The 137,896-nt window shown below is 59.3% G+C and overlaps 3 protein-coding genes across 18 annotated transcripts; 1 reads left to right on the plus strand and 2 right to left on the minus strand.

Moving 5' to 3' along the window:
* Positions 1-2,613: 2,613 nt before the first annotated feature.
* Ift27 (intraflagellar transport 27) lies at positions 2,614-35,859 on the minus strand. Of its 14 annotated transcripts, none has more exons than XM_047548486.1 (9): positions 35,413-35,856; positions 33,730-33,819; positions 30,966-31,042; positions 30,606-30,665; positions 29,438-29,497; positions 28,107-28,224; positions 27,219-27,328; positions 14,939-14,994; positions 14,655-14,763 (listed from the first exon to the last, which is right to left on the minus strand). In XM_047548486.1, the coding sequence occupies exons 1-8, from the start codon at positions 35,444-35,446 to the stop codon at positions 14,977-14,979; spliced, it is 567 nt and encodes a 188-aa protein (XP_047404442.1). In that variant the 5' UTR covers positions 35,447-35,856; the 3' UTR covers positions 14,655-14,763; positions 14,939-14,976. The 14 variants fall into 14 exon arrangements, with proteins under 14 accessions (XP_047404438.1, XP_047404430.1, XP_047404431.1 ...); XM_047548485.1 differs by having other exon boundaries at positions 14,706-14,846; XM_047548482.1 differs by lacking the exons at positions 14,655-14,763; positions 14,939-14,994 and adding an exon at positions 2,614-3,016.
* A 19,859-nt stretch (positions 35,860-55,718) lies between these two features.
* Positions 55,719-73,950, minus strand: Pvalb (parvalbumin). 2 transcript variants are annotated; one of them, XM_047547873.1, is made up of 5 exons: positions 73,858-73,950; positions 71,611-71,678; positions 69,712-69,844; positions 68,419-68,528; positions 55,719-55,935 (listed from the first exon to the last, which is right to left on the minus strand). In XM_047547873.1, the coding sequence occupies exons 2-5, from the start codon at positions 71,669-71,671 to the stop codon at positions 55,907-55,909; spliced, it is 333 nt and encodes a 110-aa protein (XP_047403829.1). In that variant the 5' UTR covers positions 71,672-71,678; positions 73,858-73,950; the 3' UTR covers positions 55,719-55,906. The 2 variants fall into 2 exon arrangements, with proteins under 2 accessions (XP_047403829.1, XP_047403830.1); XM_047547874.1 differs by lacking the exon at positions 73,858-73,950 and adding an exon at positions 71,871-71,891.
* A 34,672-nt stretch (positions 73,951-108,622) lies between these two features.
* On the plus strand, positions 108,623-122,986 carry Ncf4 (neutrophil cytosolic factor 4). 2 transcript variants are annotated; one of them, XM_047551410.1, is made up of 10 exons: positions 108,623-108,832; positions 113,929-114,013; positions 114,439-114,592; positions 115,738-115,808; positions 117,561-117,688; positions 118,520-118,577; positions 119,136-119,234; positions 121,061-121,191; positions 121,403-121,468; positions 121,911-122,016. In XM_047551410.1, exons 1-10 carry the CDS (start codon positions 108,801-108,803, stop codon positions 121,945-121,947), a joined length of 861 nt encoding a protein of 286 aa, XP_047407366.1. In that variant the 5' UTR covers positions 108,623-108,800; the 3' UTR covers positions 121,948-122,016. The 2 variants fall into 2 exon arrangements, with proteins under 2 accessions (XP_047407366.1, XP_047407365.1); XM_047551409.1 differs by lacking the exon at positions 121,911-122,016 and adding an exon at positions 122,542-122,986 and having other exon boundaries at positions 108,628-108,832.
* Positions 122,987-137,896: the final 14,910 nt, after the last annotated feature.

Raw genomic sequence — 137,896 nt, forward strand, 5'->3', positions numbered from 1 at the left:
CCAAGGGTAATTCACTTTTCCAATTGATCTATGCTGCTTATAAAATGCGTACTGACTGTCTGGAGAGTGAGTTCTGAGAGGCCGGTGTAGACACAGCCCTGTGCGACGGGGGACCCGCCATGCTGGCGTCTGATGAGGTGCAGGGACTCGTGGTCAAGCAGCCCCAATTCCAGGAGAGCACCCACCAGGCAGATCTCCAGGGCACGGCTGGGGTCACACGGGTGCTGCGGTGCCCAAGGTGCTCCGTGGGTCCTGCTGGTTGTGCTTGTTCTGAGGAAGCCCCCCACAAGGTCAAGTTCAGTGGATCCTGTGGCTAAACACTCCCTGAGCTCGCTCTCTCCTGAGGAAACGGCGGGTTCTGCAGGTGCATTTTTAGGGGAACCTACCTGAACCCCGGGTAGGTGGGTAAGGGGTTAAGTGGAGATGTGGAGACCCAGCCAAGAGACCCTTTGCCATTTTGACTTTGGGGAGTGTGGACTCGGTGGATGAGGGAGGTTTGGGGCGCCCACTCTGACTTGGTCTCCTTTGTGGTACAGTCGCGCGGGTCAGCGGGTGGAGGGAGACGACGAGGCGGGAGGACTCAGTGGGGGAGATTACAGATGCTCCCTAGAGAAGCAGACCAGAGGCAGCAAAGAATTGTTCAGTGGGTGTAAAAGGAGAGGTGGTAACAGAACCGCCCAGCAGCCACCAGGAAGGACACGCCGAGGCTCCTGCTGTCCACTAACGGGATTTGCTGATTCTTGACTAGAGTTTGGGAAGCCAGGGAGGGAGGGGCAGGACAAGAAGGCCTGCGCTTGGCACTGGGGTGTCGAGGAACTCTGGGGCGCTGAGGGAGGCAGAGGGAGCAGGAGGTGAGTTTTACGAGTCACTGCTGCACATCGCGCAGATCCCTGGGGTGTCTGAGGGACCTGGCTAAGCGGCGCAGCTCTTGAGACGGCCGGTGTCTGAACTGGGGCCCTGACTGCACACCTCTTTGGGGCTGGACCACGGAGGTCAGGGCTTCCCAGCAAGGGGGCAAAGGAGCCGACGCCAGGGAAGTGGCCCCAGAGGCTGGGCAGCGGTGTGGCGGAAGGTCGTGCGCGCCAGGTGCTAGAATCCGTCTGTAGGTGTGAGGATCGAGCGAGAGTCAGAAGCAACAGCTGGTTCAAGGTACTTAGCCCCACTTCCCCGGATGATCCCTTTCTTCGTTTGGTGGATGTCAAGCCAGACCGAGGGGCTGGGCACGGAAGGAAGCGCATTCTCCTTCGTGGGCGGCTTTGAGCTGGGCACTGAAGGCTGAGCAGGAGCTTGAGGCAGACAACGGAAGGAAGGGCATTTTGGTGGAGGGGACAGTGCAGTAGACCCCTCTCCATGGGGCCCACGCTCCAAGCGGCCTGGGGTTGTCCCCAGCAGTGACTAGGGCAACCCCTGTGTATCCTGGTCCCTTCCTGTACATACGCACCTACAATAGGCTTCAGCTTATCACCCGGCATAACAGGAGATTGACAGCAATAACAAATTATAAACCAGGCCTTGTAACAGCAGGCTGTGATAAGTGCTATGCGAAGAGGGTCTCTTTCTCCCTCAAAGTCCTTCATTGTGCCGTGCTGGCTCTGCGTGGCCACAGGTGACTGAAACCTCGGCAGTGAAAATCTTGGGTAAGAGGAGGCAATTGTGCGTGTGAGGCTGAAGAGACTCGTCCGAAAGCAGAGCGCTCAGTGGGGTCCGGGCCCGAGCGGCTGGCGGCTCGCGATCCATTCTCGGTTCTCATCAGGATGCTTCCCTTTTTGGTGGAAAGTCTTAGCGTACACGGTGGGTTTTGGGGTCTGCCGAGGGGAGACTCCTGGAAGACAAGGGACAGTGACCCTCAGGCGAAGGCTTGGCCATCTGGCTCTGGCCAGCCGGGCTGTGGCCTGGGTTTCAGTTTCCCTGTCACTCAGGATTTGGGCCCCAAGGACTGGGAGGGCGTTCAGAGGTCGGTCCGGGCCGCTGCTGCTGTCCTCCCACCACGCCTTGCCCGGGGCTCTGGAGATCTGGATTCCCATCCACTCAGGAAACCGCTCGCTCTTATTTTATCTCCATCACTCCCGTCCCTCTTTTGGGCCTTGATGTCTGTTGGCTCAGCAGGGACACCGAGAGGGACGTGGGAGGGCCACAGATGATGTTCGTGAAGTTCTTTCAATAAAAGGATTTAGACTCTCCCTTCCACACGTCCCTTCTGTGTAAACTGCCTCCTTTCCTCGACCCTGGCCCACCGTCTCCTCTCTTCCTCCAGAAGCCAGATAGGGACGCATCTTACCAGCGACATCTTACCAGAGGGTGGTCACTCCCTCTGTGGTGCTCAGCAGTGGCTGTGACCCAGGCCAGCCGATTGTGCTTTGAATGCCTCTCTGTGGAACCCACTCCCAAGAGACTAGCCCGTCTGTGGAAAGAGTCTTTAAAGCGCTAGAAAGGGTGACACCCCTCCATTCACTTCACTTTCACCTTGGGAATTGCTCAACATGCCTACCTCTGTCTGGCATCTGTGTTGGTCAGCTTCGTGTTACTGCAACAAAATACCAGAGAGAATCAACTTGAAGGAGGAAAGGTTTATTTTGGTCCATGGTCACCTGACCGGTTACTTTGGGCCTGTAGCAGCAGAGCATATCACGGCAGGAGCACATGGCTGTCCCCTCCTGGCAGCCAGGAAGCGCAGAGTCCCCCAATTCTCTTGTAGAAATTCCTTCCACCAGGTCTGGCCAGGGGCTGGGAACTGCCCTGCCACATATGGGCCTCTGGAGGGTGTTCGAGGTCCAAACTGCAGCCACTCTGAACACAAACCACACGATTCTCTGCTTCCTCTGGTTTGTCTCACTAGGGGGCATCTGGAGTCTTCTCCAGAGTCCCCGCCCTGCCCCGTGGTCAGGGCTCCAGGCCCTGCTGCCAGGGTTCTGTCACCAGCTGGCTGCGTGCTCGCGTGTGTCTCCAGATGTCCTGTGCCTCCGCCCTCGATCATGTAAGTAGGGAGTCACAGCAGGGGCTGTTGGTCTCCGTATGCCTGCAGAACAAGCCACGCCAGACTCAGTGACTCCAAAGACGAGTGTAGCTTTTCCATTCCTGCCTCCGGGGTGGGACAGGAGGGAGAGGCTGGGCGTGGGGTCCAGGCTGGGCGGCAGGCTGAGGGTTAAGACGGGTCCTCCCCACTGGTCTCTCACCTTCCTCGGAGGGTGGGCAGGGCCTGTTCTCAGGGGGTGGGGGAAGGAGCCCCGACCCGAGCCTGGGCCAGGATTCCAGCTCTGGGACACAGGGCGAGGGACTTCAAGCCCTCACACCTCAGCGTCCCTCTCTGCAGGATGGAATGACCGTACTTCTGTTTTAGAGCTAAATTGAGGCTATGCACGTGCAGGAGATGAAAACATTTTTAAAAATTACAAAGGCTTACATTCGATCAGTCCCAAAGACCAGCACACAACTGACCCGGCTCTCTGAAAGCCAGAGTGAGCAGACACCTGGGAGGACGGGAGAATCTGCTACCTTATTTTATAGTTGAGAAAACTGAGGCTCAGAGAGGGCTGGGCTTCACCCAGGGGCACACAGCAATTAGTGGTAAGAGACTCAGACGAGAGCCCAGGTCATCGCAACTCCCAGCCCCTTTGGCTTCAGGACCTCTGGGGGCGGGGGGTTTGCAGAGCCTGCGGGGATTGTCAAGTCCAGACAGGTGTTAAAAGCACGGGCGGGCGACTCTTTCTGGCAATGCCTCACACAAATAGGCTCCGGCTTTCAAATGGCCAAGTGGTTTTCTAAAAGCACAGGAGTCTTGAGAGCAGGGGTTCTGCTCTGCTTCCAGGGAGCCCGGGCGCCGTGTGAGGGCGCTGGCCCCAGCTGGTGCTGCTGTGCAGGGCGCCCGGCCCGGCGGTGGTGCTGGAGCTGGACAGGGGCCGCTTCCCTCCATCGCAGCCCCCACGGGGGTGACCAGGGCTCCCTCGGGGTCTGGTCCTGGATCACCGCGGCCCAGCAGTGTGACCTTGGGAAAGTCACCTTGCCCCCAGGTCTCAGTGTGACCCTCTGCTGCTCAGAGGGACAGTGCTATCTGGTCAGGTGTCGCAGGGTGGACGGAGCTGGGCTCTCAAGGCGCTCCGTGGGGCCGGAAGCCGCGCCATCGTCACTACCTCACTTAGGAACCGCCCTCCGAGGGTCCCAAGGCACCCAGTGTCCTCGACCAGCAGGAGCAGCGGCGTCACCCTTCCCGCTCGGTGTCCCCTTGGCTTGCGAGCGACACCACGTGCGCCCGCCCCTCCTGGGCCTCTTGCGTCGCAGGGCACACGTCACGAGGCGCCCGCCGTGGCTTATGGTGCCCACCATGGTCCTAGAGAGGAGGACGCGGGTCCAGGTGTCACCTGGGCCCATCCGTGCCGCCGGGTGGCCCGTGGGGAGCAGCGTCACTCTGACCCCGCTCCTGTCCCTGGGCCCACGCCCTCGCTGTCACGGAGCCTTCCTGCGTGAGGCTGGGGACGCTGCTCCGGGTGAGCTCCTGGGGGGGAGGAAAGCCCAGCTCTGGACGGCAGCCTGCGGGGCACCGGCAGGGCAGGGCGAGCCAGCAGAGGCGCTGCCTGCCCGCTGGCCCGGGAGCTGGGGCACTCCTGGCGTGGGCTGCCACCCTGCCAGCCCTCTGGAAGTGGGGAGGCGGGACTTGTTACCTCGGGGGTCCCCGAGCAGAGGAGCTGGTGGGAGCCGGGCACCAAATAGGTGCTCAGCAAACATCAACGGCTCCTCTGTCGGCCAGGGCGGAGGCTGGGCCCTGTCCCTCCAGAAGAGGGGCTCACTCTGGCCGCCCCCCTGGCCCAGCGTGAGTGGGTGGGTCGGCTTCCGCAGCATCAGAGCTGATTCCTGGCCTGGGGACAGTAGCTGGAGACAATTTTCAGAGGTGACAAGTCACAGGTCCGTGGCACGGCCAGTGTGGGGACCTTCCCACACAGTCTCTCACATCTTCATAGATTCCCTGAGCGGGGTGTCAGGATGGCAGGGCAGGCGAGGACCCCGGGTCTGAGAGGGACGGTGACTTGTCCTACGTCACGCAGGGGGTGATGGTGGATCTGGGCCTCCCGTGTGGAGCCCCTGCCCCGGGTGCCCCTCCTGGGATAAGGGAGGAAGCCCAGCAGGACTGTCAGGGGAGAGTGTCCCTGTGCCGACCCAAGCCCCACACAGCCGCCTGCAAAGCCCCGGCAGCGCAGCCAGGGGCTTGTTTACGCTTCAGATTCCCCAGTGGACAGGGGCTCCCTGTCCTGCGAGGGGGTCCGGCAAGCTCCCAGCCCCAAACCCAGAGGTGACAGTGCAGACCGGCCGGCCGGAGGAGCCTGGCAGAGGTGGGCAGAAGGCCGCCCTCCCTTCTCCCTGCCCACGGCTCTCTGAGCCCGGCTGCTGGCCGGGCATTGGCTTCCTGCAGGCCACCCCTGGCCACTCCTGACCTCCCGGGCACCTCCAGTTACTAAAAGAGACAGGTCCACGTTGGTCATTATGGCTCTGTCCTGCTCATTGGGGTCGCCTGCGAGCCGGCACGCTCCTGTCCTCTGGGCGTGTGTGTGTGTGTGTGCGTGTGTGTGTGCATGTGCATGTGTGTGTGCGTGTGTGCGTGTGTGCATGTATGTGTGCATGTGTGTGCATGTGCATGTGTGTGCGTGTGTGTGAGCATGTGTGTGTGCACGCACGTGTGTGCATGTGCATGTGTGTGTGCGTGTGTGCGTGTTCTTGAGAGCTTGAAGACGCAGCTCTGCGCCATCTCCCCCCACAGCTCCCCGATGGTGGAGTCCCCCTCACAGCTTGGGCTCCCAGGGCCCCCGACTTGGGACGTGTGGGCGCTGGGAACCCGCGGTCCTCGCCACACAGGTGTGGGCACCCCTCTGCCTGCACCCCATGTGGCTTGACCCAGCTCCTGGTGCCCTGCGGGTTGGACGCTCGGCTGCTCAGCGACCTGCTCGCGGGCTCCCTGGGGGCGGGAGGCAGGGGAGGAGGGGAGGTTCACCTGGGCTTTGGAAGGCAGCAGGGCACTGACCCATCTCCCCCCAAGTGCTCTGTCGGCTCGGGGTCTCTCGTCTCTGGGGGTCTGGGACCCCAGCCTCCTGCTCCGTGGGGTCCTGCTTGCTGAGCCCCAGCCTCGGGGCACTGAGGGAGGTGTCCACCCAGAGGGTCTCGCGCCTCGCCTCCCTGGACAGGTGAGGAAACCAAGGAGGAGACGGAAAATGGTTTGCTCGGGGTGGCACAGGCTGTGGGCCGCGCTGGGCCGGCCTCCCGTGCCAAGGTCACGGGCTCGGCTGCCTGGGGCCCCCAGAGCAGCCCCTCCCTCTTCTGGCTACAGCCCTGATTTCTTAGAGGGCAATTTCCTGCGTCCCTTGGGTCCCGTCTTGGGGCACTGTCCGTGGAGGTGGCCTGCCCTCCCTGACGCCAGCTCAGCTCGTGGGACCCCCCGTCCAGGACCTCGTGTCTAGAACAGGGAGACACAGGGACCCCCCACCCTCCCAGGCAGGAGAGACCCCGGCTAAGGATAAAGACCGTCACCCGTCAGGGCCTGCGGGGGCGGCCGTCTTTCCTGCTGCCTCAGACCCGGGGCCCTGTCCCGTCGATTCTGCAAACTGGCCCACACGCCCCGTGACACCCCAGCCCCATTTTCTTTGCCTCCGTCGGTCCCAGGGTCCCACTGCTTCCCATCACATGATCCTGCCGGTTCCCGAGGCGCCGTGAGTCGCCACAGGCCAAGGCCCTGGACGCGCTGGCTGGGCAGGTGCCGTCGCCCTCACGGGGACGGTCCCCTGGCCTGTGTCCCTGAGGCCCGGGCTGGTGCCGGGGGCCACGCCGCCCTCCCAGGCCTGGTTGTTGGGATCCCGCGGGGCCTGAGTGGCGGGTCTCGCAGGGTCCGGGCGGACGCTGTGTCACTGTGGACGGGCACCCTGGGCAGCTGGCCCCAGTCGACTACGTCGCGGTGGCCGGCCCCGCGGTGGAAACGGGCCACCGCCACCTGCGCATTGTCCCCGTGGGTAGCCGGGCGGCCTCCTCGACACGCAGTGACCTTGGCCCGGGAGGAGCGCCCCAGCCCTCCGGCCCTGTCCTCCCATCCTCCACGTTGTCACCAGAGCCACAGCGTCGCTGCTTCTAGCACCTGCACGCGCCCACCTTTAATGAGGGTGGGGACCATCGGTGGCCCTTCCCCAGCACCGGGGGGCCCTGGCCCGGTTAGGGGAAGAGGAAGGTGAGGCTGGAGGGCAGGGAGCAGGAGGGTCCAGCTGGGCCTCCCGTTCTCGGGGCTCTGCCGCAAGGAACCCGAGGACGCACCGGCCGTGCGGCGTGGTGAGGCGCGTGCCAGCTGAGTGGGAGGCTGAGACAGGAGGCTCGCTGCAGCCCAGGAGATCAAGGCCAGCCTGGGCAGCAGAGCCACACCCAGTTCCAAAAATAACAACAATAATAAAACCTCTGCCGTCTCCACCTGTGTGACCGCTGTCCTCTCTTGCCCGGACCCTGCGCCATCCTGTCTGGTCTGCCTGCTGTGACCCGGCCTTGCCTCCGTCCCTTCCCAGCACAGTGGCTGGAAGAACCTGAAGGCCTGAGTCAGCCACAGCCGCTTCTGCTGCTCAGGGAAGCGCGCGGGGCTGCAGAGGCCCCAGGCCCCCGGCCCGGCCTCCTGGCCCACGACGGTCCTCTGCCCACTTCCCGCAGGCTCACCTCGCTCCCACCACACCAGGTTCACCATGGCCTCAGGGCCTTTGCTCCGACCGTGCCCCCTTTCCCGGATGTGCACACGGCTTGCTCCGCCCCGAGTCTGCTTCACAGGCTCCCTCTTCTACGACCACGAAGATGGCAGCCCATACCCGAGCTCCTCGGCCCTCACCATGTCCACCTCGTTCCCTTGCAGGGTGGCCCTCTGTGACCCTGTGGGCTTCCCGAAGGGTTTGCTCTGGGAGAGTCGAGGCGGCAGAGATGGACGATTCTGTTAGCCTGTGACTCCTGCTTCCCATGTGGCACAGCTGCCTAACGCCCTGCTTGTGCACAGCGGCGCTGTGTAAGTCCCCAGTGGCTCCCTCTGATCTTGGACGTCTCCCTGACGCTGGGCACAGGAGGGCATCGGTGCCTCCCGCCGTACGAAGTGTTGTTGGCGTCTCCAGGAAACCGAGCGATTCTGTGGGGGCAGAGGCTGCCTGGGCCCCGACCCACCTCTGGGGCCATCTTACTTTATTCTCAGCTTTATGCTCCACCAGTGCCAAAGCTCTCTTAGACCCCTGGTCTGTAGTACCTCAGGGCCTTTGCACATGCCTGGTGGGCTCCTGAGTGCTGGTAGGTGTCATCCCTTCCCGAGACACTCCCACGCCGTCAGTCCTGGGGAACGCTCGACCCCTCCTCCCTTGCCCGAGTGGCTGCCCTGTGGGTCCCTCGGCGTGCGCATCCTACCCTCTCAGGGAGCCTGGTGAGCTCCTTGAGGACAGAGGCTGGGCTCCGCCTGTGTCCCAGGCGGTGTTGTTTGCTGGGGATGACGGAGTACGTCTGACGCAGCCAGAGAACAGAGCCCCTGCCGAAGGCCCTCTCCAGGTCACCGGCTGGCGGGACGGAGCGGCGTCTTGTTGTTTGATCACTTATTCATGCTCTGTTTTCAGATGGGGTCTGAGGCAGCCTGAGATGGAAGCACGACCCGGCAGAATCCCGGAATCCCGATGCCCCCACGCCCAGCTCTGCCCCTCCGGTGAGCATGCGCCTCCCACGGCGCCTGTGCCCCACGGCTGCTGCCTTCCAGCCGCCGTCTGCGCGCCCGTTGGCAGCTCGGGCGGGGTCGTCTGGTTCTGCCTGACCCTCGACCCTCGGCTGAGCAGCTCTGAGCGGGGCCACCAGCCGCTTCTGTGACACCAGGTGCAACGGGCTGGCTGAGCCCTGTCCCTCGCGCTCCGGGTCGGCCAGGCCCAGGCTAGCGGCTCCGCGCCCCCCACTCGGGGCCCACCCGGCCTTGGAGCCTCCTTTTCTGCGTCGTCTGTCCCCGGGGACCTGCCCCCGCCCGCGTCGGGCGTTGGAGAGCAGTGCGGTGGCAGTGCGTCTGTGACAAGGACCCGCCCTGGCAGCACAGCCCCCCGTCCCTCGGGCCCCGGGAACTCGGCCCCTTGGCGGAGGCCGGGGCGGGGATGCGGTCGCGGGCAGCGGAGTCGGGCCTCGTCACTGGTCACGTCTCGGGTGGCCTTGCGGCTGGGGACTGGGCAGGGGCAGCTGGGGGGACGGAGCCTCTGCGACAGACGCGTGGGCAGAGCGTGGAAGGCACAGGGAGCCCACGCTCCTGCCCCGACTGCCCGCCTGAGAGGGGCTGGGAGCCCTCCTGGGCCAGAGGACGGACCGGGGGCCTGGTGGGGGCGGACAGGTGACTCTCCAGGACGCGGCTCTCCCGGGGGCTGCCCGGGGCCCTGCACACCGTAAGGCCCCGCCACTTGGTCTGGCGCAGCCGCTGCAGCCCTGCCCAGCTGCTCCTCGGGGTCTCCTGTTTGCTCCGGCTCCTCGGCCGCCTCTTCCCGGCATAGCAGGCAGGGGCTGTTAGCTTTCTGCCCCGGGGGGCTCGCTACCCTCCTGGCCCCTCTGGCTCCCCTGCAGATCTGCCTCCGTCCCGGCCACCGTTCCATTCCTCCATCTCTGTGCTCTCGGCTGCTCCAGGGCCTTTGCACGTGCTCTTCCCCTGGCCGCACCTGCTCCTCCGCAGACCGCCGCGGCCTTCACGTCCTGGGAGACGCACCTTCCTGCCTCCTCTGTGGAAGTTATGTTCCCGGGCGAGTCCCTCTGGCAGCTCCGTCTCCCGCACTCTGCGCCATCTGCTTTGAATTTGTATGGCCTCTCTGGGATCCTTTTGTGTCACCCTCTCAGAATGTGAGCCCCACAAGGGCTGGCACCGTGTCTGCCTTCGTGCCCTCCCAGCACGGTGCCCGGGCACAGAGGGCACTCATTGCTCCTGGTGGCACGAGGAGGTGCCTGCCGCGGCCATCCCTGCCCACCGCCGCCAGGACTTCTGCACGCCCTGTGGCGGCTCACCAGGACTGTGGAGCCATGTTCAGGTCGGGGTCAGGTGACCCTGGGGACATGGGGGTGGCGTCTGGAGCTGGAAGGCGAGCCCTGGGGCACCGTCCCTCCTGCTGTGTGATGGTCCGGGGCCCCTTCCCGGGAGCGGTCCTCCTGTCTTTCAGACGAGGATGCTGAGGCCCAGAGAAATCAGACAGGGCGCCCAGAGGGCGGCGGCAGAACCCGGCAAGGGCAGAGGGTCGCGCGTTGTGTGTGACCGTGGCCCGTCCCCCTGCCTCAGGGGACGGCCGGGACCCTGAAGACGGGGTGCAGCAGGAGGGAGGGCCTCGCCCATGGCCACGCCACCCCTGGTGCCTCTGAGCAGCTTCCCTGAGCGGCTGGTGGCCACCTCTGCAGGAACGGCCCAGATGACAGGCTCTCCTCGCCCGGGGACCATCGGGGACGCAGCGCAGCCACTGACCTATATTAATGGCGAGTGCCATTCGTCGTCCTGGTCCCCTCCCACGAGCACGTGACCCCACCCGCGCACACCTCGTCTGCCCAAGGACGGTGTAAAAATAAAGCCGTCCCGTCCCCGTCCCTGTCCCTGTCCCCGTCCCCGTCCCCGTCCTCGGGCGCCTCGCCTCCAGCTGCCCGGCTCCAAGGCCACGGCGCTCACCCGGTTTGCGGGAGGGAAGCGGCAGGACAGGCGAGGCCCAGAGGGAGTGGGGGGACGGGGCTCCTGCCCAGACCTGCAGGGAGAAGAGGAGAGGCAGACGGACAGGGGGCCAGCCAGCCTGCCCCCAGGGAGGACCAGGACAGGAGAGGCACTGGAGAAGGAAGGGACGGAGAGGAGCGGGCAGCTGGGGGAACCGGCCGGGAGGGGCAGGCAGGGAGGCGAGGAGAGCACGCCCGGTCCCCCAAACGGGACGAGGAACAGAGTGCGACGGAGGAGACCTGCCAGACCCAGAGGCCAGGGCTGGGGTGGGCCTGGTCGGCAGGACAGGAAGCGGTCCAGGCAGGCGCGGCGCGGCCGGGGCCACAGCTTCCTCTGCAGCTGGCCGTGGTGTGGCCCCGGCCCACCGAGGCTGGTTCCCAGCGTCTGTCCCTCAGAAGCCCAGCCAGGCCCCGTCTCCAAACAAAGATACGAGAAGGGCTGCGGATGCGGCTCAGTGGTCAAGCCGCCGGGGTCAACCTGGGGGCTGAGCAGAAAGACGTGGCCACCGCCGCTCGTGGTGGGGTGTCGCTGGGCCCAGCCTTGTCCCTCTCGGGGGGTCTCTCCTTTGGTCACTGTTGGATGGACTGGGAGTGCGGTACTTGGCCTCTTGCCTTCCAGGTCTGTCTGGACCTCGCCTGGAGCCGCCGGCTGCCCTACACAGGGCCTCCCCGCGTGGCCCAGGCTCCCCTGCAGCATGGTGGCTGGGCTCTGAGAGGCCAAGTCGCCTTCCATGACCAGCGCCACAGGTCCATGCAGGGCCAAGGGGAGGGGACACAGACCCCACTTCTTTCGTTTTTGGTGGGAGGACTGGGGGTTGAACCAGGGGCACTGACCACCCAGCCACATCGCCAGCACGTTTGCATTTTACTTAGAGACAGAGTCTCACGGAGGCGCTTGGGGCCCCGCCATTGCTGAGACTGGCTTTGAACCTGTGGCCCCCCTGCGTCAGCCTCCTGAGCCGCTGGGATTACGGGCGAGCGCCACTGCGCCCGGCCTCGACCCCCTTTCTTGGAGGAGTGGCAAGGTCACTTGCAGATGTGGGGGGGGATGGGGAGTCTGTGGAACACTCACCATCACAGGTGGTCCTCAAAGTCACCCTGTCACGGGCTGAACTGCCTCCTCCAAAGCCACGTGGGACGCCCCACGCCTCGGAATGTGACTGTTTTTGGAGACAGGTCTTTAAAGAGGTGCTTAATGGTCTTCAGGGGTGGCCCTGATGCAATGACCGGTGTCCCCGCAAGAAGGGGCTGGGACGCTGACACACTCGGGGGACAGCATGTGACGCTGGAAAGAAGACGGCCCTCCCTGAGTCCAGAAGAGAGGCTCAGAGGAAGCCACCCCGCCACACTCCAGCCTCTGAGGGAAAAACTCCTGTTGTCTGCGGGACGTCATCGCAGCCGCTCTGGCAGACCGAGGCCGGTCCCCACGGGCAAATGCCCTCTCCCGAGGCCTCTTCCTGTCAACAGCTCCACATCCTGGACGCGGGAATCTAAAGGGGAGCAGGTGTGGGTGGGGCTCCCTGAGGACCACTCATTCTGTAGGAAGACCAGCGATCGAGGAGCTGAATCATCTGCCTGCTCCCCACGCCCAGCCACACGGGGGCAGGTGTAGGGCAACCTCCACAGACACCCCCAAACTAAAAGGGGGGAAGCCGGGGTCCAGAGCAGTCACAGAATCCGCCTGGCACATGTTGCCAGCCCTGGATTGGTGCTCCCTTCAAGTGCTGGCACGGGTTCTTCGCGGCTCTGACTGAGCTCTGGACGCTCAGTTCCTTCCACTGCATCACCCTGGGGCTCCTTCAAGGAGCGAAGGGTGTTTGTGTCTGAGTAGTTTTTCTCAGTTTCCTTCCCACAGGGTGCGCGAGCCCAGAGGCTTCCTTTTCACCTGGCGCTTTCTCCCTCTCTCTCCTTCACTACCGTTCCTTTAAAAGTCGTGTGGGCTTCTTAAGAATCAGGGTAAGTGTATTAATCCCTCCGGTCAGACAAAGGCACATTCCCAAACTCTCCTTCCCTTGGACTCTGGGCAAGCCGTCCTCAAGAGTCGCAGATGCCCTCTTGTCCAGTAGAACAGGGTTTCCTGGTCTGAGGGTCCAGGAGGCGCTACCTTAAACCTCTCTGAGGTCTCACCAAAGGCTTTGTGGTTGTGCGCTTGGGTCTCACTATTTTTCTGCTTGTGACCCTGGCTTTGATCATTGCCTGGAGATCATTTCTTATTTTGAGAATTGCCACGTGGAGAGACTAGGAATGAAAAGTTTTCAAATTCAGCAAATTTGGGCTCTTCTGTAGGCAAAGTTTGTTCTTTAGCTTCTCTTATTGACTGAGCTGGGATCTGAACCCAGTTCTGTCTGGCCTCAAAGCCTGTATTCGTGCTGAGAGGCCTGGTGGCCTCTCCACACACAGAAGGCAGGGATTTCATTATGTCCTGAAAGAAGGGTGGGATTTTAGCAGGTGGCAGAATGAAGGGCACACAGGCAGGGGTGCCCAGGGAGAAATGGGGGAAATGCAGGATGTGCCCGGAACAGCAGGGCGCAGGTGAGCACACTCCACCCTCCCCGCCTCGTTACTCGAGCATTCGAGTCCTAGTTTCTTCCCTGGTGACCACTTTTTATGTCCTCTCACAGCACAAATGCTCTGCTGCACTCTTATCAGTCGGCTCACGTGGGTTCTGTCTTTCCTAAGAACGCCCCTCTTCCTCTTGCCTCCCCGAGCAGTGACTTCACCTGTCAACACAAGATGAACGTCACCACCTCTGTGAAGTCTTACTTATTAGTTTGGATAAACTACCTGTTATTAAAAAAAAATAATCCCACCAGGTAGGGTGGTGCACACCTGTAATCCCAGCGACTTGGAGGCTGAGGCAGGAGGATTGCAAGTTCAAAGTCAGCCTCGGTAACTTAGCGAGGCCCTGAGAAACTTAGAAAGACCCTGTCTCTAATTAAAAATAAAAATAAAAAGGGCTGGAGATGTGGTTCAACGATTAATCGCCTGGGGTTCAATATACTACTAGTACAATTACTAATGATGACGATGATGATAACCCCCAAACCTCAGCATCTCAACAAGTTTCTTTTTCATTCGGAGTAAAAGTTGGCTAGCGTGAGGCCCACGGGCTTCGCTCCATGAAATGACACAGAGCCTCAGGTCCCTTCCACCCAACGCCTCTACCATCCTCTGGGATGCAGGTTGGCAACCTACAGCCTGTTTTCCTTGTAAATAAAGTTTTATTGAGACACAGCCATGCCCATCCACTGACATTTTGTCAATAGCTGCTTTAGCACACGATGACAAAGTAGATTTACTGTGACAGACTGTACGATCCAGAAAACTTAAAATATTTGCCTTCTGGCCTTTACAGAAAGTTTGCTGACCCTGGCTCTGGTCTCCTTGGGCCTGTGGACAGTGTGCAGGATCAGGGGGAGGATTCTATGGCTCGGACCAGAAGAGCAGCACGTCACTTCCTCCCATAGCCCATTGGTCACAGTTGGTCCTATGACTGCAGCAAACTGCAAGGAGGCTGGGAAATGTAGTCCTGGTGCTCAGGAGGAAGGTGAAGCCGGCAGCGCCGCAGGCCTGCAGCTGCTCCTGGACTTCCTGTCTCTGCTCCCGGGTCCTCCTCTCCGCCAAGCTCCCTGCAGCAATGCCCTCAGGGGACAGAAAGTTCTGTGAGGGCAGAGACTGCGTGTGCTCGGCTCAGGACGGGCATTTCAACACTGCCGCAGAAGAAAGGCAGCCCCGCGGCACGTCCTGAAGTCACTGCCGCCTGGAGTTCGCGGGGCACGTTCCGTCCCTTGTGCCCGTGGCCACTGACCTTCAGGTTCCTTGCTCCTGTGCCACCGGCTTCTTTCCAGAGGCTTCATACTGACGTTGGGCTCCACCCTGAGCAACAGACCCCGCCAGTGCCCGCATGGAGCTGGAGGCCCAGTGGGACAGAAGCAAGAGAGGCTTCCCAAAGAACTATGCAAATAAATACGAGGTGGCATCAGTGACCAGACGCTCCGCTCGAGAGGGGCAGAGTAGCATGTCCGAGGGGAAAGCCCTGCTGGAATCCAGGGTTGGGGGCGGGGCCTTCCTGAGGAGGCGCTGCGGAACCATGAACAGAAGGAAAAGCAGACAATAACCAGGTGGAGGGAGGTTGGGCAGCGGGAACAGCTTATGCAAAGGTCCTGAGGTAGGAGGGAGCATAAAGACATGGTTATCATTAACAAAATGACAGCGTTATCACTGACGATACAGCTCAGACCCATCCAGTACTTACCAAGTCCAGCCACCGGCAAGCCCTCTGCACATGTGACGTCAGTCAGCTTGCACGCCCTGTGAGAGAGGCCCACAGTGGCGCAGCGGCTAACTGCCCACCCCAGAGGCCGCTGAGGCTGCTTCTCATTCTTGCTGGCAGCCCCGCCCGTCGCCGTCCTCCACCCCAGGAGTTCTGGATGCCCAGTGCCCTCCTGCCCCTGAGCACTGGCAGGCTCTGTCACCGGAGGAACCCAGAGTAAAGCATGGTCAGTGTCCCACTAACACCGTGGGCAACGGGAGGGGACGGGGGCTGAAGAGTCTCTGAACGGAGTGTGAAAGTGCACGTGGGGGGCCCGGGGGGCTCAGGGTCCTCCCACCCCAGCCTCCACTGTCCTCTGGGAGGGCTCCAGTCCCGGGGGCCTTGGAGGGCTGCAAGCAGACAGGCCAACCTCTTCTGAGGACACGGGGACGGTGCCGGTGCCTGAGCTGTGCATGGGGCTGGCCAGGGTCATTCTCTGGGGATCCTTCTGGGGACCAACACTGACCACAGCCTGGGCGCCGCCCAGGGCAGGGGTACCTGGGCTCCGTGCCCCACACCCGCCTGCAGCGCTGTCTCCCGCCCTCTCGGCCACAGACTCTGGGCCTCTGGGGAGGGAGGGGCTGCACCAAGGAGCCCGGCCGGCAGCTGCAGCGGGTAGGCCAGCTGGGCCTCCCGAGCGCGCAGGCCCTGGGGCGGCACGTGGCTGCCCGGGTGCTGCTTCTGCCCCAGCGCCTGCGCCCGCCCCGCCGAGCAGATGGCCTCGTGAGTGAGCGCCAGCGGAACGGCCGGCCGCCAGCCCCTCTGCTCCTCGGCTCCCGGCCCCGCCTGCTGTCCTGAGCTCAGCTGGCCTGGCCACCGTGCAGCATGGCCTGGCAGGGCCTCTGCCACCCCGCCTGGCGCCCAGCAGTGCAGGGTGCGGAGATTGCGCCCTGGGGCTCCGCAGGGCCTGACCGCAGTGAGCCCCTCGCTGGGCGGCTTGTGTGGTGGCAGGACCTTCCCTGGGTCCCCGGAGAAAGGAAAGGGCGGCGTGTCTGCGAGGGCCTCCTGAGCGCCTGGCCTCGGCCTCCCCGGGGGCCACGCCCCTCCTGAGCGCATCCTCCGGGACAGCTGCTCCCCTGGGCCGGCCTCGCGGCTGGCGTCCTTCCCGGGTGCCCGCCCGTCTGCCTGGGCACGCGCTGCCTCCTGAGTGACCCTGACCTCACCTCCCTGGGCCTCAGTGTCCTGTCCCTCAAACGGGCAGAGTCCGTGGCCTGGGTGGTGTTGGGCGGGTGCGATGGAGCCGGGTCGCCGCCTGTCCTCTACCAGCAGCTCAGAGCTGCTCGCTGAGCCGGAAGTGGAGGTCCCTGCCCGTGTACAGAGGGCGGCCGGAGGCGGCCTGGGCGTGGGCGCTGGGTGGGCGTCCCCGGCCGTGAGGACAGAAGCCGCCCACCAGCCCCGGCGCTCCTAGGCAGCTCCTGCCGTCCTGGCCAGGAGGGAGGACGGTCCCTGCGGTGTGTGGCCGCTTCCCCCGCCCAGGGCTGCCACGGCCACAGCTGCACGTTCCCCTCCAACCTTCCACTCTCCAGAGGCAGTGGACGCGCGGCGGGTCCTACAGACGGGACAGCGGACCGAGGACCAGGGTGTTCCCTCCGCTCCCTCCTCCCGGGACCCCAGGCTTCCTCTTTGCGCAGGGGCTGCTCTGGCCCCGACCTGCAGACCAGCTCTGTCCCTCAGGCCACCTGGGCTCCGGAGCGAGAGAGCAGGGGCCATGCCGGAACCCCACCTACCGCCAGCCAGGAGGCCCCAGAGAGGCCGCTGTGGCGCTGGAGAGTGGTCTGAGCCGAGGCCAGTCCTGCACCCGTCTCACCTTGTGCTCCATGACTGTCGGGTGAGCAAATGAATGAAGGAAGCAACTGGAGGGTATGGGCACCCGGGTCCTGAAATCGCCCACTCCCTTCCCACCACAGCCCTCCTGCAGCTCCCGCTACACTCCAGGGACCACGCCAGGTCAGGGTGTCAAAGCCGAACACACCTCTTCTGCCCTGTGATGCCCTCGCCCAGTGCCCAGGAATGTCCACCTTTCATCACCCACACTCTCTGCCCCAGGACCTTTGCACGTGAGTTCCCTCTAGCAGGTACAGTTTCCCAACTTCACTGCTGGTTCCTGTCCTGCCTGACCATGCAGAGAGGCCCTTAACGGACAGCTTCCTCCCGGTAGCCTGCTCTGTAGCCTTGCTCTGAGGGCTTTGGTCTTTTCTTCCTGGGTTTTCTACAACTTGATATACGTATTTGTGAACCTCCTTGCTGTCCACCCCCAGTAGAATGTGCCCCGTGAGACATGAGGGGGTCTCGCCTGCCCTGTCAGCTGCAGACCCCGCTCCTGGAATGGCCCTGGCGCTCAGTGGTGCTCAGAGCCAGCGGGCCAGACCCGTGGGCTCTGCCTGGCTGGCCGTCAGGCCCTGCTCGCCTGCCCAGGGCTGCCGGGGACGGTCTGGCTGAGGCCTCCCAGCCCCAACTGGGCTCCCTCTAGACCCTTCTGGGGTCCCAGGGAGGGGGCCACTCATGCCTGGGGTCACGCGCAGGGTGGCCAGGTCTCCCGCCCTCAGGGGCCCTTTGGGTGGACAGTGGGGACAGCAGGCTGGCTCCGTGGGGTCGTCCAGGAGGTGACAGTGATGATACCTGGCCCTTGTTTGCTCTGGCCTGGGCTCAGCGCTCTGAGAAGACCCGCCGGTCACTCCTGCGCCTCGCGGGAGGAGGAGGTACGGGGCCTGGGGTGAGGCGACTCGCCCAGGTCACCCGCGAGGAGGTGGCGCAGCGGAGGCTGGCACCGAGGCGGCGGGACTCCAGAGCCTGGCACGATGGCGCCAGGCCTCGCGCTGTTTGTGGGCGGCGTCCCCGAACCCGCGTGCACAACAGGGACAGAGGTGAGACCCCTTCCCGGGCGCTGTCCTGAGACTCCCACGGCCGACGGCTGGGAACAGTGGCCGCAGGCCCGTGGCCTCCTCGGCCAGGACACAGAAGGTCAAGCGAGAGAGGCGCTGGCGAGCCTCGGGTGTGGCGGCAGGGCTCAGGGCCCGCCCGGCGCCCTCAGCTCCCCAGCCGGCAGCCCCGGGAGGCGGCCGAGCCGAGGGGCAGAGGGGCTCTCGGGGCCACGCCTGGGGCACCCGTCCGTGAGCCTGGGCGCCAAGCTCGCGCCTTGCCCTGGAAAGCGCGGTCTGGACGCGACGTGTGGACGGCACAGGGATCCTGGCTCCTCCAGAGAGGGTGCCGGGTGGAGCTGGGGCCTCGCGCATGCGGCAAGCGCCACCCCACGGAGCTCCCTCTAGCCCCGCTCCTGGCTGGACAGCAGGCCACAGCGCCCCGGGCATCCCTGGCCAGTGTGGCCCTGGTGGGGACAGTCGATGCTCGCTGTGGGCATGGCTTGGGCAATCGGAGGGCAGGTCACTTAGGACCCCACCAGCTCTGCCCCGGTATGTGGGCAGACAGGTAAAGGGCCGGGCGGCCTGGAGGGGTGTCCTGGCCACCCGCTGGGCGGCCTGACCGGCCGAGGCCGCTTTCCTGCGTACACGGCGTCTCTCACTCGCTCTTCTCATGTTTGGGATCCACTTTGGTTTTTAAGCTTCAGCAAACGAGAAAGAGGAGGTGGCGGAGGGACCGGCTGGAGCCAGGTCACCTCCAGGTGGTGGCAGCTCTGCCCGCCTCCCGGGCCCCAGCCAGGCCCAAGCCCAGACGGTCTTGCCAGAGCGCTGCCCACCCAGTGGGCCTCTGCGCCCTCAGGACACCGGCCTCCCGCCTGGGATCCGAGGGCAGCGCCACCCCCGACCCAGGGCTGCCGCAGCCGGCGTCCCCTCCCAGCCTGGCGGGCAGCCTGCTCCCAGGTCGCTGGACAGCAGCTCTAATTAGAAGGATCGAAGAGTCGTTGCCTCGCTCTGTTCTCAGCCTCGGTTCAATAGCTGCCTCGGAACTTCATCTGCCACCGTCACCGGCGGGCTGTGCCCAGGGCCCTCCGCACACCCATGGCCGGGGCTGCCGCGTCGGGGCCCCGGGGCTCCGTGGCCGCCCTGCCCCATGGCCGGGCCTCCCGTCCTCCTCTCCTTTCCGCGCGGTCCCTTTAGTTCCCTCTGGTTAGCACCCCAGCTGTGCAGGGCGCCCTCCCTGCTGGAGGGAGCGTGGCGCGTCCCGGTCTCTGCAGGGCCATTTGTCACGTGCTGTTAAAAGCCCTTTAAAAGTGCGCAGGCTTGGACCCGGAAGGTCCCCTCCCAGGAACCTGCCCTGCAGGGACACCGGGCGGGGCTCCGCGACGGCGCGCCCGCGCCTCCCGAGTGACAGCCGGCCACCTGCGCGGCCAGAGGGCCACCAGGGAGTCGTGGCATGAACCAGCCCGAGGAGGAGCCGGGAGGTGATGGGAGGCTGCGTGAGGACCAGACCTGAGACGCCCCCGGACGATGACCGTCCACCCATCAGCGGTGACGGTGGCCACAGGACAGCGCTGGCCTTGGCTTCAAACTGCCAACAGGGACAGTGACGGGTGCAATGGGAGGGTGGGCGTGGCGGACCTGGTGCCTCGGCTAACCGTCGGGGAAGCAGGTGCTGTCTGTCTGTCTGTCTCTGAATTCGTTTTCATGATTTAAAACAGAAATAAAATGACAAGTGAGACTTCATGTGTTTGTCTGGAAGTCGGGTCCACAGGGTGGTCAGGTGGGCAGGGAGGGCCAGCGCAGACGGGCACTTGCTCGTGGTTTCCGGTTCGAGCACGTATAGACCTTCACGTGCCGAGGCGGGAGACGGCGTCCACCGCCCGGATGAGAGCCTGGGGGCTCTGAGGAGGCTGGCCTCACTCTGTGGGCCTCCCTGCAGTTTCTTCCTCTTCCTTCTCCTTGTTTTGCAGTTAAACATTTATCACTTTCATGTTCATAAGAAAACAATAGCTATTTTCCAGATAAAATAGATATTTCCTTAGAAAATCTGGAAATCACCTATTGTGCATATAACGTTTCCTACATATCATGCCTTGAAAAAAGAGGCTTTTACGTTTCTTAATCCACACACAAAAATTGGCGAAGTTGGTGATATTCTCATTTGATCAAATGGGAAGCTGAGGAACAGAGGGGGTAAGTGCCTTGCCTAAGAACACACAGCAGTAATTCTATTTTGGGTGCTCTTTCCACTAACCCCCAGCTGCTTCTAAGGATCCACAAGGAAGAGCAGATACCGTCCTTCCTCCAGAAACCCACTCTGTGCTCTCCTGGTCTCTAGCCCCCCATGCCGCCCTGGTCTCTCCCTTCTGCCCCACAGCCGGTTGCACGATGGCCTCGGTGACTGCGCACTCTCCTCACGTCTCAGTGGCTCGTGAGCGGCCTGCTCAGTATCCCCCGACGAGTCTTCCCCGAGTCTTCGGGGTGGACAGAGCTCTCTGCCCCGCCTCCTGTTTATCCGCTCTGCTTCCCAGTTGGGCAGAAGCGGGGCGGCATGGGCATGGCGTCCCTGAGCGTCGTGGTGCCCGGGGCCAGCGCTGGGCTCCTCACCCGACGTCTCTGAAGTCAGTAAAGGAGGGCGTTGAAGACGCAGCACATTCCGCAGCCTGAGGACCCTCGACCGTGCTCCCCAACTCCAGCTCAGGCTGTCGGCCCAGCTCGCCCCACCGCCCGCCTGCAGGCCCCTCCGGCCGCCGTCCCCCAGCCTTCCCGGCCGGTCATTCGGGAGCAGAGGTCGAGCTGAGTCACCAAAGCCTTCGGCGGCTCCCCACTTCTCTCTGAAAAGCCTCCCATTCCTCTGCTCTGAGCAAAACCCCTTCAAACTCGCTCACCCTGCGTGCGGCTGCCCTCTGACCCTCGCCTCCCAAGGTCAGGGCGGTTCTCTTGCCCGAACGCACATTGCACCTCCCTCGAGAGGGTCCAGCTTGGTGCCTCAGGGCCTTGGCAGCCCCTTGTCTGGAATGCGTCCCAGCAGCAGGGACTCCCGCCCCCGCCCCCGCCTGCCAGACATGGCGCTGTCCCTGGGCCCAGGCTCTTCCCGCGACTGCACAGAGGTGGCCGGGACAGGAAGGCCGACCCGGGAGGCTCCCCTGGCTCCGGGTGGGCTTGGCACGGTCTTCAGTCCTGACTGGGATCAGCTGATCTGTTCTTCCCGCCCCCCCAGCGGGGCCAGGAAAGTCTTAGTCCCCAACGTCCAGCTGTGTGCTGGCTGGGCTCCGCGGGGCGCTCGCCGGGCCTGTGTGCGGCCCTGGGTTCGCGTCTCAGCACCACAGACACAAGTGAATAAAATAAAGGCCCATCAACAACTAAAACCACCAGAAAACCAGAAAAACCCACACCCTCGACGCCTCAGCACCGAGGCCCAAGGCCTTCCCACAGCCCCTGCTGCCCGCCGCCCCTGGCCCTGAGCCTCCCTGGGCCCCGCGGTGCACCGTCCCAGCCACAGGAACGGCTCCAGGCGGCCGGGGACCAGGGCTGCCTCCCACACAGCCTCCCTGGAAGCACGGCCTCCCCAGGCCCTCGGCCCGCCACCCTCCCACGCACCCTCCCGCTGGGGAACCAGGTGAGGCCAAGGGCGGCCAAGGGGCCAGCACACGCCCAGGCCTCGCACAGCAGGACGGATGCCGTGGAGGCTGAGGACCTTCCTCTCTGCCCCTCAGCCTCCGGGAGGCCCTGCTGGCCACTCCAGGGAGGGACGGGGCGACCCGCCCGTGCCCTCCTGCTCATCTTGCAGTCCCGAGCTGGCCGCTGGGGACCGAGTGGCCACGTTCCTCCTGAGGGGTGCCTCAGGGTGCCAGTCGGTCTGGCCTCTCTCCAGTCCTGCTCAACGTCACCTCGAGGACACTGCAGCTGCCCCTGGCCCGCACACCCTCCCCTAACCCCTGACCACCACAACCTGTGGTCAGACAGCTGTCCTCCCAGAGGACACCAGCCCGAGGGCACGAGCCTCGCCGGGAGGCAAGTCCTGCACCTGGAAGAGGGCCTGGCACGAGACGTGTGCGCCTGGTCACCGTCGGCTCACTGGGCCCAGGACGGTACTAGTGGCCGCTCCCCAGGCTCCCAGCATAATGCTGGGCACGAGGAGGACGGGGAGGTGGGGGCGGCTCCTGGCGGCCAAGGAATGTGACCTTGAGGCTGCGACTCCTCGGCACCAACTGTCCAGTCCCAGGCCCTGGGTGCAGCTTGGGGTGACGGGAAACACTGCCCGCCACGTCCCCTTGGTCCAGCATTCAGGCTCCCACGTGGGACACAGGCCAGCACCTTGGGGTCACCAGGGCCTAGGACGATGCCCGGGGCGGCCTCTGCCCTGGGTAGTGACTTGGTGGTGGCCTGGGCAGAGCCTGGGTGACTGCAGGCTGGAGCCACCTGTTACCCGTCCTGCGACCCCAGGCAGCCTGACCCCACCCACGCGGGGAGGGGAGGGGACGGGGAGCGAGAACAGGCCGTGGCGCCCCTGCTGCTCCCGAGCGGTGGGCTGTCCAGAGCGGGGGACGGCGAGGTCAGCTAGAATGCCCGGGCAGTCGGGCAGGTCCTACCCGGGAGGCAGATTCAGTCCATGGCTGCCATGACCCCGGGACACACCCAGGTCTGCCCACCCAGCCCGGGGCAGAGGCCGGGGACTGACGGGAGGGATGGGGCTGGGAAGGGCGAAGCCACAGGACCACAGCGGGCAGCAAGGCGGCCAGGGGCCTCTGTGGGTCTCAGCGGGGCATCTGGAGGGACGGAGCTGGAGCAGAGGCAGGATGGAGAGGCGGAGCGCGGCGCAGGGGGACGGCTGCCCGGCTCACTGAGAAGTGGCCCTGAGGGAAGAGGCTGGGCGGGGGCTCCTGGGTGTGCAGGGCTGCCCTTCACAGGACGAGGCTCCGGGAGGGCACTGCCCGGCCAGGGACAGCGGTCCCCTCCAGGGAGCTGGGACAGGCCCGGCCTCACTTCGGCCATGGAGTCCAGGCTGTGCCCAAACCGCGGTGGCCTGCTGGCCCGGTGCAAGGCCCTCCGCACCCAGCCATGCGGTGGACGGGACCCCCACTCCAACAGTGGTGACCCCCAGAGGGGCAGGGCTCCCGGGGGTGCTGCGCAGGACCGGCAGGGCCAGGGCTGCCGGCCAAGGACGGACACAGCGCTCCTGGGTCTCCTCCTGATTTTATTCGCGGATGCAGAGGCCGTCCAGCTCCGCTCGCCTTCCCGGGAGACGCCGCCGCCGCGCCTCACACCAGGGTGTGGAACGTCTCCACCCTCTCCTGGTACAGCTGGTGGAACTGCTTGGCCAGGAAGTGGAAAGGGGCTTCGTAGTTCTCCAGCTCCTTCTGCGGGGACGGGAGAGGCCGTGAGCCCAGCACGGGCCGCGCCACCCAGCCCGACTGAGCCTCCCACCGAGCCGGCTCTGTGAGGAGGACCCGAGGCCCAGGAAGGGATCCGTGGCAGGGCAGCGTCTGGACCTGGGCCCGTTTCCAGAGCCTGTCCTTTGGGCCACTCTGGCTCTAGGTGACAGGATGTGAAAATGAGACCCCCGCTGGTTTAGTTTGACAGACGCCCCAAAGGCCAGAGAAAGACAGCAGATGGAGCCCAGGCTGCAGAGGAGAGCCTGGCGGGCCGGCCGGGAGGCCCCGAGGGGCGTTTCCCCGGGGAGGCCCCGCTCTCCTGCACCCCCGTCGAGGGTTTCAAGAGAGCCCGAGGCCGCAGGCCGGGTGAGGTGGCCGGCTGCTCTGGCGGCCCAGGCAGGACAGGCTGCCAGGGGGACAGCTGGCTCTGCCTCCTGCCAGGTGACAGGCCTGCGTGTGGCAGAGCTCCCCCCTGGAGGGTGGGGCCGGCGGGTCCACACGGGAGCCAATGGAGCACCTTAACGGACCCTGCTGGGACTGCCAGGAGGCAGGCAGGGCGTCTCTGAAGCCCCCGCAGCATCAGCCTGACACCCCAAGGCCCAGGGTGGGTCGTGGTGGACCCCGCAGCACGCCGCCCGCTGGCTCTGCCTCTGCCCTCCCCACGGCCTGCCAGGGAGAGACCTCCAGACAAGTCCAGAGCGCCCACCCTGGCCCAGGACTGGGCCCGGAGCAGCTGACATCAGGAGTATTTTCATGACTCCAGGGTCCAGAGGACGTTTTCGTCGTCTGCGGGAACAGGAAGGTTAAGGACGCGCCCCACGCTGTATCCAAGGGGATCAACCGGCTCGCCAGGGTGAGCCAGCCGCAGCCCGAGCTCCTCGGCCACCGCACTCCTGACGTGTGGCCTGTGCGTTTTTGATTTTTTAAGAAGCAAGTTGCAGAAGGAAGAACCCACTATACCCTGGACAGCAGCTGAAGCGCAGAACCTATTTCGAGGACGTCCTCGTGGCGGGCAGGGGCGCAGCCTTGCCAGGGACGGTGAAGTATCCCCAACGCAAGGACGCGGGAATCAGGGAGGGCGCAGGGGCTGGGAAGGGGCGGCCCAGCAGTCTGGCCCTCAGCCACCTCCGCCCAGGTCCCCAGGTGAGGCGGGGGCTTTCCCAGAACCAGTCAGGAGGCGAGAAACCAGCAAAGGGACCCAGGTCTGTGGCACGTCCCCTGGGCTTTCCATCCAGGGACAGCCCGAGGGAGAAGGCGGGCAGCTGAAGCCCCTTTCTAAGCTCGCAGCGCTGAGGGCCTCACGCCTGGTGCCCACCCCCCAGCAGACAGAAGAGCACAGCTCCCCGACCCGGCCGGCTGCGCAGCCACCAAGTCAGCCAGTCACACGTCTGTTCACAGCACAGCTCGGCACTGAGTGGAGCGGAAAGAGACGGGGCCACGCGGCTGGGCTCCAGGTTTCTAAGTGAGTTCAAAAGCTCTCCAATGCACCATCTCGGGAGAACCCGGCATAAAAAGAAAGGAATTCAAGTCCGCGAGCCCCAACGGCACCATGGAGAGCTCCCGGGATGGACGTCCATCAAGCCACTTTCCAAGGGCACGAAGTGGCTGCCAGACAGGGATCCTTTCCTCAAGCGGCTGATGGCGACCTCAATGCGGAGTTTGGACCCTGGCAGGTCTGTCAGAGGAGGACCCTTAGCCTGGACCCAGACTGACCCTCAACCCTGCCTAGAGCTCTCCCCGAGGCAGTTATGCCCGGTTCTGCGGGAGGTCAGTGAGCGCCCCTCTAGAAGGCCCAGCTTTCCCTGGACGGCCCTGGTCCTGGTCCTACTGTCAGCTGTGCAACCGGAGACAGCTACACAACCTTTCGGTTTGTCAGTGGCACAAGAGGGACGGGAGCAGCTGCCTGTGCGCTGCTATGAAGCCCAGGCGGAGCGTGCGGAGCGTGTGGATCGCGCGCACACGGCAGGCCCTCAGCAGACCTGGTGCCCTCCTCCCGCTACCTGGGAGCCGCTACCTGGGAGCGCAGTAGTCCGTGGGTCCTTCTGGCTCACCTGTAATGTCTCACAGTGACCAACACTGTTCTTTCTGTCGTTGTTTTAACATTTTAATTTTTGTTTAAAAAAATACTTTTGAAGCTGGGCACAGTGGTGCACACTGGCAATCCCAGCGGCTCAGGAGGCCGAGGCAGGAGGATGGCGAGTTCCAGCGAGGCGCTAAGCAACTCAGTGAGACCCTGTCTCTAAATAAAACTAGGCTGGGGACGTGGCTCAGGGGTCGAGTGCCCCTGGGTTCAATCCCCAGTACCGAAAAAAATTAAAAAAATAAAAAATAAATAAATAAATGAATATTTTTTGATTTTTTTTTGGTTCCCAAATTTCAAACCTTGAGGGGTGCTGGGCAGCCAAAGGCAGGCTCTCCTGGGTCAGCAGGCGGCGCCTAGGAAGGAGAGCAGCGCCTTGGTGCCAGGACCGGCTGCATCCCGGAGGGCGCGCGGTTGTGTCCCTTTGTAATTACGGCCTTCTTCACGGACGGCCAGGGTGGCGCATGCAAATCAGCTCGGGAACTAGTTCCCTCGCACAGGACGCCAGGGGCCTCCTGCGGCTCCTCAAGCGTGACCCATCCCCCGCGCCCCACCGCCTCAACACCCAGCGTGGCCCCTAGCGACTCTTGTGTTAGGGGGACTTTAATTTTTGAATTCTGGGAAATACAGGATATTGGGTGAGGGACAATTTCAGAATGTGCATGGGGGGAGGTTCAGGGAGACCGTGTGCTCTGGGGGTCCCACTCACCACTTCCTTCACGCAGAGGTGTCTGCACAGACCAGGGACCCCACCCGGCCCACGGGCTCTAATGTGAACTCCATTAATTTGACATTTGTGATAACTGACCAGAGGCAGGGGTGACATTTACCTCTGTACGATCTGGTGAGTGATAACAGTAAACGCCAGACACAGGGGAACATTGTGCCTTAACAAAGCTGATGTTACCTGGGCATCTGCGGCTGGGCCAGCCCCTCCACCGGGGGCACTTTGCCAGCCCCCTCCACAGGTGTGGAGCCTGAGGCTCGGCCCTGGAGCACACCCAGAGGCCTGCGGCTGGTGGCTCCTGGCCACCCAGGTGGGGTGCTCGCTGCCCGGGAAGGCGCCACCCGGGGTTAGAGGCCTGGGGTTAGGACGGCGGCCCTGCCTGTTTGGTGGCTGTAGCGTATGGACTGCCCACTGACTGCTGAAGCCAAAGAATCAGGTCCAGAGCCCAAGGTGAGGTCTCAGCGCTGTGCCTGGCCCGGCGGGGCTGCCAGGCAAGCCCTGCTGGCCCTGAGATGGACGCTCTGGACCTGCTCCTGCAGGGCGCACCTCACGCCAGGCGTCCGGCGCGGGCGAACGGTCACACACCAGCAGGGGCTGGGCTTCCGAACTCCCACGGAAGGGGGCCCTCAGCGTGGGGCCCAGTCATGCCCTGCAAGTCCTAACAACGCTGGTGACAGATCAGACTTGTCTCTCCCTCCTCAAGGGACCTTGCTGACTTTGGTGGCACACTGTGACTTGGAGTCACCTTGGGGCTGCGGCCACCACCGGGGATGAGAAGCTTGGATCCTCCCTCGGGCCCCACCCTATACTGGCGGGAAAGCTTGACGGAGTCACTTTCACTTCCTCAACACTACGGAACTCAGGGCCGACTCCTGGCTCACGAGGCTGATGGGGAGGGTTGCAGGGGTCGCGGGCTGACATCACTGTCACCTCTGAGGCCCACACAGACACCAAGGGCCGGTGGCCAGCACCACGCCCTGGGCTGGCTTCCTAAGGGGCACGGCTTGTCGGGGGTCGCGTTCCTGCAACACACCAGTGACTGCAGCAGGGAGGGAGTTCTGGGCTGGGAAAGCGCACGACAGCCCCAGCGAGACCCCAGACGGCGTGGCCACCGGACACTGCGGCCGTGACGGCCCTCCCAGCAGAGGCCACCCAGCCGCAGCGGCGTAGCGCGGACACTCACCGCAGATGTTTCGAAACATTCCAGGCCCTGGCTCAGCGCCCACGCCCGGGCCTGGGCTGAGTCCACCGTCCGCCTGCCGGCCAGGTCTGTCTTGTTTCCCACCAGGACACCTGCTCGGGGACAAGAGAAGGGCCGCTGGGCAGTGGCAGGGCAGCAGCAGAGGCAGGAGGCGACGTGCGCCCCGGGCCCGGGGGGCGGCCTTGAGGCGAAGGTGAGCTTCGCTTCTGACACACACAAGCTCATTTTCCCTGGGCTTCGCGTGTTCCTGCGTCCCTTGTCTTATTAAGGCTGCAGGTCCTGAGAAGGCCAAGGCCAAATTTATGTGTGCGTCTGCGGTAATTCCTAGCTCATGGAGCGCACTTTAAAACGGTCATTAATACTAATCCCGGGTCTGGGCTCCGAGTCAGGGGCGCAGAGGTAATTTAGTCCTGCTCCCCGCTGCATCGGCTGGGGCTCATTTCTGAGCCGTCTCTGGAGATCGCTTCCCTGTCTGTAATGAGGAGAATTTGTTGATCTCACGTAGGGATGCGGGATAAACTGATTCAGAGCATTCAGAAGGCACACAGGACTGGGATGAAACTTGGACCCCACACAGAGGAGAAAATGAGGCCTTCTTCCCTGGGGTGGCTTTCTGGGAACATCCATTCCTATTACACACCTCCCCCCTTGTCACCTGGAGTCCCACGAGGACTGCTGGCTGGGGCACCATCCCGTGTGCCCAGGAGAAGGCGGCTGGCGCTGGCTGAGCCGGCACAGCTGCTGAGAGGCAGAGCAGTCTGGCTGTCAAGGTCAAAGCTAGGGGCCCTGTTTGGAACCCACAGCCACCCCTGCGGTGGCCTGGAGCTCTCAGCTCAGGACAGGGTGCTGCGGGAACAGATGTAGCCCTACCTGGCAGGATGGAGCCTGGAGCCTGTGCCCGGGCCTTCTCCAGCCACTTGCCGCAGCTGCTGAAGGACTGCTCGCTGGTCACGTCGTAGACCAGACACAGGATGTTGGGACTCTCCCACTGCATGGGGACAGGAAGGGCCCAGGTCAGAAACATGATGGGGACTCCCAGGCTGGGGCAAATCTGGCCTTTAGGCAGGGGATGTGGGGGTGGGGGGCACGAGAAGCCACAGGGCGGCCCGGGAACCACTATGGAAGTACCCCTGTGCCCAGTGGCAGCAGGCTGGGGAGACAGGCCAGGCTCTGGGCCGGGGCCCTGTGTGCCACTGTGGAACTCGGCCCTTTTTCCAAGCTGTGCTTGGAGAGTCGGCCCAGGACTGGCTGGGACCTCTCCCTACGATGCTGGTCCTGGAGGCCCCGGAAGCTACTGGCCCTCCTCCAGGTGGAGTCAGGGACTCTGGCTGCAGCCACGGTGACCTCCCCTGGGTACATCAGGAGACACCTCAGTGTGACTCCCTTCTCCAGGCCTCAGTGAGGCCCCAGGCAGGCGGCGTCAGGCTGAAGCCGAGGGTGAGCTGGCGGCAGACGCGAACTACGGGGGGCGCGGCCTGCCTTGCCGCGGACGTCTTTCTTTCTTTTTAAATCAGGGCTGGCGATGCTCAGCACCAGGCCACGCACACGGTGGGTGTCTGGTAAAGATCATGGATCGGTGCGTGACGTCGACCCTGCATGAGGTTCCATCATGGCTCCACTGCTCTTAGACAACAAAACGGGAAGGAAACAGTTTCCACGACGTGCTGTTCCTGGGAGGCAGGAGGCTCCGGGAATTCCAGGCTTCTAATTAGCAGCCTGCCCGGTCAGAGGGCCTGTTCCCAAGCTGGGGCCCGGAGGAGGGCGAAGGCTGGTGGGCATGGGCACGGTGAGACGGGCGGCAGCAGGGCCATCCAGAGCCCCGCAGAACAGCAGAACATGCCTGGGGCAGGGCAGGACGGGAAGCCTCAGCTGGGCCAGGACGCTGCCTGGCCAGGGGGAGATGTTTGGCCCTGTCCTGGGCGTTGATGCTGAAAGGAGCCCTCAGGAGGGCTCTCCAGGGAGGAGGCCGGGGACGGGCTGCAGGGACGGGCCCACAGCTCTGGTACCTTTGGGACTTGGGTCATTCCAGGCATTAGCTCCCTACCCGTCACAGGGCCACACGCAGCAGGGAGTGATGCCCCGTGGAGATTCAGCCACGGCAGCCGAGCCACGCCGCGGTGTGTGGAAGTCAGGTTGGAGCACCCTAAGGGGTGACCTGTTTGGCAGGAGGTGGTGGAGGAGGAAGGTCGTGTGCTACTTGCCAATTTATCCAGCATTTCAGAAAACAGCTCCTTGCCGGCCGAGTCAAAAATGAAGAGCTCCTGCAATCAGAGAGCCAGGTCCAGCCAAGTGTGCCAGGGAAGACCACTGGCCGCGGGCTCCCCTACCACCCTGTCGCCCATTCCCACAGACTGGGCTTGGTGGCGACGTGCGCGCACCCGCGTGCATACAAGTTTCACACGCACGCTTTCCCTGGGCATGAGAGAGACAGGAGGAGGGACTCCAGCCCGCCCGGGAGGCAGTGGCCGGGTCCCCACCCCACCCAGTGTGATCTGCAGGGAGCCTCACCTCTCCTGACCCAAGTGCAAAAGTTCCAGGAGGAGACTGGCTCCCACCTGGCAGAACAGAATGCTAAACAGGCCAGAGCGCTCTGGATTCCAAAAGGTCACCCTGCACTTTGTTAACCAAATTGATTTTCAAATCTTCAACATTCTTTTTAAAGGAGGTCACTGAGTAGGCCTGGGGAGGTGTTTAAAGTAGGCCAGTCTGTCATCTTCTGGGATGGCTACGGTGCCATTCGCAGGGCACCAGGTGCCCCTTCCCACCTGTCCCGCCTCACCTGGCCCAGGCGGGAGCCCCTCCCTGATGCACTGTCCACGGAAGGTCCTTTAGTCCCCTCGAGGTCCACCCAGAGCGGACCCCCTGCTGGCTTCTGACCCCTGGCCCCGGCCAGCTCTGTGAATGTGCCGCCCTGCCACCTGCAGACGGCTGCCGGCCTTCTCCTCCATCCTGTCCCTGGGCCTTCTCCTCCATCCTGTCCCTGGGCCTTCTCCTCCATCCTGTCCCTGGGCCTTCTCCTCCAACCTGTCCCTGCGCAGGGAGCTGACGCTCGCGGCCTGTCCTTGGCTCATGGATCTCTGTAAGAATCTGGAGAGAGCTACAGGCCTCCTGCCAGGAAGGGACGCAAATGACGTCTTGCATTGAACTTCAAGAGCTCTGGGTTCCCGCAGAGGGACGCAGGCCAAAGACCTTGACACTGGAGAGCCAGCTCTTCTGGCACCCCAACCCCTGGGTCCCTCTCGAATGATTCCTGTGCTCCCTGTCCTGCTTGCGATCTCAGGTGATCTGGGCCCAGTCCCTGCACTGGTCCTCCCGGGAGAGGACCTGGGCCCGTGGGCGGAGCTGGGCCGGGGTTGGCTGGGCACTCACCACGCTGTCGCTGGTGTCGGGAATCGGCACTGTCTTCACCACCAAGTCCACCCCCGCTGTCTGGAGAGACACCACGCACACGGGTGTCAGCAGTGATGCCGAGGGATGTCCCCAGCCCAGTGCCTGTGCCCCAGTGGGAGGGGCCACGACTACAGGAGTCAGGGCCCCGGTTGCCCACCACCCTGCCCATGAGCGAGCTGCGCTCTGGCCAGTCCACTCTGCAGACTGCGCCTCCCTACGGCCAGGGGGACATGGTCACCTGGGCAGCCTGTTGGGCCCCTTGGGCTGCAGGCAAGGTTCTACAGAGTCACTCCCTCGGCCAGCGGTCTCTCTAGGCCACGCAGGCCCGGCCACACTCACCAGGGTGTAGTTCTGGAAGTGCACCCCATCGCTGCGGAAGATGTGCGCCAGGGCGGTCTTGCCCACGGCCGGGTCTCCTGAAGCCAGAGCAGAAGAAAAGCACCGCTTCAGTCCCACCGGACTCGAGAAGCTCCTGAAGTCCTGACGGAAGGAGCAGAGAGCGGGCGACTCGAGCCCCAGCTGGCCCAGCACCTGGACCGTGTGTGCGTTTCCGGGAGACCCGAAGCCAGAGCTAGGGTGCCACCCCGAAAGCCACTGCCAAGGGACACTCGCACCTGACCCTGGAGTGCGGCCGGGCCTCTCCACCAAGCCCCTGCAGCTGTGGCCACTCTGCCACCAGCTTATGTCACGGTTTTCAGTCTGGGGTCTGAGCCTGTCACGGGACCGGCAGCTCTGCCCACGCCCTGCCTCCTCTGCCGCCGGGCGTTCCTACGTGTGGCCTCCAGCCCTGGAGAACAGAGCCTCTAGGCCTGCCCTCCTTCCCTCTGACTCGCAGCTCTGGGTCACCTCGGCCCGGCCTCCCTGCACAGCCTGCGAGTCTGCTCAGGTTCCAGCTGCCACTTTCTACCTGTGAGACCGTGACTGACTGCTCGTGACCTCCGCCGTGAGTCGCCACTCAGCACTGGCTTTTCTTCCTGCCACCGCTTCTTAGAAGGGAACAACCTGTCCTGGGCGGCCCTCAGGGACCCACACACATGCCTTCCTTCCCAGCCTGTGCCTCTGCTTCCCTACCATCACCCGACAGAGGAAGAGACTGAGGCTCAGAGAAGCTGGGTGGCCTGCCTAGGATTCCAACATGGTGCTTGTGTCCCTAGGCCAGTCCTCTGCTGAGGTCAGAGGCCAGTTCTGGCCTGTTTTATAATACTGTCCCTCCAGGACACCGGTGCCACAGCCTGGACTGTGGCACCGCCTGTCCAGAGCACAGCACTTTGCTCCCTCGTGCCTCGAGGCAGATGCCCTCCTGACGCCAGCTCTGCTCCTGAATGGGGTGGGAGCCGGCTCTTCCTGCTCGTGGACCCACAGACTGGCTCCGGCTCACTCCTCTGACCGACAGTCACCGCGCTCAAGGGAAGACGCCTGTGCAGGCTCCGAGGAGGGACGGGGACAGGGCTGGGCATCGGGCGTCTGAGGCGCAGCGGGGCCCAGTGCCCACCTGCCAGTGGGGAGGCTCCCCGGCTGCAGCCAGGAGCCCCGTGCACAGGCGGGCAAGAGGCCAGGCCGACCTAACCACCAGCTCCAGGGCTTCTCTCAGTGCCCGTCCCTGACGTCTGGGAGGGCAGGGCAGCCTGAAGCCAGGCCCTTCTTCCCAAGCCAGTCCGCTGGCCTCCTGACCCCCACAGGCCCACCCGGCCTCCCGGGGGCGGCCATGGCTTAGTGGACCCTGCCAGGCGTAGCTTCTGTTTCCCCTGGACCCTGACGTGTGCAGGCCCTGGTTCCAGGAGGGGTCTCAAAACAGACCCCACAGAACAGTCTGGGACTGGCTGGGCTGCCACAGGCCCTGGCGCAGAGCAGAGCTCTTTGCCAGCGGGAGACGGGCCCTAGTGACCCGTAGCCCCTCCTCAGGGGCCCACCTTCAGCGCAGGGTCCGTCTCTAGGTTGCCAACGGCCCGCTGTCCCTGCCCCAAGTCCTCTGGGGGCTTCCTGCTGGCTCTGAGGAACCAATCCCATCAATAAAATCTCTCCATTAAAAGGTCAAAAGCATTTTGTATGGACGGCCTTGGCTGGCGACGCTGCCCACGGGCCTCACCTGGCCTCCTGGCCCTGCCCCAGGCCAGCCCAGCAGTGACAGCTGGACGGTGCCCTAGTCCTCTCCCACAGAGCCTGCTGGGCTTCCTCTCTCATTCTGGTGGGGCTGGGAATCAAACCTGGGCCTCGTGCATGGCCCCAGGTCCCTGCAGTTCTTTCTAGTTGTCCCCAGAAGCTGGGCTCTGCGCTCCTGTTCCCTGGGTCCCTCAAGGCCGCCTCTTCAAGCCAAGCTCAAACCCGCCCGCTCACTCCAGGAAAAGCTCACTTGGTGCCCTCCTTCCCGGCCTGAGTCACCTCTCCCTTCCTTGTCTTCTCCAGGGTGGTGATGTGGGTCACTGAGGAACGAGATCTGACATCGGGACTACCTCCACGCACAGGAGAGGCAGTACTTAAGCACACGGTATCCCACAGTACTTAAGCGCACGGTATCCCACAGTACTTAAGCGCACGGTATCCCACAGTACTTAAGCACATGGTATCCCACAGTACTTAAGGGCATGGTATCCCACAGTACTTAAGTGCACAGTAGTCCATGGTACTAGTATCTGTAAATGAGATAACAGTACCCACTTCATAGCATTGTTATGGAGATTTAATGAATTAATGTACAGCACCTAACACATGGTAATTACTATTTTTTTAACCAAATAAATTATAGATAAATGCCAAGTGTGTTTTTTGTTTCTCCGTCTGAACCAGAACAAGTAGCAGCTGGGTTCTGGGGACTGGCAGGTGCCTGTGCTTGAAGATGCTCACTCGGTGGCTGTCACACAGCCCCTGCCCACCTCAGCCCCTGCGCACCTCAGCCCTTCCTGAGTGTGGGGCCGGTCGTTCATCCATGCACTTGGCACGGTGACTCATAGTAGATACTCAATAAATGTCTGCTGTGTGAGTATCGCTGGAGTTGAATATCAGGTCCCCTGATGTCCAGGGGACCTGGTCAGGGGTGAAAGGGAAAATAAAAGCAGTGAGGGGAGTGTGGAGGGTCTGGAGGTGCTGCCAAGACAGGCTGACTCACTGGGCTGAGGTCTTGTGGTCCCTGGAGACTTCCGAAAGGAGATGCCCTTGAGGTCTTCAAAGGCCATGCCGGGGTTCCGGAGCCACTGACCTAGGTCATGATGGCAATCAGGTGCAACAAGTACCAAGAAAGTGGGGTCAAAAAGGGCAAAGGAACAAGGACTCAGCACAATGGAACTTGGGTTAAGAACAAAGCCCTGGAAATCAGATCATCTAGGTTTGGATCCAGGGTCTGAACTGTAGCTCTACTGCTGCCGGCTGTGTGACCCAGGGCAAGTGCCCTCACCTCTCTGGGCCTCATTTGCCTCATCTGTAAACAAGAACCACAGAAGTACCAAGCTGTGAGGACTCAGTGAGGCAAGAAAAGAGGATCTAGCATAGTGCTAGAACACAGTACTCAGAAGTCAGCTCCATGAAGGAAGCGCAATTAAAAGAGAGGTGAGAAAGAACATTCAGAAAGACCGTTTCAAAAAAAAATCTAACTTTAGAAAAAGGAAACAGTCCCACCTTATCCATGGGGAAACTGCAGCTCAAGGAAGCAGCCAGGAAGAGAGCAGCCGGGATTGGTTTTGTTATACAACATCGCCTCCCCTGGCGCTCTGCAAACCAGAGGTTCTCTTGAGAACCACTCATTTCTTTTGCTCCAGTATGATCTGAATCACCGCTGTCAGTCATCTTTCTGTGTCTCCCTTTTATTTCCAAATTAGAAAAGTCATTAAAAATACTATCATCTATTTTCAGTCTGAGAGACGGGAGTAAAAAGGAACCTTTTTTTTTTCTTCATAGAATTTCTCACCACTTGTTAGGGAAGACTGGCGAAGTCACAGGTCTCAACACAAATTCAGGGATTTGAGTGTGGAAATTCCTGTGCGTGACCTTCACTAGGCGTTGACCCTGGGTAACACTTCCCAATGTCTCGGTAAGGTCAGGGCAACACAGAACTACCCAGCGTGCTATGGTGAGAGGATTAAAGGGAAAACACTACTGTTGTACTACAAGGACTCAGTACAACACGTGTGTTCTGCCTCCACCAAGGCACAATCTAAGCAATAGCTTTCTACATGTGCAGACTGATTCAAGGAAACACTACCATGTGAATGCCACAGATCCATTTATTCTACAAGGATTTATTGAGTAACTACTATGTGCCAGGCATTTTTCTGGCTGTTTGGTAGGTCAGTCAATGAAATCAGATTCCTACCTTTGGGGGACTCAATGTTTCTGTCCTCCTGTAATGGGCGGGAGGTGGTCAACTAACAGGTGTCTGCAAACTCTGCCACCTGTATGTTGCCCTTTCCAAGCCCTCTTACCAGAGGAGGTGGGATCAGGAAAACACTCCCATGAGTGAAGAACAACGAAGTCGGGGATTCCTAACTTGGAGGTGCAGCGAATGATTTATCTGAAGCGCTGAGGGTTTGCTTTGCCTGATTTGTGAAGGAGTCCGCCTCTCCGGAGCACAGCTCCAAGGCGAAGGCGTCTCGGTGGCCGGAAACGGCGCGGGTACAAGCGTGTTCTGCAAGGTGATTCCTCCCCGCCCGACGGAACGCACCATCAGCGACTGCAGCCGCCGGCCTCGGGGAGCGGGCAGGGAAGGAGGGCAGACACTTCACAAAAGCTCCGGACGGATGATGAAGCCGGTGGACTGCGGAGACCACTCTATTCAAGTGCGAGTTTTCAGACTCACCTGCCAGGATGCATTTGGCTGCCAGCTTCACCATGGTAACCAACCACTACCACCGACCAGGGGGTGAAGAGCAGCGGCTAGAGGCGTCGGAGGGTGGGTTTCGCGGCCTGGGCGGTGGCGGCGGGGACGGTTGATCCCCTGCGTCGGTGGCCGCGGTGGGGACCGGGCGGGATGGGGCCGGGAGCTCCTGGGCGGGGCGGGGACGTCGACGGCTAGGGTGGAAGGGCGCAGGAGGACTCCGGATGGGCCCCGGATCGAGGGCCCAGGAGGCAGCCTGCAAAGTGCGGGCAGGACGATGAGGATCCCGCTCCCGGCCCAGCCCTCAGCTCAAGTCCTGGCTTGGGGTCAGCGAGAAACACGCTCGACGCCCCTCGGGTCCCAAGCACCACGCTAAAAAACCTCGCTTGGCAACCACCGCCCACCGCCCCGCCACTCCTCCTCTCTAGCCCTCGATTGGCTGCTTCCAAAAGCTCCCACCCCCAGTGTCCCGCTGAGACCCAGTAGGAAGAGGGGGCGGGGCTAACGTTCCTTTACAGCGAGACAATTCGTAGCGGTATCTGTTCTTCCGCTTCGTGCTGCTTGGCAAGTGGTTTCAAATGATGTCAATCACCGTCATCTCCCGCCCCAGCGCAAGAGCGTCTCGGGAAAAGCAGCTCCACCATTAAGTAGCAGAGGCGGTGATAAAAGAAACTTTCCGATTGGCCAGAGTGTGGCTCGGACTATGTTCGTGAGGGATGGGGATTCATCACACTCCCCCTGCCCTCCTGGTAATGGTTTCGCCCACGAGGGGCCGGTCTGCGTTCGGCAGTCTGGAGCGGCGCCTGCGCAGTAGCCGAAGCCGCAGTGGCGGGAGCCGAGCTTTGCCCTGGTTCTAGCTGCTTGCCAGTTTCCCGGGTTCCGCGGAATGCGGCGGTAGTGCATCCTCAAATCCAGTCCTTGCCTCGCATCCCGAAGAGAAATCTCATTCTTAAAGCCCGTGCATGTTATGATCTTAAAATCTGAAGCAGGAGAGGGAGGAATGGGGAACGGTTGAGATGGATGAGTACCTGTTATTGCCAGATCCGGAGCGGAGGTTCTGTTGTGCTATAGCACAGTAGGGTGGCTGTGGGTAATAGGGCGGTGCACTGCGCCTTTCAGAAACCAAGAAAGGAGTTCGAAAGTTCTCATCCTAAAGAAACCGTAAGAGAGAGATGCGTTTAACCTGGTTCACACGTTGCGCAATGTATGTGCACCTGTATGGAAACAGCACCTGGCGCCCCGTGAATATGTACAACTTTAATGTATCAGTTATAAGGCAAACCCCAGAAACCAAAGGTCGGTGATTTCTCTGATATGTGGAAGCTAATTGACAATGGGGGAGGGTTAGGGAAGAATAGCGTTAAGTTCTATCAGGTAGAGGGGAGTGAAGGGAGGGGGAGGGACATGGGGTAGGACGGACAGAGAAGTGACACAGACATTGTCACCTCATGTACTGTACGACTGCATGACCGGTGTGGTCCTGCCATATGTACAACCAGAAATGAGAGACTGCACTCCATTTATGTATGATCTCTCGAAATGTACACGTGCATTCTACTGTGCAACTCATTAGAACAAATAAACATTGAAAAATGTAAGCTAAAAACGAAAAAATGTAAAATATGGAAGCTTTTCAAGCGATGCCTGTGAACAGGAGGGAGCACGTGGACTTTGCTGACGGGCGTGGGGGCTCCCAGGACTTGACCTGGACGTCCCTCTTGGCTCTTTTCCCTCCCTTGTGAAGGGGAGAATGCACCGTGCCCCACGTGGCATGAAGCGCCCCGTCCAGCACGTTGCTGGCCAGGCAGGAAGGCTCTAAATCTGCTGACTTTCCTGCTGGAGAGGAGGTGGCAAGTGCTCGCCTTTAGGTGGTCAAGGACAAATCACTCTCTTCTCCCTGGCCTGGGCAAGTCACCTCCCTCTGGGCTCTGAAGATGGGCCCAGTGAGAACCCACCTGGTGGGGATGGAAGAGAGAGCGTGTGAGTGTCCAGGACACAGGAGGCCTGCACCAGGTCCTTGCCCAGTAACGGGTGAGAAGAGACTTACCTGGACAGGGTCCCTTTATCATCGCTGCCTCTGGTTGGCCAGATGCAGCCTCAGTTCTCTCTCTCCCTGGGCCCTGGGTCCTTTGATGGCTGATGCTGAAAGGGAAGAACAGCCCGTGGGTGTGGGTGCCTGCTGCCCCCAGCTAGCTTGCAGATAGTGGTGTGTGTGTGTGTGTGCGCACGCGCGTGTGTGCAAGGACCACGAAGGTTCAGCCCCGAGTGCAGTTCAAACAGCACACTGGGGTTTCCTTTCCTGCAGGTCCTTTCCTGGGTTAGGTACAGGCCTGTGTCTCCTTCATTACCCTGACCTGCTTTTCCTCGGTGACGTCATGCTGGTTCATTGCAGGCGCCCTGGGTGAGCAGAGCTGCCCGCTTCCCTCTGCACTGCCCTCCTCCAGCGCAGCCCAGTGGCCCCCTCACTCCCCGAGGGCACCACCCTCCCGAGGCAGCCCTGCGCCCCTTCTCTGCAAGGGGCTGGGGTGAGTCCTCCCCGCAGGCGCTTTCCTCCTGGCCACATCGGCTCCCTCCCTCTATTTTAGTCAGTGCCATCACAGGGGCATTTGGGATCTTTCCAGAGAGATGAAATTGCCCCCAGGGTCTTCCATGCATGCTTGATGACCAAAGGACAGACACATGACTGCAAGCACAGGGTTTAAGGTGGTCAGAGGATTGGAGCCACCAGGGCAAATTCTGCTCCCTCCCACCCCCCAGGAGCTCCAATAGCCACAGGTGACACTTGCCAAGAATGTCCTGTGTGCTGGTCTCCATGTGAGGGTGGTCAAGGGTTAACTCATCCGAAAGTCACACTCACAGCCAACACTCACAACCGCCATGAGGCTCGTACCAATCCGTAGGGAGGGTGGGGAAACCAGGCCCACCTGCAGTTGAGTCCAGTGCCCGGGGCCAGGGCTCTGTCCACCCCGCACGCGCCTCTCATCCTCGAAGGCAAATACCGTGTTCTCTGCAGTCATAGCTCACGCCGATCGAGCATCTCATGCCAGGTGTGCTAAGCACCTCACACCCTCTCCCGTTTGATGTCACAGCTCCGCCAAGCAGAGGCCACTACTTGAATGGCAAGGACACGGAGGGCTGCAGAGAGCCCGAGCCAGGTGCCAGAACCAGGAGGGAGTCCACCCCGGCCTTGGGACGCCTGTGACCACGTGGTTTCTACTCCGGTTTCATTCGCAAGCCTTTCCTGGGCCGACGCCGGCTGGTGCTGAGACCCCGGAGGCGAGCGTGACAGGGTCACAGCATTGACGCTGGTCTGTCTGGCCTCGTGAGAATGTGGGCCTGGAGCTTCAGGACACGGACTTTAGAGGAGCCAGGAGCCCCGGCTGTGCTGTGAGATCCCCTGACTCCTCTGTTTCGGCAATGAACTTGAATTGGAAACGTGAAGCAGCAGTGGGGATGTGTTGGCCCGCACCGTCTGTGACTGTGACCTATGGTCAAGAAGGGAAGACAAACGTGAAGCCACCACAGCCGTCAGGACAGGACAGGAGGACAGGGGACCCCTGCACCTCAGGGAGCTCGCGGACCCCGATGGCGGAGAGGGAGCCGGGAAGGGTGTGGACGGTGGGCTGTCATCACCGGGTGGGATCTGGAAGGTGGACACAGGGAAAGGACATGCTGGGGACAGGGCATGCCGTGGCCTGCAGGGGTGGGAGCCAGTCTGTCATGTCATCCGGGAATGGCAGGCGCTGCTCTTGACTGGCAGGAGCTGGGTCCGACCAGCTGTCCTGACCGGCATTGCTTGGAGCCAGATGGAGAGCAGAATCACAAGGAGGCGAGGCCCAGCATGGGACCTTCTGTGAGGAATTCATTCAGAAATATTTTATTGAGTGCTTACTAAGTGCTAGGACATAGAGGTGGGTAGATCGTCTGGTCCAGTGGGAAGACAGGTGGTCAAGAAGTACACCAGGCTCACTGAACAGGGGAGGAAGCAGGAAGGACAAATGTCCTGTGCTGTGATCCTGGACCAGGACATCAGCATCTCTCGGGAATTGTTAGAAAGGTGACTTCCCGGCCCCCAACCTGGGGGCAGGGCCACAATCTGCGTTTTCGTCAGCCTTCCTGGTGCTTTGAAACCTGCTCTCAGGTAATGCCAAGACTCACCTGTATCTACAGTAACTGGTCATTTTACTGTTTCTCCAACTCCTTCAGAAAATTTCTACCTCAGGACCTTTGCACTTATGGTTCCCAGCACAGCTGTAGGGCTGTTTCCCTCATGACCTCCAGGTGTCTGTTCCAAGGACATGGAATTAGGGAAACCCTCCTAAGCATCCGATTTAAAGAACTCCCCTCAACCTGTCAGCTCAATTTCCATGCCTCAGCGTACTTCTGGCCTAGCGCTCATACTCCGGCCTGAGGTCATACTCCATATTTACTTGTTTGTTTGCATAGTATCCACCTCCCTCCACTAGAAGGTAAGATTCATGAGAAGAAGGACTGGATCCCTGTGGGTCACCAGCATCTAAGACAGTGACACACAGTGAATATTTTTGAATGAATGAATGAGGGATTTTACCCTCCGGTCATTCATTCATTCACCAATGCCTGCACACCACTTCTCAAGCAAGTGGTTACCTGGGCTCAGTACCGGGAGGCGCGCAGCAACTGTTCAAGTCAGGGGCAACCTGATCCTGGATCCTCCCGCTCTCACCAGCTTTTTGCCTCCGGAGGTAGATCTGAATACTCCACGGAGGAGAAAGGGTTAACGGCGCTCTTCCCGGAGGCTGGGGACTGAGCTCTTTGGGCTGAACAAAGCCAGGCTTTGGGTAAGAGTGGAGCAGAGACAGCAGCTGACAAGCGGCTTCCTGGGCAGCTCCAAGGTCCTGGGGTTAGCGCCTCTCAAGAGCCCTGATGGCCACATGCATGTGAGCTGCGGCTTGGCGCCAGCCACGCGGCGGGCCATATTCCGAGCCGCGTGCCTGGGCGGACCACGCCCACTGCAGGCGGAAGTCCCTCCGCCACCGCAGCGCCAGCCCTCGGCTTGGGCCCCCAGCCCACATCACTTTCAAGGCGTAGTAGCAGTTTTCTTGGGCACAGATCAGTCCCTTTGGATGAATAAGGGATTTGGGGATTAGTGGGAAGAGGCCCTGGAGCTGGGGAGGCCTCAGGGGAACTCCCCTGGTGCAGGACAGGGTCACTCCAGGCCCTCTGTCGGGGGCTCTGCCAAGAGCAGGGGCCGCCAGGTCTGACTGCCTTTTAGGGTCCCTCCACCGTGGCACTGTGGACATTTGGGGGTGGATACTTCTCTTTGGGGTGGTGGGGGGGAGGATGTCCTGAGCATTATGGGATGTTTGGCTGCATCTCTGGCCCCTCCCTACTGGAGACCAGAATCGGCTCCCTTGAAGAGACAGTAGAGAACAGCTCTGGACGTTGCCAAGTGCACCCTGGAGAGGGGCGAAAAGTTCCCTGGGTTTGAACCGCTCCGCGGGAAGAGGCTAGCACTGGAAATCGAAGTCCAGCAGGCCTCGGGACCGGGCTGCCCGGGCTTGGATCCCTGCTGGCCGGTTGCGCTGCCTGTCTCAATGTCCTACCTGCTCCAACAGCTCAGGGCTCGCAGGGGCCAACTCCCACGCCAGGGGTCTGTGGCACGCGTGCGTGGCCCTCGGGGGTGCCAGCTCTGATCTACAGCCCTCGGGTCCAGACGAGCGTGGGGTGGCGGACGGGGCGGGCGCTGTGAGGTACAATTTGCTGTAGGGCACCGGTTCACATCTGGGGCGCTGCGCTTCCTGGAAGTGACCTCCGCGGATCGCGGGTGCCTGGCTCCTTACGTCTCTGCTGATACAGTACTTGACGGTGGCCATTACAATAAAGGGCAGAGAGCTGGAGACTGACTCACCTTCCGTGTGCCTGGAATGCAAAGTGGACGGAGCCAAGCTGTGGTCCGGGCCCCGCGCGGACACTGCCATGCGCCGATTCCGTCGGCAGGGGGCAGCAGCCGCCGGGAAAATCACCGCGGCCGGAGGGCGCCAAGGGCCCCGGCCCTTCCGATTTATTTTGCGGCTGCTTTCATTTAAGGTTGAGTAAATCATCTTTTCAGAGCCACCGGGGACTCCTTTAACAGCCCTGACAGATCGTCTGCGGAAGCCAAGAGTTGCTTTTCCAGAACAGTCCATGTTTAGCGTCTCGTGCCCATTTGCTCACCCAGTAGAGAACTGGGAAGTTGGCAGAGGGCAGATAATTGGCCTGAGCATCCTCCAGGGAGGCAATGCTACCAGCCACATCCCAGAGCCTGCCCATGTCTCTTGCTGGTCCCTTTCTGCATTCTGTACATAAAGCTGTGTCGCTGTGCTCAGGGAGGGGACAAATAATTCTCGCAGCTCAGTCTGACTCCAAAGCCAGATACTACTGAGGCAAAGGAAGCTGCTCCCTGTTGCTCCTCAGTTCTTTCCCCTTTCCAGTCCCCACTCGACATAATACCTTGGAGTCAGGTGACCAAAAAATACCCTCCCCAGACTGGCCGGCCCCAGTCCCCTGCAACTGCTCGGATCCATTTTAGCTTGTCCCCAGACCCCTAAAACTGAAACAGCCCAGGCTGGGTGTGGTGGAGCACTCCTACAATCCCAGCCTCTAAGGAGGCCGAGGTCGGAGGATTGCAAGTTCGAGGCCAGCCTCAGTAACTTAGTGAGACCTGTCTCTAAATATAAAATGGAAAGGGCTGAGGATGTAGCTCAGTGATAGAGTGCCCACAGATTCCACCCCAGTACCAAAGAAAAAGAACCCCAATAACCCAGTTTTCTCCTCCTTTCCACCACAAAGCCAAGCTCCACATTCCCTTCTGCCCTTTGCTTTGGGGGGAACCCCATGCCCAGCACGCAGAGCACCCTTCATTCTGTTGTTATAGCTGAGTCCTGTTCTATGACCGAGCATTTCACATTTCACATTTCCACTGAAAACCCCCAACTCTCCCTCCTGCCATTAGGGTGAAGTCCACCTTCCTCTTGGGGTCACCACTGTGGGGTGGGGAGGGGGGCTTCCCTCCACTCTCTTCCTCATTGTGTCCAGGCAGCTGGCTCCCTGGGACCTGCAAACCTGACCTGCCGATGCTGCCTCAGGGCCTTTGCCCCTGCTGCCCCCTTTAAACCCACTTAAGTCCTCATATGCTTTCCTGGGCTCAGATATCCCATGCTCTGTGTGCCCAGCGTGTGCCATACAGGCAGTGACCACATCTGTCGTTCCCAGCAGTGTGCCTGCTCCTTGAGTAATAGATTCCAGGACCAAAGCCGTTGGGCTCTAATCCTACCTGTGGAGTTGATGTCAACTTTCCTTCACGACCCCCTTCACCGTTGTGATGCTATCTTCCAAGTGGGGAAACTGAGGCACGGGAGGGTTCACGCGTGACGTGCGGGAGGGCAGATCGTACCAGACCCGGGAGACAATAAAGGTCCAGGAAATGTGTCCTCACCCAGAGGCCGCCTCTCACCGGGAGGGCTCTGCTCCAGCCCCTTCCCACCCGGCCCCGCCTGCTGCGGTTCTGGGCAGCTTTCCAGACCCAGCTCCGGGGCACCTCCTTGCTCCTGCCCTGCAGCCCGGGCCCAGGTCCACGTGGGGCCCTCGGAGAGGGGCAGCCCCTGCCCGTGCTGGTTCAGGGCCTCTGCCATGCCCTCTGGGCCGCACTGGCTCCAGGGTCTTCTGTGTCCTCTGTCCACATGCACTCAGGCCCTGACCACTCTCTAAGAGAGACGGTCCGTCCTGCAGTCCCCAGACCTCCCTGGAAAACAGCCCCCCTTCAAGGGCTCCTGTCCCTGCGCCTCCACTGATTCCATCACCCACTGCAAACCACCACCCCTAAATCAGTGTCCAAGGCCACTCACGGCCAGAGGGTCAACTCCCAGGCTTCAGGACCAGAGGCGGGGCTCCCTTATGTGTGCCGGGCCTGTGATAAGCACCGAAGCCTCTGGTGACCCCGTGAAGCGGGATGAGGAGACTGAGGCACTGGCAGGCGTGGCCAGGCCCTGGCCCTGAGCCCAGGCAGGCCGGCTTCTCCAGCCTGCTCTGCAGTGGTCGGGGACGGTCCCTGAGGGCCCCTTCCCTCCAGGAAACGCCCTCTAAGCCTTCCCAGAGTGCATTGCTGGCAGCGGAAGGTGGCATCCGTGAACTGGGAATTGGCGGCTTTCAAACAGGTCGGAAAAGGAGGAGTCCAGCCTTCCTGACGAGGACCATGGGGAAATTCAGGCTGAGCGTGTCCCCGGGGACTGATAGGCGGGCCTCCAGGTCACCCTGGGCCCCTGTAGGCGTAGACAAGTGTGGTGGCTTTGACACCCGGCCCCCTCTGCTCGAGCAGGGGAGCTGGTGAGACTCGGGGTGCCTGTGACCCCCGACTTACCATGGCCGGGAGCTCGGGGCTGGAGTGCCAGGCTCTCGCGGGTGGCAGAGGGACAAGAGCGTGGGCCTTCAGGGCCACAGGCCTAGGCGGGAGTCTGGCTCGGAACAAAACACCTGTCTCGGGGTCACTCTGTGCCCCCGTCCAGTTTTCTTGGAGGAGTTTTCTAATTCTGTTGGAAGATCGAGAACAACAGCGTCTTGGGATGCGTGACGCTGAGAGCAGACGCCGAGTGTGTGCCACGGTCCCTCGGGCTGACCCTTCACCTCTTGTGTGCCACGGTCCCTCGGGCTGACCCTTCACCTCTCTGGTGGCCCTTTTCTATTCTTTCAAGCTTCTATGATAGGCAGGCCCATTTTCCAGAGGAGGAGACGGAGGCCCAGGAAAATGAGTTTAATGGCCTGTCACTGTGACAGCGCCTGTCACCTGGAGACCAGGAGCAGAGTTCAAGTGTCACGTCACACCTGAGTCCCCTGGTGATTGCTGGGAGACCCAAGCAGAGCTAAGAACTCGCTGAGCCTCCGTTTCCTTATCTGTCGCTGAGCCTCCGTTTCCTTATCTGTAAAATGGGGCTAAGCGGGGACCTGCCACAGGGGGCTTCCGGATTAATGCTTTTGCAGGGAACCCACTTGGCTTGGTCTCACTGTCCTGCGAAGAGCGCCGCCTGTCATGGTGACCCCAGGGCACCTGTTGCTGAGTGGATGAATGAATAGCTTAAATGCATTCTTATCCTCTAGGTAGGACAGGAAGCGTCCCTGGCAAGAAATCCAAGAGATGAAGACAGTTCCCCTCCGAGGGAGAGAGAGTGCGGCATGAAGCTGCGTATGGTGCAGACGACGCGGACGTCACCTTCCCTGTGTTATTCACACTCGTAAGGTATCTTCCAAAAGCAGAGCGAGGGCTGGCCAGGTGGCCCCGATGATGGTCTGGCCATGCTGACGCGGAGACCCTCCCGCGCTGACCTCTGCTCCAGCGAAAGCACTGAACTTTGCCAACGCCGCTGGCTTCTCACCTGGGGGCCAGCTCCTCGGCCATCCCAGGGTCTCCGGAGCACCCTGCCCAGCAGATGGCCCTCTGCTCCTTCCTTGAGAGGTGACGGATGTGAGTGATAAAGGAGACGGTGACAAGGGGCCTGAGACCTGGAAAAGCCAGAGCAGTGAGGGGTGGGCTTCTCGCTGGAGCCCAACCCCCGAGGCACCCCAGGGGTCCTGGTGAATAGGGACGGCGCCCGTCTCTGGGCTCACGCGGAGCCTGCGCACCAGGAGCCGCTCCCCCGCGGCTGCCTCCTGCTTCCGAACCAGAGGCCGGAGGCCAGCTGCTTCTGGTCTACGTCCCTGGACAGGGATGCGCCTCTGGGGCCTGTGCTCACGACCCCAGCGCAGACCCGCTTACCTTGGGCTTGGGGGTCTGACGAAGGAGGGGCCAGCCAGGGGCCACCAGGACCTTGGTTTGGATTCTCCCAGACGCCAACCTTCAGGAAGGACTTGGGTACAAGTGCTTCATTGTAAGTGACAGGACACCCCCAGGACACCCCCAGGGGAAGAAGCCGGCCGGGACGCTCTTTTGCCACCTCTGTCCTGGGGGCCTGGAGACGCTGTGTGTGGGGAGCTGGCTTCCCTCGCCCCGCGGAGGGGCGGAGCTGGTGTGTTCTGGTCACTCGCCTGCACCTGTCCAGAGCTGGGCAGGACCTGCCTCCTGGGCACTTCCGCCTTGGCTCCTGCCACGGGGACAAACAGGCCGTGGGTCTTCAGGGGGGGCGGGTGGGGCGTGGCAGCCTCTGTGGTTCACAGGGAGTCAAGGGAGGGGCGGGAAGGTACCACGCAGAGCCCGGGACGTGGGAAGGCCTTGCTCCCCCTCCTTAACCCCAGCTCCTGTTCCTCCCTCGAGCGCCCGATGTACCCGCCACAGCGTCCGCGGCACCTTCTTCTGTCGGTGTCGGTTTCCCACGGCTGCTGTGACACCTGGCCCCACGTTTACTCTCTACGTCCAGAGCCCGGAGGCTGGAGGCGGAGGCTGGAGGGAGGGTCCTGCCTGCCTCTCCCAGCTCCTGGCGATCCTGGGCAGCCTCCCTCCCGTCTCTGCCTCCGTGGCCCTAGCCCCTTCCCTGGGTCTCCCCTCGTCCGCCCGTCATTGGATCGGGGCCACCTGATCCAGGCTGGCTTGACACTTCCTCAGCTCAAGTCCCAGTCGGAGTCTGGAGGACACATCTCGTGCAGAGACCCTGTTCAGCCCGCCGGCACCTTCACACGGTCTCTGGGATGGCGGCCGCGTGGGTTGGCGCGCTGTCCTGGCTGCGTCCTGAGGTCCCAGGTGGTGAGAAGCTGGCTCCACCTCACCCGGGTCCTCCACGGCTGAAGGTGCCGGTGGTTCTCTGCCGCTCCCGGCAAGCCCCCCAGGGACCATGACCGTGTCCCCTGGTCCCGGGAGGACATTTCACAGGACACACTGCTGCCCCACGTCTGAGAGGTGTTCTGATAGAAAGGAAGGAGAGTTGGACGCGGTGGTGCACGCCTGTCATCCCAGCGGCCCAGGAGGCTGGGGCAGGAGGACTGCGAGTTCAAAGCCAGCCTCGGCAACTTAGTGAGGCCCTGTCTCCAAAGAATAGAAAGGGCTGGGGACGTGGCTCAGGGGTGAAGCACCCCCGGGTTCATCCCAGCACCCAAAAAAGGGGGCACGCGGAGAATTAGCAACGAGGCACGGATAATGACAGAAGTGGTCACCCACAGGAAAGCTGCCACACCCCCTCCATGTGTGCGTCCCACGGGGTCATGTCCAGCCCACGGGGGTGATGGGCGTGCCCCTCGGCTCTGCCGAGCTGTGTCCCTCCCCCGCCGTGAGCCTCCTCCTGGACCAGCAGATCTGGCCCTGAGCAAGACCCCTCAGCAAGGCGAGCTCAGGGGCAGTGGGTGGCGTGGGGCTGCCGAAGAGCCCACGCCGAGCCAGGATGGGGTGAGCTCTGGGGGGACAGCGCCCAGGCAGAGCAAGCCCAGGAGGGGCCTTGCCTGCCGCTACTCTCCTCTGAACAGCCTCTCAGCACAGCTGAGCCTCTTCCCTCGCTGGCCTTCTGCACGCTGGGTCAGGTTGGGAAGGGAGAGTACACAGAACGCCCCGCCTGGGCATCCACTGACCCCTGTGGCCCACCCGCAGGACGCCTGTGCTCCATAGATGTCTGGCCAACGGTCCAGCCGGCCGCAGCCCCAGGAGGGCAATGGATTTCTAAGGGCCTGCAAGCGGCTGGGATCACGGTGGCTTGGGGTTGGGAGGGACATGCCAAGGGAACACCCCTGGTGCGCGAGTCCCTTCTGCAAGCTCCCTGGTCACCACCTCCCCTGACTCCTGGCGGGACGGCCAGGGCTTCCTAGGTGGGCCCACAGCGGCTGCAGAGCCCACCCAAGGAACGCAGCCTCTCGGGAGGCAGCCCTGCCCCTGGTTGTGTGCAGTTCACGTCCACACGCAGCTGGGTGTGGCTCCTTTCTTCTTGCAGGGCCGTCTGTTCACTCCACAAAGACAGAATAAGTTCCTCCCTGGGCCAGGGACTGGATCAGGTGCTGCATAACAACGTGACAACGACAGACCATCCCAGCTCCCAGGAAACCAAACCGGGAGGCGGGTGGCCATGACCATAGAGGTGTGAGTCACAGGACGAGCTAAGGACCATCTTCAAGCCAACGGTCCAGAGGCATGAAGTGCATTCACCATCTGTGTGACCAAAACTCCCTCTAGCTTCAAAACTCTTCCTCACCCCAGGACACCTGAACCCATTAAGTAACCATTCCCTATCCCCCTTCCCTCTTCCAGGGGAACCTCTGATCTGTTTCTGTCTCTAGGGAATTTGCCTGTTTTGTTTGGGTATTTCATATAAAAGGCACGATGTCACCTTTTTGTGACTGGCTTCCTTCACTTGTCATGATGTTTCCTTTAAGTTGTATCATACTTCATTCTTCTTTATGGCTAAGTAATATTCCGTTATATGGCTATGCCACATTTGGATTATCCATTCAGCCATTGATGGGTATTTGGCTTGTTTTCACCTGTGGCTATTATAAATAATGTTGCTATAGAAGTTTCTATGTGTACATATGCTTGTTGGCTATGTCTTCTTTTTATCCCCACCCCTTCTTCTTCTTGTGGTACTGGGGATTGGACCCAGGATGCTAGGTAGCACTCTATCATGAGCTGCGTCCACAGACCTTTGTAAATTGTATTTTGGTCTCGCTAAGTTGCCCACATTGGCCTTGAACTTGCAATCCTCCTGCGTCAGCCTCCCGAGTAGCTGGGATCACAGGTGTGTGCCACCACGCCCACCGTGTGTATTTTTTTGGGGACATGTCCATTCAAGTCCATCGCCCCTTTTTTAATTGGGCTGCATAATGGATAATTTTTTTTTTGTTTGAACTTGACTGGACTAGGGGTGCAGAGGGGTTTGGTCACACATTATTCTGGGTGTTTCCGCAAGGGTGTTTTGGTGAAGATTTACTTTTAAGTTGGCCACCAGGCGAAGCAGTTGCCCTCCCCCGAGAAGGGGCGACCTACCAATTAGTTAAAGGACTGAGAATAAAAGTCCGCCCTCCTTTCAGTAAAAGTGAATTTCTCCTTCCTGTCCGCCTTCTGACAGGGACCCGGGTGCTTTTCCCTCGCCTTCGGACTTGAACTGAGGCTGCAACGTCAGTTCTCTGGGGTCTCCCGCTGCTGACTCACCTGCAGGCATTGGGACTTGTCAGTCCCCATAATCGAGGAGCCGGTCCCTGCCGCCCATCTCCTGCATGTGCAGCTGGCTCCTCATAAAATCAGTGTGAACCCAGATGCTCCCCACTCGTGAGGAGCCTGCGACCCAAAAAACCACCGGGTCTGAAAACACCCCAGATCCAAGTGAACCTCGCTGCTACGCATGATGATCGAGCACCAGCAAAACACACGGGCTCGCAACTCACCGAACTCCCAAACCACGTGGCTTCGCCTCCTCTACCTCAGACGTGCTCTGAACGCGGCCGTTAGCCCACTGTTGAGCAAAATCGCCCGACACAAAGCCGTATGCGACGCTCTAGAGGCCTGGCCGTTTCCCCTGGTGACCGGCGCTGGCTGGGAGCCCTGGCTCCTCACTGCCACCCAGCATGTCCAGAGAGGACCACCCTGCCCGTTGCCGTTCCAGGAAAAGATCTGAGTCAGATCTGAAGTCTGGTCTCTACTGAATGCATATGCGGTCAGGAGCGATTCCGGTGAGCCCTTGTAAGTCAGGACCACCCTACCTGTCCGTCTGTCCGTCTGTCTCTCTCTCTACTATCTCTGGATCTGGAAATGTCCCCTGAAAAGCTCACGTGTTGGAAGCATGGACCCCAGGGTGGCAAGGTGCAGAGCTGAGGCTTGGAGGCCGTGTGGGCTGTGACCTCACAGATGTGGATCCATCCCTCTGATGGTCGGTAGGAAGAACGGACTGCTGCGTGGTACTGCGGGCAGGCAGGGTGTGGCTGGAGAAGGGGGTCCCCGGGGTCTGGCCTTGGGCCGTATCTTGTCCCTGAGCTGAGAGACTTCCCCCCACCACGTCCTTCCGCCACCCAAAGCAATGGAGTTGGCCGACCTTGGACTGAACCTCTGTAACCATGATCCAAAATAACTTTTCTTCCTCTAAGCTGGTCTTGTCACATATTTCAGTCAGTGACACAAAGGTGACGCACCGATGGTTGGCTGCGTGTCTCTGGAGAACCTGCACGTGGATCCCGCGAGCCGTCTTGCTGCTGGTGGCAGGCACTCTTCTATGTTCGGGACCAGCTACCCTCACCAGAGACGTGATCTGCAAGCAAGTCGTGGCTCTGGAGACAACAGAAGATAAGAGAAGGAGGGCATGACGTTGAGTGGACGTGGGCCAGAGCAGGACCCCCCGGACGGGGCTCACTCTGTGGAGCCCCACGACACTTGGCACTTAGTAGATGCTCAGTGAAGAGTTCCTGCAGGTCAAAGCAGCAGCTCAAGCTGGGCACTAGTGATACCGCCGTTGACCGGTGACGAGTTCTGCTCCTTCTAATGTTGAAGATTGAACACTAGAGAAGCAGCCAAGGCAAGCACATTAAGCAGGTTTTATTTAAAGGTAATAGTACAGACTTCTCCCGGCAGGAAGAAGGGGGCCATGGCTGATGTTCTAAAGTCCCAAGAAGTGAGCACACCCTCCATCTTTTATAGGTTAGGATCTCTTTTGTTCTCCAGTTCTCTCCCCCCTTATCTCTCCTTCCTGCCTACTTGACTAGGCCTGGTTTTGCATAAAGTGAGAAGCCATGGGCAGGGGGAGGGCCAGGGTGATTCAGGCAGGTAAGGGCCCAGGGGGCCTTAATTAGCAGCTCCAAGCTTGCAGTCCTTGATAAGGGCAGGTAAATTTGGTCATCAATGGGCTCCGGAGATCCTTGACATTCCATTCTCCCAGGGGCAGTCTCCAACTTCCAGAGGCAGATGGCTTCATGGCTTCATTTCCTCGAATTGACCCGATCCCCTATTTCTACACTGTCCTTAATTCTGGCTATCCTGGAAGCAGGGAAGGTTTCCCAGAGGCGGCTTGGGTTAGGCCGAGGCCTGAGGTCTAGGTAGCAGTGAACTTGGCAGGGATGGAGCAGTGGTCCAGGCTTCGATAGTTAGAGGAGCATTCTCTCTGGTTGGAGCAGGGGATGCAGGAAATGAACCCAGGGCCTGGGGGCTATGTGGGCGTGGCAAGAAAGGAGAAAGGACGGTTGGAAGGGGCTGGACACAGGGCTTCACAGGCTGTTAAGGAGTCTGAGGCTGCTGAGAGGGAGAGAGAGGAGGAGAGGGAGGAAGAGGGAGAGAGGGAGAGAGAGGAGGAGAGGGAGGAAGAGGGAGAGAGGGAGAGAGAGGAGGAGAGGGAGGAAGAGGGAGAGAGGGAGAGAGAGGAGGAGAGGGAGGGAGAGGGAGAGAGGGAGAGAGGAGGAGAGGGCGGGAGGCAGAGGGAGGGTGGAGGGGAAGGGGGAGGGGGAGGGAGAGGAGCCAGGAGGCAGTAAAAGTCTGAGGCGTGAGTGGCAGCTGCGGACAGGACCGGAGGGCCTGGGAGACTGAGTGGGGAGGTTGCAGCCTCAGCAGCAGGCCTCTCCCCTCCACGTGGCTCTTCGCCTCAGGCCGAGTCCCCCGTTCTCCAGCGACCTGAGCTGTGTCCTCACCTGTGCAGTGGACATCCCGAGGGTCCTCCTGGCTCTAGTGACAGGACCCAGTGGCGCGTCCCGGGCCCCCAGGTCTGGCCCCAGGAGTCCCCAGCACAGCCGTGCCCTTGCCCTTTCCCAGGAGTGACTGTCCTGGGAGGAGAGTCGGGGGCTCCGGGACAGTGGTGCCGGCTGGCTGCCGAGGCTCTGCGTGGCTGGCCAGCGGGCAGAGGGACGCTTCTGACCGCACGCAGGACCGCCTGTGAACACAGATGAGCCCGAGCACAGAGCCGCCAGGGCCTCTTCCCGGACCATCTCTGCAAACCAGCAGGTGGGCGTCCAGGTGGGGAGAAGGCCGGCTCTGGGGAGCGTCCAGCGGTTGCCGTGATGACTGCAGTGTGGGCACAGGTAGGTTCTCAGAAGTTGTCAGGTGAAGGCTGCCAAAGTCAAACGGGGTCGCCTGTGTCAACCGTGAAACATAAGAGCAGGTCACAGTCCAGGGGGTCGGAGGGGAGGGTTCTTACCACGGCTGCCTGATGGCCACCGCGGCCGCGGGCAAGCAGGACTTCCATGGGGACACCCCCTGCCTTTTCTGTCCAGCTGAGCCACCTGGGGATCAATCGCGTGCCAGAGAGTGAGGTGACCCTCTTCGCATCTGCCCTTTAAGGGTTCCTGGCGTCGGCCTCTTTGAACACGCCCCCACTCACCATGGCCTGTGCGTCCCCGTCCCTGTGGCAACGCTCTGCCGTGCCCACTCACAGCTGTGCCCACATAGGATGGACTCATCTTCCCCGGTGTTTCTTGGTCGCCAGCAGAATGGGCGAGCCTTGGTCTGCTGCTGTCACTTGCATTTGCTGTGCCGTTTGGGCAAGTTACCTAACTTCTCTGGATCTGACTTTATTTGGCGCGTGAAAGACCGTGTGAGCTGAGACGAGCCTCCGTCTGTCCTGCTGCAGACCGTATGGCTCAGGTCCCGGGGGCTGGGCTGCCGTCTGGTGAGGGCCCACACTCTGCTTCCCGGAAGGCCCCTCGGCTGCGTCCTCACGGGGCAGGGAGGGCAAGCAACCTCCCTCACACCTCTGTGATAAGGGCACACGTTGGGCTCATGAGGGTGGCTCCTGGTGACCCGATGGCTTCCCAAGGCCCCGCCCCTTAATACCAGGGATCGCTGATTGGATTTCAGTGTGTGGTTATCGGAGGGACAACATGGCAGCAGGCAGGACAGTGGCTGGTGCTTAGTAGGACTTCACGAGGCAGCTTCGGAAGGCAGCTGTGCCAGCCCCAGAGCCCCGGGCCCAAGGCTGCAGGGCCCAGCCTCCGGTCCTTCCTGCTGACCGTCCTGGCCCCTCCTGCCCCACCTCCCGCATCCCTTCCTGGCTCTGGGCCGTCAGTGTCCAGGGCTCCTCTGTGGCTCTGCTGATGTGCCCCGTGGTCCTGTGGCTCCTGCTCTTACCTAAAGCCACAGGGGCGGGTTGCAGCTCTCCGCCCCGTCCCCTGGTCCCAGCCTTGCCACCTAGACAGAAGCGGGTGGGGTGGCGGGGAAGCTCCTCTGAGGGCAGCAATGGTGGAGAGGAGCCCCGTCCAGCTGACGAGAAGCCAGGAGGGGGCGCAGAGGGTGTGACGAGGGGCCTGGGCCTGCTGAGGGCAGCGCCGCCCACAGAGGAGCAGCTTCCTGCCCGAGCCCTCGTAGCCTGCTGAGTGAGCAGTTCCTGAGGGACATGCGGGCAGGGACACTAGGAGGCTGCGGCCGAGCACCCTGTCACTGCACTGGGTGACCTTGAGTGAGTCCCAGACACACAGGGCCTCCGGGGCAGGTCTGCTGGTGACAAGTGTCCCAGGCCCTTGTGCCAGGCCCTGGGAGCCAGGAGGTCTGGGGACATGTCCTGCCCGCAGCTCAGCCCTCTCTGGAGGGGCAGGTGGGAGCCACGTTGTCACCCTTCTTCACTTGCAGGAGGCGGCCGGGGTTCTGACCCTGACCGCGGGCCCTGTGGGGTGGCTTTCCTGAGATGAGTGGGACCAGCCTTTCGGGCACTCGGGGAGGACAGGGAGCACAGAAGGATGGATGGTGAGGGCCAGGGCGGAGGCTGGGGAGTGGAGGCCGCTGGCCCTGTGGCCAGGAAGGCTGCTTTTGGATTTGGGGTTTCGTCTGCGGCCTCAGCGGCTCCCAGCTGGGAACACTCGGTGGGGTCTAGGTTTTGTCAGAGTTCCTGGCTCCGAGAGCGGAGTGGAACGAGAAGGGACGGGTGACAGGAGACTGACTAGGAGCCCGCCACCATGGTCCAGGGACCAGAGGGAGGAGCCAGCCGCCTCCACACGGAGCTCCCAGGACATACACCTGTCGGGCCTGAGGCGCGGTCCTGCTTGAAGAGGCACGAGGCCCCACTGGAGGCCATTAGGAGCCGGAGACCAGGCCAGGAGGCTCTGCCCCCTCGCTCCCGCCCGACTGGCCTGGGCTCAGGTGGGGGCAGAGGGTGAGAGACGATCGGAACCAGGACTATGTGGTGCTGGGGCTGGGGACCGACGCTGGGGTCATGTGGCTCCCGCTTGTCCTGATGGCCACGTCCTGACCACCCTGCTGGGCTGTGGTCCCCTCTGGCCCCTCCCCTCCCTGTCCCCAGCTGGGCACAGCTATGGTAACCAGTCTGGGTCCTGGTCAGCTGCACACTGCATTCCAGCCCCGCCCTCGCTGGCCACGTGTCCCCAGAGCCTGGTTTTCTGGCCTGTGGAGGTGGCTCAGGTCACCTGCCATTGTGAAGGCGGGAAGTGGGGGCCGAGGCGCCCCGCCCCCGCAGCGCCCGTCATTCTGCACCCGCGAACACAGGTGCAGAGCCAAGAAGGGGGAGGGGGAGGGACGTCACCCCGGCTGGCGGCCCGGGCAGCTGTCCTGTGGTCCTGTTGGGCCAGCCTCTTGCGGGGCCAGGAACTGGCTTCTGGGTGGACATGCAGCCCCCACCCCTCCCCATGCGTCCCATGGGGCAGCCCCTCTTCTCCTTCCCAGCCCCATGGGAGTGTCCAAGGCTGGGCCACCGGGGCCCCAGGAGAAAACGTGAGCACGAGTCCCGACAGTGGTCTGGGGCACACGCCCGCCTCACACCTGCCTGCACGCCCATGCACACTCTTGCACGCTGGAGCACATGGGTGCACACCTCCGCTAGGCCTATCCCACTCCCCACCTGAGGCCCACCTGCAGCCTCCCGGCAGACCCGGGCCGGGCTGAGCGCTGGGGGTGAGCTTTGGGACTCGCTGGGATTCAAAATCAGCCCCCAGCCCTGGTCCCCTGTCCCCTCCTGGCCTGGTCTGCTTGCCCTGCCTGACCACCACCCTGGAAAGTGCCTGTCCATGCCTGTCCCCAGAAGCCAGAGAAGGGGCAGGTGGCAGCCCGTGGGTGGGAGAGGGACGCCGCGTCAGTCCCTCCTCCACTGTGGACTCTAAAGCAAACCTGGCCCAGGCCGTCGTGGGAGGAGGAGACTTCACGGGTTGAGGTCCTGGTTCCACCAAGGGCGTGCTGAGGGGTTTGGGCAACACTTGAGTTCCCCAGCCTTAGGGTCTCGTCTACACGGGGTGACGATGGCCGATCCTGCACAGGCGTTGTACAGATGGGGACCCAGGAGGGGCTGGGCAAGGGGAGTGTCCAGGGAGCACGGCTCCCGCTCTTAATGGGACTGAATTTGGGGCCTTGGGGAGGGTGACCGGGAGAGAGAGGACCTTTCTCAGTGGTCCTGCTGCTCACAGGCCTTGAGCAGATGGGTCACCTTGATGTCCCGAGGGGACCCTGCCTGACGAAATCCTGCCTGGAGACTGAGGGACTCGGCTCGGGTCCTGCTGAGTCTCGGGGTGGAGTCGTTCCCAGAGCGGAACTGCCAGGCACCTGAGCTGTCGCAACTTTGTTCTTCTCCTTCCTCTTTCTGCTTGAGTCCCTTTGAGTTGGGTGTTGGTTATTTGGAACAAAAAGAGTTTTTTAATGGGAACCTTTGTGATTTGATCTGGAATGTTCCCTAAGGCTCACGTGTCTAAGGCTCCGCCCCCAGTGCAGCAGTGCCCAGAGGGGCTCTTGGAAAATGATGGGGTCGGAAGGGCTCTGACCTTCTCCGTGGAGTCACCCATCGACATGTTCACAGCCGATGGTGTTAGGGGACGGTCGGGGAGCTGAAGGGTGGGCCTCGCGGGAGGAAGTGGGTCGCGGGAGGCCTGTCCTCGAAGCATGGATTTTACGTGCACACACACCCTCTCTCTGTGCACACACACCCTCTCTCTTTATACGCACACACACGCTCACCCTTCTGGCTGCCGTGAGCTGAGAAGCTTTCCTCTGCCAAGCTGTTCCGCCATGATGTTCCACCTTGACTGAGGCCTAAAGTAAGGGAGCCAACTGGCCACGGCCTGAAACCTCTGAAAGCATGAGCCAAATAAAACTTTCTTCCTCTAAGCTGATTTTCTCAGGTATTTTGTCACAGTGATAGCAAGTGAACACAGTCTCCATCCGTGCACCATCCATCCATCCATCCGTCCATCCATAGACCCACATTCAATCCCAGCACCCACGAATCCTAGCTGTGTGGCCCTAGCACATAGCTTCCCTGCTCCAAGACTGAGTTCCCACACCTGTGTCCTGGGAGCTCGTATCCTCTGTGCAGCAGCCCCAAGGGTTGCCCGGGATAAGCCACATGGAGTGCCATGCTCAGTACCAATGCAGAGGAGGTGCGCCCTTCTCTCACGTTCCCCACCCAAGGGTGCCTGGAGAGCCAGGCCCACCAGGCCCGGGTCCTCCCATGCAGATGGAATCCGATTGGTACAACCTTTATTGTTTCTCCAGCATTTTCCAGAAGAATGGTGTCATTTGAGAGCCACAGGGGATGGGGGAGTAAAAAATAACATATATAAACGGAACAGAAACTCAAGAGGGGGCAAGACGGGCCGAGATGGGGTGTTGGGAGCAGAGAGGTGGAGGACCCAGGGCAGTCAGCGCCTCTTAGCTTTCAGACACCAGAGTGGAGAATTCTGCAAAAGAAAAAGAAGCCAGTGAGTCGGAGGCAGAGGAGGCAAGAGGGACTGTTCATGAGGGACCATCCAAGGGGACTGCAGGGCACTGCTGGGTGCTTCCTCTGGGCTCCTGGTTCTGCCGCTGGAGAACTGGCGGCGACGGATGAGTGAGCTTGGGAATAAATGAATAAATACAGTGGGGTGGACACGAGGCACCTGCGCCTCGTGCATCATGCCGCACGCAAGCCCGGCACCGACAGGACCTGGGCGTCCACCGCGCCAGTGCCACGCTAAACACTCTCCGTGCACCAGCTCACTAGACTCCGACCATCACCCTCCCACTGAGTACTGTGCCTGTTCTACAGGTGAGAAACTGAGGCTAGAACCCAGCCATTTTTCTGGATTCTTCTCCCCAGGCGATGAGAGAGGACAAGGGGTTCGCCAACGTGTTCCACTGTGCGTCTCTGGGACGCCACGTCTCGGGCCTGCCAGGGAGGGCTGGGTCGGGGCTCAGTGCCAGGGTGGTGATGTGGGGAGGGCACAGTTTGGAGTCAAGGGTCAGGGCTTCCAGGCCTCACCTGGCCATTTGCTGGACAATGGGCTCCTGGGGTTCGGATCTCTCACACACGCACCGCACCGTGGAGAGAGGGAGGGGAGTAAGAATTCCTTGCAAGAAACAAATGAAAAGCTGGTGGGATGGCTTCAAAAAGGCCACAAAAAGGGCCCCCGTGAGAGAAGTGGCCCCTGCCAGACTTCGTGCATGTGAAACCTGCAGAGGCGGCTCCAGGGTTGGTCACAGAGCCATGTTGACACCAAGTGTCAACCTGGGGAGCTGAGGGGTGCGCGAGCCCCGTGCCGCTGCAGTTCTGTCAGCCTAGGGTGACTTCAAAGTGAAAACCAAGGCCAAACAAAGGAAAGCAAACTCACAGCTGCCGTACCAGGGCGAGACCTAGCACTGACCCTGGCCGGGGGACACATGCCCTCCTGTCCCTAGACTGTCCTGGGACAGGAAAGGCGGGTGACCTGGGCAGGGACTCAAGCTGGGCGAGAGCGAGGGTCATCCCCTCGCAAGAGTCCTGAAAGCTCAAGGCTCTCCGGTTGAGGGGTTCCCCAGGGAAACACGGACACCCATAGCCAAAGATCCCCCAGGCCAGGCGCTCTCCTCAGCCACATCCCCTCCGCGCCTTCAGGACCCGGGTGGAGGCGGCCGGTGGCTCTCTCAGAAGTCCATCTTGATAGCTGGCAGCGGGCACGTGCTGATGCTGGCCTGGGAGGTGATTGGCGTGCGTTTTCTCCGAGTCCTACGACAACCCGGGGAGATGCCCCTGGGCCTGCATTTTACAGCTGGGGAAACTGAGGCCCAAGAGCTAAGCAGCTCGGCCACGGTCGCAAAGGGGATGGGAGTCACGCTACATCCAGTCTCAGGCCTCCTTCGTTAACCTGGAGTTTCTGACCTACTTTGACCTGGTATACAGTGGCATGTGTCCCAGCTCAAATGTCACCACCCCACGGTTCTGTCACACTAGCCCTTTTTAATTTACTTCGCAGCACTTAGCACACTCCGAAATGATCTTATTTAGTACTTATTTTTGTTGGTCTCCCCCCTCTAGAAAGCAAACCACGGGAGGGCAGGGAAGCCTGCCTCCCTGGGTCACCCTTCTCCCTGCGGCTGGAATGTCCTGGCACAGCAGGTGTGACACTGAGTGCTGAATGGAAGGGTGGGTAGGTGGGTGGATGGGTGGGTGAATGGGTGGATCAGTGGATGGGTGGGTGAATGGGTGGATGGGTGGATGGATGGATAGGTGGATGGGTGGGTGGATGGGTGGATGGATGGGTGGGTGGATGGATGGATGGGTGGATGGGTGGGTGGATGGATGGGTGGATGGGTGGGTGGATGGGTGGATGGGTGGGTGGATGGATGGGTGGATGGGTGGGTGGATGGGTGGATGGGTGGATGGGTGGGTGGATGGGTGGATGGGTGGGTGGGTGGGTGGATGGGTGGATGGGTGGGTGGGTGGGTGGGTGGATGGATGGGTGGATGGGTGGATGGGTGGGTGGGTGGATGGGTAAATGGATGGGTGGATGGATGGGTGGATGAATGGATGGGTGGATGGGTGGATGAATGGATGGGTGGATGGGTGGATGGGTGGGTGGATGGGTGGATGGGTGGGTGGATGGGTGGATGGGTGGATGGGTGAGTGGATGGGTGGATGGGTGGGTGGATGGGTGGATGAATGGATGGGTGGATGGGTGGGTGGATGGGTGGATGGGTGGATGGGTGAGTGGATGGGTGGATGGGTGGGTGGATGGGTGGATGGGTGGATGAATGGATAGGTGGATGGGTGGGTGGATGGGTGGATGGATGGATAGGTGGATGGGTGGGTGGATGGGTGGATGGATGGGTGGGTGGATGGATGGATGGGTGGATGGGTGGGTGGATGGATGGGTGGATGGGTGGGTGGATGGGTGGATGGGTGGGTGGATGGATGGGTGGATGGGTGGGTGGATGGGTGGATGGGTGGATGGGTGGGTGGATGGGTGGATGGGTGGGTGGGTGGGTGGATGGGTGGATGGGTGGGTGGGTGGGTGGGTGGATGGATGGGTGGATGGGTGGATGGGTGGGTGGGTGGATGGGTAAATGGATGGGTGGATGGATGGGTGGATGAATGGATGGGTGGATGGGTGGATGAATGGATGGGTGGATGGGTGGATGGGTGGGTGGATGGGTGGATGGGTGGGTGGATGGGTGGATGGGTGGATGGGTGAGTGGATGGGTGGATGGGTGGGTGGATGGGTGGATGAATGGATGGGTGGATGGGTGGGTGGATGGGTGGATGGGTGGATGGGTGAGTGGATGGGTGGATGGGTGGGTGGATGGGTGGATGGGTGGATGAATGGATGGGTGGATGGGTGGGTGGATGGGTGGATGGGTGGATGGGTGAGTGGATGGGTGGATGGGTGGGTGGATGGGTGGATGGGTGGATGGGTGGGTGGGTGGATGGGTGGATGGATGGGTGGATGGATGGGTGGATGGGTGGATGGATGGGTGGATGGATGGGTGGATGGGTGGGTGGATGGGTGGGTGGGTGGGTGGATGGGTGGGTGGATGGGTGGATGGGTGGATGGGTGGGTGGATGGGTGGATGGGTGGGTGGGTGGATGGATGGGTGGATGGGTGGATGGGTGGGTGGGTGGATGGGTGGATGGATGGGTGGATGGATGGGTGGATGGATGGATGGGTGGATGGGTGGATGAATGGATGGGTGGATGGGTGGATGGATGGGTGGGTGGATGGGTGGTTGGATGGGTGGATGGGTGGGTGGATGGGTGGATGGGTGGATGGGTGAGTGGATGGGTGGATGGGTGGGTGGATGGGTGGATGGGTGGATGAATGGATGGGTGGATGGGTGGATGGATGGGTGGGTGGATGGGTGGATGGGTGGATGGGTGGATGGGTGAGTGGATGGGTGGATGGGTGGGTGGATGGGTGGATGGGTGGATGGGTGGGTGGATGGATGGGTGGATGGATGGGTGGATGCATGGGTGGATGGGTGGATGGATGGGTGGATGGATGGGTGGGTGGATGGGTGGATGGGTGGGTGGATGGGTGGATGGGTGGGTGGATGGGTGGATGGGTGGTTGGATGGATGGGTGGATGGGTGGGTGGATGGGTGGATGGGTGGGTGGGTGGGTGGATGGGTGGATGAATGGATGGGTGGATGGGTGGATGAATGGATGGGTGGATGGATGGATGGATGGGTGGATGGGTGGGTGGATGGGTGGGATGGCTTATGTGTCCCTAAGGTTCAACAACTACTGTCTTCCTGCATTGAATTCTCACAAGAGTCCCATGAGATGCTTCCCATTTTACAGACAGGGAAATAGGGGCTGGAGAGACGAGGTGTCTGGGTCAGGTGGAGAACAAGATGCAGAGTGGCAGCCTGTTCTCTGGCCTCAGGAACTGAGTGTGAGAGGCTGCTCCTGGCTGGGCTGGTGGCCCGGCTCCTGTGGAAGCCAGAGTTCTGTCCAGCTTCATCTGCCATTTCCTCTGGCAGAGTGGAGGGAGCCAGTCTTCCCTGTCCTGGACCACGGGCTGCTATGCCTCGAGGTGAAGGAGGTGTGAGCCTGTCACCAACACTGCCCCTGGAGACTGCCAAGAGGGGAGGTCGGGTCTTACCCTCCAAGCTGGACATTGGGGGCCCTCTGGGTCCACCAGAACCCTGCCATCACCTCCGCACGAGGTGGGGTCTGGTGTGTTGGTGTGGGGAAGACCTGGGGCATCAGTGAGGGTCTCCTGGGGTGAAGGCTGGGCATTGGGAGGCTGGCTGTGGGAAGCACTTTGGCCTCATGCAGCCTTCAGAAGCCTCTTCCATCAGCCCTCTGCCACCCTGAGGCATCCAGGAGGTCACGAGTGCCCCTCTGACTTTTTGCCGGAAGCACGGGATTCTAATTTTATCCCTGCAGGACCTTGAACAGGGCACTTGCAGACAAGCTGGGGGCAGGGGCCACCTCTTGCACCTTTGGTGTCTGCCTGAGGGTAGAGCGCTCAGGGACCTGCCAATCAACTCCAGCTAGCAAAACGCCTCCGTTGAGAAGCCCAGGTCTCGCCTTGGAGAACAAACGAGCAAACGCACAAAGACCCTGCGGAGTCCAGGCCAGCGGAGCTGGCGGCCGCACCCTGGACGGGTTCCGGTGTGGGTCCTGCCGTCCGCTAGGTCCCTGGACAAGGCGCCTCGTCCTTCTTGGTTGGGTTCTCTTATCTGTGAGGTGCTGGGTCCAGAGGTGACCTTCTAACTCTTACATGAGTTTGGGACAAAGGGGCCGGGGGTCAACTCCCAGCTCCAGTTTGTTGCTCTGTGACCTTTGACTAGACACTTCACTCACTGTGCCTCGGTTTCCCCACCTGTACAATGGCGCTCACGAGACTACCTGCTTCCTGGGGCCGCTGGGAGGAGCCGTGCTGAGGCTCCAGGTCACGGCCAGGCCACAGCACACACCGGGGAGCCGCGGTGATCCAGGCGCATCTGTACCTGAGCCACTCTGAGATAAGTGGTTGCAAAGAGGAGACCTCAAACCTTTGTCGGCCCCACCTGTGACCCCACCGTTGCTCCTGTGGCTATTGCTCTCCAGCAACCCCGTCAGTCCCCAGTTCCACGGCACCTGTCTGTGACCTTCCAGCAACTCTGAAGCTATCTTGCTCCATCACAATCTGGCTGGGTGGCCATGGGTCACCACTGACCCTCTCTGAGCCTCAGTGTTCTCATCTGTAAAGAGGGTATAGGCTACTTGCACAGCTATCAGGAAGAACAGATGAGAAAATATGGAAAGATGCCTGTCACACAGTAGGCGGCTTACACAGCTAGCCCCCCCCTGAATCTCCTCAGCACAGTCAATATGGGTTGGAGCTTCAAAATGACAACTACCACAAAAACCCTGAAACTACAAAGGACCAGGCAGAGCTAAACAGAGGACTGGGGAAACCTAAACAGCAGCCAGCTACCCTGCACAAGTTTCCGAGAGCATCTATTCTGACTGAGTTCAAATCCCGCCTCCGGCATGCCCCTCTGTGGACCATCAGCCTCTGGTCCTCAGTTTCCTCATCTGTACAATGGGGATCCTGAGACCAACTCCTCACGGGTGATGGTGAGGACCACAGGTAATGATGCAGAGGTGCCCGGCACAGTGCTGGGCACAGCGTGAAGGCCACTAAGTGGATTCTGATGTTGAGGTAGGAGGGACGTGCTCCCGGAGGGATCCAGACGCTCTTCCTTGGGCAGGACATGCGGGTACAGAACTACGTGTGCAGCCTGAGGCCGCCCCCAGGATCCTCTGGGGTTGGCTTGCTGACATCTCCCTCGTCCAATCAGAGAGAGACAGAGAAGCCAGGGATGGGGTGGGAGGGGGCAGCTGAAGGAGGATGGGCAGATTCTGTTCTTCGCTTTCCCTTAGGAAACCGAAATCAGCCTAATTAGGTCTGCCCCAGTCCCGAGTGCTGTGGGCCCTGGACAAATTTAGCAGCTATTGACAGGTGGGACCGGCATATGCTGATAGCCCCAAGTGAAACTGAGACTCATTGAGTCAGCGTCTGGAAGGCTCTTTCCCTGCCTCTGTCGTGAGGACCAGGATGAAGGGACCGGCCTCCTGGTTTATCACCTCGCCTCGAAATAGCTCCTGGGCTCGGTTTCTCATACATCGGTATTGCAGACAGAGATCACGTTCCCATCCTGCAGGACCCGGAGGCAGGTCATCTGGGGTCAAACCAGGCAGGGCAGGGAGGAGGCAGAACCGTCTGCCCTGTGTGTGAGTCCGGTTTGTCCTCCCGGGCTCTGTTATCCCCATTCTGCTTACGGGGAAACTGAGGCTGCGTCACTCAGCCAGGAGGCGTGTGCCTGACTGCGTCTCTCGGAGGTGGAGTCTGAGGGCCCCGCGTCCTGACTGCAGCCCTCAGACGCAGGAGCGGCGGGATGAACGGGGAGGGACCATCTTTCGCCCTGACTGCCGCTCCATTTTCCAGGAGGCCGGTTACGTAAGCGCCTCCTCCTCTCCCCGCTCCTCTTATCTAGTTCAGCAGAAGGGCCCGAGCCAGCGGAGTGCGCCCGGGAATAGAGGAGCAGATTGCTCAGCGGCGGAGCCGGAGCCGTTTATAACTCCAAAGACTCGGCTCAGCCCGGGCCAGCAGGGAGGCGGAGTCAGGGACCCAGGTCCCATTTGGCCAAGGATCTGCTGTGTGACTTTGGCACTCAACGTCCTCTGGGCCTCAGTTGCCACATCTCTCCATGGGGGTCACCATCCTCCGTCCCCTAGACCTCCTGGGACTGCTGCGATGGCACCATGAGATGCCGCCAAACGCTGGCCAGCGTATACATCCTGCCCTGCTTGGTGATCCAGTCCCGAAGGGCTGGCGGGCTGGAGCCACAGGGAGGCGGGGAGGGTGTCCTGGTCTCCGTGCTCCTCTAGCACACTAGACTCCTCTTAGACACTAGACTCCATCACGCTTCTGTTGAGGCTGGGATTCCGCAGCTTCTAAAAAGTTTTTGAGGAGACTTACAGAAAAAAATTCACATGATTCAGAGGAAAGGAATCATTTCCAGAACATTCCCTTAACTGCGCCGCGCCTGGGCAAGAGGTATTTTTATCCCCACTTTACAGAGGGGAGAACAGATGCCCCAAGAGGAAGCACGTGGCTGCTCCCGGGCTGGTCCCCGCGTTTGGCAGTTAACGCCCCCACCCGAGTCCCGCATGAAGCAGGCTGCTTAGGACAGGAGAATGGTTTTGCCCAAAGGAAGCAGAAAAGGCAAAACCTTCAGGCACAGGAGCGGCGGTCTGCCTCGGCCAGGCAATGATCGCGACTAGGTTTTGTAGCGACTGAAGTAAATGGTCCTGGATGGAAACAGGCTTAAGGCACAGGAGAGCGGATCCCGCCTGGAATCGGTCACGGGAAAACGCACCTCGGGCGGCGTGTGCATGTGAAAGTGAGTATGGGGCGTGTGGATCTTCAGCAGCCTCGGGGGCGAGAGCCACTTGGAACTGGAGTTTGGAATGGGTCTCGATGCTTCGTGGCCAGGGCTCTGCTCCCCTGGGCCTGTTTCCTTGTTTGTGCAGGTAATAAAGAGCTGGGGAACCATTGTGAGGTTCTAAGGAGGAAGAAGAGGTGGACCCGAGAGGAGTCCCACCAGGAAGGGGCTGGGTGCTGACCTCAATGTCTGGGGGTCTTCAGAGAGCCAGGCTGGGGACAAAGGCCCAGGGAGGGACACTGAGCCTCAGTCCCAACTCTACTACTTAGTAGCCTTGAGCATGTCATGTGGCCTCTCTGTGCCTCAGTTTCCTCACCTGTAAAATGGGAACAGTGGACAGTACTGGCGCCTCCTTCCCAAGACCGCCCACGGGCAGTGGCTCTCCTGGTGCGGCTACCTGGACTGCCTGTACCACCTGGCAACTTGTCGGAAACCATGCTCAGGCCCACCTAAGAGGCACAAAGTGCCAGGTGGGCGAGGCTACCTGTGCTCGGGGGGTCCTGGGGGGCCTGAGCCACTGCAGGTGGAGATCCACTGCGAGGGGCCCCTGAGGAGCCGCCTGCCTGCACTTTCACCTCCTTCCGGCTTCTCTCTCCTTTTCTGCCTTAAACCTTCCCCTTGCCTTGCGCGGCACCAGCCTTTCAGGTGGCTGCTGAGACTCAATCGATCACATCTAGAAAAGTCTTTGAGCTTCCTGGAAGTAGTTGCCCCAGAGACGAGAATGGAAAGGCTTATTATTAGAACTTTGTCCTCCCCTTCCCTGCGACCTGGGATCTTACACAACATGATAAGTAGTGCTCCCCTTAGAAGGACAGCCGGGGACAGAGGTGATTCCAAACCCCTCAGCACCTGGGGCATGCAAGCCCCCAGCCTGCAGACAGCCTCTGCCTCCACACAGCCTCTGCTTCCTCGTCACTGCAACCCCAGGGCTGGGCAGGGGCTCTTTCACTCATCCACATACCCTCCCATCCATCCATCCGTCCTTCCATCCATCCCTCCATCCACGCACCCTCCCATCCACCCATCCATCCATCCATCCATCCCTCCATCCATCCCTTCATCCACGCACCCTCCCATCCACCCATCCGTCCTTCCATCCATCCCTCCATCCATCCACCTTCCCATCCATCCATCCGTCCTTCCATCCACCCCTCCATCCACCCATCCTCCCATCCATCCATCCGTCCTTCCATCCATCCCTCCATCCACCCACCCTTCCATCCATCCATCCATCCTTCCATCCACCCCTCCATCCACGCACCCTCCCATCTATCCATCCGTCCTTCCATCCATCCCTCCATCTATCCACCTTCCCATCCATCCATCTGTCCTTCCATCCATCCATCCACCCATCCATCCATACCTCCATCCACCCACCCTCCCATCCATCCATCTGTCCTTCCATCCATCCATCCCTCCATCCACGCACCCTCCCATCCATCCATCCATCCATCCATCCATCCATCCATCCATCCCTCCCTCCACCCACCCACCCACCCACCTAACACACTCTTCCTGTCCTCCCATTACATGCTAGGCCCTATTCTATGTGCTGGGATCGGAACTGAAGAAATGATGTCCCCGCCCTGCGGAGCTGACGTCCTCATGAAGGACAGAAGCAGCAGTAAGCCGATAGGCGCCATCAAGCTGTGGGAGGTGCTCGCTGGACTTAGAGGGAATGAATGGAGTGGGTGGCGGGGGCCCGCGGGCGCCTGGACTTGGGTCTTCATCTTCCTCTCCCGGCCACGGGAGTCGGCAAAGCTGTGGCCCCTGAGCCTGGCGTCTATAAAACGGGAATCGTGACAGTGTCCACCTCAAGGATGGCTCGGAGGATGCAGTGACAGAAGCACTGTGCACGCGTGAAGCGCACAGTCAGATGCCCCTGCTGTCATTTAGGGTCACTCAGCTGAGCCTCACAGCGCTTCACGGCCATTTGTGCAGAGGATTCTCTGCTGGGAACTGGTGGACTCCCAGGGCTGGAAGGGACCCCAGAGGTTGGCCAGGGTCCTGTTGCTGGTTTTGAAGGCCAGGCCCCCTCGAGGTCAGGGACCTCTGTGACTTGCCCGGGTCCCAGGACAGAATAGAGCATTCTCAGGTTGGGGTGCGACTCCGACCGCCTGGGCTTTAGGGGGAGCAGCGGCCTGCCAGCCACGACAGCTCCCGGCTCTGCAGGGCTCTGCCTGTCCCCTGCACGCACGGCCCTCTTGTGTCTGGGGGACAGTCGGTGGCGTGTTTGCATGGCCCACTCTCAGGTGGTCTGTTTCCTCCTCTGCCCCTCTGCTGTCACCTTCCCCATCCCCGAGCTCCTGACTGGAGCTCTGCAGCCTCGGGTGGCCCACGCTGTCAGCAGACCGTGTCGAACGCTGGCTCCTGCCCTTGCTGGCCTTGGACTCCCTGATGGCCCTTTCAGCATCTGTCCTCCTAGGGAAAGGAGGTGGCACCTGCACAGAGACCAGCACTGGCCGGGCACACGCCGTGTGCACAGTTCTTACTCCCGGCAAACCGCCTCCTGACCCCGCCCTAAGCATGCGCTAACCACCCCTCGCCTGTGCCGGTGCCGCTCATGCCTGGACCCTCTGCTGCGGTGGCGTTCCGGCCGACAGCTTCCAAGCCCACACGAAGCGGCCCCGCCCAGCCTGCGCCTCTCTGCTCTGCCTCGCACAGCCTGAGCATCCCTAATCCAAAAACCTGAAATCCAAACTTTTTGAATATCCCAACATGAGACTGTGCCAATATTCTGAAGTCTGAAAAGCTCTAATTTGATATGCTTTTGATCCTACATCTTTTAGATAAGGGTTGCTCACCCTGTAGCACCACGTGTTTATAGAACCCTGAGCAGTGTGCAGACAGAGGGAAAATAGACTCCCAGCCAGGCACGGTGGTGCACACCTATCAGCAGAGCAACTGGGGAGGCTGAGCCTACAGGATTGCAAGTTCAAGGCCAGTCTCACCAATTTAGGGAGGTCCTAAGCAACTTTGCAAGACCCTGTCTCAAAATTTCAAAAAAAGACACCAAAAAAAAAAAAAAAAAAGAAAAAGAAAAGGACCAGGGATATAGCTCAGTGGTAGAGCACCCCTAGGTTCAATCCCAGTACCAAAAAAAAAAAAAAAAAGGTATCCCAGCTGCTGTTTATTGAGCACTCACTTAACACTACACTAGACACTCCCATGGCATCCTGGGCGGTTCATAGCTGAGGAATCTGGGGCTCAGGGTCATAGAGCCATTGCTCAGGGCACCCAGCCAGGGAAAGGTGCCGTAGAGTGGCCTAATTCATCTTCACCTCCCCTGAGGCTGGGCACCAAGTTGCTGCTCAGCAAATGTCTGTTGGAAAAGTTCAGTTGGCCCTTTAAGACCTGAGTGTGGCGGGCGGGAGAGGGAGGCAGGGAACCAGGCGAGGGGCTGCCCTGGTTTCTCTTCATCATTTAGGTTGCCTGGAAGCAGCCGGCCGTGAAGACCTGCCCAAGGCTTCTGAGCTGGGGCTTCCTGGCTGCAAATCAAAACGGAAGGGAAGGCAGGCGTGGAGGTCGGAGCTGGGCTCATGGCGGGAGCCAGGGCTGGGGTGGAGCCTGTGCAAGGAGCAGAGTCCCCAGCACCATCAGCTCAGGTCCCTGGAAAACCACCCCTCTCCTTCCCAGCTGCAAGGAGGGCAGCTGGAGGCAGATGGCCGGGGTCCTCCCTGCGTCTGACCTTGGCCAGGTGCTCCATTCCCGTTTCAGCAAAAACAAACCTTCATAAACTTAGACCCGTTTTAGAATTCTTGTACCTTTCTCAAAGTCATTTTGTGTCTGCAGTGACTTAATTTCCCAAGCAGGTCAGAGATAAGCTTGCACACCCCACGTGCCCAGCAAGGGCCCAGGTGTGCACAGGGGGCATGTTCAAGGTCACAGCTGGGGAGGGGCAGAGAGGAACAGAATGGGACCTGGACTTCACACTCAGGCAACACATGCTTACGCAGTACCTGCCCTGGGACAGGTATGGGACACAAGGACGAGTGCGATCTAGTCCCAGTGCCATTGAAATGAGTTCAACCGGCGGCATCTGCTCTGCACCCGACTCTGTTAACAGCTAAGCCTCAGGACCGCACTGTGAGACCCTCATTACCCTCGATTCAGTAATGAGGAAGGTGAAGCCGGGGTAGTGATGTGAATTCCCCAAGGTCGGGGGCTGGCAAGGCACCTACACACAGTTCTTAGACGGGCACAAAGACCAGCCCCGCGGCGGGCAGCAGGCGCATTCAGATCTGGTTCTGAACCCCTGCTCCACCTCAGGTCCTGGCTCTTTGATTTAGACCAACACCTACAACATCTGTTTGGCCATCTGCAAAACGTGATGCTAGAAGAGAGCACTGCTGGGACATGTCCCCAGGAATACCAGGTACCGCTGAGTGGATGGGGTGTGGGACAGTGACCCGCCAGTAAGTCACCTGGGCTGACAGCTAAGTTCGAGAACCAAACTTCCTAATTCGGGCTGGTTCCTGCCTGGCCGACTCTCCTGGCTCCCCTACAAGGCTGGGATGGTATATGTGAGTGAAGCCAAAATGTGCCTTGAGGCTGGAGGTTACAGGACACCAGGACAAGATGCTGCAGAGGATAAGAGACGAGGAATTTCCATCCCTGGGGTCCGAGTCTATGGGAGCTGGAGGGTCCTGAGGGGTCAGCTGTCCCCATCTCCTTGGATGACCCATAGGACCCTCAGGCTCAGAGAAGGGGAGAGACTGCCCAGGCCACACAACCAGCCCTATAGGCAAAGCCACAGGGGCCAGAATCTGGGCAAAGTAGTGGGGAAACCCCAATTTCTCCTGGATTCCCCAGTGCGTGAGAGATCACTGGGCTTGACTTTAGAAAACTACGGCAGTTTTTCTTTGCCTGTGTAACAGAGCCCCTGGACCTTGTGGGTTGTCCTTTCTTCCCCATCTCCTCTTCCCCTTTGGAACTTCCAGCATCCACACGCCCAGAATCCACCGTGTGCCCAGGCCGCGGCTACCCACCGTCAACCCCAATCTTGCCGTCCCCATCCTTGTCTCCAGCAGCCAGGAGCGTCTTGGTTTCCTTCGCAGACAGGTCCCTGGCATCTGGGGAGAAGCCTTTTAGGATGAATCTGGAGGAGGAAAGGGAGACAGATGAGGAGGATTCAGGCCAAGGTCACCCAGGAGGAACTTCATGTGGATGGCGGGTGGCATCCAGGCAGGGAAGGGGCGGCTGGGACAGGCCACCAGCAGAGGGCATGTTGCCGAGGGCCGGCTAGGTAGCCTGATCTGCAGCTGTGCCTTTGTGAGTGAGTGGCGGGGGCGGGGGGACAGGCTGGCCTCAGTGCACCCCGAGGTTGTGGGGGCACCTGCACTGCCTTACTTAGTAGTGGCTCCTGAATGCCTCCTCTGATGAGCTGGGCTGGAAGCCGGGTCACCTGGATCAATGGGAAGGAGGTCACGGACTCCAGGAGAGATGTGGTGGGATGGATAGACTCGGGGAAGCAGAGGGGGTGTGGGAAGCTTCCTGGAGAAGGCAATGCCCGGAGGGCAGGGGAGGCTGGCTCCTGCGTTGGGCACAGTGGGCAGACGGTCCCAGACAGAGGAGCGCCTTGGGGATGGTGTGGGGCAGACGGGGTGAGTGGAGGAAGTTCTCTTGAAGTAGAACCCTCTCTCTCCACCCTCTTCCTGCTTTTTGATGGGATCCATCCAAGGCAGTCTTGGACAGAGTGACATATGGCACAGCTGTGTCAGAAGACATGGGCCAGGTGGCTGAGGCGGGAAAATGGGAGACTCTTCCAGGACCCGGTTTGGCAAATTTTCTCAGTCATTGCCTTCTGTCTGCTTGGCTCCAGGGACCCCTGAGTCCCCACAGCTGGCTCTGCACCCAAGGCTGGCCCAGAAACTGCTCTAACAGGCTGGTCCAGAAGGGGAGGGGTCTGCACGGCCGGAAGGTGCCTTTGGCAGCTGGAAATCAATGCAGGGCTAATGGGAATGAAGCCCCCGGCTGTGCCCGCAGTGCCATCGAGGAGGAAAACCGCCTCTGCGTTGGTATTAAATTATTAAGTAGCATCACTCCATTAGCAGTATTAAGTGGCTATAATTTAACCTAGTTAGTTGCACTTGGAGTTGAGGGTTTGACTCTTCCGGAAGCAGCAGTGCCGGGAAGCATCCTCCCCGGCGCCTGCGCCTGAGCCCTTGCTCTCCGTGAGGGGTGTGGAGGAGAGGGAGGCCCAGGGGCTGGAAGGAGGCCCGCCAGGCCTCGCTTGGCCTCGCCTGGCCTCACCCACCCTCGCCCGGCCACAGGCTGTTTACCCCAGCTCATCCTCCTCGATGAAGCCGCTCTTGTCCTTGTCCAGGATGTGGAAGACCTTCTTCACGTCGTCCGCACTCTTCTTCTTCAGACCCACCATTTGGAAGAACTTTTTGTGGTCAAAGGAATCGACGGCTGGGGGAGGAGTGGGTTAGAGTGAGGGCAGAGGGGAGGCAGAGGAGGCTGGGTGGGTGTGTGGCGGCCAGGTGGCAGGGCTGGGGAGAGGGTGCCGGTCCAAGGTCACGCCTCGCCTCTCAGCCTGCGCCTTCTGCAGCTGGGGAAGCCCCCAGGGCCTCCTGAGACCCATCTCCCTGGAGCCTGGGGGTGGCGTCCAGGTGTGGGCGGCGGGGACCAACCTGGAGAGAACCTGGGGTGCGTGCTGGGGCGGGGGAGGGGCGGCCTTCTTTTCAGGCCACGCAGAAGATCCACGAGGAGGACGAGCCTCCAAGGTCACGAGGTGGGAGGAGGAGGGGGTACCCAGAAGACCTGGCGTGTCACAGAGTTTCATTCCAGGGGCAGTGTGTGTGTGGTGTCTGTGTGTGTGTGTGCATGCGTGGGGTGTGTGATGTGAGCGTGTTATATGAGTGTGAGTGTGTGTGGGGATGTGATGTGGTGTGTGTGTGTTGTGTGTGTGTGGGGTGTGATATGGTGTGTGTGTGTTGTGTGTGTGTGTTGTATGAGTGAGTGTGTGTGAGCATGTGATATGTGTGAGTGTGGTGTGCATGTGTGGGGTGTGTATGATGTGTGTGTGTTATATGGGTGTAAGTGTGTGTGAGGATGTGATGCGGTGTGTGCGTGAGTGTGTGTAGTATATATGTGTGCGTGTGATATGTGTGTGTGTGATATAGTGTGTAATGTGTGTGTGTGAGTGTGTGTGGGGTGTGGGTGTGATATGGTGTGTGTGTGTGATGTGCATTATATGAGTGAGTGTGTGGGACCAGTGCCCCGTTTGGCTTCTTCCTAGAGGTGACACGCTGGCTCAAGGCTACGCAGGTGGCTCTCACAGTGCCCCAGGAGGGAGGGTGACTCCCCAGGGCGAAGGCGCCAAGCAGGATAGACCTGGGAGTCCCCACCCCCCAATCCTCGGGACCCCTGGAAGGGGTGCGGAGCTGGGTTGCACCTCGTGGGGGGCTGCCACGCTCTGCCTCTGCTCGGAGCTGGCAGAGGGAAAGTCGCCTGTCCACCCTCACTCTAAGGTAGGGGACCCAGATCTGGAGGCCACCCCATTTCTCGTCCCTCTTCTGCCAGGCTAGGTGACCTTGGAAAAGTCTCTGGTCCTCCCAGCCAGGGTTCCCGACGTGGGTGACAGGGGAATGGGAAGGTCAGGCCTGAGAGGCCAGGCAGAGGGGCTGACCTTTCCGGAGCCGCCTCACCAGGCTGGAAGAGAGCGCCGAGGGGTGAGCGCCGGCGGGAAGGTCGCAGCGCCCCTGGCGACACCGACCCAGTTGAGGGACTTTGAACCCCTGGAGGGAGTACGGCCATTCGCTGTCCAACTGGCGCCTTTTTTCAAGAAAAGTCTTGCCCAGAATGGGGGTCCAGAAAAGGGCCCCATGGAGTGAGGTGGGCACGCCTGCGGTCCCCTCCGCGGGTCTTAAAGAGGAAAACCCGAATGCGCGCAAGAACTCCCAAGGTCCCTCCTTCGACCCCGTCCTTGCCCTTGGTCCCGGGTCCGCCCTTCTGCGCCCGTAAGTTTCCCGGGCAGCCCGCCTCCCCGCCACGCAGCCCAAGTCCCCGCCTGCCGCGGAGTTGGGGAAATGCGGAGGACCACCCGCCCCGACCCCGCCAGCGCCCTGCAGGACGTATGGTAGAGGCTGCAGAGGACTGGCCGGCGGCCGCCCGCGGGGCGCAGGGGTGAAGGTGGTGGATGAAAGGGGAGAGTGGGGAGGGGAGCGCGCTCTCACCAGCAAAGGCTCCGATCGCCTTCTTGATGTCCTCAGCGCTGAGCAAGTCTGTCATCGACATCCTGCAACTGTTTGAGCGGGCAGAGCAAGTGCGAAAAGATTAAAAAGTGCTTTTCTCATCATTTCTGCTCATATGACCAGCGCTGCAGTGCTGCGCGCCAGGCGCACGCCCGCCCGGCCTGGCGCCGCGCCAGGGGGCGCCGGGCTCTGCGCGCAGCCGGAGCCGCTCAGTCCCGCTGCGCCGCCGCCCCGCCACCCACCTGCTCCCGCAGCGCCCGCCCAGACCGCTGTGGATCCTGGGGGGCTGCGGCCAGGTCGCCCTGGGAAGCAGGACCTCAGGAATTTGGGGGGCACCCACGCCATCAGCCGGGTCTGGAGAGTGAGCCTGCCGTCAAGGGCATGCAGAAGGCACCGCTCTATCTGGGCATCTCGGAGCACATCCCACTTAGAGGAAGATAATTGGACATGCAGGGTCCATCCTGCACCCCGTGGACCCCTCCGCACATTCTCTCTCCACCCCTCTGCAAACCTCTTGTCTGTCCTAGATGCAAATTTATGCTGCAAAAACTGACCGCTGAGGCCGGGAAACCTGACCCACCCCACGGTAAGGGGTGGCAGGGACAGGGACAGAGGAGTTCTGCCGAAGCTCTCGGCGGGAGCTCCGTCCCTCAGCGGGAGCTGCATCCCACACCTGACCAGGAATGCACATTCGGAACCTGACTTACTTATTTTTTTCCGGCTACCTTGACTTTTCAAAGAGCATTTCCTGGATCTCCATGAACTGCTTCCCTGGTCTCCACAGCCCCAGGGCCTGGGGCCTAGACTCCCCCTGCCCCGCAAACCTCTTTGGGGAGGTCGGGGGCATGGAGCCCACCTGGCTTGTCCATGCAACCTCCCGGGAAGCTGGTGTTTGCCTGGGGGACAGGTGACACCTTCAGACCACACTTCCTAGCCACCCAGTGGGTTTCGAGGTCTTGAAGTCCTCCTCCTGGGAAATGGGACACTTCCTATATTTATGCAGCCAGAAAGCACCTGCATCTGCCTGAGGTCCTCCAGAGGTCCTGGCAGCAGCCACCTGCCTCTGGAGGACGTGGGTGCTGGGAAGGGAGCCGGGGGCCTGGATCTAGTTCTGGGGCTGCACTAAGTCCCCATGTGACCTTGGGTGGGGACCTTCATCTCTGGGCTTCTCTCTCCCTCTGTTAGGTTGGGGGTGCTGGTGGTCCCCACCCCCGCCCTGTTAGTGGGACCTTGAGTCTCCAACTTAGGGTACCAGCAGGTGGGCAAGGGCTGGGACTGCGGTGGCCCTTGGTGGTGGGGACCAGGGACAGCTGCCCAGCTGCCCAGTAGCTCAAGTTCCCTGACACTCACTGTCAACACTGTCCCTGGGCTGGGCCCTGGCTGGCCGCCCTTCCTGGAAGCCTTACGAGTGGCTGGCTCCAGCTGCCCCCTCCCGGTGAGTCAGCTCCTTCAGGCCGCAGGCAGCCAGCTGGCTTCCAAGGAACCTGAAGCTCCCGGCCGATGGCAGGAGGCCCTCCCAGCCCCTCGGCTGCCCTGGCCCTGCCTCCGGTGCGGCCGCCCCTGCCCCTCGTCCCGCGGGCTGCTTATTTTCATTCAGCTCCCAGCTCCGCTTATGGGCCTCGCTGGGGAATCTGTTTTCTGGGCCAAGGACACTTGACTGTGGAGAAGGGGAAACTGAGGCTGAAGGCGCCTGTGGCTGGTGCAAGGACGCGCAGCCGGCAGGGGCGGAGGAGGGCCACCCGGGCCCACCCCCTGGAGTTCGTGACCCCCTTAGTGATCCTGCCAGCGCCCAGGACTGCCGAGTCCCCATCCAAGCCACACCCAGGCTCCTGACGTCCCCAGACCTGTCCCTGGGGAAAGCCTGGCCCGCCCTCCCTCCTCCTGCCTCCCTCGCTCCCAGCCGCTCAGGCCTGGTGGAGCATCATCCTCGAAGCCCGCTCCTCCGGCCCCTCTGGGCTCTGGGGCCCCTCTGGTGGCATCACGAGAGTTCACAGGTGTCTGGCTCCGCCCTCGTGTTGGACAGATGGGGACCTGCGGCTGGCCAGGGGGAGGGACTTGCCCGGCTCACCTAGGACCCAGGCAGAGAGCCGGGGGTTCTGCCCTCGGTGCTGGAATCTGCAGCAGCCCAGCCCCGGCACCCACCCCCCAGGTCTCTGGGGCAGGGAGATGCTGCCGTGCCTGCCCACTGTCCCCCTCGCTGTCCCACTGTCCTCTGCCGCTGCCACTCACCTTGGGTGGGAGTGGACGTGGGGGCCTGCACTGGACAGTGGGCTGGTGGGCGATCCTGCGGAGGTGAGCCTGGTGGTGGGTGGCCACTTAAATAGGCTTCCGTCCTGGCTATTTTGGGAGGTGGTGCTCCCCGGCCCCGGCCCCCTCCCCTTCCGGTGTCAGGTACTCCCGCCCGGTGCTGGGTGTCTGTATCACATTCACCCTCGCTGGGCCCCCTGAGCCAGGCCTATTAATAACCCTTGGCCCCTGCCTCCCCGGCACCAGCATGGAGCCCGCGGGGCTGGCCTCTTCCACGAAGCCTTCCTTGACCACTCTGGGCGGCTGCAGCGTCTCCTTCCTCTAACGCTGGCCATGAAAGAGTAGAGAAGGCCACTGGATGGGAGTTATCCCACGGGCAGGGGACAGGCCAGCTTCTCCTCGCGACACTGGCTCTTGCAGAGATGGGGAGACACGGAGGTGTGGAAGGCGAGGGGCCCTCTGCTCACCGCCACAGGCCGGGCTGGGCGTGGACTCCACCCTGGCCTACACTGATCCATGGCCTGGTGGAAGGAGGAGCCCGGTCTGTCCTGTTCAGGTCCCATTTCTAAAATGCATTCCGTGGGAACAAGCCGTGCTCCGCATACTCGAGGTGGGATGTGGACCCCCGAAACTGTATGCAAGATGTCACACGCAAATGCACTTTTAGGGTGCCAAGGCCCGAGGCGTTCATATGTGCAAAGGAGTCTCTGGCCTTGTCCGCCCGGGGCCGGAAGGCGGCTGTCTTCAGGAGGTGTGTTCTGAGGAGCAGGAAGGAATGGACGTGAACTCGGGGAGATGACCCTCTCCTCGGCTCTGGAGAAGGACTCTCCAAAGCACCAATGTCGGTGCTAGAGCCAGCTGGTTCGTTTTTGTTCCCTTGTTTGTTTTGCTACCCAGGATGGAACCCAGGAGTCCTTAACCACTGAGCCACATCCCCATTCCGCCCGCCCCACTCCGCTTTTTAAATTCTGCTTTGAGACAGGGCCTCATTAAGTTGCTGAGTTTGAACTGGTGATCCTCCTGCCTCTGCCTCCTGAGTCGCTGGGGTTATAGGCCTGCGCCACCAAGCCTAGTTGGAGCCCAGTTTTGACAGCAGCCCAGGAGGTCCAGCCTCCAGGCAGAGGCTGTGTGGGAGGGAGGCTCTGTTGTCCCTTGTTGACCACTGGCTTCATGGCTGGGGAGAGCAGAGGGTGGACAGGAAGCAGGACTGGAGGCTGGGCAGGAGGACAGTGGCCACAGGAGCCTCTGCTCTGGAGCGAGGCCACGGTGGGCACAGGGCCTTAGGTCATCAGGGGCGGGGTGAGGAGTTGCAGGGGGGACCCTGCAGAGCCTGAGGACTGCCCCGGGAAAGACCCCCGCTTGGCCTGGGCAGTCGCACTTGTTTGCTGAACACCGTGCTGGGTGGGCGCGTACACAGCACCACATGCCAATATCCTTTCAAGAGATAAGGAATATCTTTCCCATTTTACTAAAGAAATAGTAAGACTCAGAGAGGTTAGGCGATTTGCCACAGGTCACAGAGCAGAGGTAGGATTTATACCCAGGTTTCTTTGATTTCAAAGTGGTTTCTCTTCCTACCATACTATCCTACTTCTTTGGTAAAAGCCATCAAGACTGGAGACAGCATCCTTCATAAGTAAATCCTTTGGAACCAGGTTGTCCTTTTCCTTGCACCTGTAGTGACATAAATGCAGACGACATGGTCGGATTTGAGGGGGCACGTTTATTGAGCACCTAATGTGTATCCAGTGCTTTACGTCCATGATCTCACTTCATCCTTACCTAGTTCTCGAAGGTTTGAAGAAACAGAATCTCAGAGAGGTTTGGTGACTTGTCCAAGATCACACAGCTAGAAAGTAGGTGGAGAAGTGAGATTTAAACTTCAATTCTGAAGCATCTTTTACCCACAATACTTGAAAGCCTGAGAGAATAGTAAAATACTGCCCAGTTCTCTTTTCTCTCTAATTCAAGCAACTTTCCTTTTATTAGTTTAGCTAATTGTGCAAGAGCCTTAATGCCAGAAAATGAGTTTATCCTGTCAAATCTTTTTTTTTTTTTTTTTTTTTTTTTTTTTAACCTCAAGGATGGGGCAGCCTGATTGACTGGATTTAAAAAAGAGATTTATTAACTCAGGGGACTGAAAAGCCCATGAAGGTTCAGGTACGGCATGATCCAGAACCCAAGCACATCATGAGGTCGCCTTTTCTCTTTATTCCAACAAGGTCTTGTCCTGCCCTGGCCACTTACATGGGTCCGTGTGGCTGGAAGAGGACTGGCAATGTTCAGGTCCAAGTCCTTGGGGAGGGGCTGTGAAATCCTGATCCGAAGCCCCGGGGTGTGTTTCGCTGACCGGTCCTCCGGCGGCCCTGACCAGCCACTGTGGAGGTGAGGGGAGCCCAGGCCTGGGTTAGGAGGTGCCCTCAAGCCTTGAGCGGTGGGAGGTCAGGCCGTGGGAGTTGCCAGGGAGGGGGACCGTCCCTGCACAGAGGTGGGGATCAGAAGCCATGCAGTAGTGCTTGGGCTGGGTCCTGGGAGCACCAGGGAGTGCCAGGCACCGGGGACAGTCCTTGGTCCTTGGTGAACTTGATGGTGCATCAGACTCCGGAGAATGAGTCTTTCTCTCTGGGACCCAAAGTTGCTGTCCTGGATTTGAGACTCTCAGCCACCTCCTGCCCCTTGTGAGAACTGTCAGGCAGCAACCATGCCCCACAGAATTTTCCTCTAGCTTCCGATTTCTTATTCTGAACAGGGTTGAGGTACTTAGGTAGATGGGTGGATGTTACAACGCCACACTGACCTGCCCCCTTTCTCCTTCTGATCCTAATATTGTGCATGGCCTTCAGCTGGACACTCCACATATGATCCAGTGACATACGTTACTGAAATACATTCCTTTAACCTTTTAAAAAAATGAACAAAACTGAAGTTCAGAGAAGTCAAGTCATTACCCAAGGTCACACAGCACACCAGAACCCTGTCTATCTGCCCCCCGACAACCAAAGTCCAAAGGCTACTCTGGCCTCCCAACGGGTGGCAGGCAGAGGCCAGCGTGTGTGGGTCAGCAATCTCTTTGCTGCCGTCTGCCAGGAGATGGGCATTCAGCTGTTAGCTTTGCTAGGGACATTTCGTTGGTTCACACTATTTCCACCTGCTGTGGCTGGAAACAGGATAGAGTTGCTCACGTCCAGGGCCTGGCGGGCCGGTGGACGCTGCAGGATCTAATGATATCTGGGAGGTCAGCCGTGTGGGGTGACGTGTACTAAAATCGAAGGACTCTCAGTCCCATTCCTGAACCCCGGGACCTGGGCTGTGGCTTTGCCCTACCCCCTGAGCACTGAGAGAGGGTCACGGTGGAGGGTCCCAAGGGTGGTGAGCGCAGGCAGAGGGCCCTGGTTCTGACCCTCACTCTGCCACTCCCGCTGTGTGACCCTGAGTCTGCCCTTTGCCTCTCTGGGCCTCGACTCTCCTCTGTAAGGGGGACTGAAGAGGCTGCTGTGGTGGGTCTGAAGGAGGCCCCTCCCAGGAGCAGCTGGCGGGCCCTGGATTCTGCCTGCCCCCAGGGGCTCAGCGTGGCCTGTGGATAGGAGCCTGGGGAGCCGGGGCACCCTGGCCACCTCTGGCTCTCCGGGAAGGTCTCTGAGACCTGGCCGCCCTCGGGGGAGAACGGAGAGCGGATGGGCAGGGGAGGTGGGGCCTCAGACCCCTGGGACCCGAAGGGCGGGCTCTGAAGGGGGCGGCAGGCGAGCAGCCCTGACCGCTGGCTGGCCCTGGCCCCGTCGGTGTCCTCCCTGTCTTAGTGGTGCCCAGGGCAGCCCGGAAGGCCAGGGTCCCTGCCTGGCAGCAGCCGTGACGGGACGGGCGCCTGTGCGCCTGGCCGTGGGCTTTGGGGGACCAGCAGGGACTGGCGGTGGCACCTGGGCCTCCCTGCGAGGGGACACAGCCGCTCAGGCAGGGCCCCGGGGTCTGTCCACAGCAGGGAGCAGGTGCCGCCATCCCTGGGCCAGCGCAGGGGCGAGGGGACCCTGGGCAGAAGGCCGACCCTCCTCCACGAGCAGCCCTGTTCCCGCAGCCCTCGTCCCGAAGCAAGACGGGGGCCATCACAGGAGTGTGGTGTTGTGTGTGTGCGTGTGGGGTGTCTACACATATGTCCCTGTGTGTCATGTCCATGTGGTGTGTGTGTGTGTGTGTCCATGTGGTGAGTGTGCATGTCGTGTGTGTGTCTATGTGTGTGTGTGTGTGCGTGTGTGTGTGGGGGGGTCTGTGTGTGTGTGTGTGTGGTGTCTACACATATGTCCCTGTGTGTCCATGTCCATGTGGTGAGTGTGTGTGTGTCCATGTGGTGAGTGTGCGTGTCGTGTGTGTGTCTATGTGTGTGTGTGCGTGTGTGTGTGTGTGTGTGGGTCTGTGTGTGTGTGCGTGTGTGTGTGGTGTCTAACATATGTCCCTGTGTGTCCATGTCCATGTGGTGAGTGTGTGTGTGTCCATGTGGTGAGTGTGCGTGTCATGTGTGTGTCTACGTCTGTGTTGCATGTGTCTACATGTATGTTGTTTGTCTATGTGTGTGTGTCTGTGTGTATGCGTGGTGTCTACACATATGTCCCTGTGTGTGCATGTCCATGTGGTGAGTGTGTGTGTGTCCATGTGGTGAGTGTGCGTGTTGTGTGTGTGTCTACGTCTGTGTTGCATGTGTCTATATGTATGTTGTTTGTCTATGTGTGTGTGTCTGTGTGTATGCGTGGTGTCTACACATATGTCCCTGTGTGTCCATGTCCATGTGGTGTGTGTGTGTGTGTCCATGTGGTGAGTGTGCGTGTCATGTGTGTGTCTATGTCTGTGTTGCATGTGTCTACGTGTATGTTGTTTGTGTGTGTTGTCTGTGTGTGTATGCGTGGTGTGTCTACACATATGTCCCCGTGTGTCCACGTCCATGTGGTGAGTGTGCGCGTCATGTGTGTATCTACATGTGTGCTGTGTCTGTGTGTGTGTGTGGTGTGTCTATACATATGTCCCTGTGTGTCCATGTCCATGTGGTGAGTGTGTGTGTGTGTGTGTCCATGTGGTGAGTGTGCGTGTCATGTGTGTATCTACGTGTGTGCTGTGTCTGTGTCTGTGTGGTGTGTCTATACATACGTCCCTGTGTGTCCATGTCCATGTGGTGAGTGTGTGTGTGTGTGTGTCCATGTGGTGAGTGTGCGTGTCGTGTGTGTGTCTACGTGTGTGCTGTGTGGGTCTGTGTGTATGCGGGGTGTGTCTACACATATGTCCCTGGGTGTCCATGTCCGTGGTGTGTGTGTGTGTGTGTGTGTGTGTGGTGAGTGCAGCCCAGGGAGGCGGCGTTTCCCTGCGTCCCTGGGGACCCTGCCTAGTTCTCTTGGCTGCTCTGTGAAGGCCAGTGTCAGGCCCTCCCTCTGCAGTGGCCCAGAGCCTCCCAGAACCACCCGCGGCCTCTCCAGTACCCGGCACCTGGGCTTCGGCCTCGGGCATCTCTAATGCTCCTCCCCTCGCCAAGGGGGACACGGATGGAGCCCGTGTCCAGTGAGCGATCCGCGTCCCAGGGTCACCGGCTGGGTTATGTGCCCCGGATTCATGGGTCAGCGTCCTAACTCCAAGACCGTTCAGAGAGACGGCCTTTCCAGAGGTCACCTGGCTGAAATGAGGTCCTGGGGAGAGGGTCCCATTCCCGTCTGATGAGCGTCCTGATAAGAGGACGTTAGGGTGCGGTGACAGAGAGCAAGTGAGGAGGCGCGGGAGCAGCCGCCCTGGCTCGGGACCCCTCTCCAGAGCTGCAGTTTCGGCCGCCTAGCCCAGGGTGTGGCGCTGGTCCAGGGCGGCTGGTTCCTGTCCCCTCCCACCAGCTCAGAGTGCTTTGAGGCAGCTGATTCCTTTCTTTTAAAAACTTCATTATGACAGTGACATCAGCCAGGGCTCAGCGGTGGAGGCTCGCCGGCCGCGAGCCCTGGGGTGGGTTCTCACACCGCACAGAAATGAATAAACACAGTGAAGGTGTCGGGCCACCTCCGACTTTATATATGTGCGCGTGAGAAAAGCGACGTCTGGCTGCAGCGGGAGGCGGCGGGGTCGAGGTCAGGCCCTGCCTCCAAACAAAAGTGAGGTCCGGCTGGGGACGCGGCGCAGCGCCCGGCTCCATCCTCAGGACCAGGGAAACAGGTGCCGCGCCTTCAGAGAATCGCTCCCGGCTGCTGCACCGGCTGCGGACCATCCGCCGGTCTCCGCGGGCCACCTCGGCTGGGGGTCACCTTGGCCCCTTCCCTGCCTCTGCGACGCGCCCACGGCTGCTTCCCGCTCTTCTCCGCCTGTCGTCTGCGCTCCGGCGGAGCTCCCTGGTCCGCGCTCCCCGGGCGGAGGCTGCTGCCCGGGACCGTCTTGGGGACCCGCAGCCTTCCCGCGGGCGCGGCCTCGAGCCCGGGGCTCAGGCGCATCGCGGGCAGCTCAGGGCGGAGGAGCGCCGCTCCGGGGCACCCGGAGGCCGAGGCCCAGCAAGGTGGGACGCGTGGCCCGAGCGTCTGCGCGTTCCTCTGGCCAGCGGGCGGGGCTTCGCGTTGGAACCAATGGGGAGAACCTGGGTGACGGAGCCGGGGTCTCTGAGGTCGTGATTGGACCATTCGTTTCTTGTCAAATGTTTATTTTATTCACCCCGATTCTGGACGAATCCTGTTGAAAAAAATCTGTATGATCCCAGAGGCCGAATCAATTCGAAGACCCCACGTTCCCGTCTGGCCCCAGTCCTGGGGAAAAGCCACCAGGGGCTGTACCAGGCTGAGGACCGCCTGTGGCAGGGGACATACGTGGCCTCAGGGAGGGCGCTGGGTGCCCTGGACCGCAGGACGCCCTCGCCCTCCCCTGCCCTCCCCTGCCCTCCCGCTTCCCACCTCCTCACCCTGCTCCCCAGCGCCCCTTCCTGCCCCTCTCCCTCTCCCTCCCCCTCCCCTCCCTCTCCCCCACCGGCCCCACCTCTTTCCCTCTCCCTCTCCCCTCCTCTCTCCCCTCCCCTCCCCCTCCCCGTCCCCTACCGGTTCCACCTCTTTCCCTCTTCCTCCGTCTCCCTCCCCCTCCCCTCCCCCACCCCTCCCTCTCCCCCCACCGGCCCCACCTCTTTCCCTCTTCCTCCGTCTCCCTCCACCTCCCCTCCCCTCCCCCTACTCTCCCTCTCCCCTCCCCCTTCCTCTCCCTCTCCCCTACCGGCCCCACCTCTTTCCCTCTTCCTCCGTCTCCCTCCACCTCTCTCCTGGCTGCTGCCTTCTGTTTCCTTGGCTGCATCTTCTCCCCGCATCTCCATCACCAGTCTTGGTCTCATAGGACTGTAGGATGGGCGCTTAGTCATCACTCCAAGTATCCCATTTTTGAAGGATTTTCCTTGTGCTCCTTTAGTCAAATTATGATCTTTAAAAGAACTCCACGTGATGTACCCTTGCCTGCGTGATCGTTTACGTCGGTCAGCAGGGTTGGATCTGGTCACGTGGCTTGTCCAACGGCCCATTTTACAGAGGGGCAGCCCGAGACTCAGAGGGGCCGTGGCGGGTCCCAGGAAATGGTGGAGGAGGACACAGACCCAGCCTGGGGGCTGGGACCTGCCAAGGGAGAGCAGAGGGGTGGGAAGGCGCCAGGCGGGGCAGGGAAGCTGGGCGTCTTTACATCTGACCTTCTTTCTCCTTCCCCACCAGAGATGACATAAAATATTAAACAGAACCTTGAAAACATCATGCGGGCGAAAGAAGTCAGGCGCGAAAGTGGCCCCGTTGTAGATTTCAGTGACCAGTGACATAAAATATGCCAAGTAGGTGGCAGGAGGCGCCAGGGCCTGGGACCGCAGGAGCCATGGCTGGGGCCTCTGCCTGGGGACCGGAGGGGCGGTGGGTGCACAGTGCCAGAGGCCCCAGCGGCCCCGGGGGTCTACCTGCCGGCCAATGATTTTCCATCCTGTGATTCTGCCTCAGTGAGAAGCATCTTTCCCATCTTTGCCAGTGACGGTCTTTCTCAGGGACAGAGCCCTGAGGGTCGCGCTCCAGGGGGGCTTTTGGTATGAGAGGGACCCGCAGGTGACTGCGTGCTGCCCTGTCCGGGCTCAGTCCTGCCCTCTGCCCCGGGTCCCCTGCGCCTGCCGTCGGCTCAGTCTCTGCCCAGAGCTCAGGCCCCTCCTCCTCCCAGAAGCCCCTGGGCTCCTCGCCCCATCCCAGGCCGCTGTCCTGGTCACCCGCCTTCACTAGGTGGGTGCTGCGGGCTACTTCTTTCTTCCTTGGCTCATCTGTCCCCCGGCCTGACCGTGGGCCTGCTGAGGTCCCCACCCTTCAGAGGCAGAGCATCAAGGAAACCAGAGATGCTGGTGCCTCTTTGACCTGGGTTTGAATCCCAGCGCGGCCCTTTTACCAGCTCTGTGACTTGGGGACAAGCTGTCTACTGCTTGGAATGGCGGTTTTGCATCTGGAGAAGAAGATGCAGCTCCTTATCAGTCTGGTGCTGTGGAGTCCCGGATGCACCATCTCGCCCCGGCAGACCTGCGGGGTTCGCGCATGTTATTATTGTCCTGTCGATTTTCTCTGTTTCTGAGTATTTTCAAATTATCTCAGTGGCCACATGATCAAGAGGGTGGAGGGACTGCTGTGGGGCACCTGGTGTCTGTGAGGGAGTCCCAACCGGCACAGGGTGCAGCTGTGGGGGCTGAGGCGGCAGGAGGTGGGTCTCCAGGCGAGTGAGCGAGACAATCTCACGCAACCCGCGTGTGGTCCACAGGAATCTCACAATAATCGGCAAGGGACCTTTCCCATGGCCCCTCGCGTGTGCAACACACTGGCTTTGTGGATAAGGAGTCAGGTCCACATAAGTGCAAAAGCATCCAAGGCCTAGCTGGCTTCCGCAGGGCGTTTCAGGAACCAAGCTTTCTGCGGCTCCAGATTGCTTCTCTAGTACTTAAAATACCGAGAAGGGAGGATCCCCCTCCTTGGTGCGCTGGCTGCCGGGGCTAGCGGGTCAGGGTGCAGGAGCTGCCAGCAGGCCATGATGCCCCACGGGACCAGGGGACAAGACCCCTCCACTTCCAGAGGTGGGAGGAATGGGTGAAGGGGTCCACAGGATCGTCCTCCAGGGACCAGCTGAGTCCAGTCCATAGTTATGCGACCCTGGAGCGGCAGGTAGACAGGTCTCAGGCTCCTCCTGGTGAGGAGCTCAGTATGAGCACCTCCCATGACTCCAGAGTCCAGCGGGGAGTGAAACTAAATTCCTGGACGCGCACGTGCTCAGAAACCCCTGAAGAATGAGCCCCAAGCCCAGACTGATCTCGGAACCCTGCTCTCCCTCCCTGTAAGTTAGAAGGAAAGAAGAGACTACAGATTCTACAATGTCTAGATGCAGGGGTGAGCCCTGACTGCCGGGGCTCCGTCTGCCCATCCGTCAAGTGGGTCCATCATGTCAGCGCGTTCCGTGTACGATCCGCGAGGCCCTGGCAGGCCTGTGCCATGCTCTGCCCACGCTCTTCCTGCTTCTCTTCCACGCCCTGGGCCCCTCCTACAGCCCCCAGCCCCCTGGCCTGGAGAATGGGCCTGGGGTGTTTGGGCCTCGCCCTCTGGGAAGGGCAGGGTGGGAGCCCCCTGTTCTCTGTGCCATAGCAGGTCTGTGGCGGAATGGGACCTGCAACCAGCCACCTGTCTGCAGAGCTGGGCTCTGAGCTCTGTATGCCCCCGACGCTCGCCCACCGCGGCCTCTGCCTGGCCCGCTGTCTGCAGAGCCGGCTCCTGCACACACTCTGACCCCCACCTCTGCTCAAAGCCTCCCGCAGCCTCCTGGAGCTCCTGGGGCCCCGTGAGCCCCGGGGCTGATCTGCCCTCTCCCTCATCTCAGTTGTAGAAGTGACCCCTTTGCAACGTGTTGGAAAGCAGCAGATCTCAGATCTTCTAACTAGAAAGAAAGACTCTGTAATCTCAAAATCTTTCCTGCTCCAAGCATGGAAGTAGTTCTACTCTCACGACTTGACTGGTGAAGAAAACATCTTCCAACAAAAAACCCCTGTGAATTCAGAAAGACTGTTTCAAGTGTTTGATACATTGCTACCTGGGGCAGAGTATCATTTCCCAGTCTAGAGCACCATAAATTCAAATATATTCTCAGACTTCGTGTAATAAATTCTTGGCTTCAGAGGTTCTTAGTGCTCTGCTTGGAAACCACTTTCTGGGTGTTAGCTCTTGGAATCTCGGGGTTCCGGAGGCACGTTTGAATGTGCTGTTACTTTGTTCTGGGGTGACCGTCCCTCAGGGCCTGGCCCAGCCTCCTCTGTGAAATCCCCTGACTCATCGTCCACGCTGCCCAGTGTGGGTCCTGTCCTGTCCCCTGACTCATCGTCCACACTGCCCCGCGTAGGTCCTGTCCTGCTGCCTCTGAGGCATGGCTGGTGCCCTGTCTTTGCTGGGGCTGCTCTGCCGGATCCTTTGCAACAGAGTCCTATGATTTGGTGGCTAGGAACAAGAACTCCGGCATCCACAAGCCCGGGGTTCGTGTCTCAGCTGTAGCATCCTCTGGGTCTGTGAAGGTGGACGGTCTCCTTCGCTCTCTCTGAGGTCGGGATCTTTTTTATCACTCACGTCCCTGAGGATGTCAACATTACCTGTCTGCCCAGCTTCCTAATTCCTTTCGGGTAAGAGAGTCCTCCTCCCTCCCTCTTCCCCTCCCTCCCTTCCTTTCTTCCTGCCTTCCTGGCCTCCGGTATTTCCTTCCCTCTCTACTTCTAAATAAGGAATCCACTCCATGGGATTTGGTAGGGCTGCGGCGCTGAGCAGGTGTTTCAGACCCAGCCATTAGGGGTGCTCCATCCCCTGGTCACAGGAATTGGTTTTAAAGACAGACATGTGCCCTCAAATGATCTAATCTGAATCCGTCTGGAACTTTCTACAAGCAAGTCTTTACTGTTGCTAACCTGGTAGGATGTGGTTCTGGAGGTGGGCAGCCACGTAGAGTAAGTCTGTCTGGGAAACGGAAATAAACACCAGACCCTGAGGACCTCGGTGAGTCCCTGGATCAAGCCACTCCTGAAGAGAGACATTCATGGGCTTCCAGTTCCAAAGTCAATACATCCTCCTTTCCCACTCTACTTATTTTTTAAACTTTACTCAATATGAGTCAAGTTTATTTCATTGCAACAGAAAGAGAAGACTCTCGACTGCAGTAGTTTACCCTTCCGGTGTTCCTGGGGAGCCAGCTGTTCAGCCATGCCTTTGGCTTGCCATGTCCTCTTGACCGTGGGCAGGGCTTATGGCTTGCTTTAAACAGTGGAATGGGGTGGAAATGGCATGTGCCTTCTGGGGCCTAGGGCCAGAGACGTCCTGTAGCCTCTGGGCTCTTGAGAGCTCTGATCTGCCGTGTGAAGTCTAGGGGCCCTGCTGGAGAGACCATGTGGAGAGGCCATGGGAGACAGAGAGGCCCAGAGGCCACGGGGGAGAGGAAGCCCAGTCAGTCAACGGCCCGGCTCCCACACGAGGGACCACAGACAAAAGCAGAAGCCCACCCAGTTGACACCAGTTCAGAGGCCAGAATTTGGAGATGAAAGCGGAGTTTTCCTGCCCCTGCTGGCGGGTGGGGGTGTGTAGGCTGCAGCCTCTGCAGCTGAGAACCATCTTGTAGGTTTAATGGTGGCTGTGCCCCCCAGGGTTGCCCAGGACCCCCGAAGCTCACTGTCCTTGTCTTCCTTCTGGGTTCCTGTCTGCGAATGGAAGAATGAAACCCACAGATGAGGATGAGTGAGTTGGATTCATTCGAGTGTGAGTGGACAAGAGGGACCCCGAGAAGGGTTGCCACCGAGTGTGCCAGTCTGGGGGTTTATAAAGAACTCGGGTCAGTGCTATCGGTCCAAACTTACGCCAATCCGTGTTTGGAACGCACTAATGCTATTGGTCCACACATACGCCAATCAGGGTCTGGAAAAGCACCCCGGCCATCGGTTGGCTTTGCGGTCATGTCTGTGGCACTTCCGTTTCCCATCACTCGTGGGAGGTGGGAGGTTGAGGTCATCAGGTGGCGGAGGCTTGGCGGTTCCCAGCTCTGGTGCCGAGTGCAGCTGCTGCTCCGTGTGGACACACTGGGACAGGTGGGCCACTGCAGGGTGGCAGGTCGGGTGCCTGACTGGCCTTGGCAGGTCCACTGTGCCTCAGAGCTTCCTGTGCTTGCCACCCAGGCACCGCCCACCGGGACTGCCACTCCACCCCACCTCCTGGAACATCTCAGGTTAGGTTAAAAGAGCCGCCATCTTCCTGCTCTGGCTGGGCTTTGGTTATACTCTCCTGCCAGGTGTTTAAGATCTAGTGGGTCAAAAACTGACCTTTTCCTATCTGTCGTTAGGGGTCAGCTGAGATTCATCAGGGATTGCTCCTGGGAACTTGTGAGAAGCTTCCTGGCTCCCTTAGCCTTTCTCTATCAGTGGTTTCCCCTGCCAGGATGGGTCAGGACCTTGCTGACCACATGCATCTTCTCTTGGAAGAATTGGAACACTTCCCTCTCCAATGACCCTCCTCTTTGCAGAATGTGCATTGTTGGCCTCCTGTTCTCTAGGGTCCTCTTGATCCCCTGATGGGGAAGTCAGGTGACTCAATGGAGTTGCAGGGCCCTTAGTGAATTCTCTCATTTCCTGAGCTCTGGCTGATCGTAGAGGGCAAGGGCCAAAACGTTGGCTGTTTTTTTTTTTCCTTAGCCCTTTTACTGCCTTAACTTTGGCCTCCAAGTTTTAGTTTTAAACATACAGCAGGAAAGTTTCACCAGCCTTAAAGGGGGAGTAATGTGTTCTGACCATGGTACTGGAAGTCAGGCATCCCTATCTGTCCTGTAAGTGATGGCTGATTGTCTTAACTCAGGTTGTTCTGTTGGAGTAGCATTTTGACAAAACACTAGCAGGCAATGATTATAAAGTTACTCAAAGCAACTAGATGTAAGCCAGCTTTAAAAATGCACAAAGTATAAAAGAACTTACTGGTTACCTTGACCTACATAAACTTTCATTTTATAAACTTTATATAACATTTAGACAAAGTTCAACCATTTGCTGGGATTGTTGGTCTGGCTGGGAAGTCATGTCAGAGAAGCGATGGCATGACTGTTATTTTTGAGCCACTCTATTTTGAGGTAGTTGTTACACAGCAGGAGATAATTGGAGTACTGACCAATACATTTCTTCATGGGGTGCTTGTAAGGACGGAGCAAGAATTCTCTGCGTGTAGGAAATGCATGAGTATCAATGATTCTTTTCCTCTTGCTGGTACAGCAGAGTAACCTGGACGACCCCTGGCGACCCAGCCCGGTGGATCACTAGAAATAGCAGGTCTTTGGCGATTCATTGGGGGATGATTTCCCCAAAGATGGAGATCACTGAAACCCAACCAACCATTTCCCTCTGGGGTTGGAGTCATGGTCCTTTGAAATGCTCCCCGAGAGTACTCTGCAGCCCTCAGCGTCCCTGCTAACTGAGCCCTGCCCTCCTGCCAGTGGAGGAGAAGCCAAGTTAACCTGGTGGCTTTTGACCCAAGGTCTGCACAGTCTAGAGCAGGTGCCAGGAGCTGAGCCTGCAGGTCAAGTCCAGTTAGTGGCTGATTTTTTTTTTTTTTTTTTTTTTTTTTTTTTTTTTTTTTTTGCAGTGCTGGGGATCGAACCCAGGGCCTTGTGCTTGCAAGGCAAGCACTCTACCGACTGAGCCATCTTCCCAGCCCTTGCGGCTGATTTTTTTTAATGGCACATGAGCAGTGACCCACAGAACCCAAAGATCCACTATCAGAGGCTCGAAGGAAGAAACTCAGCGGTCCTCTCACTGTGGAACTTGGGAAGGTCCCCACCTCTTGTCCTGAGTGCTGAACTCACTCTTGGAAGGAGATGTTCCATTTTTGCACACAGGTGTGGGCAAGCGGCACGAGGGAAAAGCAGGAGGTAAGTGGCTTCTTGAACAGCAGCCTCCTCTCCCAGCGACAGGACGAGGCCTCTACCATGTTACCTCCTAAATCTCCCTGAACTGCCTCTGGTGTAGCATCTTCTGCGACCCACTTGGGGACTGCCCATTGCCAGATGCGTCATGTGGCCTCGGAGCTTATGGGCAGAGCGCCTTGCTTTTGTAAATGCCTGCTTGCCTGCTTCGGGCACATCCATGTGTGACGCACGCCATCCCGTGAGGTCTTCACGCCCTTCTCCTCATACGGTTATCGTTCTTTGAGGTGAGAACGTTCAGAAGCCTCTTTCCCAGCCCTTTGGACATGTGCACTACGGCACTACCAAGTATAGTCGCCCTACTGTGCGACAGAACACAAGAACTCTTTCCACCCGCCTCATGGCCACTCAGAGCCGCTGCCCCCTGTCCCCTCCCGGTCTGCCCTCCCCAGCCTCTGGAAGCTGCCATTCTACCTGACTTCTCTGAGTTCCGCTCCGTTAGCTTCCACACACACGTGAGGTCATGTGGGGTCTTTCCCTCCACGCTGGGCTGATCTCATCCAAGGGTGTCCTCCAGGTCCGTCTCTGTCCCTGCTCACACAGACTTAGCCTTTCTAGGGCTACGATGTGGCCCTCTGGGTGTACGCACCGCATGCGTCTGATCCATCCTCTGCACGACACTTGGGTGACTCCACATCCTGGCGATGGGGGACAGTGCCACAGTGAACAGGGGGCACAGGTGTCTTTCTACACGCTCTTGACTTCCTTGGGATACGCACCCAGCAGTGGAATTGCCGGGTCCCAGGGTGGTTCTGTTGCTGGCATTTCGAGGAACCCCAATGCTGTTTTGCATGGTGGCTGTCCTACGATGGCCCTTTACTCCCTGCATCTTAACCTTTGTGTCCTCTTTCCTCACTGGGGTTCTCTGGCTCTCTGTTCATCTGAGTCAGAAAGACTAATTCATACTAGAGTGTGAGAGACTCCGCCTGGAGGGGGCTGGGGGCTTAACTTTGGAATGACGACAGGACAAGGCACCTTTGAACCCACTGACACTCAGTTCTTCTCTTTGTCACCATCAAAGTCATGATTGGCCACTTCTCTCCTTTCTCGTGGTATGCTGGAGAAACTCCTTAGTGGATTTATTTATGACCAGAAGGAACACCTTACTATGCCAGCGGCAATCCATCTGCTGGCCGCACCGCATGCTGCCTTGACATGACAGGCTCCCCTCTCAGGCTGCTTTCACCTCTGGCTTCTCCTCTGATGCCTTCAGAAGCCCTGACAGCTCTGCGCTGTCGTGGGACTCTGGGCTCTGGGCTCCTGTTGGCCGTGGTGCTGGGTTGAGGAAACGGTAGAGGAAAGATCGTTTCTCTCTGGAAAGCAGATTCTGCTTTAGCGGGAGATTTATGCAGGAAGATCCAGCGACACCTTAAGAAAGGCAGTGGCTGTGGCGTTTAGTTTTGACTCAACTGCGGATCTTGTGCATCTGTGACCCTGGTGGGCTCTGGGGATGTGTCCCCGCAAAGGCAATGTTTCCTGAGGGTCATGATCCTATCACCAATCACGGGGACGCTGAATGAATGAGAGGCGTTTTTAGAGGCCTCTCTCACTCTGTATGTTCTGTGAAAGTCAAATTAAGAGGCTCGCCCGTGGGGACGCATGTGCAGACTTTGGTAGTCGAAGTGCAATTTGATGGTGGGATTTGGAGCTTAACGATGCAATCACGGGATGATCTTGGGGGCCTCACTTGGCAGAAGTGAATAATGGAGGCTCTTCACGTGGGAGAGGCCGTGGGTGTGCGTGTGTTCAGTTGCTGGTTGAAAACTGAGGTCGGGCTCCTCCTGGACGGGTCCCCAGTACTCTTGTCTCAGATGTCCCCAGGGAGGCTGGAGCCTGGGTGACTGGAGAGGGCTGGCAGGATCTGGGCTGGCTGCCACCAGGAGCTTCCTGGGGCTTCGTCATGGCTCCTCCCGCAGCCTCCTAAGGAGCTGGCGCAGGGCTGCGCATTTGGCTCAGCTCCCGATGCGCCGGCCAATTCAACTCTGTAGGCCTGGGCACCAGGGCCCAGACCTGGTCCGCAGTCTGCATGGGACGGTCACGCCCTGCCAGTCTCTGCTGCTCCCTGAGTCCCGGCTGAGCAGCTGTGGCTCGGCACAGGACACGAGGTCACAGCTGGACTCGCCAAGGGGCTTGCCGGCCCACGTGTCCAAGTGGCCGAGGCGCTTCCTCCCTCCGGCTGGGGCCACCAGAACTTCCTGCGCTGCCAGTCTGCCCGGCGGGAGGCCCGTCTGCCTGCCCAGGTGTGCCCGCAGCAGCACAGGCACCTGGTTCTGCCCCCAGACACGACAGGAGCCCTAGGTGTGCCCACAGCAGCACAGGCACCTGGCTCTGCCCCCAGACACGACAGGAGCCCTAGGTGTGCCCACAGCAGCACGGGCACCTGGCTCTGCCCTCAGACACGACAGGAGCCCTAGGTGTGCCCACAGCAGCACGGGCACCTGGCTCTGTCCCTCAGACACGACTTGAGCCCTAGGTGTGCCCGCAGCAGCACGGGCACCTGGCTCTGCCCCTCAGACACGACAGGAGCGGGGAGCAGGTGCTTGAATCAGCCAGTGCGCTGCCTGGAGCCTCCGTCCGTCCTTCCTCGTCGTGAGGCCGAAGTGGCAGATGACGCCGCTGCGCCCACTTAGGACGGCAGGTCCCTCTTCTCCGGGTTCTGCACCCTCCTCTCACATGCGGGAATGATTCCAATTCCTTCCGTCACCCGCAGGCTCCTGTGGCCCGCGCCTCTCCGCGGCACCGGCCCTGCTGATCCCTGCTGGTCCCCGCGGTCCCTGTTCTCACCTCGGGGCCTTTGCTCCTGCTGTTTCCTCGGCCTGGAACCTTCTTCCCGACACCTGCCTCCCTAGGATGGCGTCTGTGGTCCCGTCAGAGAAGGCTTCCCTGCCACCATCCAAAGTGGCACCAGCCCTGTGCGCGCCCCTCTCTCTCTGCGGGCTTCCTCCCGGGCTCCCCCGCTGTGGAGTGTGAATCGCACACTGGTCGGTCACCATTTGTTCCCCCGCTGGAAACCGCACTGCAGTGTTTTCGCAGCCGGGAAGGTGCCGGCCCCGCTCATCACCCGGGGGAGTCACACTGGGGGCAGCTCAGGACACGTGGGTCCTTGTGTTGGGGGGACAAGTGTGCTTCGGAGGCAAGGCCGGCAAGGCCGGTGGCCCTGTTAGGAGAGCCGGAGGGCAGAGAGCTCTTGACCCCCAGCCTCAGGACAGACGGGGCGTGGCCGCTCCCACCGGCGGCTGTATCGGATGCACGGCGTCCCCCGCTCCGGAGTTTAATTTAGCCGCTGTCTTGGCTGTGAGCTGCCTGGTAAATTTAGTTGGAGGATTAAGGAACGTATAAGACGCATGGCTCCTTAAAAGGAGATGGATGTCAGGCAGGACCAGAGTGGGGACATCCCGAAGCTGGCTGTGAAAGGCCAGGCAGCCACCTCGGAGCAGGCGAGGGCGCGCTGTGGGACCTGCTGAGGGGCGGCTGGGGTGGCCGGGCGAGCATGGGACGCACCCCGTGGCCTAGTCGCCAAGCAGCCGGGGCTGTTCCCGCCCACCAGCAGGGGATGCTCTGAAGGTCCTGAGAGCCTAGAGTCCAGAACAAAGCGGACGGGCAGGTGGGGCTGGGGACCAAACCTCTGCCGGGCACGGAAGGCCAAGGACAGTCAAAAACGATCAACAGAAAAACATGTGCCACCCGCGTGGCAGAAAGAGGACCAAGGCCATGGATTGGCAAAGAGCTCATAACGGGCGAGAGAAAGAGGAAGGATTCATTGGGGGGACAAAAGGTCCCAGCCTTAGACAGAGGGGGACAGAAAGGAAGCAGCAATGCCAAGAAGTGTGTGCAGGTTGCTCACCCTCCCCTGCTGTGGGAGAAATCCACACCAGAACCAGACGACGCTCACGAGTCAGACTGGCCAAAATGTTAAAGTAGGCGCCTCAACAGTGATGGCGACACAAGGAGGAAGGCCCGGAAGGTTCTCTGCAAATTACAGATGCACAGGCTCTTCGGCCCAGCAACACCACCTCCAGTCTCTGCCTCGGAAAGCCCTCCTCCTCTTATCAGACGGACACACGATATAAACATACCTAGGAATGTTATCTTGCAGGAACGGCCCTCTCAGAATATTCTGGAAACAGTAAAAAATAAACTGCAAACAATTAGCCATATAACGAACTCTTCCGGGGGTGGCCTTCCCCCATAGGCAGCCTTTATTTTTAAACATTAAAAAGATGTTTATGAGGGTAATCAGAATTGCAGGGCGAGCAGCCCATTCTTTTCCTGACTAAAGAAAAGGCCCTATTATATGTGATATGAAAGGAGACAGAAAAACCTGCAAATTCCACCGGACCATCTACAGATTGGTTGCCTCAGGGCAGGGCTTTGCCACCTGTAGTGACCTGCGTGGTGACTTTGGTAAGTCATTTAACCCCTGTGTGTCTCAGGACCTTCATTTTTTGCACGGGAGCAATCATTCCTAATTTGTATTGTGACCTTGGGTGATTCTACTTCTCCAAGCCTCTAAATCGCAGATATCACCAGGACGCACTTACAGGATGGTTATGAGGAATAAATAAAATAAGGCCTGAAAAAATTCAACACAGCGCCTACGTGGCAGGTGCCCAGTGATGATGCTGGCAATGACAATGACGACGTTCTGAGGCTAGCGGGGAGGGTAGGCACCAGGGCTGGAGTCACAGGGGAAGGGGAGGCGGGAGGTGAGAGGCCCTGGGAGCCCTCCGCACCGGCCCTCGCTCTCATCGGCTCGCCTGGCTCCTTCCGCCCCCCACAGTGTACCACTGGGGAGACAGAGGCCCATGTTGTAACCTGTCCCAGGTCCCCCGCAAGCAAAGGGAGCACCCACCTTTGAACACTCAGCGTGAACATTTCTTTCTGGTTTCAAACCTTCCCACGGTGTCCAGCACAGCGCGGGTACAGAGTGAGTGCCCACTTAACATTAGTAAACCCCAGCTGATTTCTAAAAGGCTGTCGCTGCCAGGGGAATTGCTGAGGGCTGTGACCTGCTTTCTTGCAAGTCCCCCAATGGTGATGGTCATCTTCCCTCCAGAGGGCAGTGGTTCTTAAGGAGTCACCCAGGCCATCCCCACGTTCCCCTTTAATGGCTGCTTCCCTCTGCGGCAGGGACCCTGCAAACCCCCCTCTGCAGGGCAGCTGCTCCTGCGAGGCTCTCCACTAGTGGGCGCTAGAGGGAGCCCGAGGCTGGGGTGGAGGAGGCCCCGTAGGTCCCTCTGCTTGGTTTCCCCTCAGTCACCGGCTTCCGGCTTCCGGCTGCCGGCGGCCCCTCATCCTGCAGGCTGTGCGTGGCTACCCACCTTCAGCCTTTTCTAGTACCCCAAACCAGCCCCTCCTGGACCCATCAGATCTCGGGTCCAGGCCAGCTCTGTGAGGTCCCTCCTCCTTCTGGCTGGGTTCCAAGCTAATGACATTCTCTCCCCTTTGGCCCCACAGCCCCTGGGTGGTGCTCCTTCCTGGAGCTGCAGTCTCTACTTGCCTCAGGGTTCCCCTTTGCCTTCTCAGTCCTCTGAGTCCTGTCTCCTGGGCTCCCTCTGGCAAATTCTCCCTGTTAAAGTGCCTGGTCTGTGTGCTTTGTTTTTTGACTGGACTCTGACTCATGCACAAGGTCAATTAGATTTTGGACAATAAATACCACTGAACCGACACTTAAAAATGACTAAAATGAAAAAATCTTATATGTTAGCACAGTAAAAATGGGAAACACAAAAATAATAAAAGATTTTGGGCAGTAAACTTCCTTCAGACGTCAGTCTTGGGAGACAAAGAAGGGATGGGGCTGTCGGACACCGTTTTGCATCACAAATAAGCTTGCCCTTGGAGAAGAGAAAGGACTTTCTCAGAGGACATTCCCTGCTAGTCTCCTCAGGTTTTTACTTTCACAGTCTTGACAGGTGACAGTGGGCACCGTGAGATGAAGGTCCAGCAGATGCTGGGCGTCCAGCAGCCCAGGGGGCAAGGAGAGGACCTGCCCTGCAGCCTGGACCCAACCTCTTTTGACACTTCTGACAGGGATGTCAAGGGACATTGCTGTCCTTTAAGGCTCTACCCCAACCAGGACTACAAACTCCTTCCTGAATCAGACTGACACCGTGACCTTGAGCTAGTCCACGCAGGCCTTCACTTAACCACCCAACGTGACAGGCACTACTCTTGACTCTATTTAGCAGATGACAAAACTGAAGCACAGAGAGGCTCAGCAGCTCGCCCTGCGGCGCCCAGCTGGAGTGGTAGCCTGGGACCTGTGCCCGGCCAGCTGGCTCCAGAGCCTCCTCCAACTCAGGCCTCTCGGTTCTCCCTTCCCAGGGACGCCCCTCTCCTCCAGGCGACTTGCTCTGCAGGGGTGGCCCCTCCCTTGTGCTTCTGTTGACCTCGCTTCACTGGGCAACCTAGAGTTCTAGAACATTCTTTGTATCCAGCTGGTTTTCGCTTCTAGTCACTTTTACCCTCATTCCTTGGATTTCTGCTTAAAGACATACGGACTCCATCTTCACTTCTTCAGAGTCAGCCTGAGTCTTGTTCTGAGTTTTCTTCTCTCTCATGTTCCTGGCTTCACCACCTTCCAGCAGTGTGGGCTGGTTGCCTACCCAGGCTTTACCTGGGTCTCCTCATCTGTAAAATGGGAGCCAAAGAAGTAACTACCTCACTGGGTGCTTTGGGGTCAAGCTCCTGGCGCACTGTTGAGCATACAGCAAGCACTCAATAAAGGAGACTTGCTCAGTATTCTGCAGCCCGATCGTTTCTGATCTTTCAGACGGGGTGGCTGTGGAGAGCAGCCATGGATCTGCGGTGCTCCTTGTCCGTCCAGCCTTCCGGTTCCCCCTCAGACCTACCACCTCCCCACACTGGTTCCCCGCCTTTCCTTCCCCTGAGCATCACACAAACCTGGTCCCGCTCAGACCCCTCCTGGGCCTCTCAGGCTACAGTTCAGCCTCCACGGTGGGACTCAGAAGGCCTCCTTGGCCTGCCCCCTGGGGCCCTTCCTCCTCGCCTCTCCCGTCTCCATTTACAAACAAGTCCCCTCTCAGGTCCTGGAGCTGGCCCTGCCCGTGTCCTCCTGGCCCACGTGGGCCCTGCACGGAAGTGAATGCTGCTGAGATGGTTATTTCTCCAGGGTCATATTCAGAACGTCAACCACCACTGTCTGGTCGGAGCGTGGTGTCTGGGCCTTCTGACGTGCCTGGCACCACCTCTGGTTCTAGACCGTGAGGTTCGGGGTTCTGGACAGGTGTGGGGCACGGTCGTGGAGAGGCAGCTGGTGCTTTTAACCAGCTGGAACAGAGACACTTCCCTGTCCTGACCATCGTGACGGCTCTGCCTTTGCCCCCAGAAAGCTCCTTCCTGTCCCTCACCCTGGCTCCCCTTTCCCGGCTCCCCAGCCTCCCCGCTGCTCTGCAGGCGACCCTACTCCAGCCCACGAGGCTTGGGAGACTTTTATTTTGAAGCTGGCATAAGGTTCCGAAGCTGGTGACCGCTTTTCCCAGAGTTTGTCCACAGGGCTTGGAAAGCATCCCCCACCACATGGCCCTGTGAACACCCATCTGGCCCGTGTTTTTGCCTAAAGATGGCTCACCCTGGGACCCTCACCCTCAGAATGGGGACAGGGCCCACCTCCTCATCTTTCCCAGCAAAGACTAAACACAGGGGCCTGGTGGCAGGCAAGTCGAGTGGCTTCCACTGGGTTTGCAAAGTGCATTGGTCTTTGGGACAACAGTTTTGTCACCACATTTGAAAACATGGTGGTGTGCACTGGGAGTCCCAGGTACTCAGAGGCCAAGGCCAGAGGACGGCCTGAGCCCGGGAGGCTGGGGCGAGGACAGGGGCTCCGGGCACGCCGCATCTCCAGGCCTCGGGGTCCTCACCCCGCAGGCAGGGTGACCCCTCTCTGAGCGTCTGAGGCTTTGTGTTTGTCATGATGCCTCGTCTTCGAGCACGTGACACAGCTTGAAATGTTCGCCAGGGAACTGTGGAGCCAGCCTGTGACGGAGGGGACGTGCCCGACGGGCTGAGTGAGCAGGTCGCCCTGGCAGTTCTGATCCTTGGTTTTCTGGTATGTAAACTAGAGGCCGTGGCCTCCAGCAGTACTGAGCACACAGCTAAAGCAGCTGGCCAGGCCCTGGGACCTGCCATCAGGTGACGCTCTGCTGTTTCCAGTCACATGATGCCCCCAAAGCAGCAGGTGATCGAGTCCCCGCCCACCTCTGGGACCTTGGGCAGCTCCGTCTCCACTCCGAGCTGCGATTTCCACACCTGTGAAATGAGGGGAATAATGTAAAGAAAGGAAAAGAAACACTCACCCTGCAGATTTTAAAAAGTGAAATTCCTGCTGTGTCACATTTCTGGGGAGACAGTGGCCAACGGGGTCAGGAAAACGCTCGGTTCTTTGTTCTTCCTGTTAGAAGGGAAGCTTCACCTCGCAAACACAAGGCCCTGGGTTCAATCCCCACACCACACACAATAAAAGGGGGAAGCTTCCTGGACGTCGTCGGCTAGGAGATGTTTCCAGGCACCCAGAGCCAGGAAATACAGAGCCAGGGCGGTCGGTACGCAAAAGTGCCGGCACTCGCTGGCCCAGGGGACTGTCACATATATAAAGTGCAATCCCACAAGGACCCAGAGGTGAGAGTACCACACTTGTGGACCACAGGGTTTGCTTGGAGGAACGGCGACACATTTAGAAGGGCAGAAGAAACTGCAGTGCAGGGGCGGAGGACACGTGAGAAGAAACCAGGGAGCCCCCGGGACCCCAAGACAGTCCATGTCTGTCCCAAGACAGTCCATGTCTGTCCCAAGACAGACTTAGGGGAGCAGGAGTTGGGAGCCAGCAGCCAGGGACTCAACCTGCAGGAGATGCTCAGAGACCCAAGGGCTCCCACACAGCAGCGGGCAGGGAAGTGGCGGGGCTGAGAACAGGGACTGACCAACGATCGACAGATGCAGACTGACCTGCATTCTGAATGCTGAGAACATCCTCCCAGCCCCCATCTACCCAGCTCATCCCTATGTTCTGAGCGTAGAAAATCAGCTGCCAGATGAATTACTGGAAAACTGACTAAAGAAAAAGATTTACACAGCTATCATTTTTAGGGCTCCCAACAAGATGTCCCCCAGCCTGCCAAACATCCAAATGGACACTGATCAATCCACAAACCCTCACCCCAACACAGAGCTTCTTCTCAGACTTACTAACTTCTTCGTCTTGAAGACTAATAGGGATCCAAAGAATGTTGGATGCACCAAGAAAGCCCCCAGCATGAAACAGTCACCAAACTGAAAAGATAAAAAAGAAACCATAAAAAACACTGTTCCCCGAAATTGGACTAAAAAGTGAGTTGCTTGGGTTGGAATGACTCTTTTCAAGGCATGGATGCGTGAGTAAAAATAAATTGCTTATTGTTATGATTGTTTGTTACACAGCAAAAGCTGACTGATACAATCCATAAAACAAGAATAAGATGCAGTGACAACTGAATAATTGGTGGATAAGAGTGAGATCTTGGGAATTTAATATGATGTAGACAAAAGAATTTCAGTAGCAGATTTGAAAAATGAGTTGCAGAAATATCTTCAAAGGTATGACAGGAAGAATAGATGGAGAATATGTTGGGGGGAAAACAGAAAAACAATTCAGGAGGTTCTCACATCTGATTTAGAGGAATTAAAAGAAAGAAAAAGTAAGACAACACAGAAAATCAAACGGAAATTTTCAAAGAACCAATTTGAGAAAATTTCCGCAAACTGAAGATTTCATCTCCAGATTGAGCAGGTCTACCATGGAGCAGTAAAATTAATGAGAAATAATCCACGTGACACATAATGTAACTCCAGAAGACCAGAGATAAAGAGAGGTTCCCAAAAGCATCCAAAGAGGAAAAGCAAGATGAACACAATGAAAAAAATATAAGAATGACATTGGTATTTGTGTTTTTTTCGAGATCAACACAGGATGCAAGGAAGCAATGGAAAACTGCTTTCAACAATTTCAGGTAGAATGATTTTCAACAAATAAGACTGTACTTGGCTAAACTTCATCAAATGTGAGGATGAAATAAAAGACTTTTCCATTTACCTGCAGAGCATCCATTTTTAGAAAGGTATCACAGGATGTGCTCCAGCAGGATCAAGGAGTAAGACAAAAAGAAGGACGCGGCATCTCGGAAGTGGATCCAACCCAGGAGAACGAGGACCTGGCAGAGAGCCTCAGGAAGGAATGGGATGCAGGACAGTCGGACGGGCCTTTAGTTGGCAGACCCTGCATGGGGAGAGGAGCCGGGAGGGACAGTCGCTCAGGGGAAGGAGTCCCCAGGGGTCACACTTCAAGCCGGGGACCCAGGGAGTGATGAGGAGTGACTTTCTGTGGGGAGCATGGGGAACGCCTCACCCCTGCCCATCCCTACGCCTTCCTCCCTTCTGTACTTGAGGGGACAGGGACAGGGCCATGCCCCACACGGACGGCCAGGGCCCTGGGAGGCCAGGAGTGTGGGTGGGTACATAACTGCAGAGGCTCATGGGAGATCAGGCCCATCTCCTCCCCCTCCTGCTAAAGTGGAATGCGGAGGGGTCACACTGCTCCGTGTGGTCTGACACCCAACGTCACCACGAGGTGACGCTCACTCTAAGGCTGGCATGAGGGACAACACCACGGTCTTCGTTGTAGTCCCCGTTCTCCCCTCTGCCCCAGAACAATCCCAGCCATCTTGTCTGAAGCACCTGCTGTGTGCCAGGCAGATGCCTGAGGCTCCTTTCCCACGTAGTCGGCTTGTGGAGTGTTGAAGGGGAGGTGGGAGTTGACCCGGCAGCCCTGCAGGTGGGGCGAGTCTCCGGGTGGGCGGAAGCCTGGGTGGCACCACCGAGCCGCGGCGGGCTCGCGAGGGGAGGGCAGGGGGACAGGAGTCAGCCGGAGCCTGGCGTGGGGAGGGCCTGGCAGGACCTGGAGCCACCAGGGCTGGGGAGGAGAGTTAGCCTGCCTCAGGAAAGGCCTCCCTGGAGCCGTGAGCAGAGCAGACCTGCGGCCAGCGTGGGCCAGGAAGGCCGGGGCCAGCCGGCCACATACTCAGGCAAGAGCCGGGGTCGGGCTGAGACTGGCCTGCAGGGCAGAGTGCTGAGCGCGGCACAGGTGAGGAGGCAGGAGGCAGAGGGGCCTCCCGGCCTCTGGCTTCTGTGAACAGTGGAGAGAAGTGAGGAGGAAGGAGCTGCTGGCTCTGAGGGTGTGGGGACGGCTGGGTGGCAGTGGGCACAGGGACAACCAGGGCACTCTGCACCTGTGCCAGGAGAGGCTGAGAGCCACGGGAGTGGATGAGGGCCACCCAGGGAGAGCAGGGGCACGAAGGTGGCCAAAGGGAGGCAGGGAGGCCCAGGCGCAGGGGGAGGTGCAGGAGCCCGTGGTGTGGGGGCCCCAGGACGCACCGTGGGGCTGGAGGGACGGGGTGACTGGGAGGCCACGGGGGGAGCATCTTGGCCCTGAGCAGCAGCTGGAAGGACAGTCACAGAATTGCCAGGCCCTGGGGTGGCAGAGCCTCCTGGTTCCTGACTGGGGTTCCGAGGAGGCGGGTCCCCTGGCAGTTATTGCCAGTTGGGCCTCAGAGAGAGCAGCCCTTACTTGAGACGGAAGGCAGAGCTACCGAGGAGGGGGAATTGCAGCCTCAGTCCCAGCAAAAAGGGATTGACTGCCTGGGGCTGGAGACCAGTCCTACTGTGTGTCTACCCTCCTCCCCTGCCCCTCCTTCACCTCCCTCCCACTCGGCCCCTTCCCTCCTTTCCTTCCTCCCACAGACGTGCTGGTCCTGCAGGCGATTCGTAGATGAATGTGACCCAGTAATTGTCCCAAATGTGCCACGTTCTGTCTTAATCCTCGGCAGGAAGCCGCAGGATGATGGAGGTACGGTGGCCACCGCTGCAGGAGCCGGGCAGGCGGCAGCCCCAGGTTTCCAGGAGAGTCTTGGCCCAGATTTGAATCTCACTGGATGCACAGAATCGAAAGGAGGCAGAAAACCCATGGAGTCTTCGGGGCGGGGCAGCAGGGCCCCCAAAAAGGGCAGGCGGGTCTGTAGGATAAAGGGCAGGGCGGGGCACCTGGACTGGGGGTGTCACTACGGCCAGGGCTTCAGGGCAGCAGCAGAGTGCGGGGGAGACCGAGGTGGGCCGGAGGGAAGGGGAGGCTGCTCTCCTTTCAGTTCCTGTCTGGGGCGTCCCTGGACAGCCCGGCGCCATGGCTTTTGCTCGTGACCACCATCCCCTGACTCTGGTTTAGAAAAGTCACATTCTGTCACATCGGGGCCACGCAGCCCACGGAGTTTTAAAGCTGGTGGCGTCGTGATGACAGAGATTCGCCTTCCCCAGCTCTTCTGGGGCTTCGTACCTGCATCCTCTGTGGGTTGGTGGGCGGGAGACCCTTCACTTTGCTCTCTGGTGCAGGGAGGGCAACCCAAGTCTGAGGGCCACATCTGGTTGGCTGCCTAGTTTTTAAATAAAGTTTTATCGGAACACAGCTGCTCCTACCACTTACTGATCCTGGCAGCTTTCACGCAACAGCAGCAGAATTCTGCAGCTGTGACACTGTCCGACGCCCTGCAAAGCTTAAGCTGTTTACTCCCTGGCCCTTTGCAGAACACACACGCCACCCCTGCGCTGGCACATCAGGTGGGACACAGCTCAACTGCTGTAACAAAAGCCACAGGACAAGTTGCTTAAAGGATAGACAATTCTTTCTTTCTCACTGAGCAATCTGAATGCAGCTGGTCACAGACCCACGCGCCTGCTGTCCGCTCTCTCGATCCTCCTTCCTCTTGGCCCTTCCAGCTGGTGGGGAGTGGGAGGAAGATGGAGGGTGTGCCTTCTCCCTTTCGGGGCACGGTGGCACTCACGCCTCGGCTTCCTCTCCCGTTCCACAGGCCAGCACTTGGTGTGTGGTCTCATGTGGGTCGCTGATGTAGTTTGAAAGTGATTTGTCCCCCAAGGATTCGTGAGTTGGAAACTTGGTCCCCAGTGTGGAGCCTGTAAGGGGTGGAGTCTAGAGGGAGACCCTTAGGTCACTAGGGGTGTGCCCTCGGAAGGGCTTAAGGGACCCTGAATTAGTTCTCATGAGTTGTTACGAAGGAAGGATCCTGACTCCCGAGTCAGGCTTGGCTTCCTGTCTTGTCGTGTGATCTCTCCCTCCCATGTGACCTCCCGCCATGATGTGACGCAGCCACAGGACCCTTGCAAGAGCTGGCACTGTGTTGCTGCAACTTTCAAGTTCTAAAACTGGATCTCAGCAAACTTCCTTTCCTCACCGAGTTACCTGGCCTTGCGTTCCCTGCAGGGTGTCAGAATGAAATGTGGACCACGCCCAGATTAAGTAGGCATCCACAGCTAATAGCAAACGCCTCCTTCCTCTACTTCCTTCCTCAATAATTATTGAGCCCTCGATGATACCAAGCTCTAGTTGGATGCCTCTAGATAAGTAGACCGAGGCTCCTGGCTGTTGAGTGAGTGGCTGGAGGGCCCACGGTCAGAGAGCAGGAGGGCTTCTCTCCTGCTCAGCTCTCCCTGCCCCACTGAGGCTTCTGTCGGAGGCTGGATCTGATTGCCTGCTAAGCTGGCTATTGGGAAAACAGAAAACACACGTTATTTTAACAGTAAGACTATAACGCAGGGCATTGTTAACAGATCTGGGAAAACGCAAAAGGCGAAAGAGGACACAGAGGTAACCAGAGATGGGAGTTTCAGGAAGCAGCCACCCCCGCATAGCCACAAGACAGGAGGAAGAAAGTGGTCGTCAGAAGCTCAAAGCTTGGAGGAAGGGCCCTGGGGGGCTGGGACCCAGCACCTCAGACAGACAGACTGACACCCATCCTGGAAATGTGGAAAATACTAGCCACTGGAATGGACGCTACTGGGCTGACGGGGTCCCCCAAGGCAGGCCAGTTGGACGGGCCATCGGGTGGCAAGGAGCAAGCCCTTCCTCTTCCCATTGGCCCAGTCTCCCTCTAGCGCCCCCTCTGGGCAGAGACGGAAGGGATTCCCTTGACAAGGCACAAGTGGGGTGTGGAGTTCCAACCCCGGTTGCGGGCGGCAGAGCTTAGTAGGCAGATCCGGAGCCGAGGGGAGGAGGGGTCAGCCATCGCCCAGAGGTCCTGGGACATTTAGATTCCCAGCCTCTCAGACCTGGAGTCACTGTCTTTGAGTCCACGAGGACCTGGCATCTTAGAGCATCCGTCTCCTGATATGTTGGCTGGTATGAACTCGAAATGGGGCCACCACTTAGGAACGTAGTTTTCTTATGAACTAAAAATGCAGGAACTGTGTGACCCAAGATCCCTCTCGGGAAATGCAAGCCCACACAGACAGGACGCCTGGACGGCGGAGAGCCGTGTTTTCACCCCAACCTGGAAACGACCCCAATGTGCGTGAACACGAATAGATAAGAGTGTGGCACAGCCATACAATCAGATACTGCTTGGCAACGGAGAATAAATCACCGACGGACGCCTCAACCCTGAAGAGTTCCAGCGGCATTATACTATGCGAGAAGAGCAAGGCACAAAAGTCATGAGCGCAGGAGTCTATTCGCCTGGTATTCTGCAATGGCAAAACAGAGAGATATCAGTGGCTGCCAGGGCCCAGCGTAGAAGGAGGACACTACCTGCAAAGGGGCAAGAGGAATTTTTGGAGATAATGAGAGTGTCCTATGTCATGACGCAGTGGCCAACACACAGTGGTCAGCCTGGGAACTGTGCACTTTAGGTACTGAGGGTTTTTCTTTTTTGTTTTGTCTTTTTCTATTTTGGTCCCAGGGCTTTAACTCAGGGCCACTGGACCACAGAGCCACCTCCCCAGTCCTATTTTGTATTTTATTTAGAGACAGGGTCTCATTGAGTTGCTGAGCGCATCGTTATTGCTGAGGCTGGCTTTGAACCCATGATCCTCCTGCCTCAGCCTCCTGAGCGGCTGGGATTACAGGCGTGCGCCACTGCACCTGGCAAGTGATTGAGTTTCGTTGTGTATACATCATACCTCGATGGATTATGAATTAGAACGCACTAGAAGGGGTACATTCTTCACTTGCTTCCAGAACCACCTTCCTGTGAGCCCCTCTGCAAGCAGTAGACCAAGGGGTCTGCTAAAACCTAAATCCAAGGACGTCATTCTTACTTGAAACTCACCAGTGGTCTGTTTTCTTCTGGATGAAATCCAGAGCGCCACCTGGCCTGCAAGCCCGTTTGCCCTGCTCACCCTCCCAGCACGAACGTGGCCCAGAGTGCAGCACAGAGAGGCCCGTGCACCACGACTCCCACCATGTGTGGCTGCAAATCCAGACAGCCAACGGCCAGGAAGCAAGTCCTACCCACAACCTTGACCAATGTCCCTCGGGACAACCAGAAGGTCAAGTTCAACAGAAGATCCTCGCACACCTTGGACTCTGTGCCAGCAGGTGATGGCGCTGGGAACAGACCCCAGGCCGCGGGCTTTCCCCTTGCCTTCCTTCCCGCCCTGGGTTCCATCTCAGACTGAGCCGACCTGCCGGGCCCCTGTGCAGATGTGAACTGGAAGCCCCTGGGGGTTGCAGTGGAGATGAAATCCAGGAAGCTGGATGCTAAACATGTATCTCTAGTTTTTCGCCATGTTGTACTTGGCTCTGTGCGTGCGTATACACGTGTGCAAGGACCTATGAGCATACACGAGTGTGTGTGAATGTGTGCATGCAAGTACACACATCCACGTGTGTCTGCGTGAGTGCCCGTGTTGTACCCGTGTGCTCATTTGTGTACCTCAGTAGTGGAGGGCGCTGCTGGAGGGCCTGGTGTGGGGGACTTATCTTTAGATTCTTTTGTTGGCTGCAGAGTGGGTGTAGACGCCTTTGTTGGCTGTGCAGTGGGTGTAGACGCCTGCTTGTGAATTGAGTGAGTGAATGAGCTGGAGCTGGCGTGGCTCCGGGAGCTCTAAATCTTTCTGGCTACTCACCGAGTCAGTGGCTTTGGTTTAGTCTCCTGATCCAACAGAGCCGGATTCCCTCAGATCCAAAGATAAGAGTACTACCCATTTTATGGGCATCAGTGTGAGGGTTAGATAGCAATCAAAGCCAAGGTGGACCAAGCGGACCCGGGGTCAGGCACTGTTTCAAGGGCTTTGCAACATAATGCCGCCCTGCAACTCTGTGGTGTCAGGTGGTGACTCAAGTAACTCTCAGTGCTTCTTGGCCATCATGGTATTTATGATCAACAGATAGGAAAGTCCGGATCTGTAGCCCTGAGCACCTTCTTCCTACCCCCTGCTCTCCGAATCTTGACGAATGGATCCTTTCATTGCACTTATGACATGTGTCCTCTAGGTGGCGCTGAAGAGAAGTAGCCCTGCTGCTGAGTCGCCCGCCCCCTGGTGGTCTCTCTCCGTCAACATTTCGATCACTGCTAAGCCGGTTCCACAATTGAAATGGACGTCATGACACTGGTGTCAGGTGATCCGGGATGACAGGTGAGAAATGAAAACTCAATGTGATAAGTTGTGTGATAGGAGCAAGGTGTGCAGCGGAGATAGAGAAGGGTCGACTCATAGCAAGGAGATTAGCATTGAGAATAACAGGAACATCCATGATTGCTGACCACCTACTGTGTGCCTGGCATTGTGCTGATATTGGTTGGGTACTGGCATTTGTAGCCTTACTAAACCTTGAGTCGGTTTAGATCACAAGATGCATTTAAGGCTGGCCTGTAGTGGGTGTCCTGCACACAGTAGGTGCATAATACATGCTGAATATACATGGTTAACATAGTGATCCTATGGGGCAGGCATTTAAGAAAATGAGCAGGGAAACTCATGGTCCAAGGGCTGTCACAGCCGACCATGACGGAGCCAGCGCGTGGGAGCCCCAGACCGGCGCGGCCTCAGAGACGGGCAGGCAGACCGCCTTTAGGGAGCCTGCTGGACGGGGCCCCCACCCTGCCCTCCCCGTCCGCAGACACCCAGGGACCTGCCAGGGATGGCTATTCGTGGCTCAGGGACGAGGTCCAGCGAAGCTTCCCTCATAAATTACGCAGGGAGACACATGTGGGTCAGGATTGGGGAACGCGGAGCGTGAGGAATCCCTAGGAATCTTGCTCCATGTCATCAGGGATCTTCCTTCTGTTCCCCAGGAGGGCAGCTGACACGGGTGGCATCTGCTTGTCCAAGATGAGCTCCCGGGGCCTCCCCGCTCCTGCTGCTGGGGCTCGGAGCCCGGACCACTGGCGGCTCCGAGGTGGCTTTCCGGTCTCCCCGGTTCAGGCTGGCTCTCAGCTGTGTACCGGGAACCCGCCGGAGCAAGGGCGGGGGGCCTGTGCGTCTTGCCTTCCCCACATCCGCTCCCCTCTCAGCTCTGGGGCCCCCAACCTGGAGAGGCGATCATGAATGGACCCCAGGCCAAGGCTTGACTGTCCCCTGCCTCTGATGACACTTGTGACTTTCCTCCCCCTCCTCACTTCTGCTTCATAAAAAAAAAACAGCCAGTGGTTTTGGGTGTGCTCTGGAGGAGACCGGCGGAAGGCCAGTGTCCAGGGGCTTTCTTCTACCAGAAAAATGTGGCCTCTGGACTACCGATGTCCACCACCGAATGGCTTGTTGGTTTGCTCTTGAGCTGTGGGGAGTGGAGGGCTCAAAGCCAGGTCTCCATTCTGGAGAGGTCACATCAGGCATGTCCTGTACCTGCCCACCAGGGCTGGGGAAATACTTGCTTGTGCAATGTGCAAAGTCTGGCTCCCCCTGCAGCGTCCGCGGCGGGAACCCAGGGTGGAGACAGAAGTGGAGGAGACCCGGGAGCCCACGGCAGCAGGATGCCAGCCCACTGCTGACCGCGTGTCTGGCCTCAAATTACACCGTATCAGAGCTCGGGCATAAAATTAGCAACCGTGTTCTGGGTGTGCGGAGCCAGAGAAATACCCGTATTCAGCATAACCACGGACAGGGACAGAAGAGTGGAGGAGGGGCGGGGCTGGCCCCCGAGGGCTGGGCCCTTTCCTGGACACCCACGTCCCCTGCCACAGAGGAGGCCTCCTGGTGGCTGAGTCAGGACCGCAGGAGGTTTTGGGGGACGCTGGAGCTGAGCGTGAGGAGGCAGGACCAGGGAGCCTGGGAACGTGAGCCTGGGATCCTCCTGCCCGAAACACACACGGGAAATTTCCAAGCGTCGAGGCACACTGCACGCGACCCTCCCGTTACTTCTTACTAGGACACCACTGATTAGGGGGTGACTCGGGATTCAAAGCAGGTGCACTGGCTGGCCAAGGACAGGACACCCCTGCGCCGGTGTCTACGGTCACCATGCCCCCAACTGAGAGGCCAGCAGGAAAGATGCTCTCCGCCCACGGTCGCTCGCTCTGCACGCTGGGGGTCTTTTCTGGACACAACGCAAACACCCTGGCCTCTTGTACGTGCGCGTGTGCACAGACGTGTGGTCAGCCGCACGTGGGACCCACACGGCTCTCACGAGCACGTGCCCGTGCTGGGCCCCACTTCCTTCTGAGACGGCCTTGTCGCTTCCTGTCTTCCTGGGGCCGCTCTTGGCCGACGCCCTCAATGCTCCATCCTGGCCAGGTGCTTCCACCTCTAGGTCCACACAGACACCGCCCGGTCGGCCTGTTCTGCGACCGCTCTGTCCGCCGTGCGGCAGGCCGGCCGGGAGCCCGGGACGGGCCTGGGTCAGAGGCCTCCTGTGTTGTTTCCAGCCTGGTGCGAGCTCTCCGTCCGCCGAGCCTGTGGGCCGCCCTCCTTGGGACTGGCATTCTGTGTTGATTGGCGGTGTGGTCTGCCCCCTCGGGGACAGCCCCTGGCCGGGTCATTTCGGGGAGCTTGTCTCTGGACCTCACGCTAGTGAGACTCCGGCGTCCTTGTTCCTTCCACGACCGGGCAGTGCCTCAACTTCCCAGGTACCCCGTGTGGACAGCTGAGAAGCTCTGTTCCCATGATCGGTTCCGACACTCGACTTGCCACTGGGACCTCACGTTTGGCCTGTTGCTAGGCCTGGACCTGGTCCCAGACCAGGCTTTGAAATCTCAGCCCCGACGGCCATGTCCACTCTCACGGGCTGTGTGGGCCACCCACCCCCCTATTGGAGCAAGTTCCTGTCCCCTCTCTTAGAACCTGCAAATCGCACTTGGTTTTGAGCTGGGATGTGAGTGTTTGAAGTACCCAGGACACACTCTCAGCATTGCCTGTGCCTGGGCAGGGCAGGTGGCCCCTTCCTCCCTGCGGATTTGTCTCCATAGCCCAAATGCCTTGTTCAATAAACAGCTACTGCTTGAGGATCTCTCTTCATCCTCGTCTTGTCCTCTCCTCTGACTTTCTCCATTTTTCTCTGCCTCCCCAGGAGTCCATGAGGGAGGACGGGTCTCAGAGGGGCCCAGGGCTCTGGCTTGGCTGGAGGGAGGGAGGTGGTCCTCCCTGGACAGTGGTGGGCCCAGGGCAGCTCCTACCCTGAGACTCCGGCTCCACCCTGGACTCTTTTGGGGGCATAAGTTCCCTTGGGTGGCGGCAGGGGGCAGAGATAGCTGAGGGAGGTGCCCGAGTTGCCAGGAGCCCTCCCTTCTTGGAGCCAGAAGCCCTGGTGACCCTTGGAAAAGCTCCTGCCCCAGGCCCTTTGGATGTGATAGATCTGCCACGGCTCAGGCTCCACTGGGCCACCTCCGTCCCCGCAGATCCCTGTTCAAGTCCAGGGTCCTAATGCGGCTCGAGACCAGCCCAGGCTCCTGTGGGCAAGGCCTGTTGGGCGATCCAGGGCTGCCCGTGGACCTAGGCCCCGCCGCACCGTTTCCCCTTGCGGTCTTCCTTCTCCGTGTGCCCGCAGGCGTGGCTGGTGAGGGCGTGGGACAGACAGTCCTGGGGGCTGGCCTCTTTCCAGCGTGGACTTCCTGGAGAGCCCCGCAGGATCCAACAGCCCTGCGTGTGGGGGCTGCGGAGGCAGCGCGTTCACTGGCCGGGTGCTGGCCTGGCGCCTGCAGGGAGCCCCGTGCTGAGCTAACCAGGAAGGCGCTGGGCACACCACAGGCACAGCAGGCGAGGAGTTCCGAGGGTTCCAAATGCTCTGCGGCCAGGCATAGGGACCGTAGGGAGAACCAACACCGAGGGGCCCGGCGGGGTGACGGGTAGGGGAGAGCAAAGGGCAACCTCCCAGCCGGGACCTGAGGAGGCAGGAGGAGAGCTTTCCAGCAGAGGGGACAGCGGCACCGGGCCCTGAGAATCAGAGCTCCTGAGCACTCCAGAGAGGGGAGGCTGGGGGAGGAGGTTGGGGCGTCCTCCTGGACTGGGGGATTCTGAGGCCAGCAGGGTAGGAGTGTCGACTTTCTCCAGAGCCCAGGGTAGAGCTGGGGAAGAGCCGGAGCAGACAGGGCACCCTCAGGCCTGTGGCGGGAACCCTGCCCTGAGGACTGGTTGGGCCCGGGGTCCCGGGTGAGGGCAGGACACACCAGGGTGAGGGAAGAAGGGGGCGTAAACCAACTACCCACTCCAGCAGGACGGGACTGCGGAGCCGGGGAGGCTTCCTGGAGGAGGCGGCCTTTGGACAGGGCCTGAGGATTGACAGGCAAGGTGGAAGTTCGCCTTCCGGGCCTGGGGGAGAGGGAGGGAGGTTAGATCTGAGGGGCCAGAGGGTGACAAGGGATCCCCAAGTTTACAGACCCCCTGTGGCTAAACCAGTGGCTTTCTCATGCCCAGCTGAGGCTTGGCACCAGGGGCGGCATCAGGAAGACGGGTGCCCAAGGAGGGGACTTCCCCAGTGGCTGTGCAGCTGAGAAGGGGAACAGGAAGTGCAGGCGGCCTGCGGCTCCAGCCCCAGAGGCAGAGGAGGGGCTCCTCGGGGTCCAGCGAGCAGGGCGGGGCCTCCAGGAGCACAGGTCACGCCCGAGGTAGGGAAGCTGAGGAAGCGAGGGGTGAGCTCGGCCGGCCCGGGCTGGAGGGACCCGTCTCCGCCTGGTCCCCGAGCGCCCACCACCATGGCCCTGGCCCAGCCGCTGCGGGCCGAGAGGTGAGTGCGGGAGTCCCTCGGCCTCCTTAGCGCAGAGGGGCTGGGCGAGTCAAAGCCTGCATTCGCAGAAGCGAGGCTCTGGGATCGGCTTTCAGGAACCTTCGCCGGTGGCCGCCGCCCTCAGACGCCACGGGAACTCTATGACTCAGAGGGGAACCTGTCACCTGGGGTCACACACCAAGTGGACGCAGAGTCTGGGGGCTCAGACGTCTTGCTCTGTCGTCTAGGGTGCTTTCCCCTGCCTGGTGGTCAGTGACGCCTCTCCCATCTGCTGCTCAAATGGGCCCCTCCTCGTTCTCCTCCTCCTCAGGGCTCGGCTCAGACGCCGCCTCCTACGAGCAGCTTTCCGGGACTACCCTACCTCTTCCTTCTCGGGCCCTTGCTTTGTTTCCTTTCTCTGCCTGGTACTTGCGTAGCTGGCATGACACCAGATCTCATTTATCATATTTTAAGAAATTTCATTAGATGTCGATAGACCTTTATTTTATTCATTTATTTATACTCAGAGCTGAGGATCAAACCCAGTGCCTCACACGCCTGGCAAGCGCTCCACCACCGAGCCACAGCCCAGCCCCTCGGTGACTGTCTTTTCCACTGGCTTCCCCATTAGAAGCAAGCTCTGTGACTTTTCTGGGGGCTCTGTTTTGGCCACTCCTGGATCCCTAGGGTCCTGAGTGCTCAGTACAGGTTGCGGAGGGAATTACTGAATGGAGACTGAACGGAAATTCCCAGAGCCTCCAGTCCAACGCTGCCATTGCACGGATGGGAAAACCGAGGCCTCGGGAGGACAGAGGACCCACTAGGGGCACGGAGAGCTGAGCGTCGGGGCGAGGCCGTGGAGCGGGCCTTCCCGGGCCCAGAGCTCGCCCAGCAGGCTCTTGCTGAAGGCTTCCTCAGTAGCTTCCAGCTGTGGGGCCTGAGGACACAGCTCGGCTTGTGCCTGGTTGGGTACGGCAGTGACGTGGGGAGCAGGTGCCCGTGTTAGTCCTCAAGCATGGCCAGCGGGAGGGCGGCTGAGGTGGGCCCAGGGTGGAGCCTGGGCGCTGGGAGGGAACCTGCAGTGGAATTTCCCAAGGTCAAAGGTCTGAAAGTGAGCATATCCACGTGTGGGGGACAGGGACGGCACCCGGAGCAGGTGCCTGGTGGGGGGGTCACAGCGGCCTTCCGTGGCCCTTGAGGGTGGCGCTGGGGGCCTGCTGACATCGGCCTTCGGCCCAGCCCCCGGCGCCTCGCCCACAAGTGCTCACGGAGGCTGGCCTGACGTGCCCCGGAATCTTCCGGAAGCTGCGGCAGCTTGAGACTTGGCCACTTCCTGCTTCTTGGGAGTTTAGGAGGTGAGGTCAGGGCTGGCCAGCAGGGCTTGCTCCTCTCTCCCATTCTGTCCCCATTGCAGACGCCTTCGACCCTCGGTGGGGGGGTTGCCCCTCATCCCCCCACCGGGCCGAGTAGCCAGGTCCTGGGGCCGCTGGCCTCCGCTCCTGCTGGCCTCCGCTCCTCCACAGCTGCTCCTGAGAGTGGGTCAGGCACGCTCTGCTTGCGGCCAAGGCAGAGGACACCCAAGAGGGCAGGTCTGCCTGGCGGGACGCTCTTGACTCAGGCCAGGTGACGGGGTGGCTGCAGCGGCCACTGGGGCCTTGGTCCTGCCAGCAGTGTGTGAGCAGTTGTTTGTGCCGGGAACCTGAGCTAGGGGCCCACCCCGGCCCTTCCCGCCCTCGGCCTCCCCGTCCAGGCTCAAAGTGGGCTTCATAGGAAGAGCCCTCTGTGCACCGAGCCCCAGCGTCCTGGCCCCGCCAACCTGGGTGTGGTCCCCGAGGGAACGGTCACTCCAGAGAAGCTTCCAGCTGGATTCTCTGTGCCCGCGGCCTCTCCCCATGCAGAGCCTCCTGACTGTCCCTGGAGGCAGCCAGGCCTTGCATGCCTTGCTAAAGCAGATGGCGGTCGCAGCTGTGTGTGGAGCACCCACTAAGTGCCTGGTGCCGTCCTGCACACTGAGGAAGTGTCGTGGGCACAGTCCTGCCCTCGTGGGGACCTTCGGTCGTGCTTGTTAGAGGTGGAACCTCGTGACCATCTGAAGACATAAGTGCTTCAGCTGCCGTTTTACAGCAGCGTGGATGAGGCCAGAGCGCAGTGAGGCCCTTTCCACGGTCCCCGCTGGCAGTGGCCACGGGGGAATTTGGCCTTCGTCTTTGCAGGCCTGGCCCTGAGCCTCAACCCCTCTGCTGTGTGTCTGCCTGCTTGACCTGCTTCTCCCGCCTCCATCCCCGGGGAAAGCCGAGGCAGGAAGTCCTGGTGAGTGGCACCTGCCACTCAGTGCGCCCTGCCTGTGCTCAGCCACGCCCACTTCCCTGCATTCCTTCCACTCTTGTGTGGCTTCGGGCCTTTGCACGTGCCATCCCTGAAGGTCCCGAAGGGCCTTTCCTGCCAACTCCTCTTTGCCGTCCCTGGCGCTGCCCGTTGGGGAAAACCTCCCAAACACCCTCGGCCTGTGCGAGGCCGGCTTCCCCCTGGAAGCTGTGAGGTCCAAGGAGCCGAGGCCACGTCCTAACGTGTCCACACCAGTGTCTGCCCTAGAGCCAGCGCTGCGTGGAATGTCCTGAAGCCGGGGAGAGGTCGGGGTTCCTCTGCGTTCCTGAGGCAAGCTGCTGGGAGGCTCTGAAGGATGGAGAGAATATTCTGGAGCCAGCCTGCTTGGGCAGTTAGTTAGCCTCTCTGCCTCACGCGTGCTCGGAGGAGGGCCCGTGCCCAGTGCCCACTCAGGAAGCGGGGGCTGGAGGGGTCTTGCCCAACCTGCCCTTCCAGTTCCTTCTGGCCCCACCCCTGGCTTACTGCGGATGAAACGCAGGGGCCCCGGGGCAGGTGGGCAGCTCCTCCCCAGGCTGTCCGTGTGGGCAAGGGTGGTGACCCAGCGGCCAGAGACCCTGGAGCCGGGGACTGGAGCCGGGACTGCACCCAGAGTCACTCGCGGTGGCAGCTCCTGGGTTCTGAAGCCGCCCCCACCCTGGGAGGACCAGGCCCCGGGGACTGGCAGGGACAGGTTAGTCCCGACACCCGCGAGCCTTGGACGAGGCAGCCCCTCCCCGCTCACGGCTGGCTTCTCCTTCCCTCATCTGTTGACAAGTGACAGGGTTTGGCGACGGTGCCCGGGGGTGTCCGCCCACTCTGGGCGAGCTTCCTCTCTCCGTGTCGCCGTCCACTCTCCTGCTCACCCACGGCTCTTCCCGGGGGTCGGAAGCACAGGGCACAGGAGACGCTGGCTGCTTCTGCCCCTGGAGCTGAGCCCCTGGGTTAGCTCCGGATCTGCGCCCCAGCCTCCCGCTGGGTTGGCCAGGAGCCCGAGGGCCCCGGGGAAGCCTGCCCCAAACTGAGCCCACCGACCGGGCCCTCTTCCCTCCCCACTCAGAATGGCATCACTCTGGTGCTGATTTTTCCTTCTCCTCCAACAGGGCCCAAACCCCGCTAGTCATAACTGAAGAGCAACTCACAGCTTGGGAATGAGGCCCCAGGGAAAAGAGGAACTGACGGTGGCTTAAACAATGACCAGGGTTAGCTTTTTCAGATAACAAGGAGGCGCAGAGGCAGGCCAGAGCTGGGTCCCCAGCTCAGTGGCTTCAGAACCAGCAATCCAGAGATGTTTTTGTTTTCTCCTGGTTTTGCCTCACAGATGCCTTGTGGCTGCTGCAGATCCAGACATCACACTTGCTTTCATGGTTGCTTTCAAGGGAAGAGACCTGGTCCACGCCTCCAGACCAGGAAAGCAAACCCTCTCCAGAGGCTCCCAAAATAGATTTTCTCTTAGATCTCATTGGCCAGAACTGGTCACCTGGCAGCGCTGAGTTACAAGGGAGCTGGGAAACAGGAGCAGGGTCCCGCTGTTCAGCTCAGATCAATCATGATCTGTCACCTTGGGGACAGGCACACTGCCACTCTGAATGAAGGGATATTGGTTGGCCAGGAAGAAGTCGGGGACACAGCAAATGCTAGCAGTGTCTGCCAAGGGTGGGGTCCCTGGTGTCCCCTGCTCCTGTCCCTGCTGACGGCTCAGGCCCGTATCATCTGTCTGTTGGGCCCTTCAGGAACTCCCAGCAGGACTCCCCCCTTAGCCCCTCTGAGCCTCTCCACTCCGGGCCTGAGCCGCGGTCCCGAAGCCGGGGTCGCCTGTGCTTGACTTTCTTCTGAAGCCCTGCGTGACTCCCTTTTGTTGCTCGTTGGGGTTCCCCCCCAGCACGGGGACCCTCACCTGCCTCCTGGGTCTCAGACACACCAGGTTCCGCCCACACCAGATCCGGCCCCTTCTCCGCCTCAGAGCCTTCGTGCAGGCTGTTCCACCGCCTGGCACACCCTTCCCGGTGCCCTCCGGTGGCTTCCTACGTGACCGTCTAGACCTGGCTCAAATGTCACCTGCTCTTTGTGGACTTCCCGAGCTCGGCATGGCTAGTCCTTCTCTCTATGGGATTCTGTATTTGTCCCCTTTGTGCTTTACTCTCACGAAATCCCCGGAGCCATCCACAGACAAAACCAAAAGGCTGATTTTGGCTCACGGTTCTGGAGGTCCTCTTCCAAGGCTGGGCGCCCACTGCTCGGGCCCCCGGGAGCCCAGGCAGAGCAAACCACTTAGGTCAGGAGCGAAGCAGAGGAGGGACCAGCAGGGCCCACCGTCCACTTGGAGGGCACGGCCCGCCTGGTGTCCTGGGATCGCCCGTGGGCCAAGCTAAGGTGCACAGCACCCCAGCAGTGCCAGCCTGGGGACCGAGCCTTTACACAGGGACCTTGGGGACACTCGGCATCCACACCTCAGCAGGCCCTGCGGTTCTCTGTCTGGGGCTGACCGTCTGCCCTGGACCCAGGCCTAGCAGGGCCGGTGGAGGAGGCCGCCACGCTCACTCGCAGAGCAGTCTGTTGGGCTGCGTCCGGCTGGCCACACCTGGTCCCCTCCGGCCCCCTCATGCCCAAGGCCAGCTCTGCACCTCCGAATGCCCAGCCCGGCGACCGGCCAGGCACGGGCAGCGGGGCACAGCCTGCTCCGTGCCCTGCCTCACGCCCGCAGGCCTGGGACACGGCGGCGTGATAACCAGGGTCCTTTCTCTGGCCGCCCTCAGTGACTTTGAGCAGCTGCCCGAGGACGTGGCCATCTCAGCCAACATCGCCGACATCGAGGAGAAGAGGGGCTTCACCAGCCACTTCGTAAGAGAGCCCGGCCCTTCGCCCTCTGGCCTCTGAACCTTTGCTCTCTGACCTCTGGACCTCCCACTTCCATCCCTTGGCTGCTCAGTGATCCTCAGCAGGGCCACTCTGCCCCTTGGGGGACATTGGCAACACCCTGAGATATTTTGACTCTTACTTCTTTTCGGGCAGGGCTGCTACTGGCATCTAGTGGGTAGAGTCTGGGTTTGCCCCAGCCCAGGGGACAGCTCCAGTGAAGAGCTAGTCATCCAATGTCACCCTGAGGCCGAGAGAACCTGCTGTCTCCCCAGGGCCTCTGAGCCTCCACCCTCTGAGCCTCCACCCTCTGAGCCTCCACCCTTTGAGCCTCCACCCTCTGAGCCTCCACCCTCTGCCTCTTGGCTTCTTTTCCTGACCTCAAAGCCTTCCCCGGCCTCTGTCCTTAGGTTTTTGTCATCGAGGTGAAGACAAAAGGAGGTTCCAAGTACCTCATCTACCGCCGCTACCGCCAGTTCTATGCCTTGCAGAGCAAGCTGGAGGAGCGGTTCGGGCCAGAGAGTAAGACCAGCCGGTTCACCTGCAGCCTGCCCACGCTCCCAGGTAGGCTGGCTGCCTGCTCAGCCAGGCCCAGGCCCGGCGGCGACCCCGGCTCCTCTGGCAGTGAGGCGAAAGCCCCTGGTCTAGCCGGGGAGCCCCTCCGGGCACAGAGGCTGCCGGTCCGCCCCGGTGGCCACCCTCTGAGTCTCCCTGGGACTTCGCCTACAGCTCTCCAGCCTCCGTCATGGTGCCCGAGAGCCAGACGGTGCCACGCCTGCCTCCTGGCTCCCCGGGTCCCCACAGGCTCCTGGAGAGGACAGTGTCTCCGAGCTGTCCGTCACCCGCCTGCCCTTCCCCAGAACACCTGCCCTCCTCTGAGGACTGACTCATGACCCAGAGAGACTCGTCTGTTGGGGTGCGATTCAGGATCTGGTGGATGGCTTGACCTTGGCACCTTGGCACCTTGGCACACGGGAAGGTGGCACCTTGAGAGGTCTAGAGAATCTAATGCCAGGGAAGTCCCACCCCAGAATTCCAGTTCCTTTTCTGGAGGAAGTCGGGCATAACGATATGTGTAGAAGCCCCTGGGGACTCGTGGTGCCCCCAGGGCTGAGGACCGCTGCCTCGGCGATGGGGCTACGGCCGGGAGCAGAGCAAAGCCTGTTCTCCTGGAGTTGAGAAGGGTGCATGTGTGTGCGTATGTGTGTGTAAGTCTGTGTGTGCACTTGTGTGTGCTTGTGTGTGCATGCATGTGTGTGCACACATGTGTGCATTGTGTATGTGTGTGCATGTTATGTGTGTGCATACATGCGTGTGTGGATGTATGCATGTGCGTGCATGTGTTCTTGTGCATGTGTGTATGTGTGTGCCCGTGCGTGCGTGTGTTCTTGTGCATGTGTGTATGTGTGTGCGTGTGTTCTTGTGCATGTGTGTATGTGTGTGTGCCTGTGCTGTGTGCGTGTGTGCGCATGTGTTCTTGTGCATGTGTGTATGTGTGTGTGTGTTCTTGTGCGTGTGTGTGTGCGTGTGTGTGAGCAGGTGGAAACATGAAGGGCAGCAGGACGATCGTGTCAGCGTGGTCGCCCAGGCTCCGGGTGCCATGGGAGAGCTCCAAGCCCAGGACTCTGGCTGCTTCCTGGCCTCAGGGCAGCCCCTGCCCAGGCCACGTGCCGTGCCAGGCTCCCAGGATGGCTCTGCCTTCTCCACAGTGAAAGTCTACATGGGTGTGAAGCAGGAGATCGCCGAGATGCGCATCCCCGCCCTCAATGCCTACATGAAGGTACCGCGGGCTGTGCCACCTCGGTGCATGGGAGGGCACGGGGGTTGGGCGCAGGCTGTGCCACCTCGGTGCATGGGAGGGCATGGTGGTTGGGCGCGGGGACCGCCCGGTGTGGCTTTGGGAACAGGCCTCTGAGGTCCTGAAGGCCTGACCTGGGGAGAGAGGCAGGATGAGCCCTCAGGGCTCCAGGGCCTGGGCGGGGGCCACGGAGAAGGTGCGAGAGCCGCGCTGGGAGCAGACAGGTCTCTGGCGCGCTCCAGGCCCACTGGGGTTGCCTGCGCCTATGTCAGCGTTCAGGGTGGAGGGTCAGCCCCCGTCCCGAGGTGCCCCGCGGGAAAGCCCGCAGGTGGACTGTGAAGCCACACGGAGGCCACACGCAATGCCCGCGTCACGGGGAATGACAACCAGGCCACCCACTGGCAGACCTAGAGGAGGTCCCAGGGCTGACACAGGCCGGCACCCGACCACACGCTGCATGTGGACTCTCCCGCCATCCTGGCTGGCTGTCCGCGGGGAGGTGCCACCTGTAGCCGTTGGCATCCTGATGAGAGGGGACACAGGAAGGAGCATCCTGAAGGAGAGGCCGCGGCAGTCAGGGAAGGACTCCCCCTCCCCGGCAGAGCCACGAGGAGAGGACCCATCTCCCCAGGAGGTGGCGACACCGGGTCACCAGAGGCGCGCAGGCCGCGGGAAGCTGGAGAGGGAAGTCCCCGTCACAGCCCGGTGACCTCACAGCCCGAGAGCCCTGAACCCGGAGGCTTCATCTGGGCTCTGACGCTGACTGTTGGGTGACTTGGGCGAGTCGACCACCGTCTCCGAGAGGCCTCGGTTCTCTCACCTCCATCGCTCGGGCCTCCCGGAGCGCAGCCGGGATCCATTGAGAAAAGGATGGAAGCTGCTGTCGGCGGCAAGCTCTCCAGAGCGCGAAGGGCCAGGAGGGAGCAGCAGGGGCGGGCGGAGGAGGGCGGAGGAGGAGGCCAGGCCAGAGGCTGCAGGAACCCTGGGCTCTGAGCCAAGGAGAGGCGGAGAGAACCCGGGCTCTGCCGGGGAGGCATCTCCCCTCAAGGGGGTGCCGAGACGGCTGCTCCTTCTGGTGCTGGAGGCTGCCCCTCCCCCTGTGCTGGAGGAGGGAGGAGGCTCTGGAGGGAGGCCCTGGGGAGCTGGGACTCCCAGTGGCCCAGAGGAGCCTCTCTCTGCCGCTGTGTCTGATCGGGTTCCTGGAGACCAGCCATCTTCAGGGCAGGACCCCTCGCAATGGCAATAGCATCCTGCGCTCGTTCCATTGTTAAATAGGGGTTAGGAAAGCTCAGTTCACTGCGACTTCTCCACAGCTGCTGTTAATTGGGGTTATTTGGCGAACACACCCTATCTGGCCTCATCTTGAGCTAAGGGGTGGGTTTTAGCAGCAGATGGCTCTGGGTGCCCCAGCTCTGTCACCTGCTAGGCTGTGTGGCCCTGGGCAGGTCTTTTCCCTCTCTGATCCTAACTCACAGGTACTGTGAGATGGACACACATGCACTCAGCTCAGTGCCTGAAACAGTCACCTGTTGCCACTGAGAGTGCTGTTTCTGGAGGCCTGTAGCTATTTCCAGATGAGCTTGTCTCACGCCAGGGGTCCCCAGGAGCAAAGCGTGTGCCGTGTCACCTTCAGCCTGGGCTGCGTCGCTAGAGAGGGGCTGAGGTCTGGGGCGGGATGAAGCCGGACCTGCAGGCCTTTCTGCTGACCGCCACCCTGTCCCACCTCCCCTGCAGAACCTCCTCAGCCTGCCTGTCTGGGTGCTGATGGACCCCGACGTCAGGATCTTCTTCTACCAGTCGGCCTATGACGCGGAGCAGGTGCCTCAGGCGCTGCGCCGGCTCCGGCCGCGCACTCGCAAAGTGTGAGTGGCTGGGGCAGCTCCGCGGGCTGGAAGAGGAGCGAAGGAACCAGCCCAGCTCTGCCGGGCGCTCCTCCTTATCAGAGGGGTCCAGCTGAGGACCGCAGGACGCGTGTGCTGGCGTGGGTGACGGCGAAGTGGGACGCGGGCCCGGGGCGTTGACCCAGGAGGATTCTGTGCACAGCGACTCCGGAGGCCGCTCAGAGCTCTGGGTGCCTGCGGGCAGGAGGAGGGACGTGGAGAGTCACTCATGCAGACTTGCCCTCCCGCCCAACCTTGGTGGTTACAGCCGCTGGCTGGCCGGCCACTGTCGTTGCTCCTAATTCCAAAGAGCCGCCTGTCCCTTCCCGAGCTTCCTAGGCGGAAAATAAGCGCCCAGCCAGAAGCGGCTGGAATAGTCCTGGGCTCCCCAAGCCAGGCGGTCCCGAGCCCCTGCCCTGTCTGCAGCACCCCCTTCTCCGGCCAGCGCCCCAAGTGCCCCCTTCCCCCACGCCTGGCGCTCCCCTGTCACCCAGGCAGGGGGCTCTGAGTTCCAGCTGTGCCCCAGGCAGCCGTGGCCCCCTCTCCCAGCCTGGGTCTCCTCTGCTGAGAAATCTCCCTCAGAACACAAGGGAAAGGCGCAGAGCGTGGGCGGCCACCCCTCTGTGCCTCCTGGTCCACAGTCACCCCAGGCTGGTGAGAAGGAAGGCGGTCGCTGGCCGAGGACCAGGGGCAGCTGCGCTGTGGTCCTGCCCCTCCAGCCGCCCTGGTCCTCACCAGGAGTCCCCTGAGCGCAGAGGCAGGAGCTGGGCCCTGGGGGGGTCGGGAGGCTGACGGCCCCGCTTCTCTCCACAGCAAGAGCGTGTCCCCGACAGGCCCCAGCTTGGACCGCACGGAGGCTCCGCGGGCAGAGGTACCGCAGTCCACCTCGGGGCCGCAGCACCGTGGGTCTGGGAGGTGTCTGGGCACTGCGGGAAGGGAGGGGCCGCGCCTCAGCCTCAGACGGGCACCCAGCCCAGCAGGGGCGGGAAGTGACCAGCAGGCACAGGCAGCGGAGAGGGCGTCCCTCCACCTGCCACTCCAGGGCTCCTCCTGGCCTCTGTGGGGCCAGCACTCAGACAAAGTCCTGTCCTCCCGGTGCTCGAAGCCACAGGTGGCACTTCCAAACCAGTGAGGGCAGAGCCCTGGGGTAGGGAGCCTGCAGCTCTCGGCGAGGCCCGGGAGGCCAGGAAGGAGGCTGTCTGGAGAGTTCGGGCCTTTCCCCTCGCTGCATCCCACCAGCTTTGGGAGGAGTGCCTGATGTGGGGTCAGGGAGACCTGGGCTCTCATCCCCGCCCCTCCACTAACAAACGGTGGCCTCAGCATCCTGCCCGAGCCTCAGTTTCCTCATCTGTAAAACAGGAGGCCAAAGCGCGTACGGCACTTCAGTAGATGCTCAATGAATGTCTGTCCTTCCCACGCTTCTGCACAGGCCGTGTTCGACTTCACCGGGAACAGCAAACTGGAGCTGAACTTTAAAGCTGGAGACGTGATCTTCCTTCTCAGTAGGGTCAACAAAGACTGGCTAGAGGTGAGACTGGAGGCAAGGCTGGGGGAGGATGGAGGTGAGAATGTAGGTGAGGTCGGAGGCTAGGATGGAGGTGAGGATGGAGGCTAGGATGGAGGTAAGGTTGGAGGTGAGGAAGGAAGGAAGATGGAGGTTAGAAGATGAAGTTGGAGGTGAGAAGGAGGATGGAGGTTAGGAGGTGAGGACACAGTAGAGCTGGAGGTCAGGACGGAGCTGGTCATTTTAGGTGTGCTGGGCAGAGGAAGAGCTGGAGGAGGTCCAGGGAGTCTCGGGGAAGAGAGGCCATCTGCAAGAGCCTGGGGCCCCAGAAGGTTGGGGAGCCTGTGAGGACATGGCGCGGGGGACAAGGGTGTGGGGAGCAGGAGGCTCTGGGGCCGTGAACTTGCCCTGGATCCGAGGTGGAGGAGTGGGTTGCTCTGGGCTGGTGAGGGGACCTACCCGGCTCCGTCGTGAAGAGGCACTTCCTCAGCAGTGGCACTGCCGACTCAGGGACCTGGCGGGAGACGTCCTGTGTGGTGCATCGGGGCCTCTCCATAGAGGCCAGTCACCCCCAACAAGCCCCTGGTCCACTTTTGCTCCTTGGGACAAAGTCACTCCCACTTGAGAAGCGCTAGGGCCAGCCCCAGGGGTCCTGGCCCCATGGAGGGGAGGAGGAAGGGTCCCTGGCGTCCAGCACTGAACAGGAGCAAGTGGTGACCGTCAGGGGACTCGGCAGTTTCCCTTTGCCCCCAGCGGAGGCTCCATCCCAGGATCCCAGCGGCTCGGCCGCTCTGCAGGAGGGAGCGTTCTCTCACCCCCTGCCTTCCAGAAAGTCCTGCGTGTTAGGATGCGGTCATCTGCGGCCTCAGCTTGCAGGAGGGGCAGGCAGGGTGTCACTCGACCCTCGTCTGTGCGTCTGTGTGTCTGTGCCAGGCGCATGAAGCATGTCTCTGTCCACTTGTCCTGAAGCTCCAGCGACAAAGGGCACAAAGCACCAGCTGGCCCTGGGCTGGCGCTCAGGGGAGGGGCCTGGGCTGGGGAAGTGACCTCTGGCTCCTCGGGGTGTCTAGGGGACCCCGACAGGCCCCTCCATGCCCCTTGTCCTCTCCCTTTACACCTGTCACCATCTGTCACTACGTGGCTCACCTGATTGCCCAAATGTCACCTACCACCCTGGTGGGCTCCCAGGGAGGGCACAGATGTATCTCCCTTGAGTGCCCAGAGCCCGCACAGAGCAGGGACTCCAGAAGTCTTTTTTGAATGAATGAATGAGGTGAATCATCTCTCCAGAAAATTCAGATCTTGACCTGAAATCCAAAACCAGAATGCGAGTCCAGCGGGACAGCTCGGGAGCTTCCTCACTTTCCGCTCTGTTCATTGGTTTTCTGTCACTAGAATAAAATGCCCGAGACAATCAGCTTATAAAACAGACGAGGTTTGTTTGGGTTCATAGTTTTGGGGCCCCCAGGCCGCCATCATTTGGCCCTGTTGCTCATCACGGTTGGAGCTCGGGACAGCCAAACCCCTTGCCTCAGGGCCTGGAAACCACCTGGAACAGTAGCAGGAGGCAGGGGTCAGGGTCCCACCGCCCTTTAAGGCCACACCCCCTTTAAGGCCACACCCCCATGGTCCAAGGACCTCCCCCTAGGCCCCGCCTCTTAAAGGTTCCACCACCTCCCAACAGTGCTGCTCTGGGGTACAAGCTGTCCCACCTATGCCTCTGGGAACACTCCAGGTCCAAGCCATAGCCCCTGCCCACTGCATAAGGGGACCCAGACCTGTCCCTCTGCTGTCACCTAGAGGGCCTGGGGGGCTCTTTGGCAGACCAGCAGCCCCTTCCTCCTCCTCAGGGCACATCCCGGGGTGTCACAGGCATCTTCCCAGCCTCCTTCGTGAGGATCCTCAAGGACTTCCCCGAGGAGGACGACCCCACCAACTGGCTGCGCTGCTACTACTACGAGGACACCATCAGCACCATCAAGTGCGTGGCCGCGGGAGGGAGGCGTCCCCCGCCTGCTGGCCACCCAGCCCACGCCACACTCCCATGGCGTCCCTCCCCCTCCAAAGCCGGCTGTGGCTCCCACGCCCTTCCAGATGAGCCGCGTGCTGTAACAAGATGTCAAGGTCCAGCCCGTTCCCGGCCCCACCCGCGTCCCCTTCCAGCCTGACGCCCCACTCCTGTTGCTCCTCAGGGACATTGCTGTGGAAGAGGACCTCAACAGCACTCCCCTGTTCAAAGACCTGCTGGAGCTCATGAGGTGAGGGCCGGGGCGCCTGGCGGTGAGGACGGAGGGGAGGCACCTGCCGAGGACCTCGGTGTTCCGTGTCATCCCAGCTTCCTGCCGTAGCACAGTCGGGCCCCGAAGGCGGGTGGTCCCCTCTCCATGAGAGACAGAGCCGGGAGGAACTGCATAGGCCAAAGGGCCCGGACTGAGGTCACACAGAGCGTGACTCCAGACGTGCAACCAAGTTCTGACTGGAAGCCTTGAATTTGACCCTAACCTCAGGGAGCTCACGGCCTTCCAAGACCCAGGTCGTGGCTGTAGTCGTTTTAGGGAACGGTGAGCGGGGGGCTGCATTTCTTACTATCAAAGTAAGACCTGCTCATTACGGAAGGGAACGCCCGCAGTCATGTCCAAAAGGTGCAGGGCCTGGACGTCACCTGACTTCGTTATTCCACGTGGATTCTGGTTTCTTTAGCTCGTGTGCACCTCCCACTCCCAGCCGCGCACCCTGAGCAAGGCGTTTCTGTGGACAGCTTTTTATTGGCCGCTTAGGTCACCTCCCCTCTGTGACAGCTATAAACCATGTTGTGACGCCCACCTCTGTTCTCGTGTTTGATGACCTGTCCAATCACTTTCTTGGGATCATTTTATGGGATCAGCATTTGCAAATCAGACTCAGACTCATTGGGTCAAGTTACCCCGAGGGAGGTCAGGTTGATTTTCACTGGCCGGCCGGGAGGGTGGGTTCCGTTCCTCACCAGGTTCTCCACAGCTCCATGCACGTCTCTCTCTGGGACTTGCTCTGTTCGGCCCTGTGCCTACCAAAACCCCGCTCCCTCTTTGTGACGGCTCTTCAGACTTTAGCGCTGCATGCGAGACATGTGAGCCCAGGCCTCCAATGTACTGTGAAAACCCTTCTCCCCTTTAAGTCTCAGTTTCCCCGTCTGCACAATGGGGTGGGCTCTGCCCGAGGACGAGACCTGTGTGGCGCTCCTTCCTCCTCGGGCTATTAGAGCCCTCTAGGAAGTCTCCCTGCCTCTCTGCTCAGGCCCAGGGCTGCGGCTTCTCTCCTGGGGCCCTGATTAGCCCTGACCTGTCCCATCCAGGCGGGAGTTCCAGCGGGAGGACATCGCCCTGAACTACCAGGACGCCGAGGGGGACCTGGTTCGGCTGCTGTCAGATGAGGACGTTCGGCTCATGGTGAAGCAGGCCCAGGGCCTCCCCTCCCAGAAGCGCCTCTTCCCCTGGAAGCTGCACGTCACCCAGAAGGACAACTATGGCGTCTACAACACGGCGCCCTGAGCCTGCAGTGGCCCTGGGGTGGGAGAGGTGGCCCCCTCAGAGACAAGTCGCTTGGCAAGACCTGGAGGACGTCTGGGACATGCTGGTCCCGAGGCTGGCGGGCCTGCGGGAAGGGCTGGTCCCCGTCTCTACACCTGTCTCTGAGTTCAATCAGCCTTTGAATCCCAGAGGGCCAGGCTCGGGAACAGTGTCTTTTGGAGGGAAAGAAAGAGGGAATAAACTATCGCTAAAGGGCATCAGCTGTGGGCCATGTACACCTGGCAGGGGCCCTGCTGGAGCTGCCAATCCAGCGCCCACTCCCTTACCCCGTCCCTATGTGGAGAAACCCCGCGACACCCCATTCCTGCTTCCCGACTCCCTTTGACCCGCCATGCTCCTGCATTGCCTGGAATTGGCCACCTGCTTCCCGCGAGGTCCCACCAGTGCCCAGTCCTCCGCCGAGTGCCGAGGGTCAGGACTTCTCTCGGCCCTCGGCCCGCTGCTGTCATACAGAGGAGAGGATCTCGGTGCCCATTGTCCCCACGGCAACGGAGGGTGGGTAGAGGCAAGGGAGGACTCTGATACTCGGGTGGGGGAGGCGGAGTGCTGGGGTCTTCTGTGAGCTGAAGCTCCTCCATCCAGTTCTATCTGCAAAAGTCCTTTCCAGAACACTGGTGAGGGGCATGGTGGACCCGTCCCCAGGGAAACGCCATTTAACAGATAAAAACCCCGAACACCAGCCACTTGAAGTCTCCAGGGGCTTAGAGCAAGCGGAGGAAGATATGTTGAAGGTCATTAAATCTCAGCGACAGCAGCTGAGTCTGGCGTTGGGGCCACACTGCGCTCCTGTCGCCAAGCCCAGCCTGGTGAGAGGCAAGCTCCGTCCCCACGCCCTGCCTGGTGGACGCTGTCCAGAAGATAAGGCGCCCTCTCCCTCGTCTCCTTTGCTGCACCCCAGAAGCAGCAGGCCCCCCGCATCTCCTGTCGCCACAGCCCCGGGTGGTGGGAGTCGGGCACTCTCGGCTGAGGGTGGGGCTTCCTCGGGCCACCAGGACAAAGTGCCATGGAAGCGACACCTGAACAGCACTCTAGGGTCTTACAACTCTGGAAGGCGGAAGTCCAGGGTCAAAGTGTCCATGGCCTCCTGTCTCCGTGGGACCTGCCGGGAAATCCTTCCTCAGCTCGTCTCAGCATCCGACGGTCTGCAGCCGCCTCGTGGGCTGCCGTTCCGTCCCATGGGGTTTCTCCCGGTGCATCTTCACACCACTTTCCTCCGTGGGCATCTGTCTCTGTGTTCTCTTTCCCCTTTTTAGAGGGACACCAGTCATATTGAAGGAGGACCCATTCTAATGACCTCATTTTGACTTGATTGCCTCTGACAAGACCCTATTCCAAATCAGCCAACACTGGGGTACTGGGGTTAGGACTTCAGCCTGCCATTTTTTATTTGAACATATTCATTAACCCGTAACACTCACTTTGCCCACCCGGTTTCTGCTAGAAGGACAGGACTCTGCCACGGATCAATCAGGCCAGGAATATGGGACTCTGACCCTCTCGTGGGGCAGAGGTCGCGTGCCAAGAGGGTAACCTGAGAACTTCAAGGGACATCTCCCCTCACTCGGTTCCCACTCAGAAGAGGATGGTTTTCCAGGAGAAGCAAGCTGACTTTCCAGCCCCCAGGTCTAGTGTAGCCCTGCAGAAGCTTTGCCCATGGAGAGAAGAAGACTTCAAGGATGGAAAATTCCACAGCTTTACCCGCGGGAACTGAGTGCATTCGAAAAGGAGACTGGAGAAGTCATCGAAAACACTGGAAATCTTGATGGGCAGCACTGAAGAGGGGACGAGTAGCTCCAAGATGCTTTACAAAATGTAAAGGCCAGAAGCAAAATGAGGACCCAGGGAAAGATCCTGGTACGAGGAGCTTTTCTAAGATTGCAGTCATCTTTGGGGCTGCAGAGGGCTGTACGCACGGGCAGCACCCACAGGGGAGCCATCAGAGTGGAAAGCAAGGCAGACTTGAAAAGAATTCTCCAGATCCACACACAGCAGGCTCACTGCTCATGGGGCTTGAACAGAAACTCTGACCGAACAAGGGCGGAGCAAAAGGTGACTGACTCAAAGAGCTTGTTCAGAAGCCAGCCCTACAGAGAAATCACACTCATTTCCTGTTGGTCAGGAAGACCGTGCATCGGCGTGCCCAAGGCTGCTGCTCTCAGGAATGACTGGGGCAAGAAGCTCTGAGCTACCAACTCCTGATAAACATGGGGCAACGTCGGAAACGCCCTGTGCTGTGACGGCGGTCTCCAGCCCACGGACACGGTTCAAAGTGAAGGGTGGACTCTCATGGCTAAGTGGCTTAAGACAACGTTTCACTAGTACGTGGCTTCTGTAAACTCAAGGCAGGAGTAGGAAGTCCCTTATAATGATAAGCAGGCTTATCAGTAACGCCTCAATGGCAGGTCCAGGCTCCCGCTGCTCTTGTGAATTGTCCTTCTCCTCGGCCAGACGCGTGTGTCTAGCTCCATGACAGAGGTGCCAGCTGCTTCTGCAGGTCACTGGCACAGGATTCCTGGAGTTGGTGAAAAACTGGCCTATCTCCAGCCTGCCCTGGGGTCTCAGCCACGCTCGTAAGCTGGTTTCCCCTTCCTCCTCCTGCTTCTCGTCCTCCTCTCGCTCTGACTCTCTGGCCGAGCTGACCGAGATGCCACAGTACTGTATTAACAGTTCACCTGCTCCCACAAGGGAGGAAGGTCACACTCCCCAAATCAGTCTCTGCTTATATCTTTTAATATCTTTTCTAGTGATTCTGCTTCTTTGATCACACTCTGACGAATTGTTTTAGTCATCTTTTGTTGCTGTGACAAATACCTGGGATACATGACTTAGGGCAGGAAAGATTTATTCCGGCTCATGGTATCAGAGGTTTCGGTTCGTGCTTGGTCAATTCCATTGCTTTGGGTCTGAGTGAGGCAGAGCATCACAGGGAAAAGGACGTGCCGGAGGAAAGTTGCCGAGAGAGAGAGAGAGAGAGAGAGAGAGAGAGAGAGGAGGACCAGGGACAAGATCTAGTCCCCAAAGTCAGGCCCCAGTGACTACTTCCTCCAGTCAGGCCCCACCTGCCTACAGCTCAGGCCTCCTCCCTGCATTCATTCAGCTGTCAACGGTTTACTTCACGGTGAGGTCAGAACCCTCAGATGTAATCACTTCCCAGTAGCTCCGGCCTCTGAACATTGCTGCATTGGGGACCAAGAATTCAGCACATGAGTCTTTGGGGACACTTCACATCCAAACCATAACACGGACACTTTTGTGTATGAATCTAAACTGACATTGTTAGTATAAAGTAACAGCAGTGTCTAATATACAAGGTTAAAAAAGAAAAAGAGCTGAGTGTAGTGGCACATGCCTGTCATCCCAGCCACTCGGGAGGCTGAGACAGGAGGATCGTGAGTTCCAAGCCAGCCTCAGCAACTTAGTGAGACCCTGTCTCTAAGTAAAAAGTAAAAAAAGGGTAGGGAACTTAGCTCAGTGGTAAAGCACCCCTGGGTTCAATCCCCAGTGCAAAACAAAAACAAAACCAAACCTACGCTATTCGTAATGTTAAACTTGTTTAACATTAGACTTTGCCGGATTAAATATGCCTGGTAAAATTTCAAAGAAAATTGTTCAAATAAAGAAGCAGAACACACAATACGGAGATCAAAGTGGATAAAAAGGAAATCATTTAAAAGGAGGCAAGAAAAAGAACTAGGATTCAAAAGGCAATTTAATCAAAATAAACGCACATTTATCAATCATTTGAATTCCGTACATATGTGTAGACTCAATGCACCCAGTAGAAAGCCTAAATCTAGGTAAGTGTCATATACACAACAGGCTCACATTAAATAAGAGGCCATGAAAACATTGTGCAAGTTTCGATGAACGTACCCCCGGCAACTCTTAGCAGGAGAAAGGCAGATTCTCCTACACCCACTTACAGTCCACAACCCGAGCTCCTGCGGTTCCAGCTTTGACCCTGAACTGAATAGTTACGCTTGCCAGCCACACTGCCTCCGCTATTAGCTTATATTTTTATGATTTTTTTCTTGGAATAATTTTGGACTTTATATATCCAAAGTAAGAAATTGCCAAAGCTTTTGCCAGTAACAAAGATCCCGAAACTGCACCTGTGGACTCGCTCGGCGCCTCCTGATGAAACCCTGGTGCTGAGGAACGGACAGCTGGAGTAAAACCCCTCTGCAGAACGGCGCGGAGGGCCCACGGGTGACACCCTGTTGAGCGTGTCCGTGGTGCTGGGTGCCAGAGGCGCTCACAGGTGACGTTGGAAGTACCTGGGAGAAGCCCACATCCACCATCTTTGAAAGGAGTGTCAGATGTGTCATCTATTTTTGGGCAAACGGTGAAGCCAGAATGGAGAACAGGTGGTTAGTGTAGAACAGGGAACCCCGTCAGATGGAGAGAATGGAGGGTTCTGCGTCTGGAAGTTGGAGACCATCCCTGGGAGATGGGCCTTCCGGAGCCCATCGCTTATCAATTTACCTGCCCTTAGCGTCCTTTTCAAAACCTGCAGGCGGGGATTGCTAACTAAGGCCCTGCGCTCTTATCTCCAGAGTCACTCCATCCGCCCCTCCCCTGCCATCTGCCTCTCACCTTTGCCATCTCACCTGCATCTCCTGGGCCTAGTCACTCAGCAGGAAGGAGAGAGATAAGCGGGGAAGGAGCAGGAGAACAAAACCCATTAAAAAGGGCAAGATTTGCTCATCCCGGGGATTCTGCCTTTGGGTCCCCTTCTTCCACCCGGGAGAAGTCTGTTCTACTCTCTTTTAATAAAGCTTCTTACTTCCTACTCTACGCTTGCCTCTCGTGTTACACTCCAACCTCTGAGGAAGCAGGACTTGCCAATGTAACCAGCGGGCCAACAGGACAGTCCGGGCACAGAGACAAAGGTTTCGTGACTCGTTGATAACCATGTAAGGCCCGTGGGACACCCACGTGCAGGCATTCTGGACCAGAAGGAGCCCCCGGGGGTGTTCTCACAATGCCTGGGAGTCGGCTGTGTGCACCTGGCTCCCCACCTTCTTGTGGAAAGCAAGCTTCCGACTCTCAATTCTCCGCCGTACGCAACGTGTGTGCACAGTCCGTGTCTGAGGGATTTTAGAGGAGGGGCAACTCCTTTGGGGGGCTATATTCTGGCTACAATCAGAGAGCCTTAGACTCCTGAGCGAATCCGGACTTGAGCATACCATTTACACAGTAGCCTGAGTCCGAAAGGAGGCTGATTCTCAACATTTCTGAACGCTGGACACAGAGTCTGGGCTGCAATCACGTTTACCCAAAGCCTTCCCTAAAGGTTCCAAGAATTTCTTGTGACTAATGAGAAGACATAAAATTTCATTCTTACACAAGAATGGCTTATCAGCCAGAAGTGTAAAGAAGTTAGAGGAGCTGATATCAAAACGCACGTCGAGCACCATGACTCATCTGTTCTTGGTGTGATGGGGAAATTGTTGGTAAGTCCAGATAAGGGCCGGCGGCTCATCAAGATGATCACCACTAAAAACGCTCCTGTCCCTGATGTGGGGGGTAAGTGGTTTGTCCCCCAGGTGAACCGTGTCCAGTTAGTGATGCGTAGGCAATAATGGCAAATCACCCAAATAGGAGCAGACTGCTTAGGTGGGAATCTGAGTGGACGGCATGAAAGCTGGAAGGAGTCCCTGAAAGGGCAACTGGTTTCAGTATGCTTCTTCATCTGAGAACTTGATCTTGACCACTATCAGATGTCCAGGAGGAGAAACATGGCACCCTGGGAGCAGAATGTGGGGCGAGGCTTGGCGAAGGATTTTTACAGACACGGCCAGTGCATGGATGAACCCCAGGAGGACTTCAGCACCCCAGAGATGGCTGTGTCCCTGGGCCCAGTGGAATATAGGGAGGAAGTGCCTACAAAACCTGGGAATAGAGGACTGGCCAGCCGGGGCCACCTGGAGTGACCAGTGACATTCGGTGGTGGACATGGTCAGCCCAAAGTAACCCTGCAGACTCAATACCCATCCTCACACTCCTTCTTCCTGAGATCTCCCTCAGGGGCGGAGTCCCCACCACCAAACCCACCTGGAGGCCATGGAGAGAGGTGGTTGCCCTCCACACAGCTCAGCCTCCCGGGGCAGAGACCGGCGGGAGAGAGTGCAGGGATGTGACGTCACATGAATGCTCACTTAGACGTCGGCCGACCCACCCATCCTGCCATTTACCAGCCACTCTGTCCTTTGCCCGAGTGAAAGTTCTAGGTCCCCAAGACAGGGAACATGGGAAGTCCCGTAGGGAACCTTCCTCAAGCCTATCCGACAGCAATGGCTGACACCAGGTCTAAGGAAGCCAAAGAGTCTGGACAGAGAAACTGAGGTAATGGTAAAGACTGGCCATGGGACGAGGGTCTCTGCAGCTGCTGAGGCTGAGCTAGGAGCTGAGGGGAGGCCTCTCTTATCAACATCCCAGCAAGCTGGATGTGCGCTCGCCCGCACTGCCTTGCCTCAAGCTGTGTGCAGGAGCTTACCGTCCCCCCAGTCCTTTGTCTCAGACCTGTTGCTGGGCAGAATTGCTTAGGCATGCTTGGTTTGTTTACATGACCTCGACGTATAGTTCACCCATAGGCTGATTCTGTTATGCTTTAACAAGTGTGTTAACCTGATTGGGTAATGTGCCTATATTGGTCTTGTACACTCCTAAGTAAAATTAGATCTGTGCCTCAGAGCCCGGTCTCCGATGTCTGAGAGTGCACTAGGCAGGCATCAACCTCCTCACCCTCAGCAGACCCCCGTCTCTGAACGTCTACAAAGTCCCACAGGGACAATGCCATTCTGAAGTCCCATCATATGCACTCTCCAAAACCCCAAACAGGAGCTGCTGCTGTTCTTCATACAGAGTCCCAGGAGGGCCATGAACTAACAGACGCCCTCCGTCCTATGGTCCCTGCCTCTGCGCTGGTCACAGGTCCAGAGTGGTCACTCTGGCCACTTCTTTGCACTGTGCGCTTCATGTTTCTTAATTCACTGCCAGGACGTGGGTCAACGGGGATCTTCATTTGGTAGAGTGACCCAAGACTTTCGTCTATGGCGTCTGAGTTCTCATGAGCCTTGTGTGCGTCAGATGGTCTCAGTACTCCCTCAGTCAGCCCTGCTGGATGAGGAAACACCAGGAGTCCCTGGGGACACAGGCACCTGTCTCCTTTGTGGGCAGCAACCTTGGCTCCCCTTGATGACAGCAGTCAATCCCTCCAGCCAACAAGCAACCCTTTCTCCTCCTCTCCGCTCAGTGGCACAAGCACTTTCAAATGGCTGTGGTTTCTTACAGTGTCACCTTGCTACGTCTCACAAACTTTAAGATGCCACGTTGTCATTCAACTGTAGATCCTATTAGGATCATCTTCTCTGAGTATCAATTATTAGGGAGTATGCTTCTAAGTTTCTAAGAGCATGAGGTGTTTTTAAAATGTTTTTATGAAATATAGCAACATAGTGCATAAAAAGAAAAATAACTGGAAATGAACAAGTTAAGCTTCCAAAATCAGAAGTAAAAATAAGGACATGGAATTAGCTCAAAAAGAGAAGGAATGAATCATAAAGACAACCCAAGAACCACATCAGCAACCACAAAAAACACAACACAAAAGTCTACGAAGCCCAAAGTGGATTCTTTGTGAATCACTGGTGAGGATAGGAACAAGAAGATAATGGTACTGAGAGTGAAAAGGAACTGCAGCTAAAGATCTAGCAGAGACTTAAGAGATGCCGACAGAACTCCATCCAAAGCTTTATATCCTCCATTAAAAATTTAAATTAAACAAATACTTAGACTAACATAAATTCTTTTTTAAAAAATCAAGGGAGCCAACATCCTGAATTTTTCTTTAACGATTAAATAAATTGAAGCAGAATCATTGCCTTAACACACAGTTTTATTGAACATTCAAATAATAGATTATGCCAGTATTACAAAAAATTTTCCAGAAAATAAAGGATAAAACTCTTCCCAATTTATGCACGCAGCTAGAATTATCTCGATGCCTGTCTTAGTCCATTTCTGCATAACTCTGACAGAGTTCTGCAGACCGGTAATTTATGCAGCACAGACATGTTCTTCTCACGGTCTGGAGGTTGGAAAGTCCATGGTCCAGGAGGACAGTAGGTTAGGACCACCCTCTCTGCTTCCAAGATGGAGACTTGGACAGAGTGTCCTTGGGAGGCAGGGACACTGTTCTCACACGGTGGAAGAACAAAGGAGAGTAAATCCTTTACAACAGTATTAACCCACTCATGAGGGTTCTCCCTACACATTGTTTGGGTGTTTGAAAGTCCTACCTCCCAACACAGTTAAGCTGAGTATTATGTTCTCAACACATGAATTTTGAGGAAAGAATTCAGAACATTGCAATGCCTGAACAGATGAAAATAATCCACGTAGTAAAAAGTATAAGCCAACTGCATATATGAACATAGAAATTTTAACCAGTTAAATCTAGCAAGATACAACTCACACCAATACAATAATACAAGTTCGCCTGCTAGGTTTAACCCAGGCAAATAGGGAAAGCTTAACAATTAACCATGTGTATGTTATTCATCCCCATGTGAGAGAATAAAGTGGAAAACTATACCACCTTGCCAAAGATGTGGTAAAAAGAATTTGGTATGATATTTAAGACTCAATCATAATTTAAATCACATGCTGTCCACATACAGACACACTTGTTAGTGTAAATAAAAGGGATGTCCTTAACCTATAAAGGCCATGGTCAAGAAAACTTGCAGCAAGCATCATTCTTAATGGGAAAACATCAGATTGGCAGCAGTTTCATTCCCAGGCAGGAATGCCCATTACCCCTCATCTGTTCAACACTGGATGGAGGCCCTGGCCAGCCCAGCGGGCACGGAAAGGAAAGGAAAGCCTAAGGATCAGAGGTGAAAGCAGGCCTGCCATTATTCACATTGGAAATGATTTTCTACCTTGAGAACCCAATAGAAGGTGTAGGCAACTTATTAGACGTGGTAATAGTTTACTAGGGTGCTGATTCTATTCATCCCAAAGTCGACTGCCTTTCTATATGATAGCTATAAGCAATTTGGAAGCATTTTTAAAAGACAGGTCATTTCCAGCATCAGTAATATCTTCAGGGTACTCGGAAATGAAATCAAGGTGTCGAGACTTGTCCGTATAAAATTAAAAAGCAATGAAAAATTAAGGAAAACGGAAAGCAGTGGAAAGACAGCCCTGACCTTGTCAAGGACACCACATGGACGTCGGCTGTCCCTGCTGCCCCATCGACCCCAGATATGCAGATGGGAGATGTAACCTGAAGAGCTTGCCAATAGTTTCTTTCAGTGTTGTTGTCGTTGTGTTTTTGTTTAGAATTTTGTAGGCTTCGACTGAAATTTATGCAGAAGAACAAAGAACTTGCAATAGCCAGGGGACGCGGAAGAAGGGTGTAGTGATGGGTGATGCCCAGACGGCAAGACTCACTTATAAAGCAATTGCAGTGGAAACCGTGTGCTCTTGGCACAGGGACCTGCAGCTTACCAGAGGAACAGGACCAAGTGCACAGAGATCCCATGCACACGGGGTACTCGAGTAGCCACGAGGAAGTTTCGCATACCCATGGGGAAGCGGAGAAACCGTCTCAAACAGTGCGTGGGCAAGAGCTCCATTCAGAGAGTGTGACTCCAATGAGACTGAGCCCTAGAACCGTTCCAAACGCCATTTTGGTTGCATTACATTGTAAGAGGGAAGAGCAGACATTTGAGAAGATTCATAGAGCTCTATCTACCTAAGCTTGGGATAGGGATGGATTTCTTCAGTAGAGCAAAAATTTAAAAAGACTATTAATAAATTTGACTACATTAAAATGAAGGCATTCTCTTCACCAAAAGACACAATAAAAAGCTAGGCAAAATACTAGAAGATATTTAGATATTTGTGAGGTATATGACTGACCAAAGATTAGACTCCAGATGTAAAGAATCCCTACACATCAATAAGAAAAACACAATTAGATGAAGAAGAGGGAAAGCCAGGAGTAGTATTTCCCTAGAGAGCAGAAAATACATAGTAAACGCATGAAAAGATGGTCCAAAGTCATAAGGGAAATGCAAATGAGTTCCACCTCTTTGGAAGATCTTTTGTGACAATTTTGTAAAGTTGATCGTTTACTTATGACGCAACAATGAACGCTGGCACCTGAGCAGGAGGTATAAGCAAGAAAATTCTTGTCACCTCTCTTCGTAGAGATCTCTCTTTGTGTCATCTCTCTTACAAATGTACACAAACCCAACCTCTGGAAACAGCACACCTGTACTGTAATTGTGGCATAATAATGACATGAACTATAATTTAATTTTAAAAATCAAGCTTTGGGTGATAATAATTCTGGTTTTTTGGGGTGTTTTGTTTCTTTTGGCACAGGGGATTGAACCCAGGGGCTCTTAACTACTGAGCCACATCTCCAGTTCATTTTTATATTTTATTTAGAGACAGGATCTCACCAAGTTGCTTAGGACCTTGCTAAATTGCTGAAGCTGGCCTTGAACTCATGATCCTCCTGCCTCCACTTGGGGAGTCCCAGGGATCACAGGTGTGCACCACCATGCCCAGCATGATTCATGTCCCCAAACCATGAGCAGATGGCCAAGGCAGGATTCAGGATCATGGTTATTTCTGGGCGGAGGAGGAAGCCATGTCTATGCCAGTGGTCGGGAATGGGTTCCCATACTTGGGTTTCTGTGGTGAGTGAACAACTACTTAGCAGATCACACTTTTTGGCTTACACCTATGTCGCATATTCACTTTGCATGTCTCAAATATGACATTAAAATGTACAGATTAAAGATTTCAAAGTTGGTTTCCATCAAGGAGTCACATTCTCTGATTTCCGGAACTTGGCTTCGTTTTACGTGGATTAATGATTTTGACCTACTGGACGAGAGAGCACTCTCTCCGTCTGTGCTGTGAGTCCGAGAGTGGGTTTTAAACTTTTCTGACCAACATGTACAATGCACTACAGGCTAGAGGCAGGTTATTTCAACCCTAGCACGCGGATCACAGCGATCCAGTCAGGTGACATATGCTGCTTACATTTGGAGCCTAACCGCGCCTGTTTACTTCTTCATAAAATGCATGAAAGTCACCCTGAGCTCCGGCGACCCCTGTGTGCGTAACCCCAGGGCTTGCACCCACTGTCTGCTGCGTTGGGTCCCCGTTATCCAAGCTCCGCCAGCCCCTCTTCCCTGCGCCTTCCCTGTCTCTGGTCACCCTGCTGCTCACTCAGGTGGACCACGGCTTCCCGCGTAGGCCCCGCAGGGTGTCTGTCTGTGTCCAGCTTATTTCTCTGAGCGTGGTGGACTCCGGTTCCATCCATGGAAATTTGCAGTTAGTGACCCCCTCAGCCCTCTCTCTCTTTTTAAATGGGAGGGGATGTGGCAGATCGGGCCACTCCAAGACCTGGCCTCTAACAACACGGAGAAGCCCACCTTCCCTTTATTTATAGTCACACAGGTAAAGGGGTCCAGGAGGGGCTTCTTCTGTGAGGAACAGGGTGGGTGGAGTCAGGGAAGCCATTCGCTGAGAGGATGAGCATTTCCTCAGGGGCGGGCCACCTCTGTGCAGGGCCACCTCCCCAGCCGTCCAAACGTCTCATGGCTGCCAGTTCCTGGGAGCCAGACCCCTAATCCCCGGGCTCAGCCGGGCCTATGCTGCTAACGTCGATGGCTCCCCACAATGCCAGTCACCTAGAAGGAGTGACTTCGGTTCTTGGCTGTGGCCAACACTGCAGGAGGTGACCTGTGAAGGTGACCGCCGTGTGTTCTGCTCCGCTGGCCGACAGGATGGACGTGAGGGACTTTCCTGAAAGACGGGCGGGAGGAGCTTGTGGTGTGTGTGCCTGGCTGAGGTGGAAGGAGACCGAGGCAGGAGGCCAAGCCCGCGGCTCTGGTGGGGAGGCCTCGCCTCTCTTCCCAGACTGAGAGCTGGGGGTTTCCACTGGTGCAGTTCTGGCTACTATCCCGTTTCCTGGGAAAGGGCAGCACAGCCGTGGTTCCAAGGTGTGTCCTTAGGGACGGTGAGGAATGGGACAAAGAAAGGAAGGGTGGGGTGGCTGGGCAGGGAGGGGCCGGGGAGGGGACGCTGTGTGTGGACAGGAAAGACAGCTCCCCCCTGGGAGCCTGCTGGGAAGAGGAGAGGCTCGGGGAGGCCTGGGGGCCTGTGGGGAAACACGGCTCCGTCTCCAGCACTTGCTAGCTGCGCAGCTGGGCAGGAGACTCAGTTTCCCCATCTGTGAAATGGGCTAACCATAACAGCACCGCCTTTGTGGCAGGGGGTGTGAGAACAGGGAAGGGCATTCTGCTGACCGCATGGCACTCAGCACCCACTCCGGAGCACAGTTTGAAAAGCAATTTGAGATGGTGACCCTGGCACAGCAGGCCCAGGGCACAGAGGACACTGGCGGGCCCTGGGGAATGGCAGACACCTCCGTCACACCTTGCCTGTGCCCACTGTCCCCCCGCCCATTCCTCCGAGGGGGAAGCTGCCCCAGAAGCATGGCACTGTCCAGGAACTGGGTGGTGGCCAGCTGGCCTTTGCCTGGCTGAATGCTTCCCTCGTGCTGTTTGCGGGATTCCTCCGCAGGCTTCCTGCAGGCCAGTCTGGGCTTGTTCCCCGGGGGACCTGCAGATAGCGGACACGGCCCCACAGGCCTTTGGGGGTCTGCCCGGCACTCGCGCCGCTCCTGCTTGGAAAGTGGGCCCTGGGGAGCGGCAGGAGCTCTTGCAGATCCTCCCTCCCACAGCCGGGCGGTCGGAACGCCAGGATCCCATTCCCCGAGTCAGCGTCCCCAAGATCCCTGTTAGTGTGCGTGTGTGTGCATGCACGTATGCGTGTGCCCGTGTGCTGGCAGCAGGCTGGGGAGGGCACCAAAGCAACGAGAGCCCCACAGGGCCAGGGAGGTCACCGTCACGCAGCTACGGCTGCACATCTCTGAATTGGAACACAGCTGCCCAGCAGCGCGACTGCCTGTCCACCTGTGACACTTCTTGAACATTTATTGGCCATTTGCTGTCCCTCCTTTACGACTTCCTGTAGGGCTTTCCCGTTTCTGTTTAGCTGTGGCACCTCCGTGGCCCTGAGCCTGGTGCACGTCCTCCGGTCTCAAGGTGCAGGATCGTGCGCGCTGCCTTCCGTGGGCTCTGCTTTCTAAATTCTGGACGGGGGTCACGCAGTGGCTCTCGAGGGCTCGGCAGAGAAGCCCAGGGGATTCCCCGACTCTTTCGGCCGCGGGAACCCAGCCCCTTCCCGAGCCGCCCTCGGTTCGGTTCATTTCCTCATTTTCCTCCTAGATCCGTCACTGCGGGGGCCGGTTGTTATTCCATGATCTCATCCCCGGAGCTGTCCTTCTGGGTTCCATCGGTGGCCATGGCAACCCTGGGACTCCCCAGCCACACGGAGGCTCTGCCAGGGCCGGCGAGAGGCGGCTGCAGGGATGCGCTGCAGAAGGACTGGCTTCACCCGGGAGCCCCCCAGACGCCAGCAGCGCTGTGCAGGGTCCCCTCCCGGCCCTGGGGATTCTCCTCCCAGTTTCTAAGTTTCTGTAGTTGCAACTTCCCTGCAGTCGCCGCCAGCGCGGCTCCCACTTTTCTCTCTTTCTTTTTAAACTTACCTGGTTAACAACTTTATACTTAATGAACAACCCTCGAGTTCTGTTCTCTGGTCGGGTCACTGGGGTGACCTCTGTCTCTGCCGCGATGACTGACAGGACGGCAGTGCCTTGGTTTGGCGGCTGCTGGTCCCTCTCTGGGACCTCGTCTGTATTCCAGGCCTGAACCCACCCCTCCTCTGTAAAGGAGTGGTGCCTTCTCACTCTCGTCCCATCTTCTTGGGGACACGAGGTTCTACCAGCTGCACGGCTCTCATCTCCAGAAAATGGTGCCAGCTGGCTTACGGGTCTGTTAGGGGCCACGCGGTTCCTTGTTTCTGTTTTCTCGGTTCTCAGGCAGCCGGTGCTAGCGTCTCCCACAGTTTGGGCAAAAACACCGAAACCCAGGAGGGGGAGAAGACCTGCCGGAGGACATGCAGTGGTGGGCGGCGAACTCCGGAGGAGGCGCTTCCCTGTTGACTGGTGGGTGGGAGGACCCGCTTTGCCTCCCGGTTCTGCCACCAACCGGACCAGTGACCGAGAGACCGAGGGCTGGATGGGTTCCAGGCCCTACAGGGCAGCGATTCCTGATGCCATGAGCTTCCAAGGAGGAAGTGGGCACGAGGAGAAATACCCTCCGGAGAGGGCTGCAAAGACTGTCCTCGGGAGGTGTGGAGGTGCCCCTCACGGTGACTTGACCAATAGGAGGTGCTGTCTGCACTCTGGGGCTGGAGGGCGGAGGGCGGGAGACAGCGGGTGCTCCCCTCCAAGGGCGGACTGTGAGGAAGGGTCTGCTCCTGGTCTCTTCCTGTTTGCCACGTTCAGGGCCACGTGGTGTTTTGCGTGTGTGTGCGTGTGTGTGTGTGTATGTGTGTGTATAAGAGAGAGGAGAGGGAGAGAGAGACTCCAAACTTACTTCCCCTGGTTATAAGGATACCAGCCATTTTGAACCGACCCCCCAGGGAGCCCCGTTTAACCTGGTTGCTCTGCGAAGACCTTATCTTCAAATACGGCCCCATTTGGAGCAGTTAGGCGTCAATGCATGGATTTGGGGGGAAAACTGAATTCAAACTCTGATGGGGATGAAGGGGACATTCAGAGAAGAGACAGGGGCTTTAGCAGGACCATGAGTTCCCAGGACACGGGAAGGGATTGGAAGGTGAGGGATTGCGTGGGGCCTGAGAAGGACGTGGACAGGGACTCTGGGGTGCAGTCCTGGGTCCCAGGATGCCTGGGGTGAACCAGGAAGCTGGCGTCCTGAACCTGGTCCCCTGGTCTCTTGCAGAGGATGGGGACCAGTTCAGGCCGGCCCGGAGTCACCAGGCAGATTCTTCTTTTGCACACCGACTGCTGGGTGTGGGACACAGGCAGGGGACACGGTTCCTGAACCTGGTGACTGGATTATGACTCGTCAAGTTCTCTTGTACTCAACACATCCTGCCTCCACCTGGGGACCAGGAACCCCTGAGGCTGCTGCGGGAGGGGCCCTTGAAAAGGAC

Source organism: Sciurus carolinensis, chromosome 4 (genome assembly GCF_902686445.1).
Source record: "Sciurus carolinensis chromosome 4, mSciCar1.2, whole genome shotgun sequence".
NCBI classification, from domain to species: domain Eukaryota; kingdom Metazoa; phylum Chordata; class Mammalia; order Rodentia; family Sciuridae; genus Sciurus; species Sciurus carolinensis.

Coding starts and splice junctions, on each gene's coding strand:
- Ift27 (XM_047548474.1), bottom strand. CDS start 35,446: ATGGTGAAGCTGGCAGCCAAATGCATCCTGGCAG. Junction 30,666..30,965: donor ACTTCCAGAACTACACCCTG/GTGAGTGTGGCC, acceptor GTGTCTCTCCAG/ACAGCGGGGGTGGACTTGGT. Junction 14,847..27,218: donor AATGTTTCGAAACATCTGCG/GTGAGTGTCCGC, acceptor CTCCTACCTCAG/GACCTTTGCATAAGCTGTTC.
- Pvalb (XM_047547873.1), bottom strand. CDS start 71,671: ATGTCGATGACAGACTTGCTCAGCGCTGAGGACATCAAGAAGGCGATC. Junction 69,845..71,610: donor GGCGATCGGAGCCTTTGCTG/GTGAGAGCGCGC, acceptor CTCCTCCCCCAG/CCGTCGATTCCTTTGACCAC. Junction 68,529..69,711: donor ATCGAGGAGGATGAGCTGGG/GTAAACAGCCTG, acceptor TTCCTCCTCCAG/ATTCATCCTAAAAGGCTTCT.
- Ncf4 (XM_047551409.1), top strand. CDS start 108,801: ATGGCCCTGGCCCAGCCGCTGCGGGCCGAGAG. Junction 118,578..119,135: donor CGGAGGCTCCGCGGGCAGAG/GTACCGCAGTCC, acceptor GCTTCTGCACAG/GCCGTGTTCGACTTCACCGG. Junction 121,469..122,541: donor GACCTGCTGGAGCTCATGAG/GTGAGGGCCGGG, acceptor TGTCCCATCCAG/GCGGGAGTTCCAGCGGGAGG.